The 144,179-nt window shown below is 45.5% G+C and overlaps 1 protein-coding gene across 1 annotated transcript; it reads left to right on the top strand.

The window, feature by feature from the left end:
* Positions 1 to 39,488: 39,488 nt before the first annotated feature.
* On the top strand, positions 39,489 to 92,477 carry PLPP2 (phospholipid phosphatase 2). The gene is made up of 6 exons (XM_040321904.1): positions 39,489 to 39,634; positions 77,929 to 78,080; positions 86,922 to 87,196; positions 87,974 to 88,031; positions 90,205 to 90,381; positions 91,572 to 92,477. The coding sequence occupies exons 1-6, from the start codon at positions 39,577 to 39,579 to the stop codon at positions 91,701 to 91,703; spliced, it is 852 nt and encodes a 283-aa protein (XP_040177838.1). The 5' UTR covers positions 39,489 to 39,576; the 3' UTR covers positions 91,704 to 92,477.
* Positions 92,478 to 144,179: the final 51,702 nt, after the last annotated feature.

The raw sequence follows: 144,179 nt of genomic DNA, 5'->3' as shown, positions 1-144,179 counted from the left end.
CATTCAGAGTAAGAATCATTAACCACGACTCTCTGAATTCTGTCTTTCAGCCAGTTTTCTATCCATTTACAAACTGATATATCCAATCCTGTAGACCTTACCTTACACATGAGCCGTGTGTGTGGAACTGTATCGAACGCTTTTTCAAAATCCAAATATATCACGTCCACAGCCACGCCTCTGTCCAGGGTTTTACTTACCTCTTCATAAAAGGAAATCAGGTTTGTCTGACAACTTCTGTCTTTCATGAATCCATGTTGTCTGCTGCTTAAATAGTTTTTTTCCAGCAAGAACTCATCCATGTGGTCTTTTATTAAACGTTCCAGTATCTAAATGATTGTTGTCACTAAATGATAAATTGCTCAAACATGCCATGGGCATATGTGGAATTACACCCCAAAATACATTCTGCTGCTTCTCCTGAGTACGGGGATACCACATGTGTGGGACTTTTTGGGAGCCTAGCCACGTACGGGGCCCCAAAATCCAAGCACCGCCTTCAAGATTTCTACGGGCATACATTTTTGATTTCACTACTCACTACCTATCACAGTTTTGAAGGCCATAAAATGCCAAGATGGCACACAACCCCCCCAAATGACCCCATTTTGGAAAGAAGACACCCCAAGCTATTTGCTGAGAGGCATGTTGAGTCCATGGAATATTTAATTTTTTTGCCCCAAGTGATTGAATAATGACCAAACATTTTTTTTACAAAACATTGTCACTAAATGATAAATTGCTCAAACATGCCATTGGCATATGTGGAATTACACCCCAAAATACATTCTGCTGCTTCTCCTGACTACGGGTATACCACATGTGTGGGACTTTTTGGGAGCCTAGCCGCGTACGGGACCCCAAAAACCAATCACCGCCTTCGAGATTTGTGTGAGTGAAATCAAAGATTTATGTCCTTAGAAATCTTGAAGGTGGTGATTGGTTTTCGGGGGTTCCGTACGTGGCTAGGCTCCCAAAAAGTCCCACACATGTGGTATCCCCGTACTCAGGAGAAGCAGCAGAATGTATTTTTGGGTGTAATTCCACATATACCCATGGCATGTGTGAGAAATATATAATTTAGTGACAACGTTTTGTAATTTTTTTTTTTATTTTTTTTTGGTCATTATTCAATCACTTGGGGCCAAAAAATTTAATATTCCATGGACTCAACATGCCTCTCAGTAAATAGCTTGGGGTGTCTTCTTTCCAAAATGGGGTCATTTGGGGGGGTTGTGTGCCATCTTGGCATTTTATGGCCTTCAAAACAGTAATAGGTAGTGATAGCTAGTGAGGAGGGAAATCAAAATTGTATGCCGTTGGAAATCTTGAAGGCGGTGCTTGGTTTTCGGGGCCCCGTATGCGGCTAGGCTCACAAAAAGTCCCACACATGTGGTATCCCCGTACTCAGGATAAGCAGCAGAATGTATTTTGGGGTGCAATTCCACATATAACCATGGCATGTGTGAGCAATATATCATTTAGTGACAACTTTGTGCAAAAAAAAATCAGTTTGTCATATTCTCGCAACTTGTGTCAAAATATAAAATATTCCATGGACTTGACATGCCTCTCAGCAAATAGCTTGGGGTGTCTACTTTCCAAAATGGGGTCATTTGTTTTTGTTTTTTTTGCTATTTTGGCATTTTATGGCCTTCGAAACTGTGATAGGTAGTGAGGAGTGAAATCAAAAATTTACACCCTTAGAAAGCCTGAAGGCGGTGATTGGTTTTTGGGGTCCCCTACGCGGCTAGGCTCCCACATGTGGTATCCCCGTACTCAGGAGAAGCAGCAGAATGTATTTTGGGGTGTAATTTCACATATGCCCATGGCATGTTTGAGCAATATGTCATTTAGTGACAACTTTGCGCAAAAAAATAAAAAAATAAAATTAAAAAATATATATTTATCTTTCCCGCAACTTGGGTCAAAATATAAAATATTCCATGGACTCGCGATGCCTCTCAGCAAATAGCTTGGGGTGTCTACTTTCCAAAATGGGGTCATTTGGGGGGGGGTTTTGAATTGTCCTGGCATTTTATGCACAACATTTAGAAGCTTATGTCGCACATCACCCACTCTTCTAATCACTTGAAGAAAAAGCCCTTTCTGACACTGTTTGTTTACATAAAAACATATTATTTTTTTGCAAGAAAGTTAAGTTGAACCCCCAAACATTATATATTTTTTTAAAGCAAAGGCCCTACAGATTAAAATGGTGGGTGTTGCAATTTTTTTTTCCACACAGTATTTGCGCAGCGTTTTTTCAAATGCATTTTTTGGGGAAAAAATACACTTTTTTTTATTTTAAAGCACTAAAACACACTATATTGCCCAAATTATTGATGAAATAAAAATGATGATCTTAGGCCGAGTACATGGATACCAAACACGACATACTTTAAAATTGCGCACAAACGCGCAGTGGCGACAAACTACATACATTTTTAAAAGCCTTTAAAAGCCTTTACAGGTTACCACATTAGATTTACAGAGTAGGTCTACTGCTAAAATGACTGCCCTCGATACCTCACATGCATGGTGCAACTGCTGTTTACATATGACTCCAGATCCATGCTTGCGTTCGCCTTTGCGCAAGAGCAGGGGGGGACAGGGATGCTTTTTTTTTTTTTTTTTTTTTTTTTTAATATATTTATTTCGCTTTTTTTATTTTATTTGTAAACTGTTCCTTCCATTTTATTTATTTTTTTACCATTTTTATTGTTATCTCAGGGAATGTAAATATCCCTTATGATAGCAATAGTTAGTGACAGGTACTCTTTTTAAAAAAAAAACATTCAAAGTCCAGCAACATACCAGTACGTTGATGGTTCTTGTTGGACATGTATTGTAATCTTTTTTTTTCATGCAGCCTGTTCGCTGGACGAAAAAAAGATTGATCGGTGGGTATGCCCACCATTAGAATACCTCCCTTCATGCACCCACTTCTAATGATGGGCATACATGCACCAATTATATATGCCGAAGCATGGGGTCATCCTCCCGCAAAAAAGTAATGCCGCGTACACACGGTTGGACTTTTCTATGCCGCGTACACAAGGTCGGACTTTTCTATGCCGTGTACACATGGTCAGACTTTTCCACGGGAAAGCCTCCGTAGGAATGTCAACCGTACGTACGCGGCATTAAGAGCAAAATCGCTCCTCCGCCCCTAATGCCCCCATGCTTCGGCATATATGCTCTTTTTTTAACTGTGGTGGTGAAATCACCTCCACAGCGTTGGAGTCGCGGCTTTCTATATCGTGGGAGCAAACGCTGTTGCTGTCACGCTAAATAAATCCGCGCTGCAACTGAATGGCGTACCTGCTAAGCAAATGATGGTTAACATTAAAACAAAGTAACATTACAGTATAACAGTAAGATCATACCATACCTGCAAAGCAAATACCAAAAAAAAACATAGTAAAAAATAAAACATTTAACGCAACCTGTACCTAAAATATATATATGCCGAAGCATGGGGGCATCCTCCCACAAAAAAGTTATGCCGCGTACACACGGTCGAACTTTTCCACGGGCAAGCCCCCGTCGGAATTTCGATCGTCTGTACGCGGCATAAAAAGTTATGCCGCATACACACGGTCAGACTTTTCCACGGGCAAGCCTCCGTAGGAATGTCGACCGTATATACGCGGCATTAGGAGCAAAATCGCTAATCCGCCCCTAATGCCCCCATGCTTCGGCATATATGCTCTTTTTTTAACTGTGGTGGTGAAATCACCTCCTACAGCACTGGAGTCGCAGCTTTATATATCGTGGGAGCAAACGCTGTTGCTGTCAAGATAAATAAGTCCGCGCAACAGCTGAATGGCATACCTGAAAACAGTAAAGTAAATTACATACCTGATAATACATAATACAAAACATATTTTGGTTATATTCGTGGACACAGAGGGGTTTCTCCACAACACCAGTCGCCGTACGAATTTGTACTGTCGTGTCTGCGTGAAGGGTGGTAAGAACGAAAACATTCCTATTGTCCCGCCACTTCACAGCGAGCAAATTTTTACATTGGTGGCAGGCTCTCGCCCCCAGCCTAAGACGGGCATCTACAAGCCGCTGGGGAAAGCCCCGGCGATTAGGTCGCACGGTGCCACATGCTCCAATCTGATGATCAAACAAGTGGCTAAAAAGTGGCACGCTACTGTAAAAATTGTCCACATACAAATGGTACCCCTTTCCGAATAAGGGTGACACCAAGTCCCAAACGATCTTGCCAGCGCTCCCCATGTAATCTGGGCATCCTTCCGGCTCTACCTCACTATCTTTTCCCTCATAAACCCTAAAGCTCCATGTGTAGCCTGTGGCCCTGTCACAGAGCTTATAGAGCTTGACCCCGTATCTGGCACGCTTGCTGGGAAGGAACTGTTTGAAAGACAAGCGGCCAGAAAATTTAACCAGGGACTCATCAACGCATACAACCTGCTGGGGATTAAACAAGGCTGCATAACGTTCGTTGAAATGGTTTATGAGGGGCCGAATTTTGTAGAGCCGGTCAAATTCAGGGTCTCCACGTGGACGACAAAGTGCATTGTCATTGAAATGCAGGAACCGCAGGATCGCCTCGTATCGATTCCTGGCCATGTGAGCAGAGAACACGGGCATATTGTCGATGGGATGTGTGGACCAATACATCCGCAACGACGGAAATGGGTGTATGCCCATGTTGAGGGTAAGGCCCAGACAGTGGCGTCTCCAGCTTTCATATTTAGGGGGGGGCACATGGGGGGACAGGGACAAAAGTAGGGGGGCAACTATAAAATGCAATTTTATATATATATATATATATATATATATATATATATATATATATATATCCTGGGGCCCTTTACTACGATCCCACTATGGGCCCTTTCACATGTTCTGCAGTAAGCTCCCTTCGTACTATACTGGGGCCCCCCAGGGTGGCAGAAAACAAGAGATATATGTCACCAGCACACCAATAAAATATAAGGGTCCAAAGCAGTGGGAGAACTATCAGGGTTGCAAAGGTTGTCTTGCCACCGGGGCCTGGTGTTCTGCCACAGTGGGGATCCCCAGCTGTCCTGTCCCTGCTATTTACAGAGCTGGTCTGGCGTCTGTCTCCTTGGCAGCGGCCGCAGTCTATTAGGACCTAGTGCTGGTGACATTATGGGTGCATGCAGGAGAAGGCTGGCACTATTGGTTATAGAGAGCCGAGCCCCCAGCTGGTCACCTAGCAGCAGTAATGCTGTATAACCTTCTCTGTTGACATGCTGATCGGCATGTGATCCAGGTGATGCTCCCAGTCAGATCTAATAAACACAGTATTTATTATCATCAAGAGTACAACCACATAAATATAATCAACCGTATGATCAGCAGCCATGTGGGCTCTATGCCTGTAAAGTGTGGGCTTTGATCAATAAAATCACTGATATTTATGACTAGGATTTGACTAAGAGCATCACCTGGATTGCATCCCGATCAGCATGTCAGAGAAGGGTCCACTGCTGCTAAGCAACCTGCAGGGAGCTCAACTGTCTACAACCAATAGAGATGGGCTCGGGTGTGTTTAAAATCCCACATGCCCGATCCCGCCAGGAAGCCGACACTCCACAGTGCTAATCAATGTATGGGCTGCCTAAGAGCTAAGACCAGCCATAGACAGTTTAAATCTCAGCTGGTTCAGCAGGAACTGGCTGAGATTTGAACCATTAATGAGCAGATTCTCTTATAATTATCACTAGTGGTTGCTGTATAGCCACTGGTGATAATCACTGTTTGTGGGGAGAATATCATTGCTGGGCAGGAGGGATATTCCCCTGTCACCACTGTCTGTTGATGGGGGAATCATGCAAGTTTCTTTCCTGCAATCTGTGGATTCAGGAAAGAAATTTGCATCGTATATTATCTGCCTAACTGAAAGTGAAAGTAAATTGTGAATGTTTTGAAAGAACATGAGAGGGGGAGGGAGACAGATCGGGGGGGACAGAAGGGATGGAGATAATGTAGTTCAGTGATTACAGTGTACTGCAGTCTGCAGTGCACACACTTAAACACGGCCCAGGCTAGAATATCTGGTTGTGTGAGCGCTCGCATTATGCAGTGTCGGCGAGCACAGGGAGGGGGGAGGAATCCCCCGCAGAGCTGACTGGGGACGCTCTCCCTCTCTGGGAGCAAAATACAAAAATTGCAAAAAAAAAAAAACATTTTTTTTTTGGGGGGGGGCACATGGTGGGGCACAGCATGATGTTGGGGGGGTCAGGGCCCCCTCTGGCCCCCCCTAGGGACGCCTCTGGGCCCAGAAAGGTCTTAAATTCGGAAACCTCAAGAGGTTTCCATTCTTTGGCAAGGAGAGACTGAGGATTAGCGGCGATGTAGGTACCAGCATATAAATTAGTCTGGTCCACAATAGATCTATAGAGATCTTCCGTGAAATAAAATTCGCTGTATCCACCTGAATACCGGGTTGGCCAGTGAATGGGGGAAGTACGGGTTCTGCAGAAGTGGTGGGGACCCAATCAGGATAGGCGAATTCTGCAGGAAGGGCACTATGGGCACGACGGGCCTGTCTCTGTCTTCTTCTTGGTGGCAGCGGGACACTACTTGTGCTTGCCACCTCGCCAGCTTGAACTGCACTTATGGGACTCGCCACGTCACCACGTGATACTGCAGTGCTGGATGAACGACCAGGGTGTACTAGGCCGCTGGTGCTTGCCAGTTCACCAGAAGGAATAGCGGCGCTAGTACTTCTCTGCTCCATACAAGGGTCCTGCGGTTCTTGCTGCTCAACAACATCAGAACGGGGTCGGGTACGCCTGGCCTTAGCAGGGACCACAACTCCGTCATCCGAGCTATCTGACATGGAGCCGCTGTCGTAAATGGGTTCATATTCTGAGCCAGATTCTGACAGATGCGTGACCTCCTCTTCACTATCTGTCAAGCTCATGAACAAGTAGGCCTGTTCATCATTGTACGTTCGCTTTGCCATTTTGGACTCTAAATTTAGTGGTACAATGGTGATGATTCACGGGTAAAAAAAGCACCTGACTATTGAAAAGCAAATGTAGAAAACGCTTCCAAAAAAAACTGTTAGCGATCGCAGGGATCAGGCCTGTCTCGGCGAACGCTGCAGTTATGTGTCTTGTGTTTTTGAAGTGACAGTGGTCGATCGATACTGCACTTGGGTGGGTTGGGCTGGGCAGAGGGGGAAAACGCAGGTGCTAGCAGGTATCTGGGCTGATTCCGCTAACAATGCGTTTTTGGGTACCCTAAACTGCTGGGTACGCTAGTATAGATCTGATCAGATCAGGTATCGATCCGTTCAGATACTATACCACTAAGGGGAGTGTATGCTTTGCGAGTGGGTGTAAGCGGTACTGGCACTAACTTAACGCTGCCTGGGGCGACGCAGACCCTGACTGACGCTAAAATTTTATTTATATCACCCGCCGGGCGATCAGGGGGTTAAACCTTTATTGGGTTATATACGGCGGGTGCCCTGATGCTATAAACAGCAAACTAACTAACCAGCGTCAACCGTAACACTTATACGCTGATCACTGGTGAAAGGGTTAACTAGGGGGCAATCAGGGGGTTAAAACCTTTATTAGGTAATATATGGGGGTACCTGACGCTTTCTAAAAACCTGGCGGCGAACCTAAAATAACTAAATAACTAACTGGCTAACCGCGTCACCAGTGACACTTATACGGTGATCACTGGTGAAAGGGTTAACTCTAGGGGCAATCAGGGGTTAAACCCTTTATTTATGGGGGTACCTAACGCTATATAAACCTGGCGGCGAACCTCAAAAAAACTAACTGCCTAGCGGCAACAGTGACACTAATACAGCGATCAGAAAACCGATCGCTTAGTGACACTGGCAATAGGGGGTGAAAGGGTTAATTAGGGTGGTGATCAAGGGGTTAAACCTTTATTAGGGGGGGTAGGGGCCTAAAGCTAATGTCCCTAACACTTTTTTATGTCACAAATGACACTAATTGCAGTGATCAGAAAATAAATGATCACTGCAATAGTGACACTGTGACAGTTGGATGGGGGGGGGGGGTGATCAGCGGTGACTGGGGGGGGGGTTGTGTGCCTATGTGTAACGTGTCAGTGTTGTGTTTGGTGCAACTCACGTTACAGAAGTCCTCTCTCCTCTGGATCCAGACGAAAAAGACCCACACGAGGAGAGAGGACTTCACTTCCCCTTCCTGTGTTTACATTTAGCACAGGAAGGGGCTGAGCAGGACGCTCATTGGCTGAGAGCGATCCAGAGGAGGCGGCTGGAATCGAATAGCCGCCTCCTCTCCCCGGGACGCCCGTAACCACTTACCGACCGCCGCACGGAGCGGGGGGGGTCCCGATGGGACCCCCGACCCGCGAATAGGCAGGGGCGTATATATACGCCCATCTGCCTGTCCGTGCCATTCTGCGGACGTATACACTCCAAACAAGTGCTTGTGCTAGTGATAAGTGATTTCTAGTAAACGTGTAAATAATAAATGAATGAGTTCAATAAATATTTGGACATTCAAAAAAGTGATTGTGCTGGTGAAGAGTAATCACTGATCGTATTCCCTCTTTGCAAAGTAATCACAACATGTGTGGCTTATCCGTGCTCCTAATGTGCCCGTGCTCACCAGAATTTCCTTCCCCGCTTGGAGTGTAAACATTCACAGTATGTGCCACGGTGTAGCAACCTGTAAGATGTGCAGTCCAGGATGTCTTGGTGGCACTCCAATTGGTTACCATGTAGAGGAGAGATGGACCCCAATAGTGTAATACTGATAAAACTTTTTATTTCATTAAAATTATGTGAAATACTCACATTTAGCATAAACATTAAAATCATATATTGCAGAATCATTTTGCCCCTGTTCAAACCATTAGTAAGACCTCATCTGGAATATGCAGTTCAGTTTTCACCAGTTCTCAAAAAGGATATTGGGAAACTGGAGAAAGTGAAGAGAAGGGCAACCAAACTGATAAGAGGCATGGAGGAGCTCAGCTATGAGAAGATTAGAGGAACTGAATTTATTCACTCTTGAGAAGAGAAGATTAAGGGGGGATATGATCAACATGTACAAATATATAAGGGGTCCATATAGTGAACTTGGTGTTGAGTTATTCACTTTACGGTCAACACTGAGGACAAGGGGGCACTCTTTAAGTCTGGAGGAAAAGAGATTTCATCTCCAAATACGAAAAGGTTTCTTCACAGTAAGGCCCCTTTCACACTAGGGCGGGAGGTGCTCTGACGGTATAGCGCCGCTATTTTTAGCGGCGCTATACCATCGGAATTGCGGCAGTATTAGGCCACTAGTAGTGCGATTTTAACCCCCGCTAGCGGCCGAAAAAGGGTTAATACCGGGGCAATGCGCCTCTGCAGATGCACATTGCTGGCGGTATTACCGCGGTGTCCCCTTAGTTTTCAAATGTGAAGGAGCGGTAAACGTACCGCTCCTCTCACCGCTCCAAAGATGCTGCTGGCAGGACTTTTAGAGCGGTCCCGCCAGCTCATCGCCTCAGTGTGAAAGCCCTCGGGCTTTCACATTGAGACTACAGGGCAGCAGGGCAGCAGTTTTTCCTAAATGTACATAATACGGTCCTGATCAAAAGTTTAAGACCACTTGAAAAATGGCAAAAAATCATATTTTACATTGTTGGATCTTAAAGCGGGGGTTCACCCTATAAAATAAAAAAAAAAAAAATTTTTCTTCTAGCCTAAAATTCGGCATTGTAGCGCGAGCTACAGTATGCCGGTCTTAATTTTTTTATCGCCGTACTCACAGTGTAATCGTACATAGTAGATTCCGACTGCCCACGGGGAATGGGCGTTCCAATCCAGACGGAAGGTGATTGACGGCCGGCTCTGGCGCGTCACGCTTCTCCGGAAATATCCGAAATAGGCTTGGCTCTTCACGGCGCCTGCGCATAGTCTGTGCGCAGGCGCCGTGAAGAGCCGAGACCTACTCCGGCTGTCTTCGGGGAGCTGACGTGCCAGAGCCGGCCGTCAATCACCCTCCCTCTTGAAAGGAACGCCCATTCCCCGCGGGCAGTCAGAATCTACTATGTACGATTACACTGTGAGTACGGCGATAAAAAAATTAAGACCGGCATACTGTAGCTCGCGCTACAATGCCGAATTGTATGGTAAAATGTTGTTCTGCAGGGTGAACCACTGCTTTAACAAGGTTCCAAGTAGAGCTTCAACATGCAACAAGAAGAAATGAGAGTGAGACAAAACATTTTTTGAGCATTCAATTTAATGAAAACAACGAATAAACTGAAACAGGCTGTTTTTCAGCTGATCAAAAGTTTAGGACCACACCTCCAAAAAAAAACTAAACCCCCCCCCCAAAACAGAAATCCAACTTACAAACATGAACTCAGTAATGAGTAGCTCCGCCGTTATTGTTGATCACTTCAAAAATTTGTTTTGGCATGCTTGATGCAAGCGTTTCCATGAGGTGAGTGGGAACATTTCTCCAAGTGGTGAAGACAGCCGCACGAAGGTCATCTACTGTCTGGAACTGTTGTCCATTTTTGTAAACTTCCCTTGCCATCCATCCCCAAAGGTTCTCAATTGGATTTAGATCAGGGGAACACGCAGGATGGGCCAAAAGAGTGATGTTCTTCTCCTGGAAGAAGTCCCTTGTCCTGCGGGCATTGTGTACTGTAGCGTTGTCCTGTTGAAAAACCCAGTCGTCATTACCACACAGACGAGGGCCCTCAGTCATGAGGAATGCTCTCTGCAACATCTGGACATAGCCAGCGGCCGTTTGACGCCCCTGCACTTCCTGAAGCTCCATTGTTCCACTGAAGGAAAAAGCACCCCAGACCATTATGGCGCCCCCTCCACTGTGGCGCGTAGAAAACATCTCAGGTGGGATCTGCTTGTCATGCCAGTAACGTTGGAAACCATCAGGACCATCAAGGTTACATTTTTTCTCATCAGAGATTAAAACTTTCTTCCACCTTTGAATGTCCCATGTTTGGTGCTCTCTTGCAAAGTCCAAACGAGCAGTTCTGTGGCATTCAAGGAGACGAGGTTTTTGAAGACGTTTTTTGTTTTTGAAGCCCTTCATTCTCAGATGCCGTCTGATGGTTATGGGGCTGCAGTCAGCACCAGTAAGGGCCTTAATTTGGGTCGAGGATCGTCCAGTGTCTTGATGAGAGACTCTGCTTATTCAGTTCAGCAACCCGACCACGTTCAAAAAGGGAGAGTTTTTTTTTGTCTTTGCCATCACAACGTGTGACTACCTGACAGAGAGTGACAATGAATCCACATCTTTGCACAGATTTGGCCTTTTAAAGGCATGTGGTCCTAAACTTTTGATCAGCTAAAAAACAGCCTGTTTCAGTTTATTCGTTGTTTTCATTAAATTGAATGCTCAAAAAATGTTTTGTCTCATTCTCATTTCTTCTTGTTGCATGTTAAAGCTCTACTTGGAACCTTGAATCCAACAATGTAAAATATGATTTTTTTGCCATTTTTCAAGTGGTCTTAAACTTTTGATCAGGACTGTATAACTGGGTACTAACATTTTTAGATAAAGTTGTTCCTGGGAAAATCCGATTGCCTCTCGGGGGATCAGGAAGGATTTTTTTCCCCTGCTGTAGCAAATTGGATCATGCTCTGCTGGGGTTTTTCGTCTTCTTCTGGATCAACTGTGGGTATAGAATTGGGTATATGGGATTGTATGAGATTATTTATTTATTTATGGTTGAACTGGATGGACTTGTGTCTTTTTTTTTTCAACTATGTAATTATAAAACAACTATTTATTGATACATATATACAAATTCTCAATCACACAAGTGATGACCTGTAAAAACAGAGAAAATAACAAATTCATTGCAAGCATACAAAAAAACAAATGTTAAATGTGATTACTCTCTGTATCTGAGAACAATCCGAAACATTTCAGGTTCAAGCCCTTCGCCAGGGATACTTATATAGGAGAATCTATGTTCAAAAATTGTCTAACAAGTAAGAGAAAACAAAAACATAATTGTTGTGATATAAGCAAACAGCAGCAGACATATTGAGTAAGGACCAAACCCATGCCTGTAGGACACCTACCAACATAGGATGGATGGTGCAATGCTTAAATTGTACAATTGTTCAAGCAGGGAACAAATTTTCACTGCAGCAGATGACGTCATTGGAGGTCTGTGATACTGCCCCGAAGTCAACCAGAGTACCCCACGGAGGTCCCCACAATAGCTGGTCGCAAAACAGAGGAGTGACAGATAGGTAACAGGGACTAGATAGGAAAAAGAGAAAGAAAAGGAAATTCTCATCTCAAATTAATGATGGATGGGAGATGGGTGTCACACATTTCAGCATATATTCATAAACTTCTGAATAAAAATCTTTGTATTTACCCAAATTTTCGAGAGAAGTGGTATCGCACTGTAGGTCAACACAAAATCAATCGTGATTCTTGGATGAACAGCATCATAAGTATACAGTCTTGCAATCTTATCCTGAAAAAATTAAAAAAGTTCCCAGGTAGTGATAAGAAGCTCATATGAACATTTCTCCACTACCAGAAGAAAAAAGTGTAAAAAAGAGTGTAAAGTGTCAGGCCCCGTACACACGACCGGTTTTCTCGGCAGAATTCAGCAAGAAACTCGATGGGAGACATATTCTGCCGAGAAAACCGGTCGTGTGTACACTTTTCGCAGAGAAACCCGTCTGGAAACTCGTCGAGCCAAAAAGAGAGCATGTTCTCTATTTCCTCGTTGGGCAATGGGAACATTTGGCTCGACTAGTTTTTTGACAGCCGAACAAGGAACTCGACGAGCAAAACGATGTGTTTTGCCCATCGAGTTTCTCGGCCGTGTGTACGCGGCCTAAGTGTAGTGTAAGTGTAAAAAAAAGTGTAAAGTGTAAGTGTAGTGTAAGTGTAAAAAAAAGTGTAAAGTGTAAAAAAAGGGGGGGTTTCATAGGAAAAGAAAGTTAGTAAGTTAGCAAGCTGTATGTACGAACGGTGTGGGAAGTCTGTTATCTTAAAGTGGTTGTTTGCACACGTCTGTGAGTATAAATTCTGACCAATAAAACCATTTGGTTCTAAATTTGGAATGTAGGTCTTGTCAAATATTCCATCAATCTAATGTTCTCCCCCCCGGCTTAACCATTGTGCTATTGTCTGTGAGGAACAGGACTTCCGGGTAGTAAAAAACTTTTGATAGCTAGGAGTAAAAAGAGGGATACTTGTTGAGAAAGAGACGGTTCATCCAAATGAAGGACACTTGGAAGCTATGAGTTTACTTAACGTGGTTGTAAAGGCACAAGGTTTTTTACCTTCATGCATTAAAGACATAAAGGTAAAAAACCTTTTGTGTGCAGCGGCCCCCCTAATACTTACCCGAGCCCCCTCTCGATCCAGCGATGTCGACGAGAGCCTCGCCTCTCTGGGGAATCGCACTCCAGAGTGGCTTTTACCAATGGCTCGCGCTGCTGTCAATCACAACCAGTGCGCCAATCAAGAGACAGAGGGAAGGAGGCTGAACTGCGGCTCAATGTGTGAATGGACACACAGAGCCATAGCTCACAAGCATGCTTGCTTGGGTACCCGGCAAGAGGGAGGAGCCAGGAGTGCCAGCATGTGGAACCATTGCACAGGGCAGGTAAATATAACATGTTTGTTATTAAAAAAAAAAAAAAATAAGGCTTTAATATTGCTTTAAAAATATATTTTTTTATTTCTGTCTCTGTTGTTGATGAAGACTGTCCCTCATTGTCTGGTGAAACTGTTGACAATAAGACTGGTTATAGATTGTTCAAACCGTGTATGGGTAAGCAAAATCAACTTGGATACAACCAGCCTGCCAGATTTTACTTGCAGTCATCGCTGCTACAGCCAGCAATAATTTCACTTGCAATTATCACTGCTACAGCTAGCAATAATCACCTTCCTGGCAGGGAAATACATTTGCACCTTCTATGGCCTGCCTAAGTGAGAATAAATCACTTAGTACAGAGTTTCAAATTATTCCCCAATCTAAAATAAAAAGGTATATATCATTTTTTTCACTGGGTATACACTTCAAAATATAGAGATTTATAGATTAGCCACTGGAGGGAGCTCAGTCTCTCACAATAACTTTGTCTACCTTGACAGCTGTTGTGATAGGATATCAACCACATAGGAAGAGCATTGTTTTCAATAAGTCATATGGCTCACTGACTTGCATTGTGAGAGAGAAAAACAGTAAAGCACAATCGTTGGTCAACCCTGCAATGTGAACAGTGGTGTTTTCATATGTATATGTAATGAACATGTATGACTGCCCCTATCTACATTTATGATTACAACATTATATATAAACATTATTTTATAAAACATTAACATGCACTTTTCCTAAAGCTGGCAATAGACTTTTTGTTTCTTGGCTGGTTTAGCAGAAAAAAGCTGAAATTCGAACCATGTATGGGCAGACTGAATGTACCCAAGTTGATCGATCAATCAACTCGGGTACAACCAGCCTGTCGGATTTTAAATGCAATTATTTCAAGTGGCTGTTACAGCTGTTTATTGCTGCTAGCAATAATCACTATCTTCTCTCACAGTGATGCTCCCCCCCAGAGAACATAATGGCTAGGCGGGAGGGATTCCCCTGTCAACACCGTGGTTGCAGGAAAGAAATCCAATAAATTATTTTATGAACCAGTTATGATGCATGTGGCAAGAGATCACCAGTGACATTTCGTAGTACTTAACATTGGCTGCGCCTCACATAGCAGGGGCAACTATACGCCGGGAAAAGCCTAACGTAAACGTCGTAACTTTACTGCGTCGGTCGCGCGTACGTTCGGGAATTCGCGTATCTAGCTAATTTGCATACTCGACGGGGAAATTGACGGAAACGCCACCTAGCGGGCAAAAAAAAAATTGCAGTTAAGATCCGTCGTAAGCTCTTTGAGAATCTGGGCCTCTGTACATAGCGCACCCTTGAACTCTGTACGTAGTGCACCCCTGAACTCTGCACTCTGCATGTAGCACACCCCTGAACTCTGCACTCTTCACGCAGCGCATCCCTGAACTCTACATGTAGCGCATCCCTGAACTTCACACATAACAAATTATTGGAATTATTGCCTCTTTAAGATCCTCCAACTTGGCCACACCCACTGTTCGATGAGGTTTGGTGGGGGGCGTGGTTGAGTTCCTGCACCTTTTCTCTGAGAGAATATAAGCACTGCAGAAATATATAGTACTGCATACACAACCGGCCGTTTAAGGACAACCGTAATGCTTATATGGCCTGCAATGAAATTGAGTTTCACACCCCTGCTCTAGTGCAATTGAGCAGATACAATCCCAATATACAAATCATCAAATTGGCAGATTTAACACACAGGCTCTGCCTTTTTTCAGATGTATGATGTCTCTTTAAGTCTTCACCAGATGAGAAGACCCTTTGTATAAGCGGGTCATAATAAAGCTTTCAATGTTAAACTTAAAACTGTATCTTGTCTTTATTCCACGTTTTCCTCTCAATATCACCCCATTCATGTGTGATAAGCATAAAAACAAAATAAAATAGAGTATAAATAGTGCACATTTAGGAAATATTAATTTAACCTACAGATGGGCTTTGTTATAAGCTAACCTTTAGGTAAAAATCTAAATCCTGGGTTTACTACATTAGACCACTGAACTGCAAAGCGCTGCTACATGCCACAGAAGACAGTGAGCAGACAGGTAGGTGTGTTTTATTGCATAAGAGACATTGCATGACTTTTCTGAGATAAATATCATGCTTTCCTTTTTTATAAATACCTTCAGTACTTCTTTCAAAATTGCACTTTCTGGGGAAAGAATGTTATTAAATAGTTTATTGGGGAATGTTTATTTTGTTGTACTCAATGAGCTACACAACAAAAAAATGATGTAGCACCCTCTTAGGTAGGTGCCCATGCATGCTGCCGATGCCCACTGCCTGCTGCCAATGCCCCCCTCCCTGCCAATCAGGAAGTGGGTCTTGAGGCTCGTCTCCCGATTGGCTGAAAGGACAGGTGATCCTATTGGACATCTAGGAGGAGGGGCGTGGATGCACAGCGGAAGCCACCATGATGGAGGAGAGGCCACTAATCCCTTCTGCTATCCAAGTTCTACCAATAAATACCCCAAAAATCTAATACCCTTGATTGACTAGTGGATAACAAGCAGAAGTGTGTGCGGGTGATAGTGTGAAAATACCCAAGTGTCTGCTGCAGGATAATCAGAGGGAGGCCCAGGGCAGACTATACTCAGCAACCCCTACAGTGCTACACTGAGAGTTTATTACTATTTTAATGCTGTAAATGTGTTAAAGTACAGTTGTCAAACACAAGGCTCGTGGGCCAAATCCGGCCCTCTAGGCAATTTAATGTGGCCCATGCACCTCTCCTGCAGCTGCAGGAGAGCTCTAGCCCTCCTCTTGTCCTCCTCCAGACCCTTACTTTTTGCTTTCAAGCAATGCATCCAGCTTCTTCCCAGCAGTAGCATAAGGAAAGGGGGTGCACTGTGATGTAAGGCGTGGTTCTTGACATCTAATGTAAAGGGGAAGGGATGTGCTGGACATCTAATCTTACAGATACAGCTGGCCCTTTTGGGGGCAATCATAATGCTGATGCGGCCCACGATGAAATTGAGTTTGACACCCCTGTGTTAAAGAATATGTTACCTCAAAATGTAATATTCCCGATATGTGTCTGTTGTACCATGTACTTTTAAAAAGTATTCTATTAGCTTTGTAGTTCTTTCATTGTGTGAAATACCTGGTGATCTTGCTTTCCTATTTCAAACCAAACACACTATTCATGAAAGCACATCCAACCCCAGTGTGGTCAGATTTCTGGGTGTGTTGGGAGAACAGATCCTCCAATGGCCATGGCTTCTGCTGACACCCCCCCTTCCCTTCCTGCCCAACCATTTACTGGGAAGATCACTGTACTCCTCCTTGGATGTGTGTGTGTGTGTGTGTGTGTGTGTGTGTGTGCAAAACAAATAGGCCCAAAATTGCACTACTCAGCGCCAAAAGTAATAAATCACAATCTCTGAGACTCCTTGGAGCTGAAACAGCTAAAAGGGTAATTAGATAAAAAATTGTAAATAAATGAAATTAATATCAAAGTGGACAATGATAAAAATCACAGTAGCAGCTATTTAAAATATAAATGAGAGAACTCAAAAATAAAACATGAAAAACAATATCAAATCCTGGAACTAAAATAGTGTAAGCGGTTAGCTCGGTAGCGGGGGTGTGTGATCCCCTGGATGGGTTTACTACACACTGATTTATACAGAGAAACAGCCGAAGACGGTTGAAAACAAATATTTTGCTGGAAACAAGTGCAAGCATCCAAACAGCATAAACAAAATCAACATAAAATAAACCCTGGCCACTTGGGGCATCTACCTTCACCACACAGGAACCTATCTATGGAGTCTGGCATAGCCTACTGCTGGGCCGACACTGCTGGTCCTACAGCAGAAAAACAAATAGTCTTTTTGATTTTTATCACACAGAAAAATCAACAGCACCTCACCTCTTCAGAAGTATTGGGCTCACTGCTCTCCTTCACTCAAAAAGCCTCAGGATGCAGCAGTCAGTAGTAATCCTCTGGATTACTTATAGAGGCCTCATTCTGAACAGCTGAAGTTTTCCAACGCCCTTAAATCTTTCTGGCTGCATCTGCAGCCGACACCTGATAATAATTGGTGTATTGTCCAAACAAGGCAGAAATGTATCTCCCATCTGTGACAACACCCACAGATTTACCTGAATCCATGGTGCGTTGAAATGTGGCGGGAGCATTCTATAACCCAAAAGGCATCCTCCGATATTGGAAAGATCCGTCTGGAGTTACAAATGCTGTTTTTTCCCTGGCCGACTCTGAGAGAGGTATTTGCCAGTAACCCTTGGTCAGGTCTAACGTCGTCATGTACTGGGCAATGCCTAGGCAATCAATCAGTTCATCTATGCTGGGCATAGGATAGGTGTCAAACTTAGTGATTTGATTAAGGCGGCGAAAGTCATTACAAAACCGCCAACTTCCATCTGGTTTGGGCACTAAGACAATGGGACTGGACCAATCACTATTTGACTCTTCTATCACCCCCAGCTCAAGAATTTTTTTTTACTTCCTGGCGAATTGCCTCTCGCCGGGCTTCTGGAATTCTATAAGGCTTCAACTTGACCTTATCCCCTGGTGTGGTGATAATATCATGTTCAACTCCGGAGACCCAACCTGGCAGGTCTGAAAACTTCTCCTTATTACGGAGCACACATTCTTTAACCTCCTGTTGCTGAGTTTTGGATAGAGTCTCCGCTATCCCAACTTCAGGGACAGCCAGGTTAAATGGAGCAGAAAATCGGGTAGTCTTAGCGACCAAGGACTCTCTATCCTTCCAGGGTTTCAGAAAGTTCACGTGATAGAGCTGCTCAGGTTTTCATCTTCCCGGTTGGCTAATTTTATAATTCACCACCCCCATTTTCTCCAACACTTCATAGGGACCCTGCCATTTGGCTAGGAATTTACTTTCGACCGTGGGGACCAGCACCAACACCCTATCACCAGGTACAAAGGAACGGACCTGGGCCCTACGATTTTAAATCCTTTGTTGAGCCAATTGGGCTTGGGCTAAATGTTCCTTCACAATCGGCATCACTTGGGCAATTCTGTCTTGCATTTGGGCCACATGTTCAATCACACTTCGATGAGGGGAACTCTCACTCTCCCATGTTTCCCTGGCAATGTCCAGTAGGCCCCGGGGGTGCCTCCCATACAGTAGCTCAAACGGAGAGAACCCTGTGGACGATTGGGGAACCTCTCTTATGGCAAACATCAGATAAGGGAGCAGATGATCCCAATTCTTTCCGTCTTTCTCCACCACCTTCTTCAACATTTGTTTTAAGGTTTTATTAAACCTTTCCATTAACCCATCTGTTTAAGGGTGATATACTGATGTATGTAATTGGGTTACTTTCAGGAGTTTACAAAGTTCTTTGGTCACCCTAGACATAAACGGGGTGCCCTGGTCAGTTAGGACTTCCTTAGGAAGACCCACACGGCTGAAAACCTGAAATAACTCTTTGGCAATGGTTTTAGCAGATGTGTTTCCGAGAGGAATCGCTTCTGGGTAACGGGTGGCATAGTTCATTATTACCAAGATGTGCTGGTGCCCTCTAGTGGACTTCAGTAAGGGGCCAACCAAGTCCATGGCGATCCTCTCAAAAGGGACCTCGATAATGGGCAGGGGTACCAACGGACAGCGGAAATGTGGCATGGGTGCAGTATTCTGACACACTGGACAGGAAGAGTAGTACAATTCCACTTCCTTAGTGATCCCAGGCCAATAAAACCTCTGGGTGATCCTCTCCCGGCTTTTTTCTGCTCCCAAATGTCCCCCAAGAATGTGCCCATGGGCCAGTTCCAAAACTATCTTGCGGTACGGTTTAGGCTCTACCCTCTGTGACACTCGATATAACAGGTCCCTTTCAATAAAGGGAGGGCAACCCTCTCGTCAGGGTTAACTAACTCCCTATCTATCTTCACTACATTCTCCCGGGCTCTTAGCAATGTGGGGTCCCTCAATTGCTCAGTAAAAAAATTTTCTCTGTGCACCTCAAGGTCATCAAACCCTATCGGCCGCTGTTCCTCTTCTGAGGTAGCAGGCTCCTCCCTAGGGACTGGTGTTTCCCCTGCTAAGACTGAGAATGGAAACTCAGGAGAATCCTCACAGTTAGAGGTTTCTGGAGTAGATGTTTCAGGCTCAGAAGAACCACCTACTGGGGAATCTGGGCAGTCCCAGAGTTCCCAGAACTTTGGGAAATCTCTTCCCACAATGACGTCATGTGGCAGTTTGGGAACTAAACCCACCTGGTGACAAAAGTTACAGAGGGAAGTTTCAAAGGAAACCGTAGTCACCGGATATTCTCGAGTGTCCCCATGTACACAAACTACAGCCATTTTCCTAGGATGTAAGGTTTTTCCCACCACTAGATCACTTTTTACTAAGGTGACCAGGCTACATGAATCCAACAATACCACAACATCTTTACCATCTAAGCACATTCTACATAAAGGTTTCTCATCCCCCTTTACTGCAGTGCATGTGGTTGCAAAAAGGGACTGTCGTCTCTCTGTCAGAAAGTCACACTGCATGGGTTCATCACCCGCTGGGCAAACCGCTGCTACATGTCCCTCTTCCCGGCAATGGTAACAAAGCAACCTTCTGGTCCTCTCCTGTGGGATGGGTCTTCCAGGCCGCTCTCGCCAAACATTAACAGTAGTCCCGATAATTCCTCTAGTTGCTCCTTGGTCCCTCTCTCCACCCCCATCCCTTGATGCAGTCTTACCTATAGGTGGGGAGGGTCTGGTCTTGGGGTGAAAAGTCTGTGCGTCTCTGGTGGAAGAGCACAAATTCTCTGCTGTTAGGTACCTTTCTACCAGGTCTACAAGTTTGTCTGCGGTTTCCGGACCACCATGGTTCACCCATTTCTGCAGGGTGTTAGGAAGAGACCTAAGAAATGTGTCCATGACTACTCACTCCAAAATTTTTGGTCCGGACAGAGTTTCTGGCTGCAGCTATTTCCTGGCCAAATGGATGAGGTCATACATCTGCGACCGAGGTGGCTTCCTCAGCTGATAACTCCAATTGTGGACCCGCTGAGCACGGACATCCAGGGTTACACCAAAACATGCCAATATTTCCTCTTTTAACCAATCATAGTTTTTCGCGTCTGCCAGCTCCAAATCAAAATATGCCTTTTGGGCTTCTCCAGATAATAGGGGGGCCACTAGTCCAGCCCACTGTTCTTTAGGCCAACTCTCTCTTTCCGTTGCTCTCTCAAACGTGGTCAGAAACATCTCAGGGTCCTCATCTGCAGTCATCTTTGGCAATAAGTGTCTTTCCCGAAAAGTCGGTATGTTACTGGCCTGACTCCCAGCCTCGGTCTGCTGTCTCTGAAGCTGTGTCACGATGGCCTCCATTTGTTGCTGGTGTCTCTGTTCCAAGCCTGCAATGCTCTCTCGGTGAGCTGCAAGGCTCTCTTGGTAAACCTGTTGTTGAGCTGCCATGCTCTCTTGGTGAACCTGTTGTTGAGCTGCATGAGCCTGTTGTTGAGCTGCAAGGCTCCGCTGCAAACCTGCATTGGTTTGCTGTTGATTTGCATTTGCTAAAGCCAGCTGTTTCAGTATCTCCTCCATTTTGGGTTTACTTTAACTGCCCGCGGCACTCCACCATGTGTAAGGGGTTAGCTCAGTAGCGGGGGTGTGTGACACCCTGGATGGGTTTACTACACACTGATTTATACAGAGAAACAGCCGAAGCCGGTTGAAAACAAAGATTTGGGTTTATTCTTCCATCTTGCTGGAAACAAGTGGAAGCATCCAAACAGCATAAACAAAATCAAACATAAAATAAACCCTGGCCACTTGGGGCGTCTACCTTCACCACACATGAACCTATCTGCTGGGCCGAAACTGCTGGTCCTACAGCAGAAAAACAAATAGTCTTTTTGATTTTTATCACACAGAAAAATCAACAGCACTTCACCTCTTCAGAAGTATTGGGCTCACTGATCTCCTTCACTCAAAAAGCCTCAGGATGCAGCAATCAGTAGTAATCCTTTGGATTACTTATAGAGGCCTTAATTGCCTCATTCTGAACAGCTGAAGTTTTCCAACGCCCTTAAATCTTTCTGGCTGCTTCTGCAGCCGACACCTGATAATAATTGGTGTATTGTCTAAACAAGGCAGAAATGTATAGATTTACCTGACTTCCTGTCACAATAGTCATAATGATAAAACAGCGCTAAAATATGGATAAATGTGACACTTGAGTGATGACGTAGCAACAGTTAGTCATAGGCATACCTCCCAACATTTAAAAAGTCCACTGCGGGACAGTTGTTGAGCGGGGGGGGGGGGGGGATGCCTCTCACCTCTCCTTCAGCAGTCAGTCAGCGATGGTTCCTCCTCCAGCTCCGCCCCACTCCTGCTATAGTACGGCTACCATTCAGCTCCAGCCACCTCCTCCAACAGTACTGTCCATTCAGCTACGCCCGCCTCCTCCTATAGTACTGCCCATTCAGCTCCGCCCGCCTCCTCCTACAGTACTGAGCGGGGGGGGGGGGTTGCTTGCAGTTGTTGAGCTCGGATCCTCTCAGTGCGGGAAATTTAACCCTTTTGCGGGACTGCGGGAATATGCAGTCAGTGCGGGAAAATCCCGCAGAATCCGTGCTTGTTGGGAGGTATGCATAGGTGATAGTTGCTTCTATGAATATAGACTGTAGTGCACCCTACACCAATCCTAAATCTTCACCACAAGTGAGGCACTCTCCCCCTCCGGGGGAAACACTCACCAGAAAGATGAATGTTATAAGCCTTAATAAAGAAGTATTCACACTCCAACTTCAGTCATCACCACCGGGCAGCATAAATTCCACAGGGAGTCATATAAAACACAAAAGCACTATATAGCGTAATACTGTTTTAATAAGAATCAACCCGGCGGAGGAGGACGAGGTAGGTTCCAGGGACAAATGGGTAATTTGGAAAGATTTTAAAAAAACTTGGAGCTTTGCGGAAAATCTGAGAGAACAATGAGGAACAGCTTTAATTAGGTCTAATCTTGCAAATGTGGAGTCACGAGATGGTGGGGTGGGGGGACGGGGGGGATCGACGGGGGGGGAGGGGGGGGACGCAGGCTTAACTTTTCTCATTTTCTGCTGTTTATGTTTATATACTTTCTTTAAAAAAAATTAAAAAAAAGGGACAAGCATATAAAACTTATTTAAAAGAATTCATCTTTCCGCATATGATGCTAAACTTCTATGGAGACGATGGGGGTCCATCTTCCGTGAGAAAGTCACCAAGAGTGTTAAGTCTGAGTGGGAAAAAATAAATAAATAAGAATCAACCCAATGACACAATCCCCGTATCAAATGCATCGTACAATTATAACACTTGTCACAGCTTAAATGAAGAGTGTATTCACCGCTATCTGGTCCCACAAAACGCGTGTGCTGCAAACGCGGCATTGCAGTCCTCCTTCCCGGTTAGGGCCAGCTTGCTGTGAACCGCACTAGCCACTTCCTGGTTTTAGACACGCTGTCGTACATGGATTACTGGAACCATGTCCTGTGGTCTGATGAGACCAATGATAAACTTATTTGGATCAGATGGTGTCAAGCGTATGTGGCGGAAACCAGGTGAGGATTATAAAGACAAGTGTGTCTTGCCTACAGTCAAGTATGGTGGTGGGAGTGTCATGGTCTGGGGCTGCATGAGTGCTCCTGGAACTAGGGAGCTACAGTTCATTGAGGGAACCATGAATGCCAACATGTACTGTGACATACTGAAGCAGAGCATGATCCCCTCCCTTCGGAGACTGGGCCACAGGGCAGTATTCCAACATGATAACGACCCCAAACACACCTCCAAGACGACCACTGCCTTGCGAAAGAATCTGAGTGTAAAGGTGAATGACTGGCCAAGCATATCTCCAGACCTAAACCCTATTGAGCATCTGTGGGGCATCATCAAATGGAAGGTGGAGGAGCGCAAGGTCTCTAACATCCACCAGCTCCGTGATGTTGTCATGGAGCAGTGGAAGAGGACTCCAGTGGCAACCTATGAAGCTCAGGTGAACTCCATGCCCTAGAACACTGATGTCAAACACAAGGCCCGCAGGCCGAATCCGGCCCTCCAGGCCATTTCATGTGGCCCTCGCACCTCTCCTTCAGTTGCAGGAGAGCTCCAGCCCTCCTCTGGTCCTACTCCAGACCCTTACTTTCTGCTTTCAAGCAATGCATCCAGCTTCTTCTCAACAGCAGCATTAGGAAAGGGGGGTGCACTGTGATGTAAGGGAGAGTGGGGGACTCAACTTCTGATGATGGGATAGCTATTTACATGATGGGAGGGGATGCGCTGGACATCTAATCTTACAGATACAACCGGCCCTTTTGAGGGCAATCATAATGCTGATTCGGCCCACGATGAAATTGAGTTTGACACCCCTGCCCTAAAGGGTTCAGGCAGTGTTGGGAAATAATGGTGGCCACACAAAATATTAACACTTTGGCCCCAATTTGGACATTTTCACTTAGGGGTGTACTCAATTTTGTTGCCAGTGGTTTAATGTGTTTAGTTATTTTAGTGGACAGTAAATTTACACTGTTATACAAACTGTACACTTTCTATTTTACATTGTGGCAAAGTGCCATTTCTTCAGTGTTGTCACATGAAAATATATAATAAAATATTTACAAAAATGTGAGGGGTATATATATATATATATATAACACGCACACACAAACAAATGCTTTTGCCATTCATTTTTATTTTGAACTGAAAGTGTTATTTTACAAGGCGGTGAGTTCACATATACTTAAAGTTATATAAAATGTTATTCTAAAGCCCCGTACACACAGGCTGAATATCGGCTGAAACCAGCCGGTACAGTAGAAATCGGCTGACATTCGGCCCATGTATACAGATCTTGTGCTAGAAAACCAGAAGCCAATCGACATCTGATCAGCAGTTGCAGCTGATGGCTGTAAGCCCTGACCAGTGTGTTATGGTGGGGGGCAGTCCACCTGTCAAAACTGAATAGCTCAGTGTAAATTGCTATCCTTACACTGCATAGTTAGTATAGTCTGCTCCTCGCAAGCTCTTCAGTTTTTTTTTTTTTTCATTCAGCCTACTGGGTTAAATGGAAAAAACTTACCATGTGTACCAGGTCTTATGCCGCCTACACACGATCGGAAATTCCGACAACAAAACTGTGGATTTTTTTCCGACGGGATTTCGGCTCAAACTTGTCTTGCATACACATGGTCACATAAATGTTGTTGGAAATTCTAAACGGCAAGTACGCGGTTACGTACAACACTACGACGAGCCGAGAAAAACTAAGTTCAATGCTTCTGAGCATGCGTAGGATTTTTGTGCATTGAAATTGCATACAGACAATTTCAGACAAGAACTTTTACTGTTTGAAAAATTGAGAACCAGCTCTCAAATTTTTCTTGTCGGAAATTCCATAAGCAAATGTCTGATGGAGTCTACACTCGGAATATCCGACCAAACGCTCACATCGAACATTTGTTGTCGGAAATTCCGACCATGTGTACACATGTTTATAAACATTTACATTCCATGCATGAAGGTAAAAAACCTTCAGTATACAGCTCCCCCCTCAGCCCCCCTAATTCATAGACAAATGACAGCGGCGGGATGCTCTGTTGTTCTGGGACGACATATGCCTGGGACACCGCGCGACCCCGATCTCAGTTAAGAGCTGATGACGTGGCTATTTACCCATGTGATCAGCTGTTTCTAATCACAGCTGATCACAGGGAAACAAGGAAATGCTGTTTATCTGCGTGTGAGTGTGAGAAGAAGAGAGCCGATCAGCGGCATTTTCTCGCAGGGGAGACCTGTAGAGGTAATCAGGGCACTGTTGATCAGCTCCCTAATTATTAGTGCAGCTCCAATAGTGCCCAGTAGTGATGCCAGTCTAAGCCTATCAGTGAGACCAATCTGTGCCCATCAGTGATGCAAGTCAGTGTTGCCTTTCAGTGCCCAGTTATGCCTGCTCATTGGTGCCACCAATCAGTGCCACCTATCCATGCCGCCTATCATTGCCACCTACCAGTGCCCTTCAGTGCTGCGAATTAGTGCCACCTCATCAGCGCACATCAGTGAAGGAGAAAAAAATGCTTATTTACAAAATTTACGACAGAAGTAAAAAAAAAAAAGTATTTTTTCTCAATTTTCTGTCTTTTAGCAAAAATATAAAAAACCCAGCAGTGATTAAATACCACCAAAAGAAAGCTCTATTTGCATTGCATGACCGTGCAATTGTCATTCAAAGTGTGACAGCGCTGAAAGCTGAAAAGTGGCCTGGGCAGGAAGGGGGTAAATGTGCCCAGTATTGAAGTGGTTAAAGAAGACCTTCACCCTGAAGGGCAAGTTGTGCTGCTTTGCCTTCACCTTCTCCTATAAACTGTTTTTTTTTTAAGTGCTTTATTTGTGCAGCAAAGCAGTAATTCTGGAATTTCTTGCCTAGGTGAGAATCTCTCTCCACCATATGCATGTGCACAGGCCTCAGGTCCTAAGGAAGCTGATCGCTGCCATTAGTAGTATACAAAAAAATTCCAGTATATATATATATATATATATATATATATATATATATATATATATATATATATATACCATAGATTGTAGGCACCATAACTTGCATGCAAACCAATCAATACACACTTATTGGAATTTTTGGTACAGCATTGCATGACCGCCCAAAATAGCAGAGTGCTGAATAGCAAAGGATGGCCTGGTCATGAAGGGGGGGGGGGTAAAAGCTTCCACAGCTCAAGTGGTTAAGGTTTAAGGTACAGCCTGTAGGAAAGGATTTCCCTCACTACGATTTCCTCTGACTTCCTGTTGTGTCTCTAGGACAGGAAGAGAAAGCATATCTCACCTATGGGCGCAGGGGACAAGACAAGGAAATGAAACCAGTCCCTGTTCTCTCTAAAATAAAAATGTGTTTGTATTTTGACCCGTTTCACACTGAAGCACTTTCACACTAAAAAAAGCGCCTGAAAAGCTTCTAAAAACTGTTTCCCATTAATGTCAATAAATGCTTTCACATTGGGACGGTGCACTGGCGGGGTGGTGAGAAAAATCCTGCAAGCAGCATCTCTGGAGTGCTTAAAAAAGTGCCTCTAAAATGCCCCTCTCCATTGAAATGAATTGGAATCACTTCAAAAGCACCATAAAAGCACCTGAAAAGCGCCCCGCAGGTGTGGGAAGGTCACATGTCTGGAGTGCATTGTAGGATGCTGGGATAGCAGGAAATCCTGTTGAGAGGAAGAAGGAAGACAGCATGAAGGGAGAAAACCATCAGAGAATGAAGGGAGACCGAATTTATTAGAGTCAGGCCAGAGCAGAGCGACAGACAGGCAAGAACTTATTGCTTTGAGACAGAAAGTTCCTTCACTCCCTACATATCCATCTTGAACTGTAGGGTCTTAAGAACACCAACTATGCCAACAGAACCTGAAAAAAGGAAAGCGTGGGATGAAAAAGCTGTCCATCACATCCAAGATTGGAGCATCCTTCGCCGACATCAAAAGCCAGTAAAAGTGAAAGCGTGTAGGTATAGGATTAGCATAGTTCAAAGATAGGATATTGGGATTAGGGGATTGGTACTAGAGTATTGGGATTAGGACTAGAGTATTGAAATTAGGGGACTGGGACTAGAGTATTGAGATTAGGGTATTGGGACTAGAGTATTGGGATTAGGACTAGAGTATTGAGATTAGGGGATTGGGACTAGAGTATTAGAATTAGGGGGATTGGGACTAGAGTATTGGGATTAGGACTAGAGTATTGAGATTAGGGGATTGGGACTAGAGTATTAGGATTAGGGGGATTGGGACTAGAGTATTGACATTAGGGGATTGAGATTTGTTTTGTCATTTTAATTATTTGTGTTAAATTCACTTTAATAAAAGACAGACAAAAATCATATCTAAAAATGTTCTTTTTATTACATGCCTGCTAGCAAGTGTAACATTTCAAAATATGTAGAATTGGTAAAACAAACAAACTGCAAGTATTGGTCAAAGTATATACAAGAATACACCAACTAAACAAAAAAGTGTCCAAGCAACTTTACAATGTTGGGGTAAATTGGATTTGTAAGGATTAAATCATATCTCCTTGCCAATTTAGTGCACCAGCAGGGCTCAAAAAATAGTCTGCCAACTGATCCCCTATTGTTAAACCCACTCTTGGACAACAGACATCAGCAGATTCACAATTGTGTAACAATGTGTCTTCAAAATTCACACCATCTCTTTCCTGTATCAAATTATGTAGCACACATGCTGCCTTTACTAATTGCATGCATTTTCAACCTTTAGATTGATGGTTTTTGAAAAATTTGCCATGTGTTGGCAAGAATGCTAAATTAACATTCAACTAGCCTGCGTGCCCAACAGACGGCAATGGAATATTCTCTTCAGGGGGTCAAGATTGCTCTGCAAGTACGGCTTCATTAGATGTTAGATGTTCATTGATTACGAAAGCCTCATCGGCCACAAAAACAAACGGCATAGCAGGACTTTCTGTCCCGGGTAATGGTCGGTTATTAGGCAAGTCGAGTTGATTTGGAGCAAGACGCTTTCCGAATTTCGAATTTTGGAAGACAGAGTCTGCACAGCTCCCAAATGCTCCTATATCAACAAAGAGGAATTTATAGAAAGAAAGATGACTGCTCAGTAGTAATCAAGGAGCCTCCTCACTAGAACCAAACCATGGGTGCTGGATATGCAATGGTAATGCACAAATATGAAGGAAACTTGGACAGCCGCACTCCAAAAAAAATTTCCTTTAATTAAAATCACTCACAAAAAGAACATGCCACAGCAAAAACTGGACAAAAACTGACGCGTTTCGCACTGTAGCTTCAGTGCTTAGTCATAGCTAGTACTAGCTATGACTAAGCACTGAAGCTACAGTGCGAAACGTGACAGCTTTTGTCCAATTTTTGCTGTGGCATGTTCTTTTTGTGAGTGATTTTAATTAAAGGAACATTTTTTTGGAGTGCGGCTGTCCAAGTTTCCTTTATATTTTTGCAAAGAGGAATTTATAGTCTGCATCTACCACAGCCATCAGCACAATTGAAAAATATGTTTTGTAGTTAAAATATCTGCTGTCACAGGGTTTTATTAGCCTAATGTGTTTGCCACCGATTGCTCCTAGGCAGTTTGGAAAGTTGGTTTTCCTCCAGAAATGCTGGGCAACTTCATCCCAATTCTCTTTAGTCGGAATAGGCATGAATACATTCTTTAGATTCCAGATAGCATTACAAGTTAGCTTCACAATCTCACTTATGGTAGATATTCCTGTGCGAAATTCAAAATTTAGAGATATGTAGCTATTTCATGTGGCAAGATATCTGTAAAAAAAACAAATCAAAATAAATTTTTTTTTTTACAGTTAAAGAAATGAAAACATGATGGAAAACAATGCGTGACAATTTTAAGAGGGGATTTAACCGCTTGCCAACCAGCCACCGTAGTTTTACGGCGGCAGGCCTGCTTTGCTGGGTGAGATCACGTATATATCTACGTCATCTTGCCGAGCAGCCAATAGGGGCACCCCCGCTTGCCCCTGACGCGGCATGCGCGATCACCGCTGGGCACCTGCAATCGCTCGTTACAGAGCGAAAACCGGGAGCTGTGTGTGTAAACACACAGCTCCTGGTCCTGTCAGGGGGAGAAATGCCTGATTGTCTGTTCATACAATGTATGAACAGCGATCAGTCATTTCCCCAAGTCAGTCCACCCCCCCTTCAGTTAGAACACACCCAGGGAACATACTTAACCCCTTCCTCACCCCCTAGTGTTAACCCCTTCCCTGCCAGTGGCATTTTTTTAGTAATCAATGCATTTTTATAGCACTAATCGCTATAAAAATGCCAATGGTCTCAAAAATGTGTCAAAAGTGTCCGAAGTGTCCGCCATAATGTCGTAGTACCGATAAAAATCGCTGATCGCCACCATTAAAAAAAATATATTAATAAAAATGCCATAAAACTATCCCCTATTTTGTAAACGCTATAACTTTTGCACAAACCAATCAATAAACGCTTATTGGGTTTTTTTTTTCAAAAAATATGTAGAAGAATATGTATCAGCCTAAACTGAGGAAAAACATTTTTTTTATATATATATATTTTTGGGGGATATTTATTACAGCAAAAAGTTAAAAATATTTTTTTTTCAAAATTGTCGCTCTATTTTTGTTTATAGCGCAAAAACTAAAAAAACAAATACCACCAAAAGAAAGCTCTATTTGTGGGGAAAAAAGGACGCCAATTTTGTTTGGGAGCCACGTCGCACGACCACGCAATTGTCAGTTAAAGCGACGCAGTGCCGAATCGAAAAAAGTGGCCTGGTCTTTGACCAGCAATATGGTCCGGGGCTGAAGTGGTTAAAAAGCATCTTGAATGTACTGCCATTATAAAGAACTGATGTTTTTGAAGCCCGTCATGGAGCTGAGAGAGTAAAGCCTGGTACACACGATCAGATTTTCTGTGGACAAAGCGTAGGACTTTTTTCTGAAGGGCGTTGGCCGTGAACTTGCATTGCATACAAACGGCAATTGTCGGCCAACAAACACGAAACTGTGTTTTTTTAGCTCATTAGCGGCACCCTTTCAGCAACTTTTGCTAATGTGTTATTGTTATCATTGCTTCTGAGCATGCATGTTTGTACTTTGGAGTTTTGTCCGAAGGACTTGTGTACAAACGATCGGATAATCTGACAACACACATTTGTTGTCGGAAAATTTTAAAGCATGTTATCCAACATTTGTTGGCGGAAAATCCGACAACAATTGTCCAATGGAGCATACAAATGGTCGGATTTTTCGACAACAGCCTGCCATCACACAATTACCTTTGGAAAATCTGATCATGTGTACTGGCCTTTAGTATAACAACTTGTATGGATCTCAAGGAGTAATATTTTAAAATTTTATTATTTGTTTTTAATATTTTTTTAGGACTCAAAGCAACATGTCCTCTGAGAATGACAAGGACATTGATGAGACACAGATTCTGGAAGAATCACAAGATGTGGAAGGGTCCCAACTACTTTTTGAAGATGATGAGGATGACACCCCAGAAACATCATTAAAGAGGTTGTAAGGGTTTGTTTGTTATTTTCTAAATAAGTTCTTTGAAGCTAGTGCATTGTTGGTTCACTAACCTTTTCCTTCGAATTCACTTATAAATGTTTTTTTCTTTGTTTTCTTTGTCTGAATTTCTCACTTCCTGTTCCTCCTTAGTAAGCTGTTCTGGTAGACAAACCCCCAGCCAGAACAGCTCAGATGATGGGGGCAAGCTTACTGAGGAGAAACAGGAAGCGAGAAAATCAGACAAAGAAAACAAAGAAAAAAAACTTAAAAATAAAAATTTAGAAGTGAAATTGAAGGAAAAGGTAAGTGAACCAACAATGCACTAGCTTAAAGGAACCTATTTAGAAAATAAAAAACAAACCTTTACAGCCCCTTCCTGCCCAGACCAATTTTTCGTTTTCAGTGCTGTCGCGGTCGTGCGACGTGGCTCCCAAACAAAATTGACACTCTTTTTTTCTCACCAATAGAGATTTCTTTTGGTGATATTTGATCACCTCTGCGGTTTTTATTTTTTGCGCTATAAAGAAAAGAAGAGCGACAATTTTGGAAAAAAAACACAATATCTTTTATTTTTTGATTTAATAAATATCATCATTTTTTTTAAAAAAACTTTTTTTTTCCTCAGTTTAGACCGATCCGTATTCTACATATTTTTGGTAAAAAAAAAAACGCAATAAGCGTATTTGATTGGTTTGCGCAAAAGTTCTAGCGTCTTCAAAATAGGAAATAGAATTATGGCATTTTTATTTTTCTTAATTTTTTACTAGTAATGGTGGCGATCTGCGTTTTTTTTTATTTATTTTTTTTATTGTGAACGTGACATTGCGGTGGACATATCGGACACTTTTGACACATTTTTGGGGCCATTCACATTTACACAGCGATTAGTGCTATAAAATGCACTGATTACTGTGTAAATGTGACTGGCAGAGAAGGGGTTAACACTAGGGGGCGCTGAAGGGGTTAAATCTGTTCCCTAAAGTGTGTTCTAACTGTTAGGGGGAGGGGCACTCACAAGGGGAGGAGATCAATGTGTGTTCTTCTGTACTGGGAACACACATAAGTCTCCTCACCGCTGACAGGACATGGATCTGTGTGTTTACACACACAGATCCATGGTCCTGCCGTGATTGCGGGTAATCGCGGGTGCCCGGCGGACATCGTGGCCGCTGGGCACGCGCACCGGGTCCCGAGGAATGCGCCGTGCGCGCGCCACCTAGCGGCCGGAAAAGCCAGGACGTCATATGACATCCAGTCTGAAGGACGAGAGGTCCCCACCAACATCATTTTACTATGGCTCGGTGGGGAAGAGGTTAACAACCTCCGAGCCTGGGTTGACAACACAACACAAAAACTCCAAAAAGAAAAAACGGATGAGAGCCGTCTCTGGAATTTGTGGATGTGGTTAAAAAATGATTAGATACCCAGCAAATGGACCTTGGTAAAAATTGGTCATTTGCGAAAAGTTTCCACAAGTCTCCACAAATGAATTGCGTTGATCCATCATTGGTATGTGAAATGCGAATGGAAGTTATGCGCGTTGTCATGTCATTCCAAATAAGATGAGTATCACCATCAGTCAGGCCACAAGGCCTAACAGTGTATGATGTCCCCAACTCCTCACAATATACAACTAGATTTATTGATACATCGGTATCACAAGGCACGTCTTTTCCAGGTCGAAACATGTCATACCCTGCTGCTGCTGGGTCAAGCTATGGCCCATGGTATGCTTTGCCTCCTCAAAATTACCCATCATACACATGTTCAGGAATGAACCACCTATGTATAGGCAACAAGCCTAACATCCTCCACCTGCCCCTCGAGAAGAATCACAAAAATCAGGTTTTAATTATTTTGATGCTCCTCCATCGTATCATGAGCTTTGAATTAAATGCCTGGATAGGTTTCCACGTTTACTTGTTTATGCATAACTGCATGTTCTTTAACGTTTTTGGGGTCTGCACTGGAATCTGACCACATGGTTGTTCACACCCGTACGATCAGATTCCTGTCAGATTTTCAGTTGAAAGCACTTTAATTATGCCAATTGTTGGTATTTTTTGCAGAAAGCATAGGTTCACACTATTGCTCTGATAACCATCTCATGTGATTTGCAACACACATCACATGCGATGTCTGTGCGATGCAAATTTAGCCATACAGTTTGTATGGTGGAATTTGCCTCGCTTTTGAACTTACCGTATTTATCGGCATATATCGCGGCACTTTTTTGCCCTGAAAATCAGGGCAAAATCGTGGGTGCGCGATATACTCCGATACCCGCGCCGTGTTTGAATGCCTGCGCCGACATATACTGAGCGCAGTACACTCGGGTACATTTGGCCAGGCTCGGCTTCACTCGTAGTCACGCTCTATGACGTTTATGCGTGAGAAGCCGAGCCTGGCCGAATATACCCGAGTGTACTGCGCTCGGTAAACGTTGGCGTCGGCTTCAAACTGAGCGCGGGAAGCGGGGATTCGACAGGAAGACAGCGCGGGAGAAGCTGGAAGGACACCACCGAGGAAAAAACGGGTCAAAATTAGGGGCGCGCGCTATACGCCGGAGCGCGCAATACCCCGATAAATGCGGTAAATGGTGCAGTAACATTTTTTTGGGGGTCTGCACTGGAATCTGACCACATGGGTGTTCACAGATTCCTGTCCGATTTCACACTTTGCTCTAAAATTTGATAACAAATAAAGAGTTTGCCAAGGGCAGTGTGAACTACATGCAAGAGAGATTCAATGAGGGTCAGGAACTGCAATTTCACTGGTTCACACATTGCACAAGTTATGGAAAAAAGCTGCATGTTTTGGATAATACTTGAGGTTTCTACTAGTACTTGAGAATTTTCTTATTATACTTGAAATTTTCTACTACTTGAACGTTTTATATGAAAAATAGAATGTTTGTGTTCTAAAATACTGGCCAGGGGCACGTTGCCAAAGTAACGACACTATGTTTGGTGCTCTGCACATGTTAGTTTATATTGACTAATTGGATCAGTCGCATTGAAATTTATTTTAAGTGCACTTTTTTTTATTGTGGATACTGGGTTACATGGGGACGGATCTATTCATCATCAATTGTCAACTTATCAGAGTTATCTGTAACCGTTTGCATGGAGGTATTTCATCCCTGCAATTTGTATCCTGTCTCAGCAGGGCAGGCGTCAAAATTTCAAGGAGAAAGTCAAAACTGGAAAAGAAAATAGGTCAGTTGTAAACACTAAATAACCATGACCCTAGAACCATGCAAACCATAACCATAGTCCTATGCTAACCCTAGTCCTATGCTAACCCTAACTTAACCCTAGTTCTATGCTAACCCTAACCTAGCCCTATGCTAACCCTAACCTAACCCTAGTCCTATGCTAACCCTAGTCCTATGCTAACCCTAACTTAACCCTAGTTCTATGCTAACCCTAACCTAGCCCTATGCTAACCCTAACCTAACCCTAGTCCTATGCTAACCCTAGTCCTATGCTAACTTAACCCTAGTTCTATGCTAACCCTAAACTAGCCCTATGCTAACCCTAACCTAACCCTAGTCCTATGCTAACCCTAGTCCTATGCTAACCCTAACTTAACCCTAGTGCTATGCTAACCCTAACCTAGCCCTATGCTAACGCTAACCTAGCCCTAGTCCTATGCTAACCCTAACTTAACCCTAGTCCTATGCTAACCCTAGTCCTATGCTAACTCTAGCCCTATGCTAACCCTAACCAAACCCTAGTCCAATGCTAACTCTAGTCCTATGCTAACCCTAACCTAACCCTAGTCCTATGCTAACCCTAACCCTAGTCCTATGCTAACCCTGTGCTAACCCTAACCTAGGCCTAGTCCTATGCTAACCCTGGTCCTATGCTAACCCTAACCTTACCCTAGTCATTTGATAACCCTAACCTAACCCTAGTCCTATGATAACCCTAACCTAACCCTAGTCCTATGCTAACCCTAGTCCTATGCTAACCTTAAACTAACCCTAGTCCAATGCTAACCCTAACCCTAGTCCTATGCTAACCTGAGTCCTATGCTAACCCGAGTCCTATGCTAACCCTAACCCTATGCTAACCCTATAGCAACTATGCTACTCAAATGCAAGGAGTATACTAATATTTTTAGGCCCTTTTCACACTTTGCAAAGAATATGCTACTTGAGGCAATGCCTGTGTTATCTTGAGGTCTAGGGACCTCAAGTCGCATCAAAGTCTTAACAATTGAGTTCAGGGACTATTTTTGAAGTCACACAGATATAAACGGTCATAGGAGAAGTTAAACAAGTGTGAAAAGGGCAGACCAAACAACAAAAATCAAGAATTTCACTTAGGCCTCTTTCACACTAAAGCAGTTTACAGGCGTTTTTGTGCTAAAAATAACTCCTGTAAACTGCCTCTTCTGCAGCCCCAGTGTGAAAGTCTAAGTGCTTTCACACCGGGGCGGTGCACTTGCAGGACAGGAAAAAAAGTCCTGCAAGCAGCATCTTTGGGGCGGTGCGGAAGCGGTGTATAAACCACTCCTCCACTGCCCCGCCCATTGAAATGAATGGGCGACATTTACAAAGCAGTGCTAAGCAGGTGCTTTTAACCCCATTTTAACCCCTTCTGGGGCGTTCAAAGTGCCGCTATAACAGCGACAAAGTGCTGCTAAAACTAGCGGCGCTTTACCCCTAAGAGCCGGTTCACACTACCGCGACCTGGGGGGTGACTTGTGTCGCCCCAAGTCGCGCGACATGACAAATTACATGGAAGTGAATGAGAGCCGTCTTAATGCACACTACTGAAGTTACTCCGACGTCAGAAAAGGTTCCTGTACTACTTCAAGGCGACTTCAATGGAAGTCGCCTCCAAGTCGGATGCCCTGTCTTAACTGAAGCAACTTTCCAGGAAGTGAAAACAGTTTTCTAAGGCAAACCCCTCCCACAGAGCAGATTATTATGTGACTGGACACTAGCAAAGGCGCCTGTCCTGGAGGCGGCTTGAAGTCTCACTGTAAGTCGCTCCATGTAGCACTGAAGTCGTCTCCAAGTTGCATTGTAAAGTCGCTCTGGAAGTCATGTTGCCCCATTGTGAACCGGCACTAACAGACCCACTTCAGTGAGAAAGTGGCCTTACGTTGCAATGCAATCACAAAGTTCAAGGAAGTGTACAGTAAGTGATGTGGGAGGGGGGGAGGGGAGAGTTGTTAGCTAACGCCAATGCTTCAAAAACGCCTTAAAAATTTTATTGTAAAAAAAAAATGCCTAAAAACGCCCATTATGGTGCTAGCGCAAGTGCGACAAAAGCACTGGTAATTTTTCAAACGTCAGTGTGAAAGAGGTCTAATGCTGGCCATACACTATACGAAAAATCGGAAAATTGGAAATTTGCCAAACGATAGTGCCATCGTGTATTTACTATTTAATAACCCCCTTACCCTGCTCTCCATCCTGAAACATTCCCAACAGCATCTGGGGGGGAGAGGAGAAGGAGGGAAGCCAGCAGGACTGCAGGGCCAACAAAAGTGGAGGGGAAGCCTGGGCAGCAGGGCCATTGTTCTGCCAAGATGTGTCTCCCTGGCGGATAATGTCCAACCCTGGACTGCGCAGGCACAACGCTCTAGCTCCGGAAATGGCCGAACATGAAGAGCTGTGCATGAGGTTGAGACTGCGCAATGAACAGGGCATTGTGACAGTCGTTGACGCACGCTCCCGATGCTCGCTCCACTCTGCAAGGGGGGCCGGTGTATTACAATTATATCGTGTAAGGGGCGGATGGCACAAACTCGCCCATCAACAGTGCAAAAGTCGCCCTTCTTTTCATACACCTGCCCCCCTTGCAGACAATATAATAGTAATATACACGCCCCTTGCAGAGCGGAGCGAGTATTGTGAGTGTGTGTCAGCGTGTGCCACAATATTGTGCTCATTGCGCATGCGCCATGTCTAGGCGATTCACAGCTGTGTTGAGCTTCGGCTATTTTCGGAGGTCTGCTTCTCGCCTGCGCAGGACAGAGCAGGCAAAATTTGCCAGGGGACAATTCTCGGCAGGACACCAGGACAGGGGGTGGGCAGGAGGGATGGCTGCCCCTGGAGAAATGGTTTATTGTAGGGATGGGGGGCACCCTGACCCTAAGGAAAATGGGGGCGCAGCTTGGCATCTTTGCCCTGGGCGCAGGGCCGATCCTAGGCAGGGTGCACAGGGTGCTTTGCACCCAGGCGCCTGCAGAGGTGGGGGCGCCGAAGTGGCAGAGTTCTCCATCCCTCCTTCTCTCCTTGTTTGTGTCCGTCCAGAACTAGTGTTCTGAGCATAGGTGTGTGTCCGTCCAGAACTGATGTGTCTCTGACGATCTCCTGTACCCCGTCTGCAGTCTCTGACCGTCTCCTGTACCACGTCTGCAGTCTCTGACCGTCTCCTGTACCACGTCTGCAGTCTCTGACCGTCTCCTGTACTATGTCGGTGGTCTCTGAACATCTCCTGTATCATGTCTGCAGTCTCTGACCATCTCCTGTATCATGTCTGTAGTATGTCTGGGGGCTCTTTCTAACAGACTCTCTAACACAGGCATGTCCAAAGTCCGGCCCGCGGGCCAATTGTGGCCCCTGTTCTGGTTTAATACGCCCCCCCTGGTGATTTGGATATGTATATCTTTTGTGGCCCCCAGGGCTACAAAAGATATATACCGTATTTATCTGAGCTGCCTCGGAAGGGACAGGGAGCATGATCCCTGATCGATGCCCATCTGCAGCCTCAGAGGGGACAGGGAGGAGGCGGGATGAGCGTTGATGGATTACATACAGGAGAATCTCCTGTTTACTCGGCGGCGTCTATAATAGGAAGTCCCATCTTCAGGTCTGCCATTGGATGACTGTTCTGTCTATTATAGGAGATGAGACTTTGTCTTAAAGAGGCCGCCAAGTAAACAGGAGAATATTCTGTATGTAATCTGCTGGCACTCATCCCGCTCTCCTCCCTGTCCCCTCCGAGGCTGCAGATGGGCATCGATCAGGCTGCACTGATGGCAATGCTAAGGCTGCGTTCATGGCACATGTAAGGCTGCGATCATAGCACATGTGAGGCTGCATTCAAGACACATGTGAGACTGTATTGATTGCAATAGTAAGGCTGCATCGATTGCAATGGTGAGGCTGAATTAATGGCAATAGTGAGGCTGCAGAAGGGCACTGATTAGGTTACAATGATGGGCACTGACCCTTATTTTGCTTCACATTTCTTTATATAAAATTTTACGTTTTTTCCTGAAACTTCCCTCTTAAAGTGAAGGTGCATGTTATTCGCTGCTCCTTAGTGCTGAGCGGCGCTCAGGGATTTGTTGGGGCCACAAAAGATATATCTCCAAATAACACGCCCAAGCTCATCTCTTCACCACACACAGCCACAAAGGCAAGAGAATTTGTGTATTAGTGTGTTAATGCTCGGACTAACAAACTTAGACCGAATTTTAATGGTTCAAAGAATGTCAGGCAAAATAGTTGGCCCTCACGATTGTTCACTTCATCAAATCTGGCCCACTTTGAAAAAAGTTTGGACACCCCTGCTCTAACAGAAGCCCTCTCTGTGTCCATCAGAGAGGCCCCCCTCCAGGTCCCAATAAAGTATTCGGCTTCTCTTCCTGTATTTGGTTTATTGTTAAGAGATCATGTAAGGATCCCAGGGTAATGAAGACTTTGTGGAGGAGCCTCACTGTAGTTGAGTCATTGCCATAGAAACATTTGTAAAGGGGAGCAGTTGGTAAAATAACCACCCCCATGTGGGGGCGCCAGAAATATTTCTGCACCCGGGCACCTGTGACCCTAGGATCGGCCCTGCCTGGGCGCTAGATGACCTTGTCCCGGCACTGCTGGGCAGTAGGGGAAATCGCCACTGCACATAGTGATTAGGGTAGGGTGACCAGACATCCCCAGTTTCAGGGCACAGTCCCCTGATTGAGGACACTGTCCCCGGACCAAGTCTGTCCCTGGTTTTGTCCCCAGATTGGATTTAATAGGGGGCAGGGGCAATTTCAAAGACAATCAGTGTAGAATTAAAATAAAAAAATTGAATTCCACCCCCCCCGCTCCGCCGTGCCTACTAGCATAGGGGGGTTGTATTTTCCCATTATCTGTGCCCCTTTCTGATGATAATGTGCTGATCGGAGTGGAGGGAATATTTCTTCAGTTTCGGGCGCATGCCCATTCAGCTTCGCTCACATGTTATTCTGCCTTGGCTCAAATCCTGGCCTGCCACCTGCCTATCTCCTTGCCTTCCCTGACGGAGTGGTCTTCCTCCGCTCCCCACCCAGTAGTAGCCGGGGCCCGGAGAGTAAGACTTGAGAGGCTGTGAGGCGGGCGGCGACGGGCAGAGAGTCGCTGATTGTTGCCATTACTAGGAAAGAAAAAATATGTCCCCGAATTTCATTTAAAAAATCTGGTGACCTTAGATTAGGGTGTGCCCAGGCACCCCCTGCGCACACCTATGGACACATAGAATAACACAGAGGGGAGTTTATGGGCTGCTAAAAAAAGAAAACCGCCCAAACTGACAAAAACGTCCGTTTATGAGCTTTATTGTGCATGGAGCCTAAGATTTCCTTTGACAACTTCCTTCTTCCTATTTGGCAAAGTAGAAATAAGCAGTCGTGTATGTCCACAGATCTATCATTATCTATTATTGTAGGAAGAGGGTCACCCAGGGCAGTGCCGTCCATGTGACAAGTTCTAATTACTGGTTATCACTGGGAGAAGGGGGCGGGGGGTTAATTGAGGGAAGCGGGTGAGCCCGGCGTGACGTCACCCGTAAGGGCAGGCTCCCTGGATTGGCGGTGGGCGTGGCCGCTTCAGTCAGTCTGGTCCCGGAGCACGGACCGGAGCGGGCGGAGGGGGGAGGATGTTGCCCGGCCGGAGGAACGTTTACGTGCTGCTGGATGTGCTATGCGTGTGTGTCGGTGAGTAGTTGTTTTGTTTCCCGGGGTGAGGAATGTGTAAAAGTTGCTGGCGCTGTGTTCTGTCCACGTATGTGACTTCTTGTCTCTCCCACCTGGGGATTAGTGTGCGCTGCTCTCCTCATGTCTTTGTGCCGTGCTGTATTGCCCATTCTCACGCCCTACTCGGTGCCCCGTGTGTGTCACTTCTCTCAGAGCCTTTCCCATCGGTGCTGCTCCGTCTTTGTTGTGCCTCCTAGCCGTGTCTATGGAGCAAGCCTCTCCATAACAAACATCACCCCCCACCAGGTTGAGCAGCACTCCCTCCCTGCCCCAGGCGTCTGCATTGTTTACCTGTGTGCTGCTGGGACACGCCGCCCTCTCTACAGTCCCCTTACCTGCACACATTTCTCACCGTGTTTACTCTTAAGGCAAATTCCCCCTCCTTTTCTCATTCGTTTTAGGCAGAGTGGAAAGTTAAAACCCCCTGCCAGATTTCTGTACAGTATCTGTCCCCCTTGGAGAGATTTCCCATCACTTCCTGATCTGTAAACATGCAGGAAGCGAGAGGAAATCTCTCCACAATGAGGAAAATCCTATCCTAGTTTTCACGACCCCTTGGAGAGATTTCCAGTCCCTTCCAGATCTGTAAACATGCAGGAAGCAAGAGGAAATCTCTCCACAATGAGGAAAATCCTATCCTAGTTTTCACGACCCCTTGGAGAGATTTCCCATCACTTCCTGATCTGTAAACATGCAGGAAGCAAGAAGAAATCTCTCCACAATGAGGAAAATCCTATCCTAGTTGTCACGACCCCTTGGAGAGATTTCCCATCACTTCCTGATCTGTAAACATGCAGGAAGCAAGAGGAAATCTCTCCACAATGAGGAAAATCCTATCCTAGTTGTCACGACCCCTTGGAGAGATTTCCCATCACTTCCTGATCTGTAAACATGCAGGAAGCAAGAGGAAATCTCTCCACAATGAGGAAAATCCTATCCTAGTTTTCACGACCCCTTGGAGAGATTTCCCATCACTTCCTGATCTGTAAACATGCAGGAAGCAAGAGGAAATCTCTCCAGAATGAGGAAAATCCTATCCTAGTTGTCACTGCCCCATTGGAACATTCCCCAACTCCTTATTGCTATTCTCAAAATGTTGCTTTTTCCCCTCTTTTAAATAATTGTTCCCCCTTTTGTATTTTTTTTCCTTGATCGCAGCCAATTATTAATCTGTCACAGGAAGGGCCTTTAGTTTTTTTTCCAGAATGTTGGAAAATATTCATCTATGTCCAGTTAGATTAGCCATATCTTCCACATAGAATAAACCAGCACCTTTACCAGCTTTTCTCCCAGACCGTGCTTTGCATGCGGTATGCACCCATTGAAGAGACTATTTCTTGTGGAACCTAATGCGTTAAATCTCTGCATCATTTAACCACATTCGTTTTTTATTTTTTTGCGAAAAAAGAGCAGAAATTTGGAAAAATAAAACAATAGTTCCTCCTTTCTATTTGAAAAGAAATCCAATAAAATCCAAATTTTTTCATCAATTTAAAGTGGAGGTTCACCCAAAAACGTAATTTTTAACATTAGATTGAGGCTCATTTTGTCAAGGGGAATCATGTGTTTTTTTTTAAATCGAAGCCGTACTTACTGTTTTAGAGAGCGATCTTTTCCGCCGCCTCCGGGTATGGGCTGCCGGACTGGGCGTTCCTTTTTGATTGACAGGCTTCCGACGGTCGCATACATCGCGTCACGATTTTCCGAAAGTAGCCGAACGTCGGTGCGAAGGCGCCGTATAGAGCCGCACCGACGTGCGGCTTCTTTCGGCTACTCGTGACGCGATGTATGCGACCGTCGGAAGCCTGTCAATCAAATAGGAACGCCCAGTTCCGAAGACCATACCCGGAAGCGGCGGAGAAGATCGCTCTCTAAGGCTGCATTCACACCTGAGCGACAAAATGCCGGACGCTTCTGCCGCTAGAGGGGAGAATTCCCATTGCTGTCTATGGAGATGGTTCACATCTCATAGACGCCGAACGCCTGTCGCCTGAAAAAAAGTCCCGGACCCTTTTTTTCAGGCGACAGTGGCGTTTTCCCATTGACGGCAATGGGAAGACTTTTGAAAAAAAAAAAAAATACGCCGCTACCGCCGAACGCTGCTGTCGCTCAGGTGTGAATGGGGTCTAAAACGGTAAGTACTGATTCGATTTAAAAAAAAAAACACCCGATTCCCCTTCCCAAAATGAGCTTCAATCTAATGTTAAAAAAAACTTTCGGGTGAACTCCCGCTTTAAGCCAAAATGTATTCTGCTACGTCTTTGGTAAAAAAAAAAAAAAAAACCCCGTTAAGTGTATGGTTTAAGTGATCACAGACAGATGAACGCAGGTAATCGCGGACATATGTGTGCAGATGATCATTGGGACATATGATTTTACTGTTGCATATGTGGGGGGCAGGTGTTTTTACTTTATAGAGACGTGTTTTGGGGACATTGTGTGGGGACATGCTTGTTTTACACTGGGGATCAGTGTAAAAAACAACTCGTACACACTGATCGCCAGCCGGCTAGAGCGATCTGCTCTTCTCACTGACAACTAGCCGATTGCCTAGCAACCAGCTCTCTATTTACATCACATGACGGCTGTGATCGGACACGGCCATCGTGATCAAGAGGGCCAATCACAGAGCCCTCCTGCCTATCTGAGATGCGCTGTGTCCAGGTGACACAAGCTCATCGGGATCGCTCCGCATGCGCGGGCACAGGCACGCAATCCCCCTCCTGAGGGACATTCCTGAACGTCCACTCAGGAGAGGGCGCCCACTCTGCTGTTTGATGTCTTCTCTGATCCTCCCCTTCCACTGTCCCCAATCCATCTTCTGATAGTACAGAGCCTTGGGGGCACTCTGCGCATGCTCAGTTTTGGTGTGTACTGCTAGAGCGTTTGTTAATGTTGACTGTTCTCTTGCTTTCTGTACTGGGGAAAATTCTACTGCTACCCCAGTATAGCCTCGTACGCACAATCAGATTTCGCCCAGGTTCACACTTGGTACGATTTGAGATGCGATTTCACATGTCAAATCGCATCTCAAATCGGCGGCATTTGTCGGCAATGGCACCGTCCTAAACAGTGCAACGCAGCATCTGCGGCGCTACACCGATTTCAAAAAGTAGTTCCTGTACTACTTTTTGCGATTTTGGGCAGCGATTTACATTGAACCCTGCACAGATGTCTCTTAAATCGTGGCAAAACCGCAGCCGCGAAATCGCGGTAAAATCGATTTTGAATTCGCAGCAGTGTGAACCTAGCCTTAAGGACGACCGTTCGTCCCGTTTTTTGTTGCATGCTAGTCTCATGTCGAAAGTGATGAGGTTACTTGCCATACGAAAATTTTCGGACGATAGAATACAACTTCAGAAGTGACGTAATGTGTTGAATAGTTTTGTATATATTTTTCCGTTTCTGAGCATGCGTAGTCTTGCTCTTATGATTTTTTTTGTTTTTCGTACGAAAACCATTCTTATTAAACGAAAATCGGAAGTTGTGTTCACATCTGACAAAAATCTGATAGTCTGCGCATCCCGCAGCTGTCGGAAGCACCATACGAACGATCAGAAAATCGCAGATCGTTCGGATGAAATTTTACTTCCAAGTTTGGCATCGTGCCTTTAGGTCTGATTCACTCCAATGCATTTTTAGTGCTTTTTGCATTTTTCAAATTTGCACCGCAGAATGTGTTCCATAGGAAACCATGTTATGGACTGTAGTGCAAATCTGCAAAAAGCACAAAAAAAATGCATAGGTGTGAACCAGGCCTGTTTGTGTGTGTGTATATGTATGTGTGTATATGTGTATATGTATGTGTGTATATGTATGTGTGTATGTATATGTATGTGTATATATATATATATATATATATATATATCTCTTCCATCACACACATTCCAGGAGATGGTGAAAAATGAACTAAAGGCAAGAAACCCTGTGTCCCCATTGGAGGATGGATTTCCCCTCTACTATGGTTCTGGGGCCTCCACAAAATGTGGGTGTGTTTTTTCTTTTTCTTTTGTAACTTTCAGGGCCAGTTCACACCACATGCAGTCCAGTGCATTTATTTTGTTCATCAAAAATGCATGGAAAGTAGGTTGTATTGTTTCCAATGGCATAGTTGACACCAGTGCGGTCAGTTGCAGGGCATTCCAGTTCCAGAAAAAAAAGTAAAATGTGCTGCATTTTTCTTGCACTGGACTGTACTGGAACATGGTAAAATGCACTGGAATGCATCAAAATCGAACTGGACTCCAGCACAGTGGAAAAAAAAAAAAAAACAGGAAAAAAGTATCTGGAATGCTTATGGAAATGCACCAGAATGTGCCACACACATCTGGAATGGGTCTGATGTGCACTGTTGTGTTGTAAACCAGGCAGTTATAATTGTATACCTGACTAAGGGCCAGTTTACGTCATAGAAACGCGTTGCAGATGCGTTCTGCATGCATGTTTTCTATGCATTCCAGTCTGACTTTTTTTCTCCCCTCTTTTTATTCACCTTAAAGCGGGGGTTCACCCTTAGAGGGCACTTTTCCCCCTTAGCTTCCTGCTCGTTTTTACTAGGGGAATCGGCTATTTATTTTAAAATATGTGCAGTACTTACCCGTTTACGAGATGCATCCTCTCCGTCGCTTCCGGGTATGGGCTTCGGGAATGGGCGTTCCTTCTTGATTGACAGTCTTCCGAGAGGCTTCCGACGGTCGCATCCATCGCGTCACGATTTTCCGAAAGAAGCCGAACGTCGGTGCGCAGGCGCAGTATAGAGCCGCACCGACGTTCGGCTTCTTTCGGCTACGAGTGACGCGATGGATGCGACCGTCGGAAGCCTCTCGGAAGGTTGTCAATCAAGAAGGAACGCCCGCTCCCGAAGACCCATACCCGGAAGCGACGGAAGAAGATGCAGCTCGAAAACGGGTAAGTACTGCTCATATTTTAAAATAAATAGCCGATTCCCCTAGTAAAAACGAGCAGGAAGCTAAGGGGAGAATTTTTTTTTTTTTACAAATGGGTGAACTCCCGCTTTAAGTAAGGACATGTGTGTTTCTGTGTTTTTTTGGAGAAATGCAGGGAATTTTTTTAACATGGGTCTCCATGAAATGTGTTCATATCAATGCATTTATATGCTTCTGCGTTTTTGGAAAGGGTCGTGGTCTCCCCCCCCCCCCCCCCCAAATGCAGCATTTTGCATGTAATATGTAAGTGTTTTTTTTTTTTTTTTTTTTTGGCATGGGGGTTTCCCCGCCAAATCCAGACCAGCTGTTTTTAGCGCTGCTTTTTTTTCTGCCTCTAAATGCCCCTGCATGCTAGCCTATGTGTCCATGCACACACAGAATTTAAAGATAGGGGGGGGGGGGGAACACAACCAGTGTGTCCAGGAGCAGCAGAGTATTGGCAGAAAAAAAAGGCTGACATACCTAAACACGCAATAATACAAGTTGTGCTTAGCCCTTGAGTATTTATTTCAATGGCCATAATAAATGGATTAATGCCCACAATCTTGATGCATCTAAATGCGTTTACAAACGTGAAGAAGTTTTTCTGTAAAATTGTATCTACCAGGAGGAAAGGCATCCAGGAGAGATGGCAATATGTCCAGTATGCATGAGGTCCAACAGAGACACAGACGGCAATAAAAACTGACAACTGTTCTAATCCCTCTCCACTCTATCCAAAACGAATGATAGTTTTGTATTTAGTTCAAGCAAGTGCTGTAGCATCTATCAGTTTGAGGCTGGGTTCGCTCTATCGCCGTATCTGTCTAAGGGCAGTTGAGTCCGTTTTACCACCCCTCTTAAGTTGCGATGGCAGCTGGAAGAGGTTGTTAAAATGCTACGATGCTTTACAGCTGTGGCAAAAATGATTCTGTCTTTCTTCCAGAAAGGTGTGCGACTTTTCCAGGCGACCTCCATTGCGGCTTACTTGTCCATGCAAGTCATGATAAAGTCTCCCCAAAGTAGCGTGACGAAAGGTTCCATTGCAGACAGTTAATGGAGTGTGACCTGTCATGCGACTTTGGACTCAAGTCTTGGCAGTGTGAACTGTGCTTAATGCCACCTATTCAAGTGTATGGCAGTTGTGCCTCAACAGCAGCCAAACCCTAGGCTTGTGGCTGCAGTGTGGCATTCTGATTTCTTGCCCAGCCCCAGAAACAAACTCCTGTAGCTTGATACACATGAAAAAGTGCATGTAAAATGCCTGGGGGAAAAAAAAGCTAAAAACTCACCAGGAATACTCTGCTCAGATGTGAATGTAGACTTGGTGCTAACCCTTCTCTACTCCAAAGAAAAAGTTGTCTTAGGGCCAGTTCACACCAGATGCAGTTCTGTGCGCTTTTTTTCTGCACAAAAAATGCACACAGTGTTTTCCCATGTATTCCAATGGGTCTAGTTCACACCATGCAGTCAGTTTCTGCACCGTAAACTGACTGCATGGTGTGAACTAGAGCCATTGGAATACACGGAAAACACTGTGCGTGCATTTTTAGTGCAGAAAAAAGCGCACAGAACTGCATCTGGTGTGAACTGGCCCTTCAAGTAGAACTCACAGCCATTTATTTTATTTTTTTAAATCCCATGGTGGAAATTTCCCTTCACTTCCTGTCCCATAGCCAAAACAGGAAGTGAGGAAATCCTTGACTGTGTTAAAATTATTTCTTTCACTCTTGGTGATAATGATAAACACAACAAATAGGCTGAATTTCACAAACAGCAATAAAAAAACCTGACTGTTTTTTAATCTCTCTATACTAGTCCAAACATTTCAGCATTTTTCAAAAGGAAAATGTTGGATATTTTTATGGTAAAAAGTTACTTTGTTTTTATAGTTTTTATTTTATTTTTGGTCCAAGTTCATCTCTCCCCCTGGGTGTGATATTTAGCATCCTGATTACATTGGGTGATAGTCATATTGGCAAGGGGCAAACTTTATTTTTTTACTTTTGTGGGGTTGGTTCAGCTAATGCAAAACTTTCATTGTTCAATGTAAACATGTTTACAGCTGGCCATTTGTTCCTGTGCTGCCTTTAAATTCAATCAGTTTGTGCACACCCTTTCTGTCATGCAAGTGATTAAGCATTAACAGGCGCAAGAGCAGATAAGATGGCAAATAAGCAAAGACCGTCAATACGGATGTGTTGTCAACATCCATGAATATGACCATGGTATTTGTGTTGGTGTACTGTAAAGGCTTTGCCTTGTCCGACATTATTAGCATGTTATACTTGACATCACCTCCAATATTTATTGTAACCTCCTTTCCTCTTCATCCCCAGGGGTCTAATTAAATTCACAGTTCCTCAATTAGAGGATGTTGTTTGATGAAATCCAGCTATAATGGGTTGTCTGCTGCTACATTCTTCTGTATGTGTGTCATCATTCCTGCATTTTTCAGCTGGTCTCTTGGTCTCTTGTAACTTTTCTGCTCCTGAGATTGTAAAAAAAACCTGAAGAATTTAGGAGAGTTTGTATGGCTGTCATACCTGTTTGGGAAAGTGTTTCTGACAGTAGGTAATTTTTTTTTATCGGACAGCAGGACTGTGATGTAGAAGCTTATACAATGTATTTTTTGGCTCAGGGCAGTCGGTTGTATCAGTCAAGGTGCCTGTTCAGTTGGTCCAAAATTGCAGGAAGCTTTTCTTTGTTGCCTGGCATACTGCACACCACTGCTGTCTGTCCAGTGTAATTAAACACAGCCCAAAGACCTTCTAAATGTTAATTTATGGAAATGTTCAGGAAGCAGCCTGCTTCAACGTCCCCCTTTTTTTTTTTTTTTTTTTTTCTCTTGTTTTAAAATGTTAATGTACGCCTTTTCATGCAAACATGACGTCCGTGGGAGAGCGGAATGTTTTTTGTCTTTTATTTTATGCAAGGACAAAACAGTAAACTATTTGTTTGTGCTAGTGCTGTAGCTTGTGTCTGAGGTGGAAACTTTAAAATGGAGGTCCACCCACCGCTGCAAAAATCAAAAGCCAGCAGCTACACATACTGCAGCTGCTGAATTTTAATAATCGGACACTTACCTGCCCTGGAGTCCAGCTATGTCAGCACTGCAGCTGATGTTTCCATCAGCTGTCTGGTGCATGCCACCTCCATTGTGATGGCTTCACTCCGGGAACTCTACTGCACATGCGCAAGGCGCCACTCCGGTGGCCGAGGGAGACGGGCGGTGATGTCAATACCCGCGGCTGAGGCTCCTGAAAGTGGGATCGGGATACCTGTAAAAGACAGGTATCCTGTCCCCCCCTTCCCCCCCGAGAGGTGCCAATTGTGGCACCGGAGTGGGGGGAGTAGTACAAGGAGTGGAAGTTCCACTTTTGGGTGGAACTCTGCTTTAAGCTCAAGTCCAGGGAATGTCCTCCCTAGCAGTGGGGCTGCTCCCACACTGCAAGTGTTAACTGCTTGTATATGTCTGGTGGATTGGGTAAGGTAGTTTTTTACTTGCCTGATCATTCACTCCTACAGGCTCCTCTGTGCTTGTTCTGGAAGCTTCTTCTCCCATGCAGTCTGGCAGTCGCATACACCTGACATCAAGACCAATGTAGGGTACTTAGCCAAAAAATGTAATGGTATGAGGGCCTGCCAAAGTGTTATTTTAGATGAGGAATGCACCTCGCAGTGCACAATTATCAATAAATATAAAGGAATTTTATACAATTGGATTATAACACGTGGTCAGCTTTTAATTTCCATTTCAGACCTTTGTTGTCCAATTGTACAATCTCCTACACTGCTGCCATCTATGTAGTGCAATGACCTGCCTGATGGGATACAAATACAATAGATTGTTTGCATCTGACCTTTATATTGCATAGTTTTGGTAAAACTAAAGATGATTGTACTGTCTAATGGTATGCGTGGCAATCTTAACAAACATCTCACCAAGGCTATCCTCCATAGATAAATGCTGTTGAATAACACAGTCATAAATAGTTAGTTTTATTTTATCTGATGTACATGTGACTGAGCTTGTTGTTCAATAAGCTTTCCACTCAGTTACAGGCCCACAATATAAAATCGGCCCTAATCACAGGCACTGCAAAACAGACAGAGGCCTAATGTGCATTTCATTTCCATTGCCTCCCTCCCTTGTTCCTGAAGGTGCTATAGAGAGAGGAAATCATGTAGAGAAACCTGATCTACAAGATCTTACAGAACTCACCCAGGTGTGTCAGCCTTCCCCTGTGTACGGGGAGGTCGCTGTGTACGGACAGGTGTGCCCTTTTCTAAAGATATACATGTACAGTATATAGGTATATTTATTGCAAAACACATTTTGCTTTTTATAGGTAACATCATGTAATAGTTGTTTACTCTATGGATATGTGTTTTTTTTGTTTTGTGTTTTCAGTGTATTCTTTCTGATATTTCATGGAAAAGAAAAGTTGAGATCAGCACTGTGATTTGTGTGGTCTTGTCAAAGTTCTAGGGAGATGGCTTAATAATATAAGCAAACGCATGTATTTTAAAATCCTATTTGCTAATGATGTTAAAATATGGTACTTGTATCAAAGTATGGATATTTTTAGTTACTTTGGTCTGGGTTGGACCAATTTTACTATGCATACACCGATGTTGGTGTTACCTTGAAAGAAAAAAACAGATCCTGATCCCTTAAAGCAGGGGTCTCCAAACTTTCTAAGCAAAGGGCCAGTTTAATGTCCTTCAGAGTTTACGAGGGCTGGACAGTGGTCAGTGGGAGTCAAAAAAAATCCCGACATCAGTGGGAAAAATGAATGCCCCATTGTTTCAGTGGGAGTAACTGTGCCCCGTTATTGGGTCCCATTGTTGGTGTCATTGAGAAAAACCATGCCCCATTGTTGGTGTCATAGTGAGGAATTGTGTCCCATTGTTGGTGTTTATTAGGAAGAATTGTGACCCATCGTTGATGTCATTGGACCCCTTTGTTGGTGTCAGTAGGAGAAACTATGCCCCATTGTTGGTATCGGTGAATGAAATATTGCCCCAAGGGCCGGATAAAAGCAAGCAAAGGGCCACATCTGGCCCCCGGGATGCAGTTTGGAGACCACTGCCTTAAAGCATGAATAAGAGCACAGTGCTTGTGCTGTATAATTTGGCCCCCTATATCGCCTAAAAAACCTGGCTGATCCAACCTGGCTATACCCTCCCCCCTGTGAACTGACCACGGTTTATCTGCTGAGCCCTTGCACCGTGGTCAGTTCATGTGCCTCCGTCATCCACAGCTCTCCTCTGTACCTGTCTGCTCTGTGTCAGTCCCCTCCTCTGCTATCATAGTTACAATGAAACATCCCATCCCCTCTGTAAAATAACATTATGTGCCCTGATTATTGTGGTCTGTTTGCAGAGGGGAGGGTATAGCCAGGCAGGATCAGCCAGGTTTTTTAGGTGTTACAGGGTGCCAAATTACACAGCACAAGCACTGTGCTGTATAAAATGCGATAAATATATATATATATATATATATATATATATATATATATATATATATATATATCACACAAAACGCTTTAAGTGGTTAATGTGGCCCTCGCAGCTGCACCCCCTTCATCTCTGCCCCCACCTTGTATCAGCAGCAGAGAGGAGGACAGATCATGTGCCTCTCTGTACAGCCACAGCGCCCCCTCATCGCCACCTTCCCTGGTTTCAGCATTCAGCAGGCGACTCCCGTCCTTTTTTGATCCTCCTCCCGACCTGCACTTTCTGCTTCCCAGCTCCTACCCCGGGTTGTTCTAGGCAGCGGGGGCGGGTGAACTGTGATGTAAGGGAGGTTTGGGGACTCTTGACTTCTGATGGTGGGGGAGTGGGGTGCTCTGGACATCTAGTCATTCAGCTACAACCAACCCTTTGAGGACAACAACAATGATGTGGCCCACGATGAAATTGAGTTTTGACACTCACTAATAAACACCATTAGTACAGTGAAACTCCACTAGCTTCCAGGTCCTGTGGTGAGTGAACAAATGAGGGTAACCTTCTGGGCACAGGCACTATTGAGATATTGCTTTGCCCAATATAACTATGTAAAAATCTCCATATCTAGAATTTTATTAAACTATGTGGTTAAATATTAATCCATAATAAGCAGTACAAAAATGCCACATCGGCCACATTTCCCAGCATGCTGGGATGTTGTCACCATTTATAAAGCAGTGTATGTTATGTATACTAAACTTATACTGCAGATGTACATGGCAGTGAATGTAACCGCTTGATAAATATGGCCACATTATCAGTTTTACTAATACAGTATAGCAGCCCTCAAAATTTTGCACTCGCCGCTTGCATTTTGCGAGTATATTTTGAGGGCTGGCGAGTGTCTGGCTGGCTGCTTGGGAGCAGGGGGGGCGAGCGAGGAGAGGAGGAGCCGCCGCTGCGTTCAAACCACGGGGAACATTACAGCTTTCAATTCAATAGCTGTGTGTGTTCCCTGCAGCGCACGTCTTATACAGCCCCTCCCCTCCGGGAAACTGATAGGCAGATCACCCATCCCAGGATTGGATGGGTGATCTGTCTATCAAAGTTTCCCGGACAAGAGGGGAGGGGCTGTATAAGACGCGCGCTGCGGGGAACACACACAGCTATTGAATTGAAAGCTGTGATGTTCCCCGCGAACCATTCGGCGGCGGCTCCTCTCCTACCCAGCACAGGTAGGATGCGGGGGGGGGGGGCAAGAACTCTGGCTAATATGTGCGGTGGTGGGGGGGGGGAAACTCTGGCTAATATATGTGTGGGGGGGAGACTGGCTAATATATGTGTATGTGTGTGGGGGGGGGGGGACTCTGGCTGCAATATGTGTGTGTGTGGGGGGGAGACTCTGGCTGCAATATGTGTGTGTGGGGGGGGGGGGGGGGGGACTCTGGCTGGAAAATGAGGACATTTTGCTACATTGGTAGACATGGGCAGGCTGCATTTTTGGGCACGGATTAAGTTGTTGTTAAATGTTTTATGTAGAATTAAGTAATAAATATTAAGTGTAATTTCATGAGATTTATGAGAGCGTGTCTAGGGGCGGGATTAGGGGCGGGACATGGTAGGGGTTGGGCGGGGCAACTGGTGGCGAGTATGCCTTGAGGCCTGGCTAGTAGCTCAGGACTTGAAATTTTGAGCACTGCAGTATAGAGCAGGGATATGCAATAAGCGGACCTCCAGCTTTTGCAACACTGCAAGTCCCATCATGCCTCTGCGTGCCATGCTTGTGGCTGCCAGTCTTGCTATACCTCATGGTATTTGTAGTTCTGCAACAGCTGGTGGTCTGCTAATTGCATGTCCCAGGTATAGAGAAACTCGTTGCATGCCTTAACCACTTAAGGACCGCCACACGACAATATACACCGGCAGAATGGCACAGCTGGGCACATGAACGTATATATACGTCCCCTTTAAGAGCCCAGTCGTGGGTCGCGAGCGATTGGGTCACAGGAACTGAAGAACGGGGAGAGGTGCGTGTAAAAAAACCTTCTCTGTGGCAATGTCAGTGATCGTCTGTTCCCTGATATAGGCAACGACGATCACTGATGATAAGAGTACTGATTGGCAGTAGGAGCCTTCCATAAAATGTAGTCTGCCTTTTTATCCTAAACAATAAAGGGTAATACATATTTGTCCTTCAAAACACAAGCTTAAAGAGGAACTTCAGTTTGCTCACATCTAGGCTTGTCCCAGTACCGATACCAAGCATTTGCCCAAGTACTTGTACTTGAGCAAATGCTCCCGATGCTTCACCCGATACTTGTACGGTCAGCGGTGATCAGTGCGCCGTGTTTCCCTCTCCCTCCGTGTCCCCCGCCGTGTTTCCCTCTCCCTCCGTGGCCCCCTCCGTGTTTCCCTCTCCCTCCGTGTTTCCCTCTCCCTCCGTGTCCCCCTCCACCCCCTGGAATTGTCAGGATGGAGAGCGGCAGTAGGAGACGATAAATTTGGCTCCTTACTGCTCCGAATGGACAGTCAGTGATTACTGACTCTGTCCATTCACATAACTGAAACATCGTAAACTGTGATTACAATGTTTCAGTTTATGAATGAAGAGAAGCCGCTGTCTTCTCTCCATGCAGCTGAGGCTACTGAGAAAGGGACTGGGTAACATGTGTCCCTTTCTCTGTCTCAAAGGGGAGATGTCAGAGGTCTGTTAAGACCCCTGATATCTCATCAAGGCCCCCCAACAGGGCTGAAAGAAAATAAAAAATAAAATAAAAGAAGAAACACACTGACACTGGCCACCCCCCCACCCCCCTTCAAAAAAGAAAGCATTATTATAAATAAAAAAAAAACGTAAAAAAATTGTAAAAAATTAAAAACAAATTGTTAAAAAAAATACTGACACATGTGCCAATGTCACATGAGATTAAAAAAAAGTATCAGTAATTGGCGAGTACTTGAAAATAAGTATCGGTACTAGTACTCAGTCTTAAAAAAGTGGTATCAGGACAACCCTACTCACATAATTTTGTAATAAAAACATCTTTGCCATTCTGAAGCTTCCCTCCAACCACTTTGCATATTTTATATATATATTGTGATTCTGTACTTGCCAAATATGCTGCAGAAATCTCCCTCCACTGAGTCTGGTTGCAGCCATTTTACCTGTGTGCAGCTGAACCTGCTGCCTATTCACTGCCTGGATTTACACATAGGCACACCTCCAGCCCTGCAGCTCTCATTAGCACTCTTATGACTCATCCTCCCTTCCTGGCAGACTCACGAGGGCTGTGCAAGCCTAGTTTAATGACCAGACAAGAAACAAAGGGGTCTGTATAAGGTATTTACTGGCAGAAAAAAAAAGTTTTACTATCCAAAGTTAAAACAACAAGGACAGAGGATTTAATAGATGGAAAGTAAAAAAAATGACTGAAGGTCCACTTTAAGTAGGAGTTGTTTGTATGTGGCATCTGACAGTAAAATGCAAGCAAATATTAAATGGTACAAAGATTATGACCCAGTGCGGCTAGCCTGATGATTATAGTCTCTGCCTAGGAAGTTATTTTCCAACAGTTGGAAGGGTTGTTGGTACACACCTTTTTTGCTTTTTGGAAGAGGTTATCAAAAGCCACTGTGCTAAAATTAGATGAGCGTGTTTTTTTTTTCTTATATGAAAAAAAAGGTGATTATTGCTCTGTCGATAATGGCTTCTGTCCTGAAAAAGGTGCCTGTTTATTATATTCTCCCTGTACTTTTGTCTTGATGTATGACCTTTGAGTAGGTGTAACACTTATGGCTTAGCAAGAAGTCCTATTATTGAATAAATGATAAGAGTACTGTTTCAGGTTGTTGCAGCATAATTAAGGCACCAGAACACTAGTTTTCCAGGTATATTAGTTCAGGGGCAGTTGGATGCTTTTTTCAACTGCCCCTGAACTTATTCAATGTTATCCTATGTGACCATGTACACAGTCTCATTTATTGCCGTGTTTAGGCAGTTGCGTTTAACAGCGTTTCTTTGAAAGCAAAAAAATGGGTTCAGACGCAGAAGATTTCCACATTTCAGACGCCGGCTTTTTTGGCCATTTAAAAAAAAACGTGTGTGTGTGTGTGTGTGTGTGTGTGTGTGTGTGTGTGTGTGTATTTTTAAACGCGGCAAAATGGACGTTTGCCAGGGTTACTATCTGTAACCTAAAGGCTTAATTTTCCCCCAAAAATAATAAACATGGTTTACTTGCTCTTTAGCATTGGTATTGCACTGAAAGCCCCCATACCTCCTCTTCTGTCAAGCCCTACCAGCACTCGTGGCTCCTTCTGTTTTGTATGTGCCCCATAGCAAGCTATGGGGGCACGTGTGGGCATGCTCCCGTGCCATGCTATGTGCATCCATAGACGCATTAACCCTTGCCATTTCCATTCTATGCATTGAGGTAAAAAACCTATTGGAGTGCACCAGCTCCCCCGTCTTACTCACCTGAGCCTAGTCGTTCCCACGCTGGAGAAGCGCACACCCTTTATGGTTGGTGTCTCGTCTCTTGATTGGATAGCTTGATAGCAGCGCAACCACTGGCTCCTGCTGCTGTCGATTAAATCCAATGGCGTGGGATCCTGCTGCCTATGTCTACGGACGCAGCAACAGGACATGGGAGCGCGCCAAACTGGTTAAAGTAGACCCAAATTCTGCCCTACAGTAGCACATCACTCCTTGTTTCTGGTTAGCTGAAGTATTGAAGCAATATTAACAATTACACATATTACTAAATATATATTTAAGGGCAAAACATTTTCTTCTACCAAAATGGAACTTTAAGTGATGGTGACCCCTTGGCATGCCACATTTGGCATGTCGTGTTTTTTTTTTGTTTTTTTGGGGGGGGGGTTATAGATTTCCTCATCATATGCTTGGCTTGATTGCCTAGGTTTGTGAAAGGTATATTTAAATGTTATTTGAACACACCTTAGCCCTTTGTTTTTCTTCTATGGACTACATAGAAGAATCAAAAAAATACGACTACTGTGCACTTTGATTCTACAGAGCATAGGTAAGGAGTTTTCACAGGACTTGCTCCATTGTTAGTTTACTGGTCAGAAGTATTTAAGCCGGTTGTTGCCAGGCAGCTAGATATTTCACCACAAGATCAGAAAGACCTTTTCCAGGTTGCTGTTAGTACAGGTTTCCTTTAAAAGAAGCCTGTCATGAGAGAAGCATGAAGGCTGCCATTGTTTGTTTTCCCTTCTCTAGCTGTCTTGCCTTTTCAACACTTAAAGGGGTTGTAAATGTTTTTTCACCTTAATGCATAGGATGCATTAAGGTGAAAAAACATCAGACAGCAATCCCCCCCCCCCCCCATGAGCCCCCGTTTTACTTGCCTCAGCCCTCGAAAGTCCTGCGCTCGTCCCGTCATCGGCTCCCAGCCTGGCCGTTGATTGGCTAGGTTGGACGGATTGATAGCAGCGCAGCCATTGGCTGGTGCTGTTGTCAATCACATCCAATGACACGGCGCGCCGGGGCAGAGTGATAGTCAACTGCGATTCCTGCTGCTGTATCACGGGAGCGCATTCGCAAGAGCTTTCTGCAATGGTTTTCCCAGGGCAGCTTCTATCCTCGTCTTTTCAGGTCCCTGTCTGTGCTACATATCAGTGCCCGTCTGTGAAGCAGAAAAAATATGTGATGACAGAAACTAAGAAAAACACTTTTTTTTTTTTTTTCAAACATTTTTTTTTTAGTTTAGCAAAAAAAATAAAAACCCCAGAGGTGATCAAATACCGCCTAAAAGCTCCATTTGTGGGGAGAAAATTATAAATGTTGTTTGGGTACATGGTTGCATGACCGCACAATTGTCATTCAAAGTGCGACAACGCTGAAAATTGTCCTGAAGGGTCGAAAGTGCCTGGTATTGAAATGGTTAAAGTGATCAAAAAAAAACTTTTAAAAACGGAAGACATGTTATACTTGCCTACTCTGTGCAATGGTTTTGCACAGAGAGGACCCATTCCCCCTTTTCTGGGGTCCACTGCTGGTGCTCCTAGCTCCTCCCCCTTAGTATCCCCATAGCAAGCCGCTTGCAATGAGGGAACTTGTGCGGGCTCAGGTGAATATTTGGGGGAAGCTGCACCTAAAACTTTAATGCAGAGAATACATGAAAGCGGAACTGCAGTCTGCTCACATAATTTGTAATAAAAGCATCTTTGCCATTCTGAAGTTTCTCTCCAACCACTTTGCATATTATTTTATATATATATTGTGATATGCTACAGAAAATTCCCTGAGTCTGGCTGCATCCACTTTAACTGTGGGCAGCTGAAGTTGCTGCCTGTTCGTTTCCTGGATTTACATAGACACACACCTCCAGCTCTTATTGGCCCTCTTATGGCATATCCCCCTTCCTTCCTGGCAAACTCTCACGTGAGAGATAGCTGTGCATGGAGAAAAAAAACATCCGGCGGTACCGCCCCCCGAACCCCCGTTTTTACTTACCTAACCCCTCGAAAGTCCCGGGCTCGTCCCCGTGATCCTCTTCAGTTCCCAGCCTAGCCGTTGATTGGCTAGGCTGGACGGATTGATAGCGCAGCCATTGGCTGGCGCTGCTGTCAATCACATCCGATGATGCGGCCCGTCGGGGGCCGCATCAGAGTGATACAGTCGGCGGCTATTAGTGTTCCTTTAAGGTAAAAAAAAACGTTAGCACTTACAACCATGCAAGTCTTGTAGTTGGTAAAATAAGCTTGCATTGAATGTTCGATCTTGATATGATCGTTTAAAAAAAAAAAAAGGTGATTATCTGATAAAGTGACGAACGAGAAGAAAACTTGGCCACAGTGAATCGTGATCTTATGCCCTGTAATTCAACCTATAATTTTAAAATGTAAACCCCTTCTAAAGGGGCGATCTCAATTTTGAAGATTTTTCTAAAGTGCAGGTTAGAGTTCACCTCCTATGTAAAAGTTGGCATTAAATTACCTGGTGGGACACTTGTTTGGTCTTTTAGTCTGTAAAGCATTGTACACACTAGTAGGTTTTTTTTTTTTCCATTCAACTTAGCAGGGCTGGGGGAAAAAAAACTGACAGCTCACGTGGAACCACTGTACTAGATATCCAATGTTGGTACAGCAATCCCCCCTACTGTTCTATTATGTTCTGACAGGTGGACTGCCCCTCGCCAGAACCCTCCGATCAGCAGACCCTTTTCAGTCATGCCCAATCGAGAGACCGACTGTCGAACCGTGTCCAGTACAAGCGGACTCAATGTCAGGTGGTGTCTATTAAACCCGACATTCACCCCCTGTGTACTAGGCTCAATGCCCATGCCATGCTTGCATACTTGCCATTGGTGAGAACTTGCCAGCAGCATGATATCTATGGAGGGCACAATAAGGCAGTGAATCACTCACCTGCTTGTCTTTGTTGATTTCTTGCCAGCTAGATGCATGAGAGATCACACGTTTTCTGGAGATGAACATTTTCGGCAAGAGGGAGTGCTTTGCTGATCCAACTGATGAGAGGGTAACACACATAAGCACATCCAAACAGCACGTTTTTACAATCCTGTCACTAGTGAGGCAGGGGCTAACAATGCATGCTGATAATGCCCTTTTTGTCAGTTGCTTCTGTGGTGATATATTGCATTACTACCTAAAACTTTAGTGAGCTGGCTATTCCGAATGGTCAATTTGTGTTAGTTTTTTTTATATTTATTTTCATAGGAAGCAACAGCTTATTGTCTGTAAACCTTAAGTGTTTGAGCAGTAGAAGATGCTACACAACATGCTTTGCCAAGAGAGGGATTTGAAGGGGTTGCTGTTTTCATTTTGATAAGCCTATCTGGCAGTGGCATCACCCCTGGAGGATAAACATGTTCACAAGACAGCCAGTTAGTAATATTATACATGCCTACTCCGGTATTCTTGACTTCTCTGTTGCAGGGTCTACTCATTTTAACAGCTCTTTAGCAGGTACCTAAATGGGGAGCGTGCAGCTCTGCTGGGAGAGAAGTTTGACGAAAAGTTAGAGAGGATTTTTTAACTAGGTGTTGGGGGGAGGGTCCAGATGTAGAGCTAGCCAGCATTGCGCAAGGATCAGTGGGTAATATTGAGGGCATTGGTGCAGGGTTTGACAAATTTGCTTGGAATCTAGGAGCCAGCTAAAAAAGTTAGGAGCCAGAAAACGCACCCCGCCCCGACGAGCTTGCGCGCAGAAGCGAACACATACGTGCGCAGCGCCCGCATATGTAAACGGTGTTCAAACCATACAAGTGAGGTATCGGCGCGATTGGTAGAGCGAGAGCAATAATTCTAGCCCTAGACCTCCTCTGTAACTCCAAACATGCAACCTGTAGATTTTTTTAAACATCGCCTATGAAGATTTTAAAGGGTAAAAGTTTGTCGGCATTCCACGAGCGGACGCAATTTTGAAGTGTAACATGTTGGGTATGAATTTACTCTGTCTTATTTTTTAATTAAAAAAAGTGTAATTTTTGCCCAAAAACTTGCGCTTGTAAGACCGCTGCGCAAATACCGCGTGACAGAAAGTATTGCAACGATCGCCATTTTATTCTCTAGGGTGATAGGATAAAAAATATATATAATGTTTGCTGGTTCTAATTAGAGTGAAGAAGATGGCAGTGAAAATAGTGAAAAATTACATTAGAATTGCTGTTTAAAGGAACACTAAAGGTTCTTTTTTATTAGATCAATTGATTGCTGTAAGCTAGAGCATTTAAATATTACTTACCTCGTTTTTCCTTTTGACCTCCAAAATACAGTTATCCAGGTTTGAAAATGCCATTTCCTTTCTCTCCTCTTCTTGCTTTCCACCAGCATCTGAGCCGTTTTGCATGGTGGAAAGCAGAATGTTCTTACCCCCTCCCTATGACTACAGCCCTGCGTGAAGATGCTCTCTTATCCCTCACAGGCATGGAGGCTAAGCCTAATGGGAACTGTAGTTCCCATTAGGCCGTGATGTAGCAAGAATGAATGCGCACCGCAAACCAGGAAGTTAGTGAGAATGATTCAGGAGTGACGGAGGTGAATAAAACAGCTCGATTTCAACAGGTATCAAACTAGTTATAATGCAAAACATTACTTTTTACTTTATCAGCTACTGTCAGACTTTAATTTAAGAGGAAAATATTTTTGTCTTTACAACCCCTTTAACTTGTAATGCTTAACTTGTAATACCAACGGCCACCACCACATGGCGCCAGCTCACACAAGGAAGATCTGGGAACTTCACAAAAAAAAAAAAAAACTTTATTTTTTTTGCCCACCTTCCAGGCCAAGTCACCAGGAGGCTATTTCTAGTCCCCATGGCGACCGGGATTTGTCGGGCCCTGCATTAGTGGTAGGGTGACTAGAATGCCAAAACCCAATGTAAGCTGGCAAATCCAAATTGCAGCCTCATAACAGCTAACAAGGAGTATGCAACAGGACAAAACTACAAGGCTTGTAAACCAATGCTAGAAGTATAGCTAATAAGATGGGAAAACTGGAGTTGCTGACAGTGGCGGCTGGTGCTCAAAATTTTGGGGGGGGGGGCGCAAACAAAAAAAATAAAAAAAATTGCAGCCTCACTGTGCCCATCAAATGCAGCCACTGTGGCATCAATTATCACTGCTGTGCCATGCCACTGTGCCCTTTAATTGCCACTGTGCCCTTTAATTGCCACTGTGCCCTTTAATTGCCACTGTGCCCTTTAATTGCCACTGTGCCCTTTAATTGCCACTGTGCCCTTTAATTGCCACTGTGCCCTTTAATTGCCACTGTGCGCATTGATGCCCATTGTCGCCACTGTGCCATCCGGTAATTGAGGCTGCGGCTTTGCGGCCTTCTGCAGACTTAAGCTTCCTTCTGTGATCTGGTGCCATCTTGTGGTGGCCGTTGGCATTACAAGTAAAACAGCAATCCAGCAATTCTAATGTGTTTTTCTGTGTTTTCACTGCCATCTCCTTCCCTCTAATTAGAGCCCCCAAACATTATATATATTTTTTATTCTAACACCCTAGAGCAGGGATCTCCAAACTACGGCCCTCCAGATGTTGCGCAACTACATGTCCCATGAGGCATTGTAAAATTCTGACATTCACAGACATCACTAGGCATGATGGGAATTGTAGTTCCTGAACAACTGGAGGGCCATAGTTTGGAGACCCCTGCCCTAGAGAATAAAATGGCGGCCGTTGCAATACTTTCTGTCACACCGTATTTGTGCAGCGGTCTTACAAAAAATACACTTTTTTTTAAATTGCGTCCGCTCCTGGAATGGCGACAAACTTTTACCCTTTAAAATCTCTATAGGCAACGTTTAAAACATTCTACAGGTTGCATGTTTTGAGTTACAGAGGAGGTCTAGGGCTAGAATTATTGCTCTCGCTCTACCAATCGCGGCAATACCTCACGTGTGGTTTAAATACCATTTACATATGCGGGTGCTACTCACGAATGCGTTCGCTTCAGCGCGCGAGCTCGGCGGGACATGCCGCGTTTTCTGGCTTCTATCTTTTTTAGCTGGCTCCTAGATTCCAAGCAAATTTGTCAAACCCTGAACTACAGCTTGTTCAACAATAAAGCTTTGACGAAAAACCTGGAGACTGATTGGTCTCTGTGCAGAACTGCACCAGATTATGCACTGTTTTAGCAAATCAACCAATAAGTGTTTCATTGCTAGTATAACCTTTCGTTTTCGGAAAGCATGACATGAATATGTTTTTATATACTTTTAAGCATAACAATGTAGGTTCAGCTTGCATCAAAAACCTACAAATTAACGCAAGGAACATAAGGACATGTCCCTACAATGTTTAAGATCTATGGAGGATGGGCTTTTGGCTGTGCTCCCTCCATTCACAGATCCCGTGTCATTCATAGAGGCTATAGTATGGCTTCTAGGATTGGATCTGGCAGGAAAGGGTGAACATAGTCAAGTTCTGTTAATGAGAGATACTGACAGCCCTTTAGTTGTATTAACCCCTACCAGACGGTAAGATTACAGTGGCTGTGTCAGAGGGGATGTTGGACTAGAGGAAGATTTCTCCTAAAGTGAATCGGCACAGGGGACACATCGTACTGGCTGTAAGTTATGGCCCTTGTGCTGAATTTTATTTTTTTTACATTTTAGCAAAACTTGGCCTTAAAGGCTAAAATTATACAAAGGGCACCTAAAACCAAAATTCTGCCCCCACACTGCAAGGGTTACATTTTTTATCTAGGGGACAGAAAACAGTTCAACTTGCTTCTCTGCAAGACCGCTCCCTGTAACGCTGGAGCATTTCAGAGAGAATGTCTGCTGGTGGTTGGGGTGGTGGTAAATCTGGAGTTGGGCTTTATAGTAGATAAAAATATAGCACCTACCTGAAATAACGAAATAGACAAAGTTGTGATACTAAGGATGAATCTACAAACTATTTTGGAAAATGGAAATGTGCAGTGCAACACTATAACCTCAAATTGTAAGTTGAAAAGAATAATTTGTGTGGTTTCCTTCCTAGCTTTTCAATCACAAGACCTAGCAGACCATAATTACAAATCCTTCAGCAGGTAAAAAAAACACAGCTCCTGTTTTAGGCATTTCAGTTGTATGTTTAGCTGCTTTACTAGAGTTCTGCTTCACATAAGATGCAGTCCACAGACTGACTGAGATACATGAAAAGTTATTTATAAAAGTAAAAAAACTCTAGATATAAACACATTTAGAATAACTTTAAGAGCCGGTTAACACAGGGGCGACCTGGGATCCGACTTCAAGTCGCCCCACGTCGCGCGGCCGAGAAAATAAATGGAAGTGAATAGGAGTCGTCTTAATGCACACTACTGAAGTCGCTCCGACTTCAGAAAAGGTTCCTGTACTACTTCAATCCGACTTCTAGGCAACTTGTAGGCAACTTGTACCCACTGATTTCAATGGAAGTCGCCTCAGAAGTTGGATCACAGTCGGATTAACTGAAGCAACAATACAGGAAGATAACATACATTTCTCAGGCAAACCCCTCCCTCCCACAGAGCTGATTGTTGTTTGATTGGCCACTGGAAAGCCTCCTGTCCTGGAGGCGACTTGAAGTTGCCTTGTAAGTTGCCTGATGATTCATACTCAAGTCGTGTCCAAGTTGCCTCCCAAAGTCGTGCTGAAAGTCGTGTTGCCCCTGTGTGAATCGGCTCTAACAGTATCATATTAATACAGGGTTTGACAAATTTGCTTGGAATCTAGGAGCCAGCTAAAAAAGTTAGGAGCCAGAAAATGTGCCCCGTCAAGCTTGCAGAAGCTAACGTGAGTAGCGCCCGCATATGTAAACGGTATTCAATCCACAAATGTGAGGTATCGCCGTGATTGGTAGAGCGAGAGCAATAATTCTAGCCCTAGACCTCCTCTAACTCAAAACATGCAACCTGTAGAATTTTTTAAACGTTGCCTATGAAGATTTTAAAGGGTAAAAGTTTGTCGCCATTCCACAAGCGGACGCAATTTTGAAGTGTGACATGTCGGGTATCATTTTACTCGGCGTAACATATTTCACAATATAAAAAAAAAATTGGGCTGACTTTACTGTTGTCTTATTTTTTTATTAAAACATGTGTTTTTTCCCCCCAAAAAAGGTATAATTTTTTTTTAATGCTTGCACCATTAACCTCCCTGGCGGTATGATTCTTTCCGAAAAAACATGCTGAAAGCGGTACCATTATTTGCAAGGAAATTTGGCGTTTTATATTGTAGGTCTGTAATTTTTAGAAATAACTCACTTAAATCTGACCAAACAAGATTCTAATAGGCATCCCGGGTATGACATTTTTTTAAAAACAAAATTATAAATTATAATATAATAAATAATTATAATTATAACAAATAATAATATAATTATAATAAAAATTATTCAATAATGTAATCAAATTAAAATCACTGAAATTTGCTCAGTTGCAGAATTGTTGCTGTCATTTTTTTTTTTTTTTATGACGAATTTCCCCACAAATCGCTATCGCACAATTCTGCAAGTGATTATAATTTATTATCGCTGTTTTTTAGCTAAAACTATTTTTGACATAAAGGGACACTTTTGGTTGCTATGGACAATCTACAGTTTGCAGGGAGAAAAAAAGGTTTTTATTATATAAAATGACATGCAGGACACTGGACAGACCACTAGGGACAGGGGGGTGTGTGTTTTTTTTACATACAGTACTGTAATCTATAAGATTACAGTATACTGTATGTAAGGTGTTTGTTTACGTTTTTGAATTTGGCGCCGTTCTCCGTCCCCGTGCGTCGTAACGTCGCAGGGAACGGAGATCGGCGTCACACGGAGGCACTATGTGAATCGAGCGAGGTCCCGCTCGCTCACACAGCGCGGTGGCATCGCTGGATCCAGGGACAAGGTAAGTAAAAAGTGCCTGTGGATTCAGCGAGGCAAGCCCGAGACTGACTCGGGGTTACCGATCGTAGCAGGAAAATCTAACCCCGAGTCAGTCTCGGGAACACCGCCAGGAAGGTTAAACAACTTTTTTTTTATTTTTTTTTATGCCTGTGTTCAGAATAGGTTTAGATAGGGGGGGCTGTGGGGTAAACTGTGCAGAAAACTGCAGATGTTGGAATTGCCAGGCCCAGTTTTTCATGGAAACTGTGGGTTGGACAGAAATGTGCATTATTTTGTTTTTTGTTTTTGAGCCTCACTTTCCCATTGTTTGTAGCTGGAGGCATGTAGTCAAGTATTTATTGTTTATACCATGTTTAGTGTAGTTTGCTCATGACTGCTCATTTTGGAATGCATTTTGAGTGCAAAGTGTGAACGGCTCTCTGACCAGATATGGATTTAGTATGCCTTTTAGTCTTGTAAGCTACAAATGTTCAGTGCATAGCAAGTGTCAGTCACTCTATGTATGATACTGTCCTGACACTGTCCTGTTGTTGTAGGTTTTTTCACATGGTGCTGTATACAACAGGCCATCCTGCTTCTGATGGGTAAAATTATATTGCACAGAGCAGTCCCTTACCTCTTCTTTGAGTGTGAGTGCCCCTATAATCAAGCTTCTGTGGGGGCTCAAGCAGTGCCCGATTTGTGAGGGGGGGGGGGGGGATGAAGAGCAACTGCCATGGGCCCCCTGTCTGAAGGGGCCACCCTCTATATAAAAATCGGATAAAACAATTTTATGGTAACATAACATAAAATATATATTATAAGAATTACTTTCTTAAAGCGGGGGTTCACCCTAAAAAAAAAAAAATTTTCTGACATGCCATCCAGCATACTAGCGCGAGCAACAGTATGCCTTTATTTTATTTTTTTGCGCTGTACTCACTGTTTAATCCCATAGTTAAGTTTCAGACTAGTAGGCGTTCCTATGCAGAGGGGAACATGATTGACGGCCGGCTATGGCGCGTCACGCTTCCCGGAAATAGCCGAAATAGGACTTGGCTCTTCACGGCGCCTGCGCAGTCAGCTCCTAGTCTGTGCGCAGGCGCCGTATAGCGCCGTGAAGAGCCGAGTCCTACTCAGGAAGCGTGACGCGCCATAGCCGGCCGTCAATCATGTTCCCCTCTGCATAGGAACGCCCATTCCCCGCGGGGAGTCTGAAACTTAACTACGGGATTAAACTGTGAGTACGGCGCAAAAAAATAAAATAAAGGCATGCTGTAGCTCACGCTAGTATGCTGGATTTCATGGTAGAAACTTGCTTTTTAGGGTGAACCACCGCTTTAAATGTATCTTGGGAAGTACGATTTTGCTGATCATCTGTAAATGTTTTTACCCTGGACTGTTTTAGCAGCTCAAGTGAACCACACATGGAGTGCTATGACTCTGTGTGTGTGTGTGTGTGTGTGTATGCATGACCTCAGAATGACTGTCATGCGTTTTAAAAATGTGTGACTCATTAAGAATGTAAACCAGCTCTGTGTATGAAGGGCCCCCAGAGTTTACTCCTGAGCCAGGGTGCGTGTGTCCATAGATGCACACAGTGCTGCTTGGTCATGCCCCTTCACTCCCTCCTCACAGGATGTGACTAAAAGCAGCACAAGCCTGTGGCTCTCGCAGCCCTCGCTGAAACCTGTAAGAGCAGCAAGAAGGGAGAGAAGACCTGCAGCCAGGTACAGCCCTGGATCGTTGGAGGACACTGGTAAGTGTTTAGAGATGGGGAGGGGAAGTGGTGGGGCGTTTTATACCTTAAAGCGGGGGGCCCCACAAAAAAAAAATTAAAAGCCAGCAGCTACAAATACAGCGGCTGCTGACTTTTAATATATGGACACTTGTCCTGGGTGCCCGCGATGTCGGCAGCCTAAGCCAAGCAATCGCTCGGCTGCCCCCGCTGCCATCCTCGGTGAGGGAATCAGGAAATTAAGCATTGTGGCTTCCCTTCCCGGTTCCCTACTGCACATGCGCGAGTCGCGTTGCGCGTTTTCACTGGTCCCCACTGTGTTCTGGGAGCTGTGTGTCTCCCAGAAGACAGCAGGGGTACAGAGTAGGCGCCAGAAGTGGCATAGATCGCTGTACTAACATTGCTCATACAGGCTTTTACAGTGCTGAAGTTCACAGATCTGATGAGGGAGGAAGGAGATTCTTTATCAGTGAGATAAGACGCTATCCTTGTAAGTTTAACTCATTTGTGTCTGGCTGGCAGAGTTTGTTCTGTCACCTCTCTTGCTTGTCTCTTCTCCTTCTCTTGTCTGTGTTCTCTAGCCGTTCCTGTCACTTTCTTATTTCAGCAACAGTAAATCTTAAAACCGTCAGCTGATTGGTCTCTAGTGGTTCTGATTTTAGGCACAGTGCTAATAGAAAGCAACTGAGCATGTGCATAGCAGGATGAAACCATGCATTACTGAATTTTAAAGTAGTTCCAAGCCTTGAGGGTTTTTACCTTTTTTTTTTTTTTTTTTTTTTTTTTTTAAATATCTTCTGTTGTAGAGTAGCCCCCCCCCCCCCCATTCCCCTTATACTTGAGGGCAATCTCAATCCAGCGATGTGCATAATAGCAGCGGCTCTCCCACCTCTGCCCCTCCTCATTGGGCTGTGGGATCTCCCCCTCCTGTCAATCAAATCCTATAACGAGGGGGTGGGGCCTAGCCCTACTGTCTGTCAATAGATGCAGACAGGGTGGCTCGGGAGCGAGCCTACATGAGTGCCCTATTGGATCACTTGGGGGAGAAGCCAAAGGCGCCAGCGGGGTCCTGAAAAGAGGAGCGTCAGACCCTCCCAGATAGGGTGGTGGGCTATCTGGAGCTAACAGACACTTTCACAGTACCTTTTTATAGTATCTCCACATCTATTTGCTAGTATTGTGGATGACTTCCAAATGTACCCTCTCATGGCCAGATGGGATGTCAGTCAAGAACCCAATCAAGAATCAAGCACAGTGTATACCAGCACAAACCAGGGGGACCTGGTCATTAAAATGGAAATTAAGTCAGATAATTAAGCCCTAGATCACTTCAGTCTGGCCCCTTTTGTAGGTACAGTTATATGAAACATTAAAATCAAGTGTCTATACTGTTTAACTGCATACTGCCCTTCCACAGTAGTTTTACTGCGGACAGGCAGCACAGGCAAGCTGGACAATGTACCTGTACGTTGCAGACTTGCTACCATGTACCTCCTACCGACCCATGCGGCGTTTGGACAGAGCAAGAATTTGGCAGCTAATTTCAGCCAATGATCTTGCTACAGGGAACAGCGATCTGGCCGTTTTTTCTTCCTGCAGGGAGAAAAAACAGCTAGATCAAAAAGTAGAAGCAGCACATAATGTATTGCTAGGCACACCTTGATTGCATCTAGATGTTGACCCTTTCCCAGCCAGTGTCATTAGTACAGCGTCATTGTACAGTATTATCACTGTATTGGGGTCACTAATACAGCGACACAAGTCGGTTTACATATGCCGCTCCATAGAGTTTAAAAGGGGGTCTGATTGGGTCAGACCAATTGTGTGACGGGGCCTAATACCTCATACACACGATCCAATTATTGGATGATAAAATCACTTTCGGATTGATCGATCGATAATCTGATCTTTGGTACACGGCTTTCGACAGCCGATCGGGACAGCCAAATCCGAAGGGACAAACACGAAAACATTGCTCGGATGACAACCCATCGTACGACAATCGTTTAAGTACAGTATGTGTGCGATAAAAATAGATAAACACCACGCATGATCAGAAACTAAATACTAAAACGAAAATAAACCAGGACGACACAGGGGTCACACGTATTTGACCTCATTTCAGATGGGTAGCTACACACACCGGAAGGGTTTTCCCATCATCATACAACAAAAATCGTACTTTTCATAGAGCACATTTTACACTGTTCGCTTTATGCAACAAAATGTGAACGATGCGTCATACGATAATCGGAAAGTGTGTTTGAGGCAAAGGCTGCTTTTAAGCTGAACAGTGCACCTGTGTCTTTCCTTGGGGTTAGTGTGTATGTGTGTGTGTATGTGTGTGTGTATGTGTGTGTGTATGTGTATATATATATATATATATATATATATATATATATATATATATATATATATATATATATAATTACACACACACACACACACACTGTAAATGAAACCAATGTACATAAAAGCAGCAGTTTTTTATTTAGCGGCTGCTTTTATGTACATAGATTTGTGTCATTTACTAATGCAGGGCTCGACAAATCCCGGGCGCCAGGTCGCCATGGCGACTAGAAATAGGGTCCTGGCGACTTGAATTGGAAGGGGGCAAAAAAAAAAAAAAAAATTATTTTTTATTTTTTTTGAGCTGGGGCCATCTGGTGGTGAGCCGTTGGTATTACAAGTTATTACCACCAGATGTGAGCTGGCGCCATCTGGTGGTGGCCGTTGGTATTACAAGTTAAACATTACAAGTTAAACAGCAATTCTAATGTCATTTTACACTATTTTCATTGCCATCTTCTTCCCTCTAATTAGAACCCCCAAACATTATATATATATTTTTTATCCCAACACCCTAGAGAATAAAATGGCGATCGTTGCAATACTTTCTGTCACGCCGTATTTGCGCAGCGGTCTTACAAGCGCACTTTTTTTGTGAAAAAATTACACTTTTTTTCATTAAAAAATAAGACACCAGTAAAGTTATCCCCATTTTTTTTTTATATTATGAAAGATAATGTTATGCCGAGTAAATTCATACCCAACATGTCACGCTTCAAAATTGCGTCTGCTCGTGGAATGCCGACAAACTTTTACCCTTTAAAATCTTCATAGGCGACGTTTAAAAAAAATCTACAGGTTGCATGTTTTGAGTTACAGAGGAGGTCTAGGGCTAGAATTATTGCTCTCGCTCTACCAATCGCAGCGATACCTCACGTGTGGTTTGAACACCGTTTACATATGCGGGCGCTGCTCACGTATGTGTTCGCTTCTGCGCGCAAGCTCGTCGGGACGGGGCGCATTTTCTGGCTCCTAACTTTTTTACCTGGCTCCTAGATTCCAAGCAAATTTGTCAACCCCTGTACTAATGTATATAAATCATTTTTGTATGACACAAGTCTATGTACGTAAAAGCAGCCGCTAGATGAAACTAAAATATACAAGTTAAATTTCTATATACACACACAAAACATTTTTTTATATATATAATTTTTGTATGACACAAGTTAATGTACATAAAAGCAGCCGCTAAATAAAATGGAAATATACAAGTAAGTGTAAAAAAGTGACCTGTTTGAGATAACTAGCCCAAACGGGGGGGAGACTCCTGGTGTGTTCAAGGCTTCTGAATTGCATCCCTTTTGGTGAGTGTAAACCCCTAGGGGAGTGTGTTTCACGTGGCGTGGGCTCTGGTGGATGGTATATGCCTATCATTAAAGAGGAGGTCCGGGAAAAAAAAAAAAAATTAAAAGCCAGCAGCTACACATACTGCAGCTGCTGGCTTTAAATAAATGGACATTTCCCTGTCCTGGAGTCAGCGATGTCGGAAGTAGGGTTTCTGGCGTGAAACGGAAAGGCTAAACTGCCGCCACCATTGTGGGTAAGGGAACCCAGCAGTGTAGCTTTTCGGCTTCACACCGGAAACCCTACTGCGCATGCGCAAACCCCGCTCCTCTCTTCTGTTAGCCCAGGGGAGGAGGGAGCCCCACGGTGATGTCACTGCTGCATTGCGGCCGGACTCCAGGAAGTGGGAAAGGATACCTGTCAGACGGGTATCCTGCCCCCCTCCCCCCGAAAGGTGCCAATTGTGGCATCGGAGGGGGGGGTGGGGGGGAATCCAATGAGTGGAAGTTCCACTTTAGGATGGAGCTCTGCTTTAATTAAAATCCTTCACCTATCAACATACTACCGATTTCTCATATGTTTTTACATTTGAATGCTGGTCAAACTTTATTTGATTGGAGCGCTGTTTTGAGTATTGGAACTTTGTCTATATGGACTAAGGCAGGGTTTGACAAATTTGCTTGGAATCTAGGCGCCAGAAAACGCACCCCATCCTGCCGATAATAATAATAATAATAATAATAATTCTAGCCCCAGACCTCCTCTGTAACTCAAAACATGCAACCTGTATAATTTTTTTAAACGTCGCCTATGGAGATTTTAAAGGGTAAAAGTTTGTCGCCGTTCCACGAGCGGACGCAATTTTGAAGCATGGCATGTAGGGCCAAAACAACGAATCGATTATGAAAATTGTAATCGATTAATTTCATAATCGATTAATTGGCCAGTAACATAATGGGGTTTAAAAAAAAAACTAAAATGAGCCCTTTATAGTACAAAAAAGGCAAATCGCTACTGTCAATATTACTTTTACTGTTCCACAGTAAAAAATGAACCCCTTACAGTAGCGATTTATTTGCTCTTTTTGTACCAATTTTTTTTTTAACCCCATTATGTTACTAAACATCTCAGGCCTGGCTTCACACCTCTGTTTTCTGGTGCTTTTGGCAGAAACACACTACAGTGCATTTACATATTTTCCTACGGGACACGTTCACATCCATTATTTTTTCAGCTGCTGCATATTTGGAAAGGGCAAGGACTTTTTAACGCAAAACGGTGCCATTTTGTTTTTTTGGTTTAATACACTTCAATGGAGAAGCTGCAGAAAAGCATGTAATGCGTTTTTGCGGCAATTTGTGTTTTGTAATCTCCCCAACAACAAATTGGCCAAAAAAAAAAAAAAAGCAAATTACAGCAATTTTTTTTTTTTTTTTTTTTTTTTTTTAAGGCTATTAACCAAAACAATAATCTGCCAACTAATCAATTTTGAAAATAATCATTAGTTGCAGCCCTAGTGACATGTTGGGTATCAATTTACTGAGCGTAACATTATCTTTCACAATATTAAAAAATTGGGCTAACTTTACTGTTGTCTTATTTTTTTTTTATTAAAAAAAGTGTATTTTTCCCCCCCAAAAAGTGTGCTTGTAAGACCGCTGCGCAAATACGGTGTGACAGAGTATTGCAACAACCGCCATTTTATTCTCTAGGGTGTTATTATAAAAAATATATAATGTTTGGGGGCTCCAATTGGAGGGAAGGAGATGGCAGTGAAAACACTGGGGAAGCTCCATTAGAATTGCTGGATTGCTGGTTTACTTGTCATGCCAACAGCCACCACAAGATGGTGCCAGATCACAGAAGGCAGCTTAGGTCGGCAGAAGGCCGCAAAGCCGCGGCCTTAATTACCGGCCGGATCGGCCCACCGCGATCACGGGGTGGGGGTGCACGGAGACACATGATGGGGTATCCTGTGTCTTCGTGCACCGCCACGCCGGCCGGTAATTTAGGCCGCTGCTTTGCGGCATTCTGCAGACCTAAGCTTCCCCGGGCCCCAGGTCGCTAATTCTAGTCGCATTTGCGACCAGGCGCCTGGATTTTGTCGAACCCTGGACTAAAGACTTTTTTTACTTTGTGTGAGTATTTGATAGCAGTCTATGGTTCAGTGCAAGTAACCCGCTGGTGCGCTGCACCTGCAAATCAGTTTGAAAGCAACCCAGGAAGTGTGGTGAAAAGGTTTAGCTAGACCTACTTAAGAGGAGGCTATTGGCTAATAATTAGAGCACTCATGACATCCTATGCCAATGTCTGTTATCTTTGTGACAGGGGTCCAGTACTAATATGAATATTTGTCAGGCAGAGCACCAGCAATCAGGTAGACTGTTGTGCAATAATGATTTTGCCCCAGTTGTAATGAGTCTGCATATTCCCTTCTAAACTGTCTTCAAACCTGATGCACACAATTTTGAATTGGAATGCACAGTCTAGCCTTTACAAAATGGTGTTCATCACTATTTCTGATGGCTGTATGCTTTTAGTTACCCTCATGGTTGAGAAGCTACATATCAGTGGTCCACTTGCTATATACAACTTCACCGGTTACCTCGGGGGCCTGTTCTGTTTCCCAGAAAGGGTTTACAGTTTGTACATGCTGGTTCCTGCCTGCTTAAATAAACGTCAAAAGGCATTTCTGTTGACTGAGACACATAATAATTTTTTGTAAGCTTAAAGTGATATTAAAGCTTTGTGTGTTTTTTTTTTTTATTTTATAACAAACCTGTTTATACTTACCTTCTCTGTGAAGTAGTTTTGCACAGAGCAGCCCAGATCCTCCGCTTTTCCGGTCCCCTGCCAACACTTTTGTCTCCTCCCCCCCACAGCAAGCAGCTTGCTGTGGAGGCACCCAAGCAAGTGTGCTCCTGATCTGCGGCTCTGTGTCCCTCCATGGCTCAGACCTGCCCCCTCCCTCTCCTGATTGGCTGGCTCGCTTGTCAATTGGGAGTGCGAGTCCCCAAACAGGCAAGTTTCTCGTTGACATCTCTGGATCTAGAGGAGGCTCAGGTAAGCAAAGTAAAAGAGAACTCCAGAATTTGGGTTGTCCCTAGAATAGAAGGGAAATCTTCCAATGGGGAAACTCGTTCTGGTGACCTAGGGGAGCCCCAAGGGATTCTTTTAGTTTGCAGGGATTCCTCTCACTTCCTGTTTGGCAATGGGAGAAGTGAAAGGATTTTTCCCCAATGGGACACAAATGGCAAAAAAAAAGTCTGATGAGTTATGACCTTCCCTTACTCTACCCACAATTTTAAAAAAGAAAACCATTTTGCCTATAGTTCTACTTTAACCTGCGTGGCGGAGAGGGGTAAATGGTGCTGGGGATGCGTGGCGGAGAGGGGTGGATGGTGCTGGGGATGCGTGGCGGAGAGGGGTGGATGGTGCTGGGGATGCGTGGCGGAGAGGGGTGGATGGTGCTGGGGATGCGTGGCGGAGAGGGGTGGATGGTGCTGGGGATGCGTGGCGGAGAGGGGTGGATGGTGCTGGGGATGCGTGGCGGAGAGGGGTGGATGGTGCTGGGGATGCGTGGCGGAGAGGGGTGGATGGTGCTGGGGATGCGTGGCGGAGAGGGGTGGATGGTGCTGGGGATGCGTGGCGGAGAGGGGTGGATGGTGCTGGGGATGCGTGGCGGAGAGGGGTGGCTGGTGCTGGGGATGCGTGGCGGAGAGGGGTGGCTGGTGCTGGGGATGCGTGGCGGAGAGGGGTGGCTGGTGCTGGGGATGCGTGGCGGAGAGGGGTGGCTGGTGCTGGGGATGCGTGGCGGAGAGGGGTGGCTGGTGCTGGGGATGCGTGGCGGAGAGGGGTGGCTGGTGCTGGGAATGCGTGGCGGAGAGGGGTGGCTGGTGCTGGGTGGGGATGAGAGTTACATTGTGAAGAGGATCTCCACAATGTAACAATCATATCCACCCAGAGTCATCCTCATCCATTTTCTCAATGCCAGCCTCAGCCAGTTTGCAGGGGACACAGTAGCACACATTAAATCTTTGTGACTTACCCTCCATCCATGCTGGTATCTATCTGCATGCACCTGATAGGGCTAGGTGCATGCAGATAGACGCTGATCAGCCAATCGCATAACAAGAAAAATAGAAGTAGCCAGCCGGCTCCTCCTTGGCAGGAAGGAAAAGGCTAGCTAGTGCTGGCAACAATCACCTGCTGGGGGGAGTCACCTGTTGGCTTTTGACATGCTAATAAAGTAGTATTGTTTCTCTGCTACAGCCTGCAGGGGGAGGGGGCGGTGCGGTGCCAGTGAAACTTTCCCCTTCCCTTCGATATAGTGACCGGCAGCATGCAGGTGAAGAATGAATTTCACATGCTGTAGCAGGAGCGGGGCCCTGGTCAGTACTGCTGGCGGCCCTGCGGGCCGGGTAAAGCCGCAAATCGGTCTGGTTTACGCAAAAATCGCCCGATGCCGATTTCTTCGAAATGGCTAAATATCGGCCAATATAATATATCTGTCGACCTCTAGTGTATACACCGCTCCTCCACCAACCCTGTCTATTGAAATTAATGGACAGCGCTACCAAAGCACTTCGGCAGTGGCGCTTTTTGGGCAATGATTGTGCTTGGAGTTTAGCTTTAACTTTTCTATATTCAATGTAGGCTGAATCTTAAAATAACTTTTTTATTTTTCTGTATAAGTCTGATTTAAACTTGTGTGCCTGACAGGGAACCTCTGTTAGCTGTATTCCCTAGGCATCAGAACTTTTTTATTTATTTTTATTTGACTGTGAATGGGATAAAGCCAGAATGCAAAATGCTGCTGACTGGACATTTTCTGTGGCTTGTCCGTTCTTGGCACACTGCTCTTTCTGGGCATCATGAACAAACTGCTCTGAAACAGCAGAGCTTTTCAGAAAGTATTTAGGTTGCTTGTATGTTTGACAAAAGCACTAGCGCACTACCTGTGTCCAGACAGCCTAATCCGTAAATGTCCAACCAGATTACCGTGGTTCAGTAGGCTGACGTTCTTGTGATCAAATTGGCTTATGCCATTCAAATAGGATTGGGAATTCATTAAAACAGATATGCTGGCGTGAATGAGGAAAACAAAGGTAGTCTCTTCACATTTTCAGGAAAGAGCAAGAACGCCAATTGCAGTCAGAAAATGAATGTTACATTTTGGAGAAATCAAATTTTACCCTACCTGATTTATACATTTTATAGCACATTTGCTGTTCTTCACAGAAAACTTTACACATTTAAAATAAGTCAATGTTGGGCTTTATTTTTTGGGGTAATAAATGCAGATTTTTTTTTTCCCAAATGTTTGCTGAACGTAAACGTGTCACTTGCTTAACGTGGTTGTAAAGGCACAAGGTTTTTAATTCTATGCATGAAAGTAAAAAATATTCTGTGTGCAGCAGACCCCCTTATTACTTACCTGAGCCCATCTTGATCCAGCGATGTCCAAAAGAGCCTTGCCTCTCCGGGGACTCGCACCCCTGATTGGCTATTGTCAGCAGCGGGAGCCATTGGCTCCCACTGCTGTCATTTACAGCAAGTGAGCCAATCAGGAGATGGAGGGGCATGCACCATTTCTGAATGGACAGAGCGAGCAGCGGCTCGATAGGTCTAAGACAGGTATTTGCACCCACTTCCGGGGATAGACCCTCAGCAAGGATGGCGGCGGCAGCATCCGAGGGACGAGCGGTTGCTCGGCCTCGGCTGCAGACATTGCGGCCGCGCTGGCAAGTGTCCTTCTTTTTTTTTTTTTTTTTTTTTTTTTTAAGTCGGCAGCTGCAGTATTAGTAGCTGCTGGCTTTAAAAAAAAAAAATTTGGGTTGCACCTCTGCTTTAAGGCCCCTTTCACACTGGGGCGGTATAGCGGGGCTATACCGTCGGATTTTCCGCGGGATTCGGCTGCTAGCGGTGCGGCATTAACCCCCGCTAGCGGCCGATAAAGGGTTAATACCGCCCGCAATGCGCCTCTGCAGAGGCGTATTGCCGCGGTTTCCCATTGTTTTAAATGGGAAGGAGCGGTATACACGCTGCTTCTCTCACCGCTCCAAAGATGCTGCTGGCAGGAGATTATTTTCTCTACCGCCAGCGCATCGCCTCGCCTCAGTGTGAAAGCCCTCGGGCTTTCACATTGAGTATGCAGTGCAGGAGTTTTTCAGGGGGTATAGCAGCGCTATTTTTAGCGCTGTACCGCCTGGAAAACTCCTCAGTGTGAAAGGGGTCTATGTCCACATATGCTGCAGATTCACAAGACTGTTAATAACTATTAAAGTTATCCAGGCACAAAATTACATTCATGCACTTCCAAAATAGTGAAAAACCTACCAAACCAGAACCTTTACAACTCATGCTTAAATGATGGCCCTACAATTATTTTTCCAATAGTTATGCAAATAATGATACCTAATGTGCACCATGACCAGGCCAGGCCCTCTGTGTTCTTCATGCTGTAGTTGGCTCCATTTTCCCATGTATTGTCATTTTTTAAAGCTAGCACAAGACACTAAAGTTGGTAATGTAGTTATTTCAAACCAGGGTTAAAGGGCTACTGGTATTAGTACCAACTACTATCAGAAGAAAGAAATATGGTGAGAGAACTTGTGTAGGGACATGGTGCTTTTTCCAACAGTCAAAACCAGCTAGACCAGGTAGAAGACAAAAACTAAAGTTTAGACTTGTCCTAGTAATCCATGTGCTGCACCCTCTGCATGTAATTAACATATCAGACACCAAACAATTTGTGTACAATTGCATTACTTGTTTTTTCTTTCTGCTTTTTGTACAGGTTTTTTTTTTTTTATAACTTTCACCCTTTACAAAGCATCTGATGAAAATATGTGCAAACTGCCTTCAAAAGTCTGCTCACATCATTTGTAATAAAAACATCTTTGCCATTCTGAAGCTTCCCTCCAACCACTTGGCATATTAATTCATATATACTGTGATTCTTTACTTGCCAAATATGCTGTAGAAATCTCCCTCCACTGAATCTGTCTGCAATTATTTTAACTGTGGGCAGCTGAAGCTGCTGTCTTTTCACTTCCTGGATTTTCACAGAGGCACACCTCCAGCTCTGCAGCTCTCATTGGCCCTCTTATGAGTCAACCACCTCCCTTCCTGGCATACTCTCATGAGAGTGAGAGAGAGCGCTGTGCATGATGTCATAAGCCAAGGCTTTTTTCCAGACAAGAAACAGGAAGTGGGCTGTATAAGGCATTTACTGGCAGAAAAAAAAAAAAAACTAGCCAAAGTTAAAATAACAAGGGCAGAAGATTTAATTGATTGAAAGTTGAAAAAAAATGAGGGAAGTTCCGCTTTCAGTTCCTGTATCCCCCCCCCCCTTCCTTTCTCCCAGATCATTATGAGAGAGTGATAGAATAAATCAGGTTTCTCTGACCTGTGACATCACTCTGGAGCTAGAGGTCATTGAAAACAATTATGCGAAAAATAAGCACCATTTATTGCTTACCAGAATACTTTGTGATAAAAAAAAAAAAGGAACCTTTTAAGATCACAAACATGTTATGCTTGCCTGTTCTGTGCAATTGTTTTTCATAGAGCAGCCCCAATCCTCTTCAGAAATCCCCCACCGACTCTCCAGGCACCTCCTGCCTTCCGAGTGCTTCCATAGTAAGCCGCGATGTTGTACCCAAACAAAATTTATGTAGAACGACAAATTTGAAAAAAACACACTATTTTATACTTCGAAAAAAAAAAAGTCATCAGTTTAACTGCTTGCCGACCAGCCGCCGGCTGCAGGTCGCTTCTGCTGAGTGACATCACGTAGGTATACGTCATCTCGGCATTCAGCCAAGACACGGGTGCCCGGCGGGCGCGATCACCGCCGGGCACCCGCAATCGCTCGTTACAGAGCAAAAACCGAGAGCTGTGTGTGTAAACACAGGGGGAGAAATGCCTGATCATCTGTTCATACAATGTATGAACAGCGATCTGTCATTTCCCCTAGTCAGTCCCACCCGCCCTTCAGTTAGAGCAACATTTTTTAATAAATTTAGACTTGATATACAAGCGATTGTCTTGATATAAGAGTAGCGTCATGTCACAACTGAGTATAAAATAGAAGATCTAAGCGTAGCAACATGGTTACATTTAATGAAGGTACAACATTTAGAAACTCGCATGGTTGATTAAAGCAGGCATCCAGAGTAAAGCTGTCCACAAAGACCATTCTCCGCACCACCATTGATGTCGTCCCTTCCACAAACCGTTCAAGCCCTGCTTTCAGATCGCTCTACTGAAGGGTAGTCTTGCCGGTCATGATTGCAGACTGACAGCGGTGAGAGCCGGCGGTGAGGTCGTCGTCCATCTCCTGCTGTATTTTGCTTCTAATCCCCTTGGGGAGGCTGCCATTTGTGGATGGACATTTTATGGTTACACAACTTCTCACGTTGCTATAATCTTTTTATTTGAATTATAGACTGAAGGATTTGTAAATAAATGGTTGTGGAACGAATCATGTGAGTTTCCATTATTTCTTATGGGAAAAATTTTGCTTTGCTATACAAGTGTTATCTTTGGGTTTTTCCAACAGGGGGAATGTAGCCGACTAGAGGAGAGAGATCGTTGTTCCCACTTATTTAGGAACACACGATCTGTCTCCTCTCCCCTGACGGAAGCGGGATTTGTGTGTTTACACACACAGATCCCGGGTTCTTGCTCTGTCCAGAGCAATCGCGGGTGCCCAGCGGTCATCGCGCCCACCGGGCATGCACATCGGCTTTGGGGACACTGTGCATGTGCCTGCTACAGCGTCCTAAAGAGCCGACCTACAGCTAAGACGGCTCGCGCAGCTGTGCCAAACTGCCACAGTGCAACTGCAGCGGCTGGTCGGGAAGTGGTTAACACACAGTGCAGCTCGCTCCCTTATCACTTGATTGACAGCAGTGGGAGCCAATGGAGAGTCCAGTGCTATTGCTCTCAGGCACCGTGCTGGATCGCGTTTTGGGCTCAGAAAAAGTATTTTGGGGGGGGGGGGGTGCGGAAATAAAAATGTTAAAGCAGGGAATGCATTAAGGTGTTAAAAAAAAAAAAAAACGTATTCTTTACAACCACTTTAAAATCACTATAGTCTCACACTTGATGAAAGAAAAGGTATCAGTTCTATAAATGACTGTTTTATTTTCCCCACAGCATCCTTGCCATTCATTATTATGACACTGGTAAACAGGCCATACAAACGAGGTTTCTATTGCGATGATGAATCAATTAGATATCCATACCGAGAAGACACCATAACTCATGGTCTGATGGCTGGAGTCACCATTTCCTGCACAGTTATAATTGTAAGTATTTGCAGAGACCTAATGTAGTGGTTTATGCCTTTTGAAGAGAACCTGCTTATAATTTGGATTTGTACTATTGTGAGCGTAAAAGAAACTGTTATTGCAGTCACACTTCCATCCCAAACAGTTACATAAAACCAGTACTGAGAAAAGTAAAGAGGCTGCCAATGGTGACCCCCCCCCCCCCATTTGAAAAATGTTTTTTTCTTCGTGTGCTAATCATTTTGCTTTAATACTTTGTCATTCATTGGCTCAGAACACCTGACATGCATGTTTCAGTTCAGGGTCTTGGAAAGTGAGGAACCTACTGGATCATTAAGACCAGGGGCGAACTGACAACTCGTGGGGCCCCCTGTTTCACTGCCCACACTCAGAAAATGACATTCTATACACACACATGGTTTCATTATAATCAATGCACTGATCCCATTTATACAACGTCTCTACTCCCCCCGCCCCCCCTTGCTTTAGAACTCATTCATATGGGTGGCCAGGTGGCAGTAAAATCAGGACGTTGAGCTGTGGTTCCCACCCCACCACCCACCTAAAGAAGGTTATGCAGCCCCTAAGGGCTGTACACATGGCACATCACACACCTAATACAACCCATTTAAGTGTATGAGGCTGCGCCCAATTGTTATGAAACTCCCACTCTTTTTTTAAAAGCCACACCGCAACTGTGAGAAGGCAACCTATCGCCTCCCATGAAGCATCTTTTTATAGTTATATAGGTTGAAAAAAGACACAAATCTATCCATTTCAACCATAAAAATAAAAAAAATATCATACCATCCCATATACCCACAGTTGATCCAGAGGAAGGTGAAAAACCCCAACAAAGCATGATCCAATTTGCTACAGCAAGGGAAAAAAAATCCTTCCTGATCCCCTGAGAGGCAATTGGATTTTCCTCGAACAATTTTACCTATAAATGTTAGTACCCAGTTATATGCTGTACATTTAGGAAAGTATCCAGGCCTTAAAGCAATCTATTGAGCTGGCCAGAACTACAGTACTTCTACCTACCTCTCTCTCTACCTCTCTCTCTACCTCTCTCTCTACCTCTCTCTATACCTCTCTCTCTACCTCTCTATACCTCTCTCTCTACCTCTCTATACCTCTCTCTATCTCTCTCTATACCTCTCTTAATACAAGAAAGGACTTTGCTCGCTTTGGAAACTGCAGCTTGGCATTGCATGCCATTATTGAGCTTATGATCTACCAAAACCCTCAGATCCTTCTCCACTTTGGATCCCGTCAGTTGTATTCCCCCCTAGTATGTATGATGCATGCATATTCTTAGCCCCCAAAAGCATAACTTTACATTTATCAACATTTAACCTCATCTGCCACTTAGTCGCCCAATTAGACAGAGCATTGAGGTCGGCTTGTATATTGGAGAAATCCTGTAAGGACGTTACTCCACTGCATAGCTTGGTGTCATCTGCAAATACAGAAATGTTACTTTTGATCTCAGACCCAATATCATTTATAAAGATATTAAAAAGTTAAGGTCCCAACAATGAACATTGTGGTACACCACGGATAACCTTCGACCATTCATGTGTATGAATCCTTAACCACGACTCTCTGAATTCTGTCTTTCAAATAGTTTTCTATCCATTTACAAACTGATATTTCCAATCCTGTAGACCTTACCTTACACATGAGCCGTGTGTGTGGAATTGGTTATATTTGCCTCTTCATAAAAAGATATCGGGTTTGTCTGGCAACTTGTTTCTTTCATAAATCCATCCTGTCAGTTGCTTAAAGCGGAGCTCCACCCTAAAGTGGAACTTCCGCTCATCGGAACCCTCCGGTGTCACATTTGACATCTTTCAGGGGGGAGGGGGGTGCAGGTACCTGTCCCAGAACACAGCGGGGACCAGTGAGCACGGCGCACACGTCTCGCACATGCGCTGTAGGGAACCGGGCAGTGAAACCGGAGCGCTTCACTTCCTGGTTCCCTCACCGAGGATGGCGGTGGGGGTAGCAGAGTAGCGATCGCTCCTTCTCTGCTGCCAACGGCGCTGGACTCCAGGACAGGTAAGTGTGCTAATATTAAAAGTCAGCAGCTGCAGTATTTGTAGCTGTTGGCTTTAAATATTTTTTTTTCGGCGGAAATCCGCTTTAAATAGTTTTTTTCCAGCAAGAACTCGTCTATGTGGTCTTTTGTTAATCTCTCCAGTATCTTCCCAACTATAGAAGTTGAACTAACTGGTCTGTAGTTACTTGGTAAAGACTTTGCTCCCTTTTTAAATATGGGCACCACATTGGCCCTGCGCCAATCCAGTGGTAATATTCCCGTCATTAATGAGTCCCTAAAAATTAAATACAATGGCTTTGAAATTACAGAGCTCAATTCTTTTAGGATCCGTGGGTGGATGCCATCTGGTCCAGGTGCTTTATCCACCTTTATTCTGTCTAAATATTTATGGACCATATCACTTTTGGGCCATTGTGTATCATTTGGGGCTGAAGAAAGTATTTGATAAATTGGCCTTCTCTTTGTCCCCAGTCACCCACTCTAGATTATTTTGTAAAGGGCCTACATGCTCAGACCTGACCTTTTTACTATTAATATATTTTAAGAATTTTTGGGGGCTTGTCCTATCTTTTGCAATCTGTCGTATTCTGACAAGCGATCCAACACAATTACTTTTTCTGAGGGATGGCAAGGGCTGACCCCTCTACAAATTCTCCCCCCCCCCCCCCCGATATCCCCCCTTACTGTGAACACAGTTTTGAAAGCTGCACCTAGCCACTGCATTCTCCTGCTGGGCACAGAACTCTGATCTTCTCTCTGCCAGGAGCCTCATGTGGCTCCCTGCTAGCATGGGCCCTCAGGCACTGCCCAAATGGTCAGTCCGTCCCTGATTTAGACAGCCAGGTAACTAGAGATTTTAGTATAAGTCAGCTGTAGCAGCCTAAATACTGTCTCAGCACAGGTTTCCCTTAAAATTATATTATGAAGTTGTTTGGCTCTATTTTTATTTTTTGGGGGGGATTAATTTGCTTATATATCATGTTTCTATATTTCTGTATTTAATTTATTGTCTAGATTTCTCTTCCGTTCATGGACGGACACAGCAGCCTTTGACTCTAGGGTTATATCCGCTTCCCTCCAGGAGAGTTAGGCAGAAATACAGCACTTAAAGTGTTAACAACTTTTCTTCAGTGCAGCTCCTCCCAGGGGGCGTGGTTCCCCGGGTATAACCCACACCCTGCTCTAGCAGCCTCAGTTTTTCTCTGCCTAACGTCAGGATAGGACATGCCCTCTAGAGTCCTGTACTCTGGAGATTTTTTTTTTCCGCTTAATCAACTGCCGACTGGGTGACAGGCTGGGTCTTGACTCTTGTAGTCCCCCCCTATTTTCGGCCATCGAGCGTGTGCCGGCCCTCAGCCCAGCTTTGGGTAGTCCACGACAGGCCCCATTGCTCCAGGGGCGGCCGGGGAACTTCTTGTTCCAGGGCACACATATGACCGGTCTCTATGGCTTTGTCACAGTGTGTCTGGCCGACAGCCATGCCATTAGTGGACGTTGGTTCTGTCTGGGATACCTCTAGCCGGTGGTCGCAGGACGGGTAAGTATGTCCCCTTGCTCAGGTAAGGTGGTATGGCTGAAATTTTCCCCTGGGAGGTCGACTGAGGGTTCACCCTGCTTTCCTCTCTCCCTTATTTCCTCTCCCTCCTTCCCCTTTTGGGTAGTGGTAAAATGCTGGTCTTCGGACCAGTCCTCAAAAATGGCCTTGGTGGATTTCCCCTTTAAGGGTGAGCGGCTTTTTGGGGCATCCCTGGATGACATTAAGGATGCCACAGGTGGTAAGAGCACACTGCTCCCACATTCTGGGAAGGGCAAGGAGCCTCGCCGTAAGCAAGGGCCGTCCTTTACTGCTCCCAAGCGGGTTTTTTTTGTGCGCCCAGCGCGGCGGGAAAAGGTACGCAAGGTGCTAAGGCCCCCGCTGCGGGGCAGAAGCACACCTGGTACCGCAAGCCCAACAAGCCTGCGAACAAGCCTGCTTCCGCATGAAGGTCGGCCCCCGCCCGGGTCTCGGGTGGGGGGGGCGGCTTTCGCGAATTTGCGGCTCGGTGGAGGGTCTCTTCTTTCCGACCATTGGGTTTGCGAAGTAGTAGCCTTGGGGTACAAGATAGTGTCTCTCTTGTCCGCCAAACAGATTCTTTCCTTCCAACCTCCGGATCGCCGGCAGGCTCTGGCGGGGGCTGTCCAGGATCTGCTGGGCAGGGGAGTGATTGTGCCAGTTCCCTCGCAGGAATGGTTTCAGGGGTTTTACTCCAATCTGTTCGTGGTCCCCAAGAAGGAAGGGGTCCGCCCAATCCTGGACCTCAAGGCCCTCAATTGTTTTGTCAAAGTGCAAAAATTCAGGATGGAGTCGATTCACTTGGTGATAGCAGCACTCCATCGGGGGGGCTTTCTGGCATCCTTGGATATCATGGACGCGTACCTACATGTTCCCATATGCACGAAGCACCAAAGATTTCTGCGATTTGCGATCGGGGAGGACCACTTTCAATTTGTGGCCCTCCCGTTCGGCTTGGCCTCGGCACCCCGGGTTTTCACCAAGGTGCTCGCCCCGATACTGGCCCTGCTGAGACAGCGAGGGATCGCTATCGTGGGATATCTGGACGACCTTCTCCTGCAAGCTTCCTCAGGCTCAGAATTAGAAGAGGACGTGTCTATCACGTGTCAGACTCTCCAAGAGTTCGGCTGGCTTCTGAATATCCAGAAGTCAGTATTAGTTCTGTCCCAGAGACTAGAATACCTGGGACTAGTCCTGGATTCCGCGGAAGCAAGGGATTTTCTTTTGACGGAGAAACTGAAGACCCTGCAATCTGCAGTGAAGCAGTTGTCGACCCAGTAGTGGTCCTCTCTTTGTTTCTGCATGAGAGTTCTGGGTCTGATGGTGGCCTCTTTAGAGGCGGTCCCGTATGCCCAATTCCACACCAGGGAGCTACAAAAGGAAGTTCTGTCTCGTTGGGACAAGCTCCCGTCTTCTCTGGATTACCAGATTCAGTTGAGCCATCTGGTCAAGTCTTCCCTGGTGTGGTGGCTGACGTCTCCGGTGCTTCGGACCGGGAAGTCTTTTCTACCGTGCCGCTGGACAGTGGTCATGACGGATGCCAGCCTCTCCGTTTGGGGCACCCAGTCAGCCCAGGGTCGTTGGACTCAGGAGGAGTCCCGCCTACCGATCAATATTCTGGAGCTCCGAGCAATCGAGCTGTGCCTTGCCAGGTGGTCCCTGGATCTGCAGGGCCGAACGGTCAGGATCCAGTCCGACAACGCCACGGCCGTGGCGTACATCAATCATCAGGGAGGCACAAGGAGCTCCGCTGCAGCGACGGGAGGTCGCGCACATCCTTCGGTGGGCCAAAAGGTCCGCTCCGGCTCTATCGACCGTGTACATTCTAGGAGTACAGAATTGGCAAGCCGACTTCCTACGTCGCACAACTCTGGACCAAAGAGAGTGGTCTCTCCCCCCGGAGGTGTTTCAGAGTCTGTGCCAAACATGGGGCACTCCAGACGTCGACCTTCTAGCGTCCCGTCTCAACCGGAAAGGTGCCACGGTTCGTGGCCAGGTCGAGAGACCCGTGGGCGGACGCGTTGGTGGCACCTTGGGGGTCACTATCGCCTAATTTACGCCTTCCCTCCTCCTGAAGCTTCTTCCTCACCTGCTGCGCAGGGTGGAAGCCAAAGGGATTCCAACAATCCTGATCGTCCCAGATTGGCTGCGCCGCTCCTGGTACGCGGACCTGCTGCGTCTGGTGGCAGACGTCCCCTGGCGTTTACCCCTGAGAGAAGATCTTCTGTCGCAGGGTCCGATCTTCCACCCTGCTTTACAGTCGCTGGCTTTAACGGCGTGGCTGTTGAAAGCCAGGTGTTGAAGGACCGGGCCTATCGGGCTCGGTGGTTTCTACCATGCTGCGTGCACGGAAGTCTACTTCTAGGAGAATTTACCATCGTACGTGGAAGGCCTACATCTCTGTGTGAGGAGATGGAGATGAAGTGGCACCCCCCGTACATACGTGGTGTCCCGGATTCTGCTATTTCTACAGCGGGGAGTGGAACAGGCTCTCGTCTTGAGTACGGTCAAGAGTCAGATTTCTGCTCTGGCTGTTTACTTTCAGCGTCCCTTGGCAGCGCACTCCTTGATACGCACGTTTGTGCAGGGGGTCCGGCATGTGGCCCCTCCGGTGCGCCCTCCGCCGGCTTTTCACATTAATGAAGACTTTGTTCTTCCATCCTTATGTCCTCAGCCGAAGAACCAGAAGGAGGCCACTTCACATTCCCTGGATGTGGTTCGGGCCCTTCAAGTGTACTTATCGGCGATGGCTCCCTTCCGGAAGTCTGACTCACTGTTCGTGTCGGTAACTGGTCCTAGAAAGGGCCTGGCAGTCTCGTCGGCCACCATTTCTAGGTGGATCCGACAGGGCGCCTCCTTTTCGGGTCACGGCGCATTCGACCAGGGCGATCGGTGCCTCTTGGGCTTTCCGACATCAAGCCTCTGTGTTGCAGGTGTGTAAGGCAGCGACCTGGTCGTTGGTCCACACTTTTTCAAAGTTTTAGAAGGTGGATGTGAGTGCATCTTCTGATGCCTCCTTCGGCCGCAGGGTGTTACAGGTGGCAATTTTAAGGTTGGAGTTCCTCCGTTGAGTAACTTCGGTTTTGTTTGGGGTGAAGCTTGGTTTGCTGTGTTTTCCCACCCCTCTAATTTTTTGACACTGCTTGGGGACGTCACTACAGTCATAGGCTGCTGTGTCCGTCCATGAACGGAAGAGAAAATAGGATTTTTGTACTCACCGTAAAATCCATTTCTCCAAGTTCATGGACGGACACAGCACCCACCCCTCCTTTGATTGTACTGCTTGTTACGAACTGAGGCTGCTAGAGCAGGGTGTGGGTTATACCCGGGGAACCACGCCCCCTGGGAGGAGCTGCACTGAAGAAAAGTTTTTAACACTTTAAGTGCTGTATTTCTGCCTAACTCTCCTGGAGGGAAGTGGATATAATAACCCTACAGTCAAAGGCTGCTGTGTCCGTCCATTAACTTAGAGCAGTGTTTCTCAACTCCAGTCCTCGGGGCGCACCAACAGGTCTTGTTTTCAGGATTTCCATTATTGTGCACAGGTGATTTTATCAGTTTCACTGCCTTAGTAATTACCACAGCAGTTTGATCTGAGGGAAATCCTGAAAACATGACCTGTTGGTGCGCCCCGAGGACTGGAGTTGAGAAACACTGACTTAGAGAACTGGATTTTACGGTGAGTACAAAAATCCTATTTTTATCATTGAAGCTACTTCATTATGACTTCCAAAGTCTGTTTCTAAGCCATTAACCACTTTAGCCCCGGGCCTGTTTTTCAGAGTCGGTGTTTACGAGACAAAACCATTTTTTTTTGCTAGAAAATTACTTAAAACCCCCAAACATTATATATTTTTTTTTTCTAACACCCTAGAGAATAAAATGGAAGTCATTGCAATACTTTTTGTCACACCGTATTTGCGCAGCGGTCTTACAAGCGCACTTTTTTTGGAAAAAAATTCACTTTTTTAAATGAAAAAATAAGACAACAATAAATTTGGCTAAATTTTTTTATATATTGTGAAAGATAATGTTACGCCGAGTAAAATGATACCCAACATGTCACGCTTAAAAATTGCGCCCGCTCGTGGCATGGCGTCAAACTTTTACCCTTAAAAATCTTGATAGGCGACGTTTAAAAAATTCTACAGGTTGCATTTTTTGAGTTACAGAGTAGGCCTAAGGCTAAAATTAATGCTCTCGCTCTAACGATCGCGGCGATACCTCACTTGTGTGGTTTGAATACCGTTTTCATATGTCGGCGCTACTCGCGTATACGTTCGCTTCTACGCGCGAGCTCGTCGGGACGGGGCGCTTTAAAAATTTTTTTTTTTGCTTTTCGCATTTATTTTTATTTATTTTACAATTTTTAACACTGAAAAAAAAAAAAAAAAAAAATTATCACTTTTATTCCTATTACAAGGAATGTAAACATCCCTTGTAATAGAAAAAAGCATGACAGGTCCTCTTAAATATGGGATCTGGGGTCAAAAAGACCTCAGATCTCATATTTAGGCTTAAATGCAAAAAAAAAAAAAAAAATTTGGAAATGTCATTTTTTCAAATGACAAAAAAAAAAATGTTTCTTTAAGACGCTGGGCGGGACTGACGTTTTGACGTCACTTCCGCCCAGCGGAGCTATGGGGACGGGCGAAGGAGATTTTTCCTTCAGTCTCGTCCCCGCTCAGCTGCCGGATGGTCGCGATCTCCTCCGCCGCTACCGACGGCTCCGGTAAGCGGCGGAGGGCGCGGAACAGCGGCGGGAGGGGGGGGGGCCCCTCTCCCGCCACCGATAACGGCGATCTCGCGGCGGATTCGCCGCGGAGACCGCCATTATCGTTAACACGGCCGCCCACAGAAGAGATGAATATCTCGATTGTGGCAGCAGCTGCTACCGTTACCGAGATATTCATCTCTAAAGTGATGACGTATAACGACGGTGGGCGGTCGGCAAGTAGTTAAGATGCAGAAAACGAATAATTTATTTAATTTTGTTTCTTAAGGCCACGTTCACAGAAGCAATTTGAAACATGTTTTTTTTTTCTGTGACACGCATAGGGCAGCACATTGATTTCAATATGTTGCTCTGCCGAGTAGCACATGCAGGGTTTTGCCACTTTTCAGCTTGCGTGTTTGCTTCCTGCGTTTTTTAAAAATTTTTGTGAATGTACCCTTAGTGAATACAAATGGTTTCCCTGTCCACAACAGAGAATTTAATTTCATGACTATTCTTTTTCCACAGATCACTTCTGGGGAAATGTATATGGTATTTTCAAAGCGCCTGTACTCCCGCTCAGAGTGTAATAACTACGTGGCTGCCCTCTACAAGGTGATAGGAACATTTCTGTTTGGTGCCTCTGTCAGTCAGTCTCTCACAGATCTAGCCAAGTACATGATAGGCCGACCACGTCCCAACTTTATAGCTGTGTGTGACCCTGACTGGAAAATGATTAACTGCTCTGCATATGTGACAGAATTGGAATGTCGGGGCAGCCATGCCAATGTGACAGAGTCAAGGTGAGTGGCATTAACAAAAGTACTTTGTTTAAATAGTTGCTGTACTTTATGTGGAATTTTTTTTTTTTTGCATATGCTGAAATCTGTTGTCATAAGACACTTGGCACTTGCGGTAGTACTTATTGCATATGTTAAACGCCGTGTGAGTCGCTTCATTTTGATATTGCTGCTTGATTCATTAAAAACAAATATTTCAGGCATCAAAATAACCTAATTCACAATACCAAAGATCTTGTTACAGAAGCAGTGCTGAAGTCTTTTGTCAAGTCAAAGTTGGATAAAAAGAAAAAGCTTTGTGGATGATAGGCCATATAAATTTCCTGGGATCCTTCAGACTAAGTACTACCACTAATTTATCTATTAGTTGAACGTGTTTTCAACGTCTTTTACATAAGTTCGAGTTTTTAACTATTTTAGTACAGGCAAAATACAGCACTCTTTATTACACATTGTATAGTATACAGTGCGCATTGTAAAAGCAATTAACACAGGATGGCAAAACTACATTTTTACATTGCATAGTATAAACTATGTACAGGTAAGGTACCCAAATGATATCCCAACTAGTTTTTCACTGGGACCTGTAGTAGTAGTAGTAGTAGTTTTTCTGTACCTATGATTGCAGCAGCAAGTTGCACATAATCCCTCCCCATGGAAATCTGTATTATCTCCATTGTTTAGCCATCAACAGCTTTTATTATTTTTGCAGGAAAAAAAAAACGTTTTTAATATCATGAGTGTTCTTATTTCATTTATTTTTTTTTTTTTTTTTTTTAGGCTGTCTTTCTATTCTGGGCACTCTTCGTTTGGAATGTATTGCATGTTGTTTCTCTCGGTAAGCATTTCTGCATCTATACCTGTGCTCATACTTACCTCCACTGTGCAGCTCGTTTTGCACAGAGTGGCCCCGAACATCCCCTTCTGGGCTCCCTCGTCAGCTCTCGCGGCTCCTTCCCCACATTGGATAACCCCCTAGGAGAAGCGCTCTCCCGAGGGGGTTACTATCAGGAAAATCTCCTGGTCACCTTGTATCAATCAAATCTCCCAGTCCGTAGCAAGGAAGAAGCTTTATTCATAAGCATCGATACATATGGGTGAAGTCCTTGCATGCATAGTTTCAAGCCAGGAGTCACAACCGGTAACCATGGGCTCAGTCTTTTGTAATAGTGGAAAAAGGAGGTTCCAGAAGTCATACATTTTCCAAGTGTATCCTAGCAGCTCATTGGACTTAACCTTATTGTCTGCATAAGCACACCTTACAATATTAGAATATTACCATATAGATTTATAACAAAGAAAAACAAGGCTTGTATGTGAGCAGGATATAATCGCCATCTTGCAATGCCTAGTTAAGTATCTTTAACTAAGCCTATGAGATGGAGAACAGGAGCACACACAGTTCTGGATAACTCCAACAGTTGCCTTGCGGGCCCGCTCCTGAGTCATTCGTTCGGCATTCAGACGCCAAATGTATGACCCGGCCCCTGCGTCATTGGATTTGATTGATAGCAGCGGGAGCCAATGGCTGCCCTGCTATCGATCTATCAAAGCCCAGGACTCGGTGGAGAGGAGGACAGCGGTGACATGCCGAGCATATTAAGGGGGCTGGGGGGGGGGGGGCGGTGACTGGCAGGTGTTTTTCACCTAAATGCATAGGATGCATGAAGGTGAAAAAACATGAACCTTTACAACCCCTTTAAATATATCTCCACTTCAACGTCTGCTTTTCTGTGACTATTTTATTAGGAAATTTTTTACTTCTTGTTTTGGAAACGTCTTGGAAATGCTACATGTACACCTTTGAATTTTCTTGAGTAGCAAAACAGAAACCCTTTATAACGTAGACTGAACCATACAGTGGAGGTACATCATTTGTATTGTGTGCACTGCATTTTATTATCATGTGACCAAAAGAAAAGATCTTCATTTTTAAACCTGAGAAGGAAATTTCTGTATGGATCTGTCATTTATTTGAAGGTCTTAATGAACTAAAACCAATTTCTTTATTTTGAAGAAACTTGGGTAGGATTTAGTCTATTTCCATATTGCTGCAGGTGGTTGTCATGCCAGAACTGTCATATGCAGGGTCAGGTGATATTATTCTTTGGCATAAAGCTGAACCTGATTGTTACAGCAGTGGTAGCGCCAACATCTCTTAGGCTGCTTTCACAATGAGATTGTGGAGGTATTTGGCCGCTAGCGGGGCGCTTTTAACACCCACTAGCGTCCGAAAAATGGTTAAAACCACGCGCAAAGCGCCACTACAGCACAGCTTTGTTGGCGGTTCAGCTGCGCTGTCCGTTCATTTCAATGGGCAGGAATGGTGTATACACCGCTACTTCACCACTCCAAAGATGCTGCGTTTTTTTTTTTTTTTTTTTAATGTCTTGCAAGCACATTGCCTAAGTGCGAAAGCCCTCGGTCTTTCACACTGAGACTGCAGGGGAGCCATTTTTTTCAGACGCTTTACAGATGCCATTTTTAACCCCAAAAGCACCTGAAAAACATCCCAGTGTGAAAGGGGGTCTTAAGGTCCCAGAGACATTAAGCCACCTGGCAGGGACTGAACCCTGCCTCAGTTCACAAGAAGAAATGTAAATGAAGTTTTGAATGAACTGTATATAGTTCAGCTTATTAAGTGAAATTTGGAATTGGATTCCAGGCAAAGGCTGCTAAATGCACCAAATAATGCTTGCCAAAAGAATTGTATTTCTGTTCACCAAGTCCTGATTCACATAGCACAGCTCTGGGGAGGGGGGGGGGGGGTTGTCCCTCGCCTGACCAGTATAAAAAGAAGCAGCAGACTCATGAGCTCCTTGTACTGCTTCTCCCTCTTCCCATCTGAGCTATGTAAATGTAGCTGTGTTGACTGTGTTCTTCTTTTTTTTTTTTTTTTTTTTTTAACAGAGAAAATGTTTTTTTATTTTCCTAGATCGTAGGTTATTGTCAGTTAAATGCAAATCGTTCCATTAAGCCCTTGTAATGAAAATTGTTCTTTTTATTCCCAGTTATATATCCAGGCCCGGTTGTGTGGAAAGTGGGCTCGCCTTCTGAGGCCCACCGTACAATTCTTCCTCTTGTCCTTTGCCTTGTATGTTGGATATACACGTGTATCTGATTATAAACACCACTGGAGTGATGTTCTGGTGGGACTTCTTCAAGGGGCACTTGTTGCCACGCTCACAGTAAGTCTGTTACTCCTAGCCTAATAAACAGTATGAGCTATACAGATATTTTTATTATATATATATATATATATATATATATATATATATATATATATATATATATATATATATATATATATATATATACACACGCACGCGTGTGTGTGTATATATATGTATGTATATATATATATAAGTGCTGTCAAACGATTAAAATTTTTAATCGCGATTAATCGCATTAATGTCATAGTTAACTCACGATTAATCTATCTCATTTATGACTAATTTCCCCACAAATATCGCACAATTCTGCAAGTGATTATAATTTATGATCGCTGTTTTCTAGCTGATCTAAAACCATTTTTGACATAAAGGGACACTTTTGGACAATCTACAGTTTTCAGGCAGAAAGAATAGTTTTTATTTTATAAAAGTACATGTAGGACACTGGGCAGACCACTAGGGACAAGGGGGGTGTGTATTTTTTACATACAGTACTGTAATCTATAAGATTACAGTATACTGTGTGTATTGTGTTTGTTTACTTTTTTGAATTTGGCGCCGTTCTCCGCTCCCGTGCGTCGTAACGTCGCAGGGAACGGAGATCGGCGGCACACAGACACTGTGAATCGAGCGAGGAGGACCCGCCGAGCGAGAAGGACCCGCCAAGCAAGGAGGACCCGCTCGATCACACAGCGGGGTGGCATCGCCGATCACACAGCGGGGTGGCATCGCTGGATCCAGGGACAAGGTGAGTAACTTGCCTGTGAATCCAGCGGTAAGCCGCGTCGCTGCACACTCTGCACGTCCACCCCGAGCCCCCCCGCGTTAATCGCGCGACAAAAATATTGACGGCGTTAACATGGGTTTGCGTTAACGCCGTTAATATCGCGTTTAACGCACAGCCCTAATATATATATATATATATATATATATATATATATATATATATATATATAATATATATATATATATATATATATATATATATATATATATATATATATATATTTTTATTTCTGATCATTGATGTCATTACTTTTACGACTTTTATAAAAATCCTTTTTCTCTCCCTCCTCATTATGTATTCTTATAGTGTAAAGTCTACCTCAAACATTTTTAGAAAAATGTCAGTCTTTTTTTTTTTTTATAATTCCCTCATATCGGGCCATTTTTCTTATCTGTTTCTATGTAACGTTTCTCCTCAGGTGCATTATGTGTCTGATTTCTTCAAAGTTAGACCACCTCTTCAGTGTACCAAAGACCCTCTTGAGACTAAACCAAGTCTTCAATTGTGTGAAACGGACCAGAATCACTTTGTATACCTGGGAGGATCATGAGTTTTCTCTGCCCCTCTGAGCTGCACCAACTTAACTGTTGAGCTTTCCCTGGCTAGAAGGCCTATATCTACATCAGCTGGCCGCTTCAAGGGGCTTATGGACAGAACAGGCGGGTTTCTCCTGGAAGAGACACGCTTGAATTTTTTTAAACGAGAATTTGTGACCATCCCTTTTTTTCAGCACAAAAGCCAAAGTAACTTTTTATATAAATTTATGTATAAAGAGAGAAATATTGATATCTCTATTTGAATTGTGTATAAGATTGAATGTTTTGTAAGTATCTTTCCGATTTGTTAGGAAATGAATGAGCAAGATTAGAGCTCTGTGTGCAATATGAAAAATTATGTGTGCTAGGTAGGCATTCGGAGTGATGAGTTGTTTCCCTACTCTCTACCTGCCAAAGTTTGGTATGAGCTGGGCATCGTAGTGGGTGCATGAGTCCATTTTGTGTTCTCTTTCTCATGTGTACAATCTGACTGCTCTCCTTCTATAAGCAGGAGAGATCACGCAGTAGAGCAGTTATCCTTTCTTTTTGCATAGAATGAGTATGTGTGTGACTTGAATTGAAACCACTGCTTTATACCTCTCCACTTTCAAATGAATGACCAGAACCTATGGAGCTATGGGGAGAGGTTAAAGGAAAAAAAGCCTCCTTAACACTTGTATATATTACGTTTATTGGGTTTAACTGTGTATGTATTATACGCCAAATCTATGGGCTGTAAATAAAGCAATAACCCCATCCTCATTTGGCTGTGAATGGGTTTAACATTTCTGTGTCTATTAATGTGTTGCTTTGTTACTCTAACCTGCTTATGTATGTTTTTTTTTTTCTTCTTCATTTGAACATGCCTCATGTCTACCTTGAACATGCACACTTCTATACTCATGAACTTCCTGACTTTGTCACTCCACACTTCTTGCCACCCTATAAACAGTGGGGGGGGGGTAGTTTTCTTACCATTCCCCCTTAAATGGTGGCTATAGTCTTCCTGATCTCTCCCAGAAGATAAGGGACATTTACCTGTTCTCGAATGTGCTGCAATACAATCGGCTGTTTTACAACTCTGCGCTCAGTGAGGAGAGAAAGCAGCATTGTTTTGTGGTGATGAGTGTTTTTGATAGCCAAAGATCTTATTGTCCCCTTGGAATGCCATTGGATGAGAAATCTTACCCCTTATACTGCAAGGAACCTGTAATTCTGCCCAAAATCTTTTTAGAGGTAAATGACTAATTCAGCTTCAACTGAACATATTAACCCACTTCAGAGTTAAATATTACAGGAAACCTTGCAGGTCAAAAATATAAGAGTTGCTATTTCTGACTTATTTTTAAAGATGCATGCTGCAAGCAAGGCCATCATTCCTGACCACCTTTTATGTGCCCCTGGCCCAATACCTGAATTGGTTGCATGCTTCTGGTAACTGACATCCCTGGAGCATATACTGTAAAAAAAAAAAAAAAATTCTGTTAAACCAGGAAGTGATATTTTTGCACTGTCATCTTTATTGGCTGACACGAGCTTCTTAGAGCCCATTCACACAGGGGCGGCACGAATTTGGGGGCGACTCGGCAAGGCGACCTGAAGACGACTTCAGAGGCGACTTTCAAAATGACTTCTGTATAGAAGTCAACGCAAGTCGCCCCCAAAGTCGTACAAGAACCTTTTTCTAAGTCGGAGTGACTTGCTCCTATTAGAACGGTTTTATTGAACAAAGTGGGATGCGATTTGTCAGGCGGCTATCGCCCCTGACGAGTCGCCCCTGTGTCAATGGGCTCTACAGAGCCCCAATCGCCCTCTAGTTGGGAGTCCTGAAATATAACGTTTTTAACAGATGTATCTTTTTACTGTTGGGCAGGGATAGTGATCTTTTGTTTATTATAAAGTTGGGTTTAAAGGGGTTGTAAAGGCACACGTATTTTCACCCTAATACATTCTATGCTCCCCCCCCCCCCCCGTTTACTTACCTGACCCCTCGAAAGTCCCGCGCTGTGAACACGCTGGCTTCTCGGCTGAATCATTGATTGATTATAAGCAGCGCTGCCATGGGCTCGCGCTGCTGTCAGTCACATCCAATGACGCGGCACCCTGGGGGGCAGGGCCGAGTGATACTGTCTGCGGCTATGGCCGCCGGCTGTATCACGGGAGCGAGCCTGCAAGAACTAACCCCTATGGGAGAGAGCTTGCATGAAGGAGGTTGGTTCTTGTGGGGAGGAGCCGAGACAGCCATCGAGGGACCCCAGAACACCAAGTTCGGGGCCAATCTGCAAAACGAGCTACACAGTATAACATGTTTGTTATTAAAAAAAAATTACCTTTTAAAACCCCTTTTTAAAGCCATCTAGCTCTAATGCTGGCCATTGATGGATCAAAATGTGTCCAGTTCAAAAGGAACCGGACAAATCTTGATCCATCTTTGGCCGTTCTTATTTGAGAGGGGGTCGATCTAATCATTTGAATCCTCTTGAACTGGATTGTTGGTAAAAAAAATAATTCCTGGTGACGCTGATCGGTGTAATCTGTCAATGATGAAGTCACTGCTGTCAGAATACAGTAGAGTAGCGGAGAGTGTTCCTCCATCAACCTTGCTTGTGTGGAAAACCATTCAGTTTGGCCAGCTTAAGACTACGTTCAGACGTTTCGGCCTGGTGTGAGCAGCTTTATGGTGTCATTTCCAGCATAGAGCAGTGTGGTGTGTGTTGTTTTTTTTTTTTTTTTTTTATCTTTATGCACCCTTTAATGCATTTATTTCTCTGCACAGCAGCACAGTGGTAAACTGCTACATGTCTGCATTTGACTGCAGCTTTCTGCACCAGACATCACACCAGCATTGTGGTGTGAATGGGGCACATAGCAAATTGTTTTTTTAATGCACATGTTGATGAATAGCATTTGAGTGTGGAAAAGCCTCACTATGTGTGAATTAATCCTTAAGCTCAACTCCAGACAGAGATACTCTGTGGGGTCGATTTACTAAACTGGAGAGTACAAAATCTGGTGCAGCGATGTATGGTTAACAATCGGATTTCAGTTTTTTTTTTTTCAAAGCTTAATTCAACAAGCTGATTGATTAACATGCACAGCTGCACCAGATTTTGCACTCACCAGTTTTAGTAAATCAGCCCCTATGTATTCACCTAAATTTACTCACTAAAACTGGATTCAACTTTTAAATGCAGCTAGTATACTTAAAGAGTAAGGGCTCTTTCACACGGGACGGATCCGTGATGATCTGTCCCGTGAACCTCCGCTTGCTCAGTGGGGATCGCTCCACTGATCCCCGCTGAGCTGGCGGATAACAGGGTGGTCCCCGCACACTGTGCAGGGACCGCCCTGTCCGATATCTGCTCTCCTCTATGGGGGAATTGGATGAACACGGACCTTCTGTCTAGAGGGATGGGGAAAAATAGGGTTTTCCTCCGTCTGCAGAATCGGAGGATTGCGGACCCGGATGCGATCGGGTGTCAGCAGATGTTCATCCGCTGACACCCAAAATCTCGAGGATCAATGTATGTCCGTTTTTTTCATCCGAAACCGGATGGATGAAAAACGGACATACAGTCTGCATGTGTGAAAGAGCCCTTACTCAAATTTAGTTGAACAAAAAAAAAATCCTCTGGATGATCTATGTACATTACAAGGATTTTAACAAACTTTGTTGCAGATTCCTGTTTTGTTCTGAAGGAATTTTTAATAATCCTCAGTATAACTTGAGTCGCAGATGTATATAGTTACATAGTAGATGAGGTTGAAAAAAAGACACCAGTCCATCAAGTCCAACGTGTGTGATTTATATGTCAGTATTACCTTGTATATATCCCTGTATGTTGTGGTCCATTCAGGTTCTTGTCTAATAGTTTTTTGTATTATTATTTATGCTCCCCGCTGAAACCACCGCCTGTGGAAGGGAATTCCACTTCCTTACCGCTCTTACAGTAAAGAACCCTCTACACAGTTTAGAGCCTTGTGTCTTATTAAATTGCCTTACGCGGAAAAGTTTTATCCCTATTGTGGGGGGGTCCCCAGTATGGCATTTGTACACTGAAATCATATCCCCTCCAGAGAGAATAAGTTCAGTGCTTGCAACCTTTCCTCATAACAAATGTCCACCAGTCCCTTTATTAGCTTTGTTGCCTTTCTCTGGACTCTCCCCAATTCCAGCACATCTTTCCTGAGGACTGGTGCCCAGAACTGGACAGCATACTGCAGATGCGGCCGGACCAGTCTTGTATAAGTGGGTGAATTATTGTTTTCTCTGGAGTTAATCCCCTTTTCTTTTTTATAATGCATATTAATATTCTGTTTGCAGCAGCTTGATATTGCATGCCATTACTGAGCCTGTCATCTGCTAGGACCCTAGAGGTCCCCCCCAGTGAGTAGATTGCATTCAAATGCATTATATATATATATATATATATATATATATATATATATATATGTGTGTTGCCCTCTTAATATATTTCTCCTGTATTGCTTAGAATGTACAGCACTAGGAGCCATTCAGACTCTGCTGCAGGCTGGGCTCCTTCAGTATTAGGGGTTAAGGTGGGTTGTCGGCAACTCTATGGCCTCATTCGCATTGACTGTATTTGCACACTGTCTGCATTTGGGGCTGTGCACTCACATGGCTGTCAATTTGTTAACAGGGCCTAAACTGGCTGCACAGAATTAGGCAGGCAGAACACTTAAAGGGTCAGTAAAGGAAAACATTTTTTTTTTTTGCTGAAATGACTGTTTATTGGGTATAGAGACATAAAAGTTAACTGATTCCTTTTAAAAATGATTAAAAATTGAATTTAATCTATCATATAATGTGCCTCTAGTTTCACTTTAGGTTTTAAAGGTACATACATGAAGTTCCGGGTGAGAGGTGAGTCGGGAAGACTCACAGAACAAAAACAAACAAATCCAGGGCAGCGTTTTGTTTTTAAAATGAATCTGATTGGTTCTGAGGTGTTTTAGACACACAGTAATGACAGCTTAGACCACCGTGAGAAAGCTCCCAGTACGATGGTTATAAGGAAACAGGCAACCAGGAAGTGTGGAGATCACAGCAGAATTACAGCTACTTCAAAGCAAAAACGAAGGAAGCTATTTCGCTAAAAAAAAATCCTTTAGTGACCCTTTAGGCTTTAACCCAAAGTACTGTGGGTATTGTCCCTTTTATCTGTGCTACCCAGGCAGGCTAAAGCAGTTTCACTTAACAACTGTGTCTCTCATCTGCACACAATTTAATTTTTTTTGTGGCCCTTGTCACTGCAATAAACTACCGAGAGCAAAGAGGGAACTGCCCTGTGCAAGCTCTAAGTCACATATTGAAGCTTTTACAAGGCTTTAAGGCCTCACTCCCTAGACCCATAGGACTGTGATGGGTGCCTGAGCATCAATCTGTTAAACACCATAATTTTTGTATGGGAGAAAGTCAAGTGAGGTACATGCATCCCATACCCTGTATTGGGTGATTTTCATTTCTGGCAGCTAAGGGGAGTGTCAGAGGATCAAAGGGAATGCAAGAATGTGCAACTGGAGAGAGTGGCTGTTAATGTTAAATTCCAGGCACTACAAAACCCGCCTTTAAAAACGTTCCCCCCCTCACCCTCTTAACACTTATTCGAACTAACCTGTGTAAGAAAGATTTTTATATTTTACCTATTTTTTCATGCTGCTCTCTTCCGGTCACATAAACTCCCCTGTGCCAGCTGCACAGATGAAGACAGAGTGCTCTGACAATGGCTAGTAATGCCTGGGGAGCATGAAGTCGCCCATAGGGCTTCGATGGCCCATATGTTGTTGGCGCCCCCTCCTCTTCTGACACAGGGCAAGCAAATCGCATGATTGGATTGGAACTGCCTGAAAATAGTTACGTATACAGCTCTTTGTTACACAGATTAGTCCGAATAGGTGTTATGAGGGAGGTGAGCATTTTCTAGGTGGTGCCTAGAATTCCATGGTAAGCAAACACATTTGTTTGTTTGGCATAGGCACATTAACTTTACATTGGTTTGTCAAATTGATACTAATTGTATGCATCTGTTAACTTTTCCAAATTAATGTAGCTATTATGCATTCATCAGTGGAATAGTAATCCTTGATTTGTTAAACACTTTTGCAGAGAAACTGCTACGTTGATTTGGAGCACACTAAATTACACTGTACCTGAGCACCATTGAGTTTCATTCACCTATCCTAAATTTTGTTACATTGTGGACAGAAACAAACTGAACAGAAATCGGCTACTTTGTCTAAATAGTAAATTGCTACATGCCTACGTGTTCTTTTATAGATGTTTGATTCTTTTAACCAAATTTTGTAAAATATAACAAAGTGAATCACATATATTTTATTAAAAGACTTATTGCAAACTGATTTTATTTTACCTGAAATATTGCATGAAGTTTATCCAACTTTCTTTACTCTGATTACACCAAAGAACGTTGGCCCAATTTTACCATATTTCCCTTTCAGCTGTCATTTTCCAGCTTGTGTTTTACCACATATAAATACAATTTTTCTGCTTGTTGTTGACCATTAAAAATAAAATAAACACATTGCTATCATAAAAAAAAAAATAGCACAATCACTGTTGCACATTAGTTATTTATTGTGTTCTGGCAATGAGAAAAAAACAGATGCTTTTTTAATCTGTTCCTTGGTGTTTGAAGTGTCACGTACTTTAATTCTAACTTGATTGCCATATGTTCAGTGATGTTTAAAGCAGACGGTTGCATTGAATAGGTAATTATAAACAGTTTGTGGTCATGTGCTCCTTTAGTGCGATTGGCAAAAAATTGAAAGGAAAGTTATAAATAGATGCCTATATCTGAATTCCATAGAAGATGCACATTGTTTCCCCAAGCGGGTGGGACATTTTGACATCCTGTGTTAGAAGCAGAGGAACCAGTTTCCCTTCCCTCTTGTGTGCCTCCACTTCAAATACTCAGGACGGGAAGAAGGCTCTGCCGTAGAGGATGTTACTCAGGCTAAAAGTATCCACTTGCTGGCAAAGAGCCTGGGGAGCAGGGAGACGAGGGAGTGAGCATTGCTGGGAAGCCGGGGAACAAAAGCGAAAAATAAAAAATGAATGTTTCATACTAAAAGGCTAAGAGAGGTGAGCAGAAACATTTAGTAGGAATGGGATTGATTATTTTCAAGTGACGTTATGACATGTAAAGAAGTTTAGGAGTAGTTTGTGCGAGTTTGACAAACGTCTGCATATGGAGCAGAAATTAATAAAGAAGCTGAAAGGAAATCTGAATCAAGCCAAGGATGGGAGGAGAAAGGAAGCTGAAAAAGAGCAGCTGCAATAGGGGAGAAAGTGTACATTCTACAACTGAGTAATGTAAGAAAGTGTACATTCTACAACTGAGTAATGTAAGAAAGTAAAAGTAATGACAATAGGGAAGGATATGGCTCATATAAAATGTTGCATTGGAGTATGTGCAGAAAAAACTTCAATAGACACTAAAGGTAAAAAGTGTTTCCCAACCTTCTTATTTTAAGTATGTAACCGTTTTAAATAAACCATTGTACGTCTGATGGGACTTGCCTAATTTCAGTGGCTCTTATGAGTAGATCTAAGTACCTTACTAGTTCTCTCCTAATTGTGTTGAAAGGTTTCCTAAACAATCTTCAGTATTTTTTTTTTTTTTTTTTTTATAATATATTTCCTGATACTTGGTTTATGTTTGCTAAAATTTTAAGCTGTTGTAATGAATTTACTAACTTTAAATCCCAACGGCAAGGCTACTTTCACACTGGCGCATCGCGGGCAAGGCGCCGCTTTTTTTGTGACGCTTTACCACTTTTGCTGTGTGCGGGGCACTGTTAACCCCCACCAGTGGCCGAGAAAGGGTTAAAACCGCCTTCAAAGTGCCGCTGCGCATCGATTTCAAAGATGCGGCTGGCAAGTCCTTTTTTTTTTTTTTACAGCTCCAGTGTGAAATGAGAGACTTTCTTTCTGTGAACACTGGTACAACAAAAGCTCCGACATTGGGAGCTCATGATGTGTGAAAATCAATGTTTCCCTTTGGGAGGCGTCTTAACTGGTCTGATACATGTCGGTCCGACTTTAAAAATGCTCCCTGTACCACTTTTGGTCCGACTTTGATCCGACTTCAATGATATTCAATGGGCTGAAGTAGAATCAAAGTCAGAACGCCGTCTTGCATGCTCCAACTTTGGAATTGTGCTCTGATCTTGAGGGGGTTCCCCCTCCAGGAGCATACCAGGCCCTTGGGCCCCCCAAAATTATACCAGACCCTTATCCAAGCATGCAGGCCGATCAGGAAAGGGGTTGGGGGATGAGCGAGCGCCCCCTCCCTCCTGAACTGTACCAGGCTGAATGCCCTCAACGTGGGGGGAGCTTTGGGGCAGGAGGGCACCCTGTGGCCCCCCACCCCAAAACACCCTGTCGCCATGTTGATGAGGAAAAGGGCCTCTTCCTGACAGCCCTGCCCGTTGGTTGTCTGGGTTTTGCGGGCGGGGCCCTTATCAGAATCTGAGAGTCCCCTTTAATAAGGGGGCTCCCCACCCTCTGTGAATGAGTATGGGGTACATCGTACCCCTACCCATTCACCTGGGGGAGTAAAAAAACAAAAAACTACACAGGTTTTTAAAGTAATTTATTAATTGGCTCCAGGGGTCTTCTCCGGCCTCTTCTGTTATCTTCTGCTAGCTCTTTTATGAGCGGTGGCCCGGTCTTCTCCCCTTCTTATGATGTTGCACTGTGAAGTCATAAGGGGTGGGGTCACTGGGTGACATCGCCCCATGCCTATATCAGTCATTGCGCACACGGCACTGTAGCGGGAGAGAGCGCTGTGTCTACATCGGGAGAAGACCAGGCCACCGGTAGCCGAGGAGCCTGGCAGAACAACCAGAGACCGGGAGAAATCGGAAGAGACTCCCGAAGTTAGAGGAAGACCTCCGGAGCTCACTAATAAATTACTTTAAAAACCTGTGTAGTGTGTTTTTATTTATACTTTCCCCCAGGCTGGGATCTGGGGGCCCCTGGATTCCAAGAAGATCCCTGCCCGCAGACACCGACAACCAACGGGCCGCGTTGTCAGGCAGAGACCCTTGTCCTCATCATCATATGGACAGGGTGCTTTGAAGGGGTGGGGCCGCAGTGTGCTCCCTTACCCCCCCATGTTGAGGGCATGTGGCCTGGTATGGTTCAGGTAGAGGGGGGCGCTCACTCATCCCCCCACCCCCTTTCCTGACCGGCCAGGCTGCGTGCTCGGGTAAGGGTCTGGATTTTTTCGGCATAGGGTTTACCCTTAAAATCCATACTAGACCCAAGGGCATGGTATGCTCTTGGAGGGGGAACCCATGACGGTTCTTTATTTAAAATATGGCGTGGAGTTCCCCCTCAAGATTCATACCAAACACAGTGTTTGGTATTGGCAGGGATCCAAGTCTGATCCCTGTTTATTGAAAGTTGGATGCATGTCGGCTACAAATTGCAGGGCAAAGTCGGTTTCAAAGTAGGACAGCTGTCGTGTCATGCCAGTGTGAACCCAGCCTCAGGGCGCTTTGCAGGCGCTAGAGTGCCTGCAAAGTGCCTCAGTGTGAAAGTAGCCTAAACCCTAAAAATATTTCCCATGCTGCACTGCCACAGTTCAATTGATAATTTTGTCTAGGGCTGAGGAGAAAGTTTATACTCACCTGATTCTTCGTTCCGCCAGAAAACGGCACTCCTCCACGATCCAGCAGTAAGTAGTCAATAGAGCCTCCTCTCGGCTTGATGTCAGGAACAGTCCACGGCTCAAGATTGCTGGAGTGTAGGGGTGCTGAACCAGTCTTGTCCTGAGAGGATTAGGTAATTAAATCCTTTTTTGTAGCAATGTTTTAGGAGCATTAGCCATTTTTTTTTTTGTGGGGGGGGGGGGGGTGAGAAATAGCTCAAAAAAACATTAGTGCTTTGGTGCGTTTCGTTTGGAAAAGTGCTACACGAAACAGCACACAATTTTTTTCTGTTCTGAGACGCTGAAGCTTAAAAAAAATGCTAATAGCCTAAAGTAGTGTGCATGGAATAAAAAGTACCACCTGTGGTACGTACACCGATCAGCCATAACATTATGACCACCCACCTAATATTCAGTAGGTCCACCTTTGCTCCCAAAGCAGCTCTGACCTGTCAAAGCATGGACTGCACTAGACCTCTGAAGGCATGCTGTAGTATTTGGCACCAAGTTGTCAGTATCACTGCCTCCATGGGCTTTCCGCCTTCCCATAGTGCATCCTGATGCCATCTCGTTCCTCAGTAAGTGATGCAGCCAGCCATCCATCCACATGATGTTAAAGAAAATGTGATTTCTCAAACCAGGCCACTTTCTACCATAGTTCCAGTTCTGATGCTCATGTGTCCGTTGTAGGTGAGTTTGGCTGTGGACATGGGTCAGCATAGGCACCTGACTAGTCTGTCTGTAAGCAACAAAGTGATGCACTGTGTGTTCTGACACCTTTTTATTGGAACTAACTCTTTCAGCAATTTGAGTTACTGTAACATTGGATTGGACTACATGGCCCAGCCTTTTCTACGCATGTCAATCAATAAGCCTTGGACGCCCATGACCAGTTTAGCAGTTTTCCATACTTGGCCCACTTGTAAGTCCTGACCACTGCAGTCCAGGAAAATCCCACAAGAGCTGCAGTTATGGTGATGCTCTGACCCAGTCGTTCAGCCATTACAAGTTTATTCTCAAATTCTTTTGCTTGCCCATTTTGTCTGATTTCAACACCTCATCTTTATGGACAATATATTCACTTGCTGCTTAATATAGTGTAATGAAATAATCAATGTTAGTCACGTTACCTGTCGGTAGTCATGTGATGGCTGATCGGTGTATACCACTAGGATGGCTACTTTACTGAAAGCCAAAGTAAAGTTTAAGGTTTAATTACTGTAATTCAGTCAGGCTGATTGAACAGTAATGAATATAACTGTTACATTTTTATTTTTTTACTTTTGCTGCAGCTAGGGTTATAACACCCTGTGCTGGTAAAATGCTGGAGAGTCAGCGTGGGATGCCATTGCTTCAACATTTGCATTAAAGGGGTTGTAAAGAAAAAAAAATGTTTTCATAATAAGCATCCTTTACCTGCAGACATTCCTCTTTTCACTTCCTCATTGTAGTTGCTCTATTTTTTCTCTGTTCTGTTCACTTCCTGCTTGTCTGATTTTACTGACCACCGTGACGGGAGGGTTTACTGCAGTGGTCAGTAACGTGCTCACCCCCTCCTGGGAACTACATCTGTGCAGCAGGATGCTCTCTACGTGTTAGAGACCTCAAGGAGGAGTGAATTACTAGGTGTGCCGCAATTCATACTGGGAAATGTAGTTCTTACATGAACGAACGATGCAAACCAGGAAGTGAATGATAGAACAGAAACTAGAATGCCGGAGGTGATATAGATGAAGGAATTTAATAGGTATTTACTCGTTTTTTTAACAGGATCATTACACTATTCTGTCTGTCTACCTTGCAGACATTAATTTTAGGCAAATTTTTTTTTTCCTTTACAACTCATTTTAAGCTGGCCATACATTAAACAATTTTCTTGTTCAAATTCCTTTAGATTTACCATCAGCGATGTAGTATAAGGGGCTGCCTGATTGCATACAAACTAAAAGTGTTTAAGCCTGACCTAATATTATATGGTTATGGTAAATCTAAAGAAAAATTGTGCAAGAAAATTGTATAATGTATGGCCAGCCTTACTCCGCTCCAGCCAACGGGCCTTCTCTGGGAGTGAGAGTGTGTATCTATTAACCCCAGAACAAAAATGTAATATATTGCAGTATGTCAGTCCTTAGGTGTCATGGTTACAGTAGTTTTCTTCACCTGGTGATCTTGCCAGTAATACACTACCTGCTCTGGGACCACCATCCTGTACTGTAGGACTACCTTTAAAGTGATGTTAAATGTACATTTAAAAAAATATATTATACTTACTGGCTCTGTTTAATGGTTTTGCATAGAGCAGCCCGATCCTCCCCTTCTCACCCTCCAGGTGGAGATCCTGGCTTCTCCGAGTGCCCCCATAGCAAGTCGCTTGCCATGGGGTACCCGTGTGTGTGCTCACTCCCAAGCTCCACTTTGTGTGTCCATCAGACACACTAATGGGCCTCGGCCCCTGGCTAAGATTGACAGCAGCAGGAGCCAATGGCTGGCTGTGATTAGGCTTGGGTAAATATTTAGGGGGGCTGTGGGGGAAGCAGCATCATCAAAGTTTTTTTGACCTTCATGCATAGAATGCATGAAAGTAAAAAGAACTTCAGCCTTTAGTACCACTTTAAGGTGGCCATAAAATCTGATTGTGCAATCTCCTTTAGATCTATCATCAACTATGTATTGCAAGGGCCTGCCTGATTTGATACAAACTGAATGGATTGTTCAGGTGGGTCATCCTATTGCATGGTTTTGATTCATCTAAAGGGAATTGTACAATCAGATTACATCATGTATGGCCAGTTTTATACAAATACATGGGAGGGAGACACTCAGCTGTCAATGTTCTTGTAATCGAGCTATGGAAGGGAGAGGGTGTTAAACGCACCAATTTCACATTTTGGCTCTATTCACACAGTGTAGTGGGAGAGCATCTTCTTGGAGTGGTTTTCCCATGACATGCAGCAAAATAGCTCATGGGGCATTTTGGCATGTTGTGGTTTACAAATTTTTTTACCATGCGTTTTGTCACACATTTTTAAATTTGACAAAATTTATTTGCTTCTGCGTTTGAGGTGCCATTAATCAATGGCGCGAAAGCACAACTAGTTCATTTTAGGGGTATAAATTTGGCCATAAACTATACCAGTCATTGTCAACAAGAGGAAAAACCCAGCATGACTTTGTGCAATGGAACACATCACAAGACATATGAAAAACCAGGCATATAAAAAGTGGCCCACAATAACATGTATGGTTTATATAATTTTAAAACAGGACATATTTACATTAGTGGGGGCTACATAAAGATGATACTGCCTGTACACTGAATTTATAAAAATCATTTAAGAAAAACATCTACATCCCATCTGAATCCTGTGTATCCAGTAAACTTCACGTTCTAAAAGTCTGTGATGTCTGTCACACCCCCCCCCCCCCCCCCCACCACCTGGCTGCAGGCAAAATCCTCTCTATACCACAAAATGAATAACAGGATATATCTCCCCTGTGTACATCTCTACAATGTTTCGACACATGGGAGATATTTCTGGCATTGGAATTCAAACTGTCGCAGTAATGTACCCGAGCTGCGTGTGTATGGTATAGTTCACATATTGCACTTTTGACATTTTTTTTTTAGGTGAATAGGTAGGGGTACAGTGTACCCCATACTCATTCACATAGGGTGCAGGGACATGATATAGGGCTCTCCTTGTTAAAGGGGCTTCCAGATTACAATAAGCCCCCCGTCTGCAGATTCAGACAACCAACGGCCAGGGTTGTTGGGAAGAGGCCCTTGTCCCTATCAACATGGGGACAAGGTGCTTTGGGGTGGGGGACGCTCACCCCAAATGTTAAGGACATGTGGCCTGGTATGGTTCAGGAGGGGGGGCCCCGCTCGCTCATACCCATCCCCTTTTCCTGACCTGCCATGCTGCATGCTTGGATAAGGGTCTGGTATTGAGTTTGGGGCGACCTCATGCTGTTTTTTGGCATGGGGGTTCCCCTTAAAATCCATACCAGACCCTTCAGTCTGGTATGGTCCTGGAGGGGAAACCCTATATCCTTTTTTTTTTTATTTGGCGTGGAGTTTCCCCCTCAAGATTCATACCAGACTTAAAAGGCCTGGTATTGTTGGGATCAAAGTCAGATCCCGTTCATTGAAGTCGAATGGAAGTCAGACTTCAAGTCACAGGGCAAAGGCGGATCGTATGACTGTTGTGTCATGCCAGTGTGAACCCAGCCTAATAGAGATCAATGCTATTACCCTAATCAATATTCCCTCTACAGACTGCTAAGCAGAGTTGGGCCCAACACCCCCACCCCGGTTCAGTTCACACCAGTACTCCCGAATATGAAAAAAGTTTGGACGCAAACCCTATTAAAGTCTATGGGATCCAAACTTGAAAAATCAAAAGTTCCCATTTTGAAGGCTTATACCAGGGATATGCAATTAGTGGACCTCCAGCTGTTGCAGAACTTCAAGTCCCATGAGGCATAGCAAGACTCTGACAGCCACAAGCATGACACCCAGAGGCAGAGGCATGATGGGACTTGTAGTTTTGCAACAGCTGGAGGTCCGCTAATTGCTTATCCCTGGCTTATACAGTGCATCCAAAAGGTATTCAGATCACTCCACTTTTTCCACATTTTCTTCATGGCTTTGTTTGTGCTCTGACATGCACTGTTAACTGTGGGACCTTATATAGACAGGCGTGTCTTTCCAAATCATGTCCAATCAACTGAAGTTGTTTTTTGTTTTGTTTTTTAATAAATTTGCTAATATTTCAAACAAACTTTATAATCACACACATAGGTTGGTACCTTACCTACTATGTAACTCCTGTCATGTTGTCATTATGGGGTATTGTTTGTAGAATTTTGAGGAAAATAATGAATTTAATCCATTGTGGAATAAGACTGTAACATTCTTTTAAATATAGTGCTTGAGGGGTTCCACTTAGACCCCATACACACTATTAGGTTTTCTGCAGATTTTTGTCTTCAGATTTACCAAAACCATATAATATGAGGTCAAACCTTAAAGCGGGGGTTCACCCTATCGACGGGAAAAAAAATAATTTTTTTTCTTTTACCTTTAAATCAGGCATTGTAGCGCGAGCTACAGTATGCCTGTCCCGAATTTTTTCCCCCCATACTCACCTTGTAGTCGTCCATCGAAGATACCGGGGAATGGGCGTGCCTCTGGAGACGGAGGATGATTGACGGCCGGCTCTGGCGCGTCACGCTTCTCCGGAAATAGGCTTGGTCTTCACGACGCGTGCGCATAGCCTGTGCGCAGGCGCCGTGAAGAGCCGAGACCTACTCCGGCTGTCTTCGGGGAGAGTGACGTGCCAGGGCCGGCCGTCAATCATCCTCCCTCTCCATAGGCACGCCCATTCCCCGCGGGAGCCGAAATCTACGATGGACGACTACGAGGTGAGTACGGGGTTAAAAAAATCGGGACAGGCATACTGTAGCTCGCGCTACAATGCCTGTCTCGGTGGTAAAATCAAGTACGAGAGGGTGAACTACCGCTTTAAGACAAAAATCTGCAGAAAATCTGTGTATGGGGCTTTAGTCTGCCTGTAAAGTGGTGCATCTGTACTGTGATAGAACCTGCCTCAGCAAAACTGACATATAAAAAAAAAAGATATTTAAATTGATTTTCCCAGCTGCAAGCTTTCTTAATTTGTAAACCCCGGCTTGGGGAACCAGTCCGTATGATGAGGCCACATTTCAGCGCACTCACAACAAGATAAGAGATTTTTTTGGATACATTTTGGTGTCTCTTTGGCAGACTTTGGATTGAAATAACAAAGTTTTGCGCCACATTGAGCAAGCCTTATGTGAAGAAGCCAAATTATAATACACTCAGGCCAAGATTAACAATTTTTTAGATAAAGTCTAGTGTCTCTTTCGCAGACTTTGGATGGAAGAAACTGGTGTGGAAAAATTGGGCTTCAGGTGTTTGTGGTGCCTTCACACCATAACCCTATAGAGGTACTCCTGATAAAAGCAAGAAATGGCCTTGCTGAAAAAAAAATTATGATATGCACCTGTCAAACAGGTGCAGAACGATTGTTCTCTGGGGGTTAATTGTGCCCATGAAACCTATACCAAAAAATAACTTTAAAGCGGATCTCCACCCTCAATTCGACTACAGCTCCATATTCCTACTTCTCCAAAATAATGATGAATCGGCTATTTTCATTTAATTTATTAATCGTGTACCTTATTAATCAGCCTGCCTTCCGGTCTGCCCCCCCTCGGGTTTCCGACGGGTTTTCTTCAGTTTCCTGTACCGCGCTGTGTCTGCTGGGAGCCAGTGTCAGAGCTCCGTAATTATAACATTCCGCTCTGTTACCAAACATCGCGCGACTTCGTGACGTGGATGTAAACAAAGGAAGGGGCGGGCGTTTTAAACTTCTCACTATCATCACAACGGGGCGGGAACTTTTCATTACATACGAGATCGAGCTCCCAGCATCCACCGCAAATAGGAAGTGCCTGCTTGTGGGAATCGAACGCCCAAAGCAAAGATGGCGACGGGAGGAAACGAGGAATATAAGTATTTATTCTGGACGGATTTACATGGGTGCAGCGGTCGGACACCAGAAACGTGAGTTTAGCACAGCAGTGCTATTACACATTGAAATAGCCAATTAAAAAAAAACGATTTGGCGTGGGAGATCCGCTTTAAGATAAAATCATCACCCACAAAGCTAGGTAGCCTAGACAGTCTTGCAGAGATTCCAGATCCCAAACACATTTAATTAGTGACATCAGCATCAGGGGCTTGATAGCTGTTGCTAATCCAGGACTGATTCATTTTGAGAAATGTCAGCTGGTCAACAAAGTCTGTAGACAGACACACTCTTTTATCTGTCACAAAACTTTGCAGCGCTGAATGCCTGTTCGGAAACCACGCTTGTAGCAGGGCAGCCCTGCAGTTAAACTAGGTAAGTTCTGGCCAGTGGACTATTGTCATGACCCAGTAACCCAGTGGAGCATCTACTGGAAAGCTCTCCATGTCTGTTTTTGCTCCTAGATAATCTTCCACCATTTGATGCCGACGCTGGTGATGGGATGTGGATAGCCCTGGGTGCCGAGGATTAATTTTTTTTCAAATGCATCACTTAGGCAGCTCACTTCACCGCTCCTGCTTTGACCAACAGAAGCCTCAAAAAATAATTTTCCATGAGACTGTAACCTACCAGAGTCTGGAAAGATATAAACTCCTCTTTAAGGTGTCCTCAGGATATCATGCACTCCCTCTGCAAAGGCAGGATGGGTTTTGAGACTTTCCCCTTGTAATGGTGGTCAAGGAGGGTTTCCAACCAATAATGATCCTTTTCCTAGATGCCACAAATTCTCTGATCCTTTCGCAGGCTTTGGAGAATAAGGGAGCCCATGCACTGCAAGTTTGTGGAGGCAAGAGAAGCAGAGCCCTCAGGATTACACTGGAACTGCCTCCTCCTGGCCACGTACTACTCCCAAGGTTTCTGGGGACTGAAAACCATCTCTTACAGATCGACGTATGTCATCCTCTGCTTCAATGAATCCAAAACTGCTATAACCCTCCTCTTCCTTCCTCTCTTCTTGTGTGTTCTGTGATGTCGCAAAAATGGTGTCTGCATAAAGCGGGCCTTGAGAAGAAAATAAGTCCTCCTCCCGCTGATCTGCTTTGAGTGTCTTGTCCATAATGCAATGCATAGTATGCTCCAGCAGGAACACAAGAGGTATGGTGTCACTGATGCATGCATTGTCACGCCTCGCCATCCTTGTCGCCTCCTCAAATGGTGACAGTACAGTGCATCCATCCTTTATCAGCAGCCATTGGCGTGTGAAAAAAATTGTATTTTTATAACAGCTTATCTGTAAAATCCTTTTCCTGTCGCATCATGGCAGCATACACCTTTGGGTTGTGGCTCCACCCCCACAACCTGATAGGACCGTTTAACTATTAAGCCCAGAGAGGGCCCCCTGCCCAGATATTCTCCTTTTTTTCCTCACCTGAAAAGGACAAGATGAAGAACCCCTTACCGCTTTCGCCCCAGCCAGGTTCTAGCCTCTCCTGGGTGGAAGTCCTCTCCTGTACAGCCTCTAATTGAGCTTTATGGAAGAAACCCCACTCTGATGGTCTCAGTTGTATGATACCAGCCTTAGACAAACCTTAAATAGGTTTATACTGCAGCGACCTCCAGCTCTTCTGAGCATCACTTTCAAATAACACTTAATGAGCATTGTAGTCCTCCAGCGATCTGGTCTCCAGACATGCGTGCTAGCTCCTCACAGACCTTAAAGCGGAGTTCCACCCTGAAAAAAATCTTTTCACCAAAAAAAAAAATGTTTCTTACCCTAAATATCTGTTGCTATGCGGAATTGCCGAATCTTCCTCTTCATCCACCGCGATCGATTCTCTTCCTCCTCCTACACTCTGTTTCTTCTTGTGAATGGGGTGCGCTGCATTCTGGGAACTGTGTGTATCCCAGAAAGCAGCCGGCCCATTCACAAAGCGCTGCTTCACTGCATGTTTCCCTGACTATGGATGGCTGCGCCTGGAGCTGCCAGGATCGAGGATCGGCCTCGGCGGGGGCCGACATCGATGGCGACTAGGACGGGTAAGTGTCCTTATTAAAAGTCAGCAGCTACAGTGTTAGTAGCTGCTGACTTTTAATTTATTTATTTTTTGACCGGAGCTCCGCTTTAAATAGGTCTCTACAATGGCCTCCAGCTTTCCAGTATAAAAGAAACCTTTTCACAAAAAACGGGCTTTCTGTGCCCTGTAGTTCCTCGGCAGGCTTCAGGCATGTCGCTGAGCATCCAGTGACTTTCATGCATGTGCAGACAGACAAATTTAAAAATCCCAGCTTTCTCTGCTGTTTTCCTCTGCAAAAAACACTGTTCTGCCAGCGTTTTTCAGAACATGGTATGTCATTCCACATCTTTAGACAGACGGTCTGTCTCTACTAACAGAAGATATTTTACACCTGATAATCAAAAAGGCTTTAAAACAGGGTTATCACATAATGGAATTGTCTCAGTATAGCTCAGTAACCACTCCAGTACTCCAAAGTCCATGACAGTAAACACATCTTTTATTGGAAGTGTTACATGCCTGGCGAGGCGCATCAGGGAAGAATCTACCACTGGCGGTGTTGCTAGTGGGTTGACACTAGATTCCTTCAGCGGATACAGTTTGGCAAGCCTATTGTTGAGACTGGTCTTTTTCTCAGGTTTCTGCCATTGATCCTTGATTAGGTCTTTCAGTTCATTAATAAATGGGAAGGTCTCTGGCTCTCTTTTCAAATCCGGAAAATATTTTCTCGCTTTTTGCGGAGTTTCTTTTTCCTCTTCCCAATTGATGGCTTCCTTCACTGATTTAATGAAGGGTTCTATTAGTGCAAAGTCGAATCCAGTGGAGAACTCTAATTCCTCATTGTCAGATAAGGGATCTGACTTTTTAGATGTGGAAGGAGTCACAGGTGAAGTGCCTTGAGCGGACCTGCTTGTGTCAGACTCTGCGATTTGCAGGGAAGTGTCTCTGACCGGATCTTTGCGTGGCTCTCTTTCTATGGTCGCTTCGTCTAGGCAAGTGCGACAAGCCAGCTTGTCTGGAAGTGCTATGGCACCGCAGACCCAGCATGAATTCCCTGATGGGCGGATATGCTGAGAGGGAGGAGATCGTCTGCGTGAAAGAGACCTCCTATGATACGAGTGTATGTGCCTTAAATAGGATTTTGAGCGGCTCCTCCTGCAGCTTAAGCAACTTCTGCTGCGATCCGAGTGGCTTTGCCGGTGGTTTGAGCGGCTTCTTCTAGGTGGCTCTTTTCGTCTTGAAACTGACGATCTGGGCGACCTGATAGGGCTGTCCAATCTAGACAGCATTAGTGACAGGCTCTCTTTTTCAATCTTCACTACTTACCAATCTTCCCCCCTCTTACCTATTAGGCTGGTGATGGTCTACCAGAGCAGCGACCTCCATGAGGAGTGATAGGTTTTTCCCCGTACAGAGACAGTAGGAAGTGAGCATGAAAGCAGTAGTAAGGTGGGATCAGAAAAGAAGAGAAAGAGAAAGCCTGGTGTTTGTTCTTAATGGGTCTGAACGGCACATAGCTGTAGTTTGGATCCCGGAACCTTGGATGACTGGATCATCAGACGTTGCAATCTGCAAGCTGATCCAATAGAAGCAGAGGAGTGTCGGTAGAGCAGAACCGGGCGAGAAAGGGTCTCGTCACATTGGTTGGCAGCGGTGGGATTTGCTCTCCAGTTACTGGGACACTCCAAACCACCACAGTAAATGACCAGCTATGCAGCATGCAAGAGAGCTATGCTGAAAGACTTACTTGAGATCCGTGGAGGGACTGGTGGGAAAAAGAACAAGGCCACCCTGATCAGTGAGCTAGCCGAGATGGACCAGAGGGATGGTGATGCAGGACCCCGGTCAGTTGAAGACTTGTTTCAGCAACGAGTTTGAGAGCAGTTGGCATTATATGGTGCTAACCCATCAGAGACCGCCATACAGAATGCCATTAGAGACATCAAGCTGCAGGATGAGCGACAAGAGAAAGAACAATGGGACCGTCTGGAGAGTGAGTTAGCGTGAGACCCTTTTGACTTAATCAGTTACAACACAGTATTGGCATCACACAATAGAACATGGTATGTCATTCCACATCTTTAGACAGACAGTCTGTCTCTACTAACAGAAGATATTTTACACCTGATAATCAAAAAGGCTTTAAAACAGGGTTATCACATAATGGAATTGTCTCAGTATAGCTCAGTAACCACTCCAGTACTCCAAAGTCCATGACAGTTACATTTATAGGAGTGCTGGACAGAAAGATCGATCTAGATCTTAAAAGAGCCTACCTATCTGCAGGCGGTGCCTGCAGACCAGCAATAATGCTAGCAGCAGTGGGAAGAGCCATTTCAAGCCGGTATCTGAGGAACGGATCAAGAGAGAGTAATCGCAGCTCTCCAGGAGCTTAGCCTTGCAGGCGATTTTGTCGCAGAAGCCTCTGTAGACATGATAAAATCAACATCAAGAGCAATGTTAAGCTCAGTCATGGCAAGGAGGGCACTTTGGCTAAAACCCTGGTCAGCTGACCCTTCCTCGAAGTCTAACTGGTGCAAAATCCCATTTGATGGCACAAACCTCTTCGGAGAGAAGTTGGACTCGCCAATTCAAAGGTCACCGGCGGGAAGTCAGGTCTCATCCCTTCAGACAGAAGGCCGAAGCAACAAAGACCGCCTACCGCCAGACTAAACCTCCCAGACAGGTATAGGGAGGCTAAGTCATACAGGCCCGGCAGAGAGTACAGGAAGAATCCACTATTCTCCCTGCTAAAACTCCAAAAATCTAAGACCCCTGCCACGGGGGGCCAGAAGTCCTTTTGAAGGTACGCCCGCCCAACCAGTCATAGTAGGAGCCAGACTGAAGGACTTCAGGCAGGTTTGGGCGGAGTTAATTAAAGATCCATGAACAGTAGCTACCGTCCAAGATGGACACAAATGGAGGTTCAAGAATCATCCTCCCAGAGACCAGTTCGTCTCAACCAGAATCCCAACTTCTCGGGAAAAGAAGCTGGTGCTGACAGAATATGTTCAAGACTTAATCCAAAAACAGGCCATAGTGGAAGTACCACCTCCACAAAGGGGAAAAGGCTTCTACTCGCCTCTGTTCCTGGTAAAAAGACCGGGGATTCCTGAAAGAGACCGGGGATTTGCGCCCCGTCCTAGATCTGAAAAATCTCAATCGTTCAATCCTAGTGGAGACATTCAAGATGGAAAGCCTACAATGAATCCTCTATGCCATAAACATTGGCGACTGGATGCTCTCTGTGAATTTGAAGGACGCTTGCCTGCACGTTCCTATTCACACCGCTTTCCAGATGTTTCTCTGTGAATCATCAACACTTTCAATTTCAAAACTTTCCGTTCTGGATTTCCACCGCTCCCAGAACCTTCACCAAGGTCCTGCTACCAGTATTAGCTTTACTAAGGGAGCAAGGTTTGAGAGTCCACCATTATCTGGACAACATTCTACTGCTCGCAGACAACCAAGAGTCTCTTCTACTCCATCAAGATACCCGAACATCCACCCTTCAAAAATTTGGGTGGCTGATAAACTGGAGGAAAAGCAATCTCCAACCTACCAAAATAATGGTTTTCCTGGGAGCAGAACTAGATACCCGTTTCAATACCATAGAGCTTCCTCAAGAGAAGATTCCCGTCATAGTCCAAAAGGCAAAGAGGTTACTCTTATCCACCACGCTTCTAGCCAGAGAATGTCTCAGCATTCTGGGGTCGCTATTAGCAACCATCCCTATGGCTCAATGGGCCCAGTGGAACACAAGACCTCTCCAGACATCAATCTTGAATCAATGGAATGGCGTATCGATGTCTCAACGAATCATCATCGGAAAGGAGGTCAAACAGTCTCCTGGTGGTGGTGGTGGACCCGGTTGTACAATCTAAAGAGGTACAAACGTATAGTCACCCCCCCCCTTAGGAGGTGATCACTTCGGATGCCAGCAAAGAGGGCTGGGGAGCACACTACCAGCAACTTGCAGTCCAAGGCCATTGGTCTTTCAAAACACTGGACGTAGTAGCGAACGTCCTGGAGATGAAAGCAGCGTTCCAAGCTCTCTTGGCTTTCAGTCCTCTCCTGAAAGGGAAAGAAGTCCTGCTGAAGATGGACAACAGGGTGGCAGTCGCCTATATCAACAGGCAAGGAGGCACCAGAAGTCGTTCCATGATGCAGGAAGTACGCCCAGTTCTTGAATGGGCGCAAGTGAATCTGTCGGGTTAAGAGCGATATATGTACCGGGGCCCCAGATTCAGCTGGCCGACACCCTAAGCAGGAGCCTCGTTTCCCACAACGAGTGGGCTCTGAGTTACCAAGCTCATAACAAAAAATGGGGGCATGACGGATGTGGACCTGGCAGCACCTTCAGACAATGCGAAGTGCCGGAGGTACCTGACGAGATTCCCCTGCCCGTTAGCGGAGGGGACGGATTGCCTGCAGCACGAGTGGAAGTTCCGTCTGGGGTACATCTTTCCCTCGACACCTCTCATACCGAGATTTCTTCTCAGACTCAAGAGGTCATCAACCACGATAATAGCAGTCCTTCCCTTTTGGCCGAGACGGCCATGGTTCACCACTCTCCTTCATCTCAACACAGCGAGATCATTACCGCTTCCACCAGCAGCAGATCTACTCTCCCAGGGGCAACTTCTTCATCCATCCCCGGAAAGTATGCATCTGACAGCCTGGAGGTTAAAATTACTAGGTTCCTAAACCAAGGTTGCTCCCAGAAAGTGGTAGAGACGCTTCTTCAAGCCAGAAAATGCACCAACAACACCTACAAGAAGATCTGGGAGAAGTTTCTCTCAGTCGCACAACAACAAGACTGGAACCTGTCATCTCCAACAGCTGCTCAAATCGTTGAGTTTCTCCAGTTAGGCCTAGATAAAGGCCTTGGGTCAAGCACTCTAAAAGTCCACGTATCAGCTTTATCGGCCATGACAGGAGTCAAATGGGCACAGAAACCTCTCGTCATTCAATTCCAGAGGGCCTGCTTAAAGATAAGACCTCCCAGAAAAACTTCCTTCCCGACCTGGGATCTTTCGGTCATACTGGAAGTTCGAGCGCATGAACCATTCTCTCCATTGGACAACATCTCCCTGTGGGACCTAACGCTCAAGGTCACCTTCTTGATCGCAATAACATCTGCAAAGAGAGTCTCAGAGATGCAAGCCTAACTGGCAAAAGAACCATATTTGATCGTCTATCCAGACAAAGTAGTCTTAAGACCCTCTGATCGGTTCATCCCGAAGGTATCATCCTCCTTCCACTTTAACCAGGAGATCAACCTTCCTGCTCTCTCCACCGATCAAGGAGATCCACATCCATTGGATGTAAGAACCAACATCCTAGCCTACCTCTTGGCAACCAATGATCTTAGGAAATCAGAAAACCTCCTGGTCATCCCACATGGATTTAGAAGAGGGCAAGCAGCAACCTCTCGCACCATCGCGGCTTGGCTGGTAAAAACCATCAAAAAGGCCTACTAGCTGAGCCAAGCACAAACACCTGAGGGCTTGAAGGCACATTCCACAAGGGTAATGGCGATCTCCTGGGCGGCCTACTGTAGAGTGTCCTCGGAAACTATTTGCCAAGCAGCGACTTGGTCATCCAGAAACACCTTTATTTCTCATTATAAGGTGGACTCTGCCAGATTGTCTATGGCAGAGTTTGGACGAACAGTTATTCAGTCCAACACCTCTATTCCATGTAAATAAAACATTATCTCAGTGGCGTCACTAGGGTTGGTGTCACCCGGTGCAGTAAAATTTGGTGTCACACCCCCCCCCCCCCCACTGTTATTAGACTAGCTTAGGGTGGGCGACTCAGCTACTATATATACAGTGTATGTGTGTATAATCGACTAATTTCGATTAATTATAGGTTATAACGCACATACAGATCCAACTACTTTTACCTGATCTCCTTGCATTGCAACTCTGCATTAGTCAGTGGAAAATGTGGTATACACTATATACAATCACCCGACACTAGTTTCCACAATCCATGACTTAACTTCACAGCTCACACAAATATGTTTTGAATTCAAACTGTAGCACTGACGTAAGTATTTTTTTTTTTTTATTAAACTTTAAGAAAAACGTAGAAAGTTAGTTTAACTTTAATTATAAAACGTATATAGTATATTGACTGTCAGTCACTTTATAGTAGACAAGTAGGCATCACTTTAGCCAGTCACGTAGACATACCAGAGTTGAAATTTTCTGGAAGCAGACATGATTGTCACGGAAGCATGAATCACACGTGCAAAACAGATAAATGAATAAGAAGACTTTATCGAAACCGCCAGAAGAGTAGTCCAACGGTGCCAGGGTCGATAACCAGGGATGGAAGTCAGCCAAGCCGGAGTCTGTAGCCAGAGACGGGGTGGAATGAAGCCGAGGATCAGGAACCAGAAGAAACATCTGTAGCCGGGTCGGTAACCAGGAGCAAACAGCACGATCACAGAAGGGGTATCAGACGAGAGGCCCAAGCAAGGAACTGCTGCAGCTGCTGTCATATATATATGCTGAGCAGTCAGCTCCTCCCAGTGGGAAGGAGGAGCCGCGGTGTGAGGCAGGTTACAAGAACCCCATGAAGCAAGATGGCTGCCAGCACATGTCAGTGATGAGAAGCCTGCAAAGAGGTAAGACCATGACAGTACCTCCCCCTCAAGGGCCCCTCCTCCGCGGCGCAAAATACGGCTTCCGGGGAAAGCGCGTGTGGAAGGCTCGGAGGAGGACAGGAGCATGGACATCTGCGGAGGGAACCCAGGAACGCTCCTCTGGACCATACCCACGCCAGTGGACCAAGAACTGCAACCGACCACGGACCAAGCGTGAGTCCAGGATATCGCTCACCTCGTATTCTTCATGATCGCCCACCTGGACAGGACGAGGCCGAGGAACTGAGGAAGTGAAACATAGTTACATAGTTACATAGTTACATAGTTAGCCAGGTTGAAAAAAGACCCAAGTCCATCCAGTTCAACCACAAAAAATAAAAAAACAAAAATAAAAAACACAGTAAAATCCTATACACCCAACTCCATTCCCACAGTTGATCCAGAGGAAGGCAAAAAACCCCAGCAGAGCATGATCCAATTTGCTACAGCAGGGGAAAAAATTCCTTCCTGATCCCCCGAGAGGCAATCGGATTTACCCTGGATCAACTTTACCTACAAATCTTAATACTCAAGTTATATTCTGTACATTTAGGAAAGAATCCAGGCCTTTCTTAAAGCAATCTACTGAGCTGGCCAGAACCACCTCTGGAGGGAGTCTGTTCCACATTTTCACAGCTCTTACTGTGAAGAAACCTTTCCGTATTTGGAGGTGAAATCTCTTTTCCTCTAGACGTAAAGAGTGCCCCCTTGTCCTCAGTGTTGACCGTAAAGTGAATAACTCAACACCAAGTTCACTGTATGGACCTCTTATATATTTGTACATGTTGATCATACCCCCCCTTATTCTCCTCTTCTCAAGAGTGAATAAATTCAGTTCCTCTAATCTTTCCTCATAGCTGAGCTCCTCCATGCCTCTTATCAGTTTGGTTGCCCTTCTCTGCACTTTCTCCAGTTCTCCGATGTCCTTTTTGAGAACTGGTGCCCAAAACTGAACTGCATATTCCAGATGAGGTCTTACTAATGATTTGTACAGGGGCAAAATTATATCTCTGTCTCTGGAGTCCATACCTCTCTTAATACAAGAAAGGACTTTGCTCGCTTTGGAAACCGCAGCTTGGCATTGCATGCCATTATTGAGCTTATGATCAACTAAAACCCCCAGATCCTTCTCCACTACAGATCCACCCAGTTGTACTCCCCCTAGTATGTATGATGCATGCATATTCTTAGCCCCCAAGTGCATAACTTTACATTTATCTACATTAAACCTCATCTGCCACTTAGTCGCCCAATTAGACAGAGCATTGAGGTCGGCTTGTAAATTGGAGACATCCTGCAAGGACGTTATTCCACTGCATAGCTTGGTGTCATCTGCAAAGACAGAAATGTTACAGAAACGATTGCATATTAGTGGTTTCAACAGGGAAACGTGAAACACATTGGAAACCCGCATTCCAGGTGGAAGAGCGAGAGCATAGGCAACCGGGTTCACCCTGCGGAGCACACGGAAGGGACCAACAAAGCGAGGAGCCAGCTTAGGAGTAGGCACTCAGAGTTTGAGATTGCGAGTGGACAACCATACACGATCTCCGACCTGGTAGGAAGGAGCAGGCAACCGTCTGCGATCAGCCTGGAGCCTCTGGCGCTGCGCAGAGACCCCGAGGGACCTCTGGATCTGTACCCATGAAGCACGTAGGGCAGAAAGGTGGTCCTCCACAGCCGTAACATCTTGGGGAGAGAATGACTCCGGTAATACGGCAGGTTGGAATCCATAATTGGCCATGAAGGGAGACATCCCAGAGGAAGAGTTAACCGCCATGTTCCTGGCAAACTCAGCCCATGGCAGAAGGTCAACCCAATTGTCCTGATGATCAGAGACATAGCAACGAAGAAATTGCTCCAGGGCTTGATTGGATCGCTCTGCGGCCCCATTGGACTGGGGGTGGTAAGCCGAAGAGAAGGAGAGTCGAATACCCAACTGAGAGCAAAAGGCACGCCAGAACCTGGACACAAACTGGCTCCCTCAATCCGAAACTATCTCTTTAGGCAAACCGTGCAACCGGAAACCTCCCTGGTGAAAACCGTGGCCAACTCCTGTGCAGTGGGTAACTTCTTGAATGGAACACAGTGGCACATTTTGGAGAACCGATCCACAACCATGAGAATGACCGTATGGCCTCGGGACACAGGAAGGTCCACAATGAAGTCCATCCCTAGGTGTGACCATGGGCGCTCCCCATTGGGAATGGGCTGTAGAAGTCCCAATGGAAGGTGCCGGGGGGATTTATTCTGGGCACAAACAGAGCATGCCGCTACAAATGCGGCAATGTCAGACCATAGAGAAGGCCACCAAAACAAACGTGAGACAGCCCAGGACAGCTGATTCTTTCCAGGATGCCCCGCGGTCTTGGAGTTATGGTAGGTTCGCAACAACCGGGTACGCAACTCCTCAGGCACGAAGCACCTACCATTGGGTCTCCCAGAGGGAGCACCGGATTGGGCCGCCAGAATCTGCTCTCCAAGGGGAGAGGTCAGGCTGGTGCGGATGGTGGCCAGGATCTGATTTGGAGGTATGACCGAAGTCGGTATCCAATCCTCCCTGGACAGCTCGGAGAATTGACGTGATAAGGCATCCGCCCTGATGTTCTTGGAACCGGGTAAGTAGGAGACCACGTAATTAAAGCGTGACAGGAACAGGGCCCATCTGGCCTGACGGGGTGTCAATCTCTTGGCCTCCGAAAGGTACGTCAGATTCTTGTGGTCCGTCAGGATGAGAACCGGAACCACAGAACCCTCGAGCAAGTGCCTCCATTCTTTGAGAGCCTGCACGATAGCTAACAGCTCTCTGTCGCCAATCTGGTAGTTGCATTCCGCGGGAGACAGTTTCCTGGAGTAGAACCCACAAGGAAGCAGAGGACCCTCTGGTGTCCGACGCTGAGACAGAAGGGCGCCTACTCTCGTCTCAGACGCATCCACCTCAAGGACGAAGGGCAACCCAGGATTGGGATGAGACAGTATTGGAGCCGAAGCAAAGGCAGTTTTTAGAGCCTCAAAAGCCAGGATGGCCTCGGCCGGCCAATCATGGGAATTACTGCCCTTCCTGGTCAGATCCGTGAGAGGCTTGGCCAGCATGGAGAAGTCCCTGATGAACTTCCGATAATAATTGACGAAGCCCAAAAAGCGCTGCAGGGAACAAAGACCATTGGGCTGTGGCCACTGTAGGACTGCCGAAACCTTCTCAGGGTCCATGGATAACCCCTCCGCGGAAATGATGTAACCTAAGACCTGGGACCGGTGAAATTCGCATTTCTCAAGCTTACAGAAAAGCTTGTTCTCTCGTAATCGTTGCAACACTCGCTTGACGTCCAGAATGTGGACCTCCATGGATTCAGAGTACACCAAGATATCGTCCAAATAGACCACTACGCACTGCGGGCGCATTGCACAACCCAAAGGGCATAACCAGGGATTCGTAATGACCGGTCCTGGTGTTGAACGCGGTCTTCCACTCATCACCCTCCCTGATCCTTACAAGGTTATACGCAGCCCTCAGGTCGAGTTTGGTAAAGACCGTTGCCCCCTTGAGACGGTCGAACAACTCGGAAATCAATGAAATCGGGTATGCATTCTTAATCGTGATGCGATTTAGGCCCCTATAGTCGATGCAAGGCCTCAATTCTCCGCCCTTCTTCTTTACAAAGAAAAATCCAGCCCCCGCTGGGGAGGAGGATTTGCGGATGTGCCCCCGGGAAAGCGCCTCCCTCACGTACTCCTCCATGGCTTCATTCTCGGCAACCGACAGTGGATACACCCTGCCACGAGGAGGAATGGCACCAGGTTGTAAATCTATGGCACAATCATATGGGCGGTGCGGAGGCAGGGCACCAGCGCGCACCTTATCGAATACATCTAGGTACTCCCTGTATTCAGAGGGCAACACAGAGTCCGAGGAGGCACACAACACCTTGACATGCCCATGGATGCAACTAGCCCCACACTGTGGGGACCACGAGAGGATCTCAGCCGATCTCCAATCGAAAGTCGGATTATGCCTCTGGAGCCAGGGGTACCCCAAGACCACTGAGTAGTGAGGAGACAAAATGACTTGAAGACAGACCGATTCCCTGTGAACGGCCCCAATGGCTATCTCCACTGGAAGGGTCTCATGAGGCAGCTGAAGGGGTCTGCCGTCAATCGCCTCCAGAACCAGCGGAGAAGCTCGAGCCTGCAGAGGAATGGAGTTTGCGGCAGCAAATCTACTGTCGATGAAAAGACCAGCAGCGCCCGAATCCACCAACGCCCGGGCCGCCACCGAGCCCCCGGCCCAGGAGAGGACAACGGTGAGCAGTGGTTTCTCGGCACGGAAAACCGGGGACGAAGAAACTCCACCCAAGATCTGTCCCTGACAGGATCTCAGGTGCGAGCGTTTCCCGGACGGTTCGGACATGACAACCGAAAATGCCCACTGAGGCCGCAGTACATGCAACGACCCTCCCGTCTCCGAAGTGCCCTCTCCCCCTCAGACAGGCAAGCAAACCCCAGCTGCATGGGCTCGCCCCCAGACACGTCAACCCCAGGAGGTGTGGGAGGAGAGGAAGGCACGGGTGGGACAGCAAACGTAGGCGCCAATCTGTTGGGAGGCCTCCGCAGGATCACCATAAAGGAAGGTCTCTCCCTGAGTCTGGTGTCAATCAATATCAGGAAGGAAATGAGAGCCTCGAGCTCCATGGGTAGGTCTTTAGCCGCAATCTCATCTTTCAAGGTGTCAGAGAGACCATGGGTGAAGGCCGCCACCAGGGCCTCATTATTCCAGCCCACCTCTGCTGCCAGGGTACGAAACTCAATGGCGTATTCGGCTACCGATCGTGAAGCCTGTCTGATGGACATGAGGAGCTTCGCAGCAGAGGCAGAGCGAGCCGGCACATCGAAAGCCCTCCGAAGGGAAGCAACAAAACCGGAAAACTCGGCAACCACCGGATTATTGTTCTCCCAAAAAGGACTTGCCCAGGCCAAGGCCTTGTCCGAGAGCAGCGAGATCAGCAAGCTTACCTTCGATCTCTCAGTAGGGAAAGCATGTGGCAGCAACTCGAAATAAATGCCCACTTGGTTAAGGAAGCCTCGGCACTGAGTTGGCTCGCCCCCAAAGCGCTGTGGGAGGGGGGCAGAACCGGTCATACCCCGAGACACCGCAGGCGCAACAACGGGTGCCGGGGTAGACTCTGGCACAACAACCGGAGCGGCAGTAGGAGCGACAATCGGCCTATCAGCAGCAGGAGCAAGATGAGCGGTGCATGCAAGCAGGGTTTGCAACGCCTGAGCGAACTGACCCAGCAGGCGATCCTGCTGATCAAGTCTGGCAACCAGCATGGGTAGCGAGGATGGCCCTGTACCGTCAGGATTCATGGCTTGGGCCTAATGTCACGGAAGCATGAATCAGACGTACAAAACAGATAAATGAATAAGAAGACTTTATTGAAAACCAAACAGCAAGGTCAAAGTCCACGCTGACGATCGAAACCACCAGAAGAGTAGACCAACGGTGCCAGGGTCGATAACCAGGGATGGAAGTCAGCCAAGCCGGAGTCTGTAGCCAGATACGGGGTGGAACGAAGCCGAGGATCAGGAACCAGAAGAAACATCCGTAGCCGGGTCGGTAACCAGGAGCAAACAGCACGATCACAGAAGGGGTATCAGACGAGAGGCCCAAGCAAGGAACTGCTGCCGCTGCCGTCATATATATATGCTGAGCAGTCAGCTCCTCCCAGTGGGAAGGAGGAGCCGCAGTGTGAGGCAGGTTACAAGAACCCCATGAAGCAAGATGGCTGCCAGCACATGTCAGTGATGAGAAGCCTGCAAAGAGGTAAGACCATGACAATGATCGCATTTTATTGACAATATACCCTGAAGAACTGAACAGTCTTTCGCACGGAACAGATGTTGCCGATACACAAAGAATTGTCTGCACAAAACTGCTTAGGACAGGAAAACAATGGTTATTTTTGCCCCCTTCCCCTGACGGAGCCTGATGCATTCTCCTGCTCCACAGATGCAAAGGTAACTCAATCCAATGGGTGCAGTTTGCTCGCATCCAGCAGGGTAAGTCTCACTGTCCAGGCTGTCCGGTGACGTCAAAAATTTTGATTGATCAAAAGAATTTTAGATTAATCGAGGAATTAATCTTTAATTTCCCCAGCCCTAATATATATATATATATATATATATATATATATATATATATATATATATATATATATATATATATACACACACAGTACAGACCAAAAGTTTGGACACACCTTCTCATTCAAAGAGTTTTCTTTATTTTCATGACTATGAAAATTGTAGGTTCACACTGAAGGCATCAAAACTATGAATTATGTGGAATTATACATAACAAAAAAGTGTGAAACAACTGAAATTATATTTCATATTCTAGCTTTTTCAAAGTAGCCACCTTTTGCAGCAGACACATCTCTAGAACTGTTAAGAGGAGACTGTGTGAATCAGGCCTTCATGGTAGAATATCTGCTAGGAAACCACTGCTAAAGAAAGGCAACAAGCAGAAGAGACTTGTTTGGGCTAAAGAACACAAGGAATAGACATTAGACCAGTGGAAATCTGTGCTTTGGTCTGATGAGTCCAAACTTGAGATCTTAAATGTTTTATGCAGATTTAAGCAACTTTATCCGTGCTCATCAATGTAGCCTACCCCTGTCCACCAATGCAGCCTGCCCGTGTCCACAAATGCAGCCTGACCAATGCAGCCTCACCCGTGTCCATAATGCAGCCTACCCATATCCACCAATGCAGCCTGACCAATGCACACCAATGCAGCTTACCTGTGTCCATAATGCAGAGGAGAGGAAGAGCATTGCCAGCCGGATGATAAGAGCGCAGAGGCAGTGGCGTCACTACGGTTGGTGTTACCCGGTGCGGTAAAACATGGTATACTGTCCTCATACACGTTAGCACGGTGTGTAATCTGACATGTAGCTAAACCAATCCCGTCTTCAAGAAGAGAAGAAATTGTACTGCTTTAACTTCCTCTTTTATTGATAGTAGAATGACAGGAAAGCGGTGAAACAGAATACAACAGTAGCATTTAGAACATACCTATGGTACATGGCCTAAGACACAGAATTATCTGCTATGCATGTGGCACATGAGGTAATACAAATGATAGCAACTAGCTATGAAAAACAAGTAACACATATAAGCTAGATAAATGTCACAAGATAGTGCTCTTACCGACTATGCTTGAAAACAGGCTCAATAGCGGATGATGAAGTAGGAACCGAGGGATAATGTTTAGGCTCCAGAGACAAGATGGTGACTGCATACTGTATAAGACAGGACTGAGAAGAAGCATGAAGTTCCCAGAATACACCGGGGCTCCCATAATACACTGAGAAACAAGACTAAATTTAATTCATGAACTTGTCAGTAGATGGTGCTGTTGCCACACAATGTAAAGTACATGAATTATAAGACAGGTAAAAAGAATGCAATGTCAACTAATAACATACAAACAACTGGACCTGTATCTAGAGACAGAACACATGGTGTCACCCCCCCCCCCTTCTGTCTAGGCTGCCCAGCACCAAGCAGGCAGCGCACGGGCACGGGGCGCACCCCAAACCAGCCCCTGTAAATGATAGTATAGGGCAGTATAGTGGCAGGTTAGGTTAGTATATAGTGGTATAGTGGCAGGTTGGTGTAGTGGGGTGGTATAGGACAGGTTAAGGTGGTATAGGGTAGTTTGGGGTGGTATAGGGCAAGTTAGGGTTGCATAGGGCAGGTTGAGGTGGTATAGGGCAAGTTAGGGTGGTACAGGAAAATTATAGTGGCAAAGGGCAGCTCCCCAAGCTATAGGACAGGTTGAGGTGGTATAGTGCAAGTTAGGGTGGCATAGGGCAAGTTGGGACGGCATGGGAAAGGTTGGGGTGGTACAGGGCAAGTTAGGGTGGCATAGGGCAGATTGGGGTGGTACAGGGCAAGTTACGGTGGCATGGGAATGTTTGGAGTGGTACAGGGCAGGCGGTGGTGGCACAGGGCAGTCTGGGGTGGTACAGGGCAGGCTGGGGTGGTACAGGGCTGTTTGGGGGGGTACATGGCAGGCTGGGGTGGTACAGGGCAGGCTGGGGTGGGAAAGTAAAGGGGCCAGGAATTTTGCAACAACATATTATAATTTCAGTACCTGATGCCAAAAATTAATATAATTTCATATAATGTACGTGGGATCAATGCGCCAATTAAAAGAGAGAATATAATGAGAGAATTAAAATTTTTGAACGCAGACGTAGCTTTTATACAGGAGACGCATCTGACTGATGAGGCCAAGAGCAGGGCCCATTCAGATGAGTTTCCTGTATGGTTTTATGCGGACTCGCCCATCAGTCGTGCCAAAGGCGTAGCTATAGGCTTCTCAAGAAACGTTAGGTTTGTATTGGAGAAAATGAAGGTAGACCCAGAAGGACGTTTTCTTTTTTTAGGGGAGAATCTGAATGGGGTAAAGATGTCTTTTGCGAATGTGTATGGACCAAATAAAAACTCACTAAAGTACCAGATAGGAATAGTGGAAGAGTTTATGAACTTTAAGATAGGAGATGCTATTATGGGAGGAGATTTTAACACATGTCTGGACCCCAAACTCGACAGTACGTCACATGCACAGAGCGCCGGAATCAGGGAGAGGAAGACCTTATAAAGGAAAATGCATCAAAATCAACTTGTGGATGTTTGGAGATCCGTTGGGACAAAAAGATTACACTTTCCGGTCCTCTGTGCATGGAACGTACAAAAGAATAGATTACTTCCTAATAGAACATTAGAAATTACTGGAAATACTCTTAAACATTAACATCAAAAGAGAAGAATTAAAGGGACTAATTGAACAGGAAACTCGAATAGCGTTAAATCTGGCCAAGAAAGAAAAGTATATATGGGGTAATAAGACTGGAAAATATTTGGCAAATATGGTTAAGAAAAAAAGAATAGCTAATTACATAGAAAAAATACAAACAAATACGGGAGAAATAAAATACAAAACATCAGATATAGTTAAAAGTTTCCTTGAATTCTATGAGAAACTTTACTCAATTAATAGGAAAGGCACTAAGGAGGAGGACATAATAAAAGGAGAACAAATTAAAACATATTTAAGTAAAGTGAAGTTAAATAAGATTTCAGAGGACAAATATAATTTTCTTGAAGACCCCATAAGAGAGGAGGAAATAAGCAAAGTTATTAGAGAGCTATTAAACGGGAAAAGTCCTGGCCCTGATGGTCTGACCAGCTCATATTATAAAAAATTCTCAGATATACTAACCCCTATACTATGCTCTTATTTTAATGGAATTGGAAAAAAATGGGAGATGAGGAAGGAGGCGCTTGAAGCAATCATATCAGTAATTCCTAAAGAGGACAAGGATGAGTCTTTATGCTCGAGCTATAGACCGATCTCCCTCCTCAACATAGACTTAAAAATATTCTCAAAAATTCTTGCGACTAGGATGGAAAAAGTTATGCAAGATTTGGTACATACAGACCAAGTAGGGTTTATTATGGGTCGGGAAGGAAGGGACAATGGGATTAGAACCCTCCTGGTGATGGAACAGATTCGAAAAAGTGGAGCCCCAGGACTACTCCTATCAATAGATGCCGAAAAGGCTTTTGATAGGGTAGACTGGGGCTTCATGCAACAGACTTTAGACTCAATGGGCTTCGGCCCTAGAATGAGAGGCTGGGTTAGATCTTTATATAATAAACCCACAGCGAGAGTTAAAGTTAATGGGACTCTTTCAGAAGTATTTGAAATGAAAAACGGTACCCGACAGGGATGCCCCTTGTCTCCAATGTTATTTACGTTGGCATTAGAACCTTTGCTAAGAGCCATAAGGCAAAATGTGGATATCAAGGGGTTAATATCAGGGGGTGAAGAACACAAAATCGCTGCATACGCAGATGATATATTATTCTATGTAAAGTACCCCAGGACAACGTTACCCAAACTGATGAAAATAATTGAAGAATATGGCAAAATATCTAATTTCAAGATCAACTCAACTAAATCAGAAATATTGGGTATTAACATTTCAAAGAAAGATAGAAGCGCGTTACAAGAAGAATTTAAGTTTGCTTGGAAAAATGAATTAAAATATTTAGGAATAAAACTAGCAGTCTCCATAGAAAACATATACAAGATAAATTTTACGACTTTGTTAAGTGAGTTAAAAATGGAATTAAATAGAATCGCACAAGGACAATTGTCCTGGAGCGGCAGAATAAACATCTATAAAATGACTATCTTACCGAAGGTACTCTATAAAATGCAGATGCTCCCAATACCAATTCCCCAAGCCTATCTTAAAAAATTTAAATCAATGTTCGTAAAATTTATCTGGAGAGGGAAAAAAACACGCATTAAATTTAGTACACTGATTAAGGACAAATCACAAGGAGGGTTAGGGGCACCGGATTTAAGTAAATATCATTGCGCAATAGTAATTTCACGTCTTATAGATTGGGTGAAAAATAACCCAGAAAAAAGATGGGTACAACTAGAGATTACGATGAGTAAATCAACATTAGGAAAATTAATTTGGGTTCCGGCACAGTATAGGGGAAATAGTGCAGAATTTCATTACATCACGAGATATGCTTTAAAACTTTGGGATCAAACGCATAAAAAAAAAAAAAATGGGATTATAATTCTCCCTTAATTCCTTTAACGGACACAAGATATTTTCCACCGGGGGAAAAAAATAGTTTTGGAAAATGGTTATTACAAGAAAATATAAAAATAAAAGATATAATGAAGTATAATAGGTTATTAACAATGCAGGAATTAAAAAATAAAAAGGAAATAATACATATTAACGAATGGCGGTACACACAACTTAAATTTTTTTTCAATAGTCTTCCCCAACCGATAAGAGCAGGGACAAACCTTCTCCCTCTTGAAAAATTGTATTTTTTTTTTCTTTTTTCCACTCAGATATGGAGTGTCTCGCTGTCTTTACGTAAATGAATATAAAAAATATTAATCTAAAAAAATAAAAAAATAAAAATAAATAAAAAAGGAAAAGAAAAAATTAAAAACCTAATTAAAACGAAAGCGAACCACTTATGATGCGATACCTTAGAGGAGATGATATAGGCAAGTGAAGTATGGGCCAGGAGCGCGGTCCTTTCCTCGCCCAAATAGATCCTTATTATCTTTGGTGGAGTCTAAAGTGGAGGAAAAAAAAAAAAATGAGCCTGGCTCTTGAAAGGCCTTCCATTGTGTGAGGCTGTTGAGATGCTAACTAAGACTGCTTCTGTGGATTGAAACTGAGAGTCAGCCTGGCTACCAGACCTTTCATTATGTATACTGTTTATGTGTGGAATGTACTTGTCGGAGACGCAACATCTGGGGGATAATTAACTCTGAATATCATTATGTAAAAGAATGTGATTGAAGCCCCCCCATGGTGTGATGAGGGGGGAGGGCAGTTTGATTGTTCCTATGATTTCTGTAACCTGTGTACTGCATAAAAGCTGAGAAGAAACCATTAAAGCATTCAGACATTTGAAACCAGTACCAGAGCTGTGTGAGTCTCGGTTATTCTGGCAAATGGGATGGGGTCCTGTTGGTTGGAGTGTCGATAAGCTGTCGTGGGTGGAATGGAATATCGTGAACGGATTTAACCCCTGTCCCATTTGGGGTTCCGTTACAGTGGTGGCTAGCAGCGGGATAATTCCATCGCTTAAAGGACAGCTACAAGGACTACTGGAGAACCGTGGCAGACCAGCCAGCAACCATAAGGAGATGGACGTGAAAACTTGTCCAAATGGATGGAGCGGAAAGACCCAACTTAACGGAAAGGCCCAGCGTAACAGACAGGACCCCGGAGGAGGCAAGTTTTGATCGGGCTGTCAAACTAAGACTGGCACACTATGGTCCCAACCCTCCACCGGAGATCATAGACCGAGTTATAGCTGCTGTGGACGCAAATTGGCTACGGCAAAGACGTTTTGCAGCAGCAGAAGTCACAGCAACACCAACTGAAAGGAGAAAGATACGTTTGGCTGCTTTTAAGAACTTCATTGAAACTGAAGGGGAGATTGATGGGTACCTTGCTGATTTTGAACGGCAATGTGCCCTACACCGGGTGCCCACAGAGGAATGGGTTACCATTTTGTCTGGGAAATTGTCCGGCCGGGCCAGTGAATCGTTCAGGGCCATCCCAGACAAGGATATTATGAACTATGGACTGGTAAAAGAAGCACTTTTGGCCAGGTATGCCGTCACACCGGAGGCATAAAGGAGGTGGTTCCGAGAGACGAGCAAGCTAGGGTTGCCACCTTTTCTTCAAACAAAACCCGAACACTTTTGCAGCGCACAGCAATTTTTGTGTAGTACACGCGGTTATAGAATTGTAAAATACCTGGGACACCTTTTGGGTTACCCAAAGAGAGTAGTAATGAGGTGTGCTACGGTGAACAAATTGCATTAACAGTGGGGGGACTTAAAGGGGCATGGTTAAATTAAACAAAAGCATTAGTGTAACCATAAAATATGATTTGATTAATAAAAGAAATGTCAGTTAAAATAGCCTACCTTAAAAGTGGACACTGTCAGCCAGTAGGGCAGAGGACGGTGTCAGTAGGGCAGTGGACAGTGTCAGTAGAGCAGTGGATGGTGTCAGTAGAGCAGTGGACGGTGTCAGTAGGGCAGTGGATGGTGTCAGTAGGGCAGTGGACGGTGTCAGTTGAGCAGTGGATGGTGTCAGTAGAGCAGTGGATGGTGTCAGTAGAGCAGTGGACAGTGTCAGTAGGGCAGTGGATGGTGTCAGTAGGGCAGTGGACGGTGTCAGTAGAGCAGTGGATGGTGTCAGTAGGGCAGTGGATGGTGTCAGTAGGGCAGTGGAAGGTGTCAGTAATGCAGTGGTTGGTGTCAGTAATGCAGTGGATGGTGTCAGTAGGGCAGTGGACGGTGTCAGTAGGGAAGTGGACGGTGTCAGTAGGGCAGTGGACGGTGTCAGTAGGGCAGTGGACGGTGTCAGTAGGGCAGTGGATGGTGTCAGTAGGGCAGTGGACGGTGTCAGTAGGGCAGTGGATGGTGTCAGTAGAGCATGGATGGTGTCAGTAGGGCAGTGGATGGTGTCAGTAATGCAGTGGACGGTGTCAGTAGGGCAGTGGATGGTGTCAGTAGGGCAGTGGGCGGTGTCAGTAGGGCAGTGGACGGTGTCAGTAGAGCAGTGGATGGTGTCAGTAGGGCAGTGGATGGTGTCAGTAGGGCAGTGGATGGTATCAGCAGAGCAGTGAATGGTGTCAGTAGAGCAGTGGATGGTGTCAGTAGGGCAGTGGATGGTGTCAGTAATGCAGTGGACGGTGTCGGCAGCGCTGTACCTCCATCCAAAAACTTGAATTAGCTCTACTGAACCCAACCCCATACAAACTGTTCACAAAGTGGTACTGTGCATTCTACAGCCCTTTCAAGCCCCTTTTTTAATTACAAAAAATTCAAAGCAATCCACAGCGTAAAATAGAAAAAAATAGAGACAGAGGAAGGGGGGTTGTTGACAGAGAGGGGGGCTGACATGGGTTGCTAACAGAGAGGGGGGCTGCTGACAGAGAGGGGGGCTGACAGGGGGGTTGCTGACAGAGAGGGGGGCTGCTGACAGAGAGGGGGGCTAACAGGGGGGTTGCTGACAGAGGCAGAGAGGGAGGCTGACAGAGGGGGTTGCTGACAGAGAGGGGGGTTGCTGACAGAGGGGAGTGGCTTACAGGGGAGGGCGGGCTTACAGAGGGAGGTGGCTTATAGAGAAGGGTGGCTTACAGAGAGGGGTGGGCTGACAGGGGTGGGTTGCTGACAGAAAAGGGGGCTGATGGAGGGGAGGTTGCTGACAGGCAGAGTTGCTGACAGAGGGGGGGTTGCTGACAGAGGGGGTGGCTTACAGAGAAGGGTGGGCTGACAGAGGGGGGTGGCTTATAGAGAGGGCCGGGCTGACAGAGGGGGATGGCTTACAGAGAGGGGCAGGCTGACAGAAGGGGGGGCTGCTGACAGAGGGGGGCTGACAGGTGGGGTTGCTGACAGAGGGGGGCTGACAGGGGGGGTTGTTGACAGAGAGGGGCTGACAGTGGGTTGCTGACAGAGGGGGGCTGCTGACAGAGGGGGGCTGACAGGGGGTTGCTAACAGGGGGTTGCTGACAGGGGAGGTTGCTGACAGAGAGTGGTTGCTGACAGGGGGGTGCTGACAGAGAGGGGGGCTTGCTGAAAGAGAGGGTTGCTGACAGGGGGGTTGCTGACACAGAGGGGGGCTTGCTGACCGAGAGGGGGCTGACAGAGGGCTGTTGCTCACAGAGAGGGGGGCTGATGGGGGGTTTGCTGACAGGGGGGTGGCTTACAGAGAAGGGCGGTCTTACAGAGGGGGGTGGCTTATAGAGAAGGGTGGCTTACAGAGAGGGGTGGGCTGACAGGGGTGGGTTGCTGACAGAGAAGGGGGCTGATGGAGGGGCGGTTGCTGATAGGCGGGGTTACTGATAGAGCGGGGGTTGCTGACAGAGGGGGTGGCTTACAGATAAGAGTGGGCTGACAGAGGGGGGTGCCTTATAGAGAGGGGCGGGCTGACATAGGGGGATGGCTTATAGAGAGGGGCGGGCTGACAGAGGGGGATGGCTTACAGAGAGGGGCACGCTGACAGAAGACGGGGCTGCTGACAGAGGGGGGTGTTGACAGAGAGGGGGCTGACAGGGGGGGTTGTTGACAGACAGGAGCTGACAGGGGGGTTACTGACAGGGGGGTTGCTGTCAGGAGGGTGCTGACAGGGGAGGGGTTGCTGACAGGAAGGGGGGCTGACAGAGGAGGGGTTGCTGACAGAGAAGGGGGCGTGCTGACAGGGGGGTTGCTGACAGGGAGGGGGTGACAGGGGGTTGTTGCTGACAGGGAGGGTTGCTCACAGAGAGGGGGGCTGACGGGGGGGTTACTGACAGGGGGGTGGCTTACAGAGAGGGGCAGGCTGACAAACGGGCAGGTTGAAGAGTGGATGAAACAGAGACCTCATCTCAGTCAGGACTCAGGAGAAACACAGCATGCCAGGCAGGAGGGCGGGACTCTGGGTTGCCGCGATCAGCCACAGTTCAACACGCCTCCACATGTGACCAATCGCAGACCCGAGCGCCGCACGCACATGACTGGTTCAGCCAGTCACAGGGCGCCCGCTGTCCGCCTTTCACACAGCCTGGTAGTATGTGACACAGTGACAGTCAGTGTACAATGATGGCGGCGGGCTCAGGAATCAATGTGCCATTCTAGATGTTGCGGCCGGGGCCACAGGACAGTTGAACTGTTGCTATATGTGTCCGGGTTTCATGCGCGTTGAAACCCGGGCACATGTGTCAAAACCCAGACTGTCTGGGTCAAAACCGGACAGGTGGCAACCCTAGATGTAAGTGGGAACTCTGAAGTAAAGAGAAAGCAGTAGACTCTGATATATGGTGGTTTCTTGTCACCAGAGCCCCCCTCCACATCAGCGTTCCCCCTTATATCATGTTCTGCAGAGTTCCCTTTCACTGTGAGGCCCCGTACACACGACCGAACATGTCCGACGGACCAATTTCAGCAGACATGTTCGGTCGTGTGTACGGCCGACCGGACAATTGTCCGGCGGATCGGACAGTTTCCAGCGGACAAATGTTTCTTAGCATGCTAAGAAACATGTCCGCTGGAAGCCTGTCCGTCGGACATGTTCGGTCGTCTGTACAGACTCACCGGACATGTCCGATTGGCCGAAAGCCCTCACATGCGCCAAAGTGATTCGACGCATGCGTGGAAGTATTGACCTTCCAGGGCCGCGCACGTCACCGCGTATCGTGTCCGGCGGACCGTTTTCAGCGGACAGATCCGCTGGTGTGTACGAGGCCTAAGGGGGGATCCTGCAGACAGGGATGTAAGAGGAAACTCTGTGCTGGCTCGGTTAGTAACCTAACCTTCGTGTCAATGAAGAAATTTGTTTTTTTACTTTTGTTTAACTTAAACACTATGGCCCGGATTCACAAAGCACTTACGCCGACCTATCTACAGATACACCGCGTAAGTGCAAATATGCGCCGTCCTCAGAAACCAAGATACGCCTGAAAATAGGCTTCATCGGACCGACGTAACTTGCCTACGCCGGCGTATCAAGGGCGCATATTTACGCTGGACGTATTTGGTGCTCCCATTGATTTTCTATTCACATATGCAAATGAGGGAGATACACCGATTCACGGACGTACATGCGCCCGACGCAGGCTACGCGATGTGCGCGTAAGTTGTACGTCCGGCCTAAAGTTATTCCTCATAAAGCAGGTGTAACTCAGCAACAGACGTGCACAGGTCAGCTGGAGAGCAGCTGCAGCAGCACCGTTACGAACGAGCTGAGCAACCACACTTTCAGGACAACACATCTGTATGCCAACATGCCAGGGGCTGCCATGGTCATAGCACTACTGCGTCCACAGGCACGGAGGAGGGCACGGGAGAGCATATACCGAAGGCGCATGAACTGTCACGGAAGGTCCCCGCATCCAGACCGAATGCTTCTGTCATGTACCGCTTTCATCAGTCTGGACATAGATACTCGATTTTAGCTGCCTTGGAACACACAACGAGACGAGACTTGTATGTGTGCTAAGTATGGAGTCTTTAATAGAATCAAAAACACAATCTTTTATACAGTAAAGAGGAGGTGACCAGAACAATAATCAACATGAGCTAATTATCTAATCTTCTAGCCAGACAGGAGACCAGACGTCCCGTCTCCTCACTATCTGCTGTACAATACACAATCTCTTAAGCGTAAACACAGGACATCTTCACACACACAATAGAGGCAATTATCACAGAGGATAGAGAGATAGCTGGAGGTGACAACATTAACATCCAGCAGTATGAAAGAGTCACATCTACAATTAACCTGTTGAGTTCAGAATCAACAACCTTAAAATAGTCCTACAGATCTTGGAATATATGTGGATAATAATTACATAATAATCCCATCTCATTGTAGTCCAAGATATCATTCTTCAGGCATCCTATGCCCCTAGTGGTCATAGGATGATTTTAGACATAAGAAGGTCTGAGTCTGTGACATTTCTCCCCCATCAAAAGTCGACTAACAAGGTCCCAGACCTCCACCTGGTCTGGACATGCGTTAGTCGGACAAAGTGAACTCACATAGTCTGTCCGCATGACCTCCAATCTTGGCTGCAAGGAGTAGTTGACACCAGTAGGTGTGGGGCAGAGGTCATTGACACTCTGTCCGGCTGCCAGCGCTTCAGCTGGGTGGTTTTTAACATTCCAAGGCTTGGTCTGCTGCTGGGCTGAGGGGCCGACCGCCCCAGCTTCCTGAAGCTGTAGAGACACTGTAGGTGCTAGGCAGGGGCCAGCGGTGCTCTTCCCTTTTGCCAGCACTTCTGCTGGGGACTCCATATCATCCACTTCAGCTAACCATTGGGGAAGGAGGCTGGATTCCTCCACACCCAATCTGTGTAGCTGCCATTGGGGAGGTGAGCTGGCTGCTTCCTTTCCTATTCCCTCATATGGCTGCTGGGACAACATGTCTGTGGTACTGTCTCCCAGATGCACCGATCTTTGCTGGGGAGGAAAGACCACCTTCTCCACCCTGGCCAACTGTTGGGGAGGGACAATGAACACTTCCTCTCCCTTCTCCCCCTGTATCTGCTGCTGGGAAGTGATCGCCACCTTCTCGCCCTGAGCCTCTGGAACTGCCACAGAGGTGGGGCAGAGGTCTTGAACCCTCTGTCCGGTGACCAGTGCTTCAGCTGGGGAAGTTCCTTGCAACTCCACAGACACTGCTGTTGGTGATGGGCAGAGCACAGTGAAGTGTGGCCCTGATACCAGCTCTTCTGCTGGAGGCTCCTCAGGTTGTTCTTCCTCAGCAGAAAAGTCTATTAAATCCCCTGTATCTGCAACTGGTGTCTGGGGATAGAGGTTCACCATCTCCTGTCCATGGAACCCAGAAGATGCCATAGGTACTGAGCAGAGGTTAGCAGAGCTCTGCCCTGCGGTCAGCACTTCAGCTTTGGGAATGGCAATCTCCAGATTTTTCACTGCCGATTCTCTGGCATACTGCTGGACAGGCACATTCCTCCATCCAAGATCATCCCATGCAGAAACAGGATCATCAAGGTCAGTCAGCACTTGCTGCATCCGCCATAAGACCTCCGCGTCCATAGCTGCGGGGGCAGGTTGGCAAAGCACACTGTTATTCTGCCACATTGCCGATTCCTCAGCCAGGACTTCAGCATTGTCCACTGGTATTTCCTGATAGTCCCAGGCAAAGGGAGCCCAGCCCTGGCACTGAGCAGAGTCTAGCAACCGTCTGTAGGCAAATTCCAGCTCCCATTCCTGAACTCCAAAATCTTCCTGTAGCCAGTGCACTTCCGAGAGATTCAGTCTTCGCTCTCTGTATTCCATTATGTCCTCCAAACGCCACTCCCGATCGCTCCCAAAGTCGGGGTCCTCGTACATCCTCCAATACAACAATCCCAGGCCATTATAGTCAAAGCCTTTCCGTGGGGCTGTCATCCACTGACCACGGGTACACTTGGGCTACATACCACCGAAGGGCTCTGTAGCGTTTGTCCAACCGCATCTCTGCCCGGATCAGCCTGCTTAACTCCGCTGTCCACTCCTGTTTTGGTTGTTTCCCCAATAACAGCATTCGTACTTCATACTGCGACCGGTACCTTACATGGATGGAGGGGAGAGCTTTTCCCTGGTGTTGCTGCTCGAGAGCTAATGCTTCCTTCCAGAGTTCGCAGCGGATCGAATCGGACCATCCTAGCAGGACCTGCTCTGATACTGGTCCTCTGTGCTGTATCTGCTTCTCTCGCAACCTCCTTCCGAATTTCTTTTCCATGGCGGCTGGTATCTGTACCTCTCCTCTCCTGCTATCCGGACCTTGGATCCAGGTGGAGGTTGATGTCCCGACTTCAGAAAGCATCCCGCTGCTGGCCACCACTGTCACGGAAGGTCCCTGCATCCAGACCGAATGCTTCCGTCATGTACCGCTTTCATCAGTCTGGACATAGATACTCGATTTTAGCTGCCTTGGAACACACAACGAGACGAGACTTGTATGTGTGCTAAGTATGGAGTCTTTAATAGAATCAAAAACACAATCTTTTATACAGTAAAGAGGAGGTGACCAGAACAATAATCAACATGAGCTAATTATCTAATCTTCTAGCCAGACAGGAGACCAGACGTCCCGGCTCCTCACTATCTGCTGTACAATACACAATCTCTTAAGCGTAAACACAGGACATCTTCACACACACAATAGAGGCAATTATCACAGAGGATAGAGAGATAGCTGGAGGTGACAACATTAACATCCAGCAGTATGAAAGAGTCACATCTACAATTAACCTGTTGAGTTCAGAATCAACAACCTTAAAATAGTCCTACAGATCTTGGAATATATGTGGATAATAATTACATAATAATCCCATCTCATTGTAGTCCAAGATATCATTCTTCAGGCATCATATGCCCCTAGTGGTCATAGGATGATTTTAGACATAAGAAGGTCTGAGTCTGTGACATTAACGCCTTTGGCATGGGGGAATCGGAGGAGTATCGCATCTTCAGATTCAGCCCAGATGCCATCCTGGAATTAGCCACAGCCCTGCATGATGAAATTACCAGCCAGACACAACCCCCACATGCAGTGCAGCCACTGGTCAAGGTACTGGCAACACTCCATTTCCTTGCCAGTGGATCTTTCCAACGTACAAGTGGAGTCGTGTCTGGGATGTCACAATCCACCATGAGCAGATGCGTGCACCAGGTTGTCCCCGCAATCCTCAGACGCATGTCCCACCACATCATCAAACCCACCCATGAGCATCTGCGGCAGAAGGCAATGCAGGATTTCTACAGAATTGCCAGATTCCCACGCACTGTGGGGGCCATTGATTGCACACATGTGGCACTACGGCCCCCCCGTGCCACAGAGCACATATACTGCAATCGTAAGCAGTGGCATTCCATCAACGTACAGGTGATAGCCGATGCCCAATGCCTCATATGGCACGTCCATGCCAAACACCCAGGGGCCAGCCACGACAGCTACATATTCCGTCAAAGCAACATCCCAACAGAATTTGAACAGAACGTGTATGGGGACAGCTGGCTGGTTGGTGAGTGACATGGGAGTCAGGTATGACTGTCCCCCCCCCATGATGCAGACATCACAAGGGGCACATGCATGACTAACATCCTCCTGTCTTTTCCCTTCCAGGTGACGCGGCATATGCACTTGGACCCCATCTCATGACTCCATTCCGGAACCCCCAAACCCCAGGAGAGGAAAGATACAATTAAGCACACATACGTACCCGTGGAGTGGTGGAACGCACATTTGGCCTCCTGAAGTCCCGTTTCCGATGCCTGGATAAGTCTGGGGGTACCCTGTTGTATTCCCCAAACTTTGTGTGCCAGATCATCGGGGCATGTTGCATTCTGCACAACTACGCCATGAGAAAGGGCCTGCAGATTGACATACGTGATGACCTGACCCCTGAACCACACAATCCCCCCCTAACCAACTCTACTCGGTCTACTGAGGGAAGAGCAATCAGGAGATGTCTCGTGGAACGCCTCTTTGCACGTTAACCACTTCCAGACCTTAGGTGTTTTTCAGATTCGGTGTTTGCAAGACTAAAACATTTTTTTCTGCTAGAAAATTACTTAAAACCCCCAAACATTATATATTTTTTTTTCTAACACCCTAGAGAATAAAATAGTGGTCATTCCAATACTTTTTGTCACACCGTATTTGCGCAGCGGTCTTACAAGCGCACTTTTTTTGGAAAAAATTCACTTTTTTGAATTAAAAAATAAGACAACAATAAATTTGGCCCAATTGTTTTATATATTTTGAAAGATAATGTTACGCCGAGTAAAATGATGCCCAACATGTCACGCTTAAAAATTGCGCCCGCTCGTGGCATGGCGTCAAACTTTTACCCTTAAAAATCTTGATAGGCGACGTTTAAAAAATTCTACAGGTTGCATTTTTTGAGTTACAGAGTAGGCCTAAGGCTAAAATTATTGCTCTCGCTCTAACGGTCGCGGCGATACCTCACTTGTGTGGTTTGAATACCGTTTTCATATGTCGGCGCTACTCGCGTATGCGTTCGCTTCTACGCGCGAGCTCGTCGGGACGGGGGCGCTTTAAAAAAATTTTTTTTTGCTTTTCGCATTTATTTTTATTTATTTTAGAATTTTTAACACTGAAAAAAAAAAAAAAAAAATTATCACTTTTATTCCTATTACAAGGAATGTAAACATCCCTTGTAATAGAAAAAAGCATGACAGGTCCTCTTAAATATGAGATCTGGGGTCAAAAAGACCTCAGATCTCATATTTGGGCTTAAATGCAAAAAATAGAAAAAAAATAAAAAATGTCATTTTTTCAAATGACCAAAAAAAAAATTTGTCTCTTTAAGAGGCTGGGCGGGACTGACGTTTTGACGTCACTTCCGCCCAGCCGAGCTATGGGGACGGGCGAAGGAGATTTTTCCTTCAGTCTCGTCCCCGCTCACCAGCCGACAGCATCCGATCGCCTCCGCCGCTACCGACGGCTCCGGTAAGTGGCGGAGGGCGCGGGAGAGCGGCGGGAGGGGGGGGGCCCCTCTCCCGCCACCGATAACGGCGATCTCGCGGTGAATCCGCCGCGGAGACCGCCATTATCGGATTCCAGACCGCGCACACTAAAGATGGATACCTCGGTTGTGACAGCAGCTGCTGCCGTTACCGAGATATCCGTCTTTAAAAATAGGACGTACATCGTCGTGCGCAGGTCTGGAAGTGGTTAAACACATACATTAATCATGTCACAAGTAGAATGCACGCGTGCACACCACTGTGGTCCCTAGCACACACACCCCACATCCACCAAAAATTGGATTAGACCCAAGGATACCGCACAGTATTAGGGAGCAGCAACGCCACGCCAAGGCTCCAATTATGTTGCTGTACATTCATACACCTTTCACATGGCAGAGGGTGACACCCCTTTTCCAGCAGGAGTGACACCCCCCCCCCATTCACACACCAGTCACACTGTAGTATACACTCCTCACCGTGTGTAGGGACTACAAAATAAACAAGAAAACTCAAACTTTGAGCATAAAAATTAAACAAAAAAGCTCATAATCTGAGCATACAAATAATAAAAAAAAGCTCATAATCTGAGCATACAAATAATGAAAAAAAGCTCATAATCTGAGCATACAAGTAATTAAAAAAAGCTCGTAATCTGAGCATAAATCTCGAATAAAAATCAAAATTCTGAGCCGCAGAAAAATCCTCATCTTTTCCTTTTGGCCATCCTGGTGCCACGGGTGCCCCGGCTCTGGCTCCTCAGTTGGCGTGGTGGAGCCTGGGGTGAGGATGGAGCCTGGGGTGGGGATGGAGCATGGGGTGGGGATGGAGGGGGGGAGGAGCATCATCCCCTACTTGTTCACTCCTAGCAGGTGGTGCTTGCCTGCCCTCCATGGCGTTGGCCAGGCGGGTGAGCACAGAGTTTGTCTGTGCCAGCATCCGAAGCTGCCGGGTGGTGTTGTGCTGCTGGTGCCGCCGGGTTAGTCTCCCCTCCTCCCGCACAGCAGCAGTGTTGGCCTCTACCACCCCTGCCAACCTGCTCACCTCCGCTGTGAGCAATGCTGTGGCGGCCTGCTGCTCCACCATGCAGGTGACCATGGCCACACTGTTGGAGCTCACTTCCTGCAGGCTCTCTGTATCTTTCTTGCCCAGCTCTGCATGCAGGGTGAGGGCCTGCTGCACTGATGAGGAGGAGGAGGCGGCCAGGCTGTCCGCCACCCGCCTCAAGTCTGCCACCATGGCCCCTATATGGCGTGTCTGCCGGCCCTGTTCCTCCTGCAGCCCTTCTTGGAGGCTTGAGGGTACACACCTCTTTTTATATAGAGCCTTCCTGGAGGAGATGCTGGGGCCCGTACTGAGGGAGAAGATGGGGAGGGGGCTGCCCTGGAGGGGGCGACACTGGTGGGAGGGACACTGGAGGGGGCCACACTGGAGGGAGGGACACTGGTGGGAGGGACACTGGGGGGGGCCACACTGGAGGGGCTTGCCCTGGAGGGGGATGACGTGATGGTCGGGGAGGTGGTGGGGAGGTCAGGGATGGTGGGATCCTCCTCCTCGAGGTAGATGGAGTCCTCATGGTGGAGGTCAATCGACTCCTCCACAACTACCTCCTCCATAGATGGCCTATGGGCGCTCTCCTCCACCAAAATGCCCAGGATCTCCATGGGGGCCGACTGGACCACATGATGATGTGGGGATGGCGTGGGTCGCCCTGCAGCCGAGGACGGCCCAGCTTCATCCTCAACATCTGTGGATGACACAAAAAAACACATGTTGGTGGAGCCTCACACTTGTCACATGTTCCCTTCTACCCCCTCCCACACACCAAATAGGAGATAAAACACACTTACCTGTCCCCAAGTCCCCAACAGTGGAGTCGTATCCTGGGACTCCCTCCACCTGCTCCTTCGCCAAACATTGCGCTATAACCTCCTCCTCCGCAGTTAAATGCAATGGGCAGGCTGGTCCTCCTCCCGTGCCCCTGGCATGTTTGCGGATTAGGACTAGTTTGTCACGGACCCGACGCCGCATATCGTTCAGTTTCTTCTGAATCTCCTCCCATGTCCTCTCTTCATTCCCAATGGCATTTATGTCCAGGGTGATGGATTCATATATTGCCCTCCTCTGTGCCGTGCTGGTGTTTTTACGCTGGGCACCATGCAGGGCGGCATCATACTTGGTCAGTGCCGCCAACATGACCTCAATCTCCGTGGAATTAAAATTATGCTTCCTCTTTTTTACCCTCTGAGGAGGTGCCATAACAAATTTGGGGCAAAATTACCTTGCTCAGGGGGGGGTGAAAAAAGCAGGATGTAATTTTGCGCAGGACGTGCGCATGTCTGCCCCTATTTATGTGCTCAGCGTAAGCAGGTGGGCCGGCGTAGCCCAGGAAGTAGGACGGGCGTAGTTGCACGCATGCGCACATGGAAGCGATCGATCTGCGCATGCTCCGTCGGGGATACGCCGGGCGTAAGCCACTGCTGAACGGTCAGCCCATCATTTGCATAGGGGGCACACCCACTTTCACTTGCGCCGGCTTGCGCCCTCAAATTTACCTTACGCCGGCGCAAAGTAACGCGAAAAGGCATCCTGAATCATGTGGTAACCTCACACGATTGCGCCGGCGTAGCGCATATGAACTACGCTGCGCATGCATAAGGATGCGCAAATCTACCTGAATCTACCCCACAGTTTATAAATATATGTACAACTCCTAGGGATATATATATTCTCTACACACAATGGGCCAGATTCACGTAGCTCAGCGGATCTATAGATCAGCTCGATCTACGTGAATTAAGATACGCTCCCGCAAGTTTAGGAGGCAAGTGGCTAATTCACAAACAACTTACCTCCAAACTTGCGACGGCGGATCCTAAATCCCCCGGCGGAATTCAAATTCCGCGGCTAGGGGAGTGTCATATTTAAATCAGGCGCGTTCCCGCGCCGATTTAAATGCGCATCCGTCGTCCGGGGAATTTCCCGGCGTGCATTGCTCCCACTGACGTCACTAGGACGTCAGTGGTTGCGACGTGAGCGGGACTTGCGACGCGCGTGTTTGTGAATCGGCGTACGCAAACGACGTAGGAAAATTCAAATTCGACGTGGGAACGCCGGCTATACTTAACATTGGCTGCGCCTGATAAAAGAAGGGGTAAGTACACGACGGAAAACCGCTACGGAAACGACGTAAGAACACTGCGACGGGTCCGCGTACGTTCGTGAATTTGCGTATCTCGCTGATTTACATATTATTTATCGTAAATCAGCGGGAAAGCCCCCGGCGCCATTTTTAAATTGAAAAAAAGATCCGACAGTGTAACACATTGTAACACTGTCGGATCTAGCCCTATCTATGCGTAACTGATTATATGAATCAGGCGCATAGATAGGACCAGTTTACGTCAGAGATACGATGGTGTATCTTTAGATACACCGTCGTATCTCTTTGTGAATCTGGCCCCGTATTTCAAGCTAAACTGACTACCCTGCTCTATCTATCTATCTAAAAAGATAGGGCTAGATTCACATAGATCAGCGGATCTTTAGATCTGCGTGATCTATGTGATTTAAGATCTGCTGCCGCAAGTTTGAGAGGCAAGTGGGTAATTCACAAACCACTTACCTCCAAACTTGCGGCGGCGGATCGTAAAACCCCCGGCGGAATTCAAATTCCGCGGCTAGGGGGAGTGTACTATTTAAATCAGGCGCGTCCCCGCACCAATTTAAATGAGCATGCGCCGTCCGCGAAATTTCCCGGCATGCATTGCTCCCACTGATGTCGCTAGGACGTCAGTGGTTTCTGCGTGAGCGTAACTTGCGGCGTGCGGGTTTCTGAATCGGCGTATGCAAACAACGTAAAAAAATTCTAAATCGACGCGGGAACTACGGCTATACTTAACATTGGCTGCGCCTCATAGAAGCAGGGGTAAGTATACGCCGGGAAAACCGCTACAGAAACGTCGTAACAACACTGCGTCGGGTCCGCGTACGTTCGTGAATTTGCGTATCTCGCTGATTTACATATTTCTCAGCGTAAATCAGCGAGAACGCCCCCCGCGCCATTTTTTAATTGCAGGTAAGATCCGACAGCATATCTTTGCGTAACTGATTCTATGAATGTGTATCAGGAGAATTTGCATATTCGTCGCATAAAAAAACGAAGCGCCACCTAGCGGCCAGCGGGAGATTGCAGCCTAAGATCCGACAGTGTAAGTCACTTACACCTGTCGGATCTAAGGGAGATCTATGCGTAACTGATTCTTATGAATCAGTCGCATAGATCCGACGGTCGGATCTCCGAGATACGCTGGCGTATCAGGAGATACGCTGTCTTATCTCTTTCTGAATCTCCCCCTCTGTCTCTCTAACTGCTTTCTGTAACAACCCGGAACACACTACACGAGGCCGCCCGGAAGGCGGCCTTTTATAGTGTGGGGCGTGTGCTAAAGCCCTGAGCCATAATTGGCCAAAGCAACCCAGGCTTTGGCCAATTATGGCTCTTCGTTTTTTGCGCGCTGTGATTGGGAGAGGTAAGTAAAGTATTCACAAAGCACTTGCTTGCGATGTTGCGCCAGCGTACCGTAAATTTGAAGGCGTAAGCGTAAGTGGGTGGGCCCTTATACAAATGATGGCCTGAACGTGGAGCAGTGGATTACGCCCGGCGTATCATAGACAACTACGCCGACCCCACTTCCTGGGATACGCCGGCCCACCGGCTTACGACGAACGCATAAATACGCCCAGACATGCGCCCGTCCGTCACAAAATTACATCCTGCTTTTTTCCCCCCTGAGCTAAGTAATTTTGTCTAGAGATGGCACCTCCTAACGTGGGCAAGGAGAAGAAGAGGAAGCGGAACTATAATTCTGAGGAGATGGCTATTTTGTTGACGGCACTCACAAAATATGATGCCTACCTGCATGGTGCCCAAAGTGCTAATACCACCAAGGCACCGAGGAGGGAGATTCTGGCAAAGATCACCCTGGATGTCAATGTTATTGGCAATGATACCCGGACGTCTGATGACATCCAGAAGAAACTAAATGATATGAGACGTCGGGTCCGGGACAAGTTGGCCCTCATGAAAAAACATGCCAGGGGCACGGGAGGAGGACCAGCCTCATCTTTGCGTTTGACACCTGAGGAGGAGATTGTAGCCAGGTGTCTTTCGCAGGAGCAGGTGGAAGGCGTTGAGGGATATGACTCCACTGATCGGGACTTGAGGACAGGTAAGTGTGTTTTATCCTCCATTTGGGGGGGTGGAAGGGAACATGTGACAAGTGTGTGGGTCCAACAACATGTCATTTTTTTGTGTCATCCACAGATGTGCTGGATGGAGCTGGGCGCCGTCGGCTGTTGTTCGATCCACACCATCCCCGGAAAATCCTGTGGCTCAGTCTGACCCCCTGGGAAGCCCAGGCATGTTGGTGGAGGGGAGTGCCCACACCTCTGCTCTAGAGGTTGTTGTGGAGGAGTCAGTTGATCTCCACCAGGAGGATTGCATATATTTAGAGGAGGCTTCCACCATCCCTGGACCCGCAACCACCTCCCCGACCATCCGGTCTACCCCATCCAGGGTAACCCCATCCCGGTCTACCCCATCCAGGGTAACCTCATCCCGGTCTTCCCCATCTGGACGGGCCCAAGCCTCTCCTTCCCCCAGGAAGGCTCTAAGGAAGACCAGGGGTGTACCCAGAGCCCTCCAAGAAGGGCTGCACAAGGAGCAGGGCCGGCAGACCCGCCATATCGGGGCTATGGTGGGTGACCTGTGGCGTGTGGCGGACAGCCTTGCCTCCTCGGTCCAGTCCCAGGCTGCATGCACAGCGGCTTTGCAGCAGTCCCTCAATCTGCAGGCTGGTCAGAGCAGCAAAATCTCTGAGAGCCTGCAGGATGTGAGCGCAAACTGTGTCGCGATGGTGA

The sequence above is a fragment of the Rana temporaria genome, chromosome 1 (genome assembly GCF_905171775.1).
Source record: "Rana temporaria chromosome 1, aRanTem1.1, whole genome shotgun sequence".
Classification (NCBI taxonomy): Eukaryota; Metazoa; Chordata; class Amphibia; order Anura; family Ranidae; genus Rana; species Rana temporaria.
Note: the sequence above shows the minus strand (reverse complement) of the source record. Positions and strands in the feature narration are given on the sequence as shown.

What these genes read in the sequence shown, in the direction of transcription:
- PLPP2 (XM_040321904.1), top strand. Translation starts at nt 39,577, where the DNA reads ATGTTGCCCGGCCGGAGGAACGTTTACGTGCTGCTGGATGTGCTATGC. An exon ending in TGTGCTATGCGTGTGTGTCG is followed by an intron (nt 39,635 to 77,928) that starts GTGAGTAGTTGT and finishes TTTTCCCCACAG; the next exon opens with CATCCTTGCCATTCATTATT. An exon ending in TTTCCTGCACAGTTATAATT is followed by an intron (nt 78,081 to 86,921) that starts GTAAGTATTTGC and finishes CTTTTTCCACAG; the next exon opens with ATCACTTCTGGGGAAATGTA.